The sequence below is a fragment of the Beta vulgaris genome, chromosome 5, assembly GCF_026745355.1.
Source record: "Beta vulgaris subsp. vulgaris cultivar EL10 chromosome 5, EL10.2, whole genome shotgun sequence".
Classification (NCBI taxonomy): domain Eukaryota; kingdom Viridiplantae; phylum Streptophyta; class Magnoliopsida; order Caryophyllales; family Amaranthaceae; genus Beta; species Beta vulgaris.
This window is the reverse complement of record NC_079206.1, coordinates 10,478,677-10,605,524: the sequence shown is the minus strand read 5'-3', so window position 1 is coordinate 10,605,524 and position 126,848 is coordinate 10,478,677. Positions and strand designations below refer to the sequence as shown.

Genomic DNA, 126,848 nt, shown 5'->3' with positions numbered 1-126,848 from the left:
TTCATTTTTCCAATTTTTACAATAGATAGAAAATTACGAAAAACTGATAAAATCAATTATAACTGCCCGAGGCATCGGTGGGTCAAAACTCAAAATATTAGTTTTACATTAAAAAGAAATCCATTTGCTGTGTTGGAGCTTGAAAACTAAGCGTAAAGCTTACAAAAAGTGCAAATTAGTCTCGAGATGGTATAGAATTACATGAAAATTTCAATTTTAAAAGAACCGACTCAACTTTGCTTGTTAACACCTTAATCTATGTCTGTCACTGATCATATTGCTGACGCTTTTGCTTGGATTATATAATGCGCACTTTTTATACTACATAATTTAAGTTTTTTTTATCGTTAGTAAAATAAAAGCTAAGAATAGACAAAAGATATGGAACAAAGTTCTATCCCAAAAATAGTTATTGGAAACCATGTATATTTCTGAATTCAAACTGATTTTTTTTATCCGTATGATCGTATGAACCACAAAGACAGTACAAGGTAAAAAAAAAAAAAAAAAGAGGGGGATTCAAAGCTGTGACCTATCGTTCACAGCATCTCAATCTTAACCTGATATTTACCAGTTATGATAAAAAAAAAAAGGGTGCTATGCAAATTGCTTAATTTAAATTCTTTGCTAATTGGACTTTATGCCTACTAGATATGTTTACCACTAATAGAAACGACTAATTAAGAAATATCGCAAAACATGCTTATGAAAATCGCATTTGACACCTCAACCTCTTGTTTTTTGGACCAAAGTGAACTGAATTTTATTTAAGTGTACGTACTGAACTGGAGTAAGTGAAATTAATTTAATTTGATTGTATTGAACTGAACTGAACTGAATTTAATTTATTTTTGAGTATATTAAACGAAATTGAATGTAATTTAAATGCACTTAAATATACTGAAATTAACATAAAAATAGAGCATAAATAAAATAATAATGACAATTGTAATTTAAACATAATAATAACAATAATAATAATTATTATTATTATTATCGTACTTTTGTTTTTTTTTTATCCTCCACAATTCTCAGTTATAATATTGACTCTATTCATAATTAGAGATTTTTTTTAAATTTCTTTCAATTTATAAGAAAAAAATATAGTTATGTAGGGTCTTGTTTGATTTGTCTCAATTAGTACTTTATTAATATTTAATAATTATAATTTTTAATAATATATAATAAAAAATATTTAAATTCAATAATTTGAATTGGGAGACGCGCACTAGAAAGTGAGATGGATATTAGACAGAAATTTGAAAGGTAAAAAGGTAAAAATGACTACTCAATGGTGTGAACACATTTATTAATAATTAAAACTAATGGAAAATTTAGTTTATAAATTATACTATTTATGAAAAGATTTAAAATAGGAACAACATATTGTAATTCCCCAATGAGAAATACAGGAACAATAAAAGAAAATGTAGGGAATACTCTATAACATGAGTTTGCCCAAAAAAAAAAAATCATATAGCACGATTAGTGTGTTCCTTCTTATACAATCAAATTTACATTTTCCCGTGTTAATTTAGGCCACCTAGCTACGAAATAATACCCAGCCGCGCCCCCGTTGAAAAATAATCTAGAAAAATCTAGTAAAGATGATGAAAGTAAATCTAAAATAGTCTAAATAAAAATCTTAAATGTATTCATCCTAGAAGTATATAGAGTATAGTAGCCTAATAAAATCTAACATGTATCTAGCCTAGCAGTGTCTAGAGTATAGTAGAAATGTAGGATCTTATATGTCGACAAATTCACCGACTCAAACACCTATATATATGGCCATGTAGTTTGCAAGTGAATGTGAATATGAGATACACTTCCTCCATTACAAAAGAAGCTCTTGCCACATTACCCAATAACCATTTCCATCAAAACAAACTTTGTCTCACAAATCACTAACCTGCAAACTTCCGCCTAATAATTCTAACACGGTATCAGAGCTCGGGTTGTGGATCTCTTCTAAATTGGATCATTAATCAAGCAACTATACAAGGGTTTACCTCGATATGATGTCCAGTCCTAAGAAGATTATTTCTGATTATCTTTCCAGTTAACTCTAAATTCTAAAGACACTCGTATATGATGGAGAGTGTTGAATCCCATTAATGACCACATGTAAGTGTCCCACATTGGAGAAAGAGGAGAGACTAAACCACTTTATAAGCTTTGGAGTTACTCATCCTATCACCAATTGGTTTTAGGATAAAACCTACTTGGACTTGTAAGTGGGCTAAACTCCCCTCCTCCTTATTGGGTTGCACAAACCCATTTTCACTTCTATCAACTTTAATAGTGGTATCCAAGCCATTTAAATCCAAACCTCCACTACACCATATAAATTAAAATGACTTCCCCAAACGCTTCAACCTCAAACGCATTTAATTATCCCCAAGTAAATTGGATACCTACATTTAAGGGAGAAAAATATCAACAATGGTAGGCTTGGAGTATTCTGGAGACAAAATATAGGGGTTATGAGAAGGTAATACTTTTTAAACTCCAACCCTTATGGAAATACTTTGATAATTTATTAATGATGGAAAATGAAACAATTCAAGAATTTTTTTAGTGAGGTAACAAACATTATAAATCAAATCCGAACTAATGGAGATAAAGTTGAAGATGTTCAAGTAATTCGAAAAATATTAAGAAATCTCCCCAAAAATTATGATCATATAGTGGCTTCTATAGAGGAATCTAATAAAGATTTATCTAAATTAAGTTTAACTGCATTATGGGCTCCCTTCTACCACATGAAGATAAATGCGGAGATTTACGGAGCAGTCACTAGAACAAGCATTTCAGGCTAACAAGCCAACTTGCGTTAAATTCACGACCTTTGTAACCTCACGGCCACTCGGAATGGATGCAGTTGCAAAGCTAGGTCGGACTGAAAGAGCTGACATTAGGTCGTGACTTTAGAGATGCATTCAACCATTTCTTTCGTGCAAATGGAAACCCCTCTCCCTATCGGTCGAGTGATTCAAAAAGATTGGAGAGTCTTTGTGTTGCTCGAAAGGATCTCTTAGTTGACAGAGGAGAGTGAAATTTCGTGTGTAGGGGTGAAATCCACCCTTCATGCTTGCTTGAAAACTGAAGCTTGCGAGACGCCCCAGTTGGCTTCAGGTCCGAGTTTTTTCGATGGGAGGAGCGCATCGGGGGGCCGCAAACATTCGTTGCTGATCTAAAAAAGATCTATTGAAATTCTCTAATAATGGAGAAAATAAAAATAAAGATGGTTACGGTAGAAATTTTCAAAAAGGAGGTTCATCATATAATCATGGCCGGGAGAGGAAGTTATAAAAATCAAGGAACTCGAGAAAATAACCAATCTGGCTCCTATTATAATTTATGTAATAAAAATGACCATAATACACAAGATTGTCGGTATAAGTTCAAGAGATGCAAAAAACACACCTACTTTGAAAAAGATTGTTGGTTCCGGCAAAAGGACGAGGCCAATTTCATTGAAAATAAGGAGCCTATTGATCAATTATTTTATACATATTTTAATGCTCACCAAGAGTAAAATGATTTATGGTATATCGATATTAGTTGTTCTAACCACATGACTGGAAATAGAAATTCATTTCTCAGTCTAGATGAAAATATAAAAACTCAAATTACGAACTCTTGGTGATGGAAGCAACCAAGAGGTTGCTAGCAAGGGGACAATAGCCGTTGAACCAAAAACAGCTCATCTAAATTTATTTATGATGTTTTCTATGTCTCCAGACTTGCACAAAATTTGTTAAGTGTCGGCCATCTTATCAACAGAGGTTACATTGTGAAATTTGATGCTAATCAATGCCTCATATTTGATAAGAAAAAAGGGCAATTAATTACCACTACTCAAATGACTCCTAATAAAATATTTTCATTAAGAATGCAATTTCTATGGTGGATGAATCCACATTGTGGCATTTAAGATACCGACATCTAAATTTTAACAGTTTAGAACTGTTAAAACAAAAAGAAATGGTGATTGGGCTTCCATCTATAACTAATGAAAGAAAAATCTTGTGAAGACTGTATATATGGCAAAATGCATAGATTGCCATTTTCCACTTCATCTTGGAGGGCTAGAGCTCCAATAGAGCTCGTTTACGTAGATATATGGGGCCCTACCAGAAATTCGTCTCTTGGCGGAAAAAAATATTTTTTATTATTTGTCGATGATTTCACTCGCATGATGTGGGTTTATATCTTAGAGAAAAAATCAGATGCATTTTTTTTAGGGCTGCATATAAGCATTAAATACCTTTCCTAAACTAGTATAAAGTTGGTTATTTATGACAAAAAGCATGCATTTATTAAGGTCATTAATGCTTGTTTTACAAAATAATTTCCACTTATAGGTTCTTATATGCAGCCCTAAGGGCTGCATTTAGCTTTTCCCTTTTTTTATTTCTTGCAATTTAAAACCCTCACACAAAAACAAAGTGGGCATTCAATAAAAATTCTAAGAACCAATCGTGCGAGAGAATTTACAAGTAAGGAATTTAACGCTTATGTAAGGAGCATGGGGTCAAGAGATAATTAACAGTAAGATGCATACCTCAATAAAATAGTGTTGCGGAAAGAAAAAATAGAACTATTGCTGAATGACCCATAGTATGATGCAAGCAAAGAAATTGCCAAAATATTTTTGGGCCCAAGTTGTCTGTATAGCAGTGTGTATATTCTCAATAGGTCTCCCACGAAAGCTGTAAAGGGTAGGACCCCCTATGAAACTTGGCATAAGAGAAAGCCAAGAGTGAAGCACCTCAAAGTATTCGGGTGCATCGCATATGCCCACATCCCGAAAGAAAATCGGGAAAAACTCGTGAAAAAGGAGAAAAATGTATCTTCATTGGATAAAGTAACGAGTCTAAAGGATATCGTCTCTATCAGCCCGAGTCTAAGAAGCTAATAATCTCAAGAGATGTCATCATCTTCGATGAAGGAGCTCAATGGACGTGGACAGTAAAGGAATCTCAACCACGTGAAGGAGCTTTTCTTCCACAAAGTCCAAGTGAAGATGAAGGTCCGACTCCTCCAGCAACGCAACCATCTCCAATCCATCATCGTCGAGATATGCAACAACATCCTCGAGAATGATTAGTCCAACAAAAGGATCAAGCTCTCAAAGCGCATCTCTAGTAGTGCGACATTCACAAAGTGATCGACGACCACCAAGCTACTTGGAGGATTTTCAGTGAATCAAGCTATCATGGCTCTATTCACTAGCGAACCACAAAGCTTTCAAAAAGTAGCACGAGAAGAAAATGGATCGAAGCCATGAATGAAGAGATTAAAATGATCGAGAAAAACAACACATGGGAGCTAGTTGACAAACCTGAAGAAAAATATGTTATCGGTCTCAAATGGGTCTATAAAGTCAAGTACAATAAAGATGGCTCCATCCAAAAATTCAAGGCACGTCTCGTTGCAAAAGGTTACTCTCAGCAACTAGGAATTGACTTCAACGAGACATATGCTCCGTAGTTTGCATGGAGACAATCAGGTCAGTCCTTGCACTTGCAGCTTAATTAAAGTTACCAGTGTTTCAATTAGATGTCAAATCCGCATTTTTGAATGGGTAGCTTGAAGAATAAGTATATGTAGAGCAACCTCAAGGTATGTCATCAAAGGCCAAGAAGATAAAGTATACCGCCTTCGGAAAGCTCTTTACGGGATGAAACAAGCTCCCCGAGCTTGGAATAGCAAGATTGATGGCTACCTTCTCCAAAATGACTTCAAAAAAAGCCCAAGTAAGCCATCACTATATATCAAGGCCCAAGGAGCTTAGGATTTTCTTATATTGTGCCTCTATGTAAATGATCTAATCTACACAGGCACTAATTCGAAAATGATTAAAGAATTCAAGAAGGCAATGATGTCGGAGTACGAAATGATAGACCTTGGATCCATGAAGTACTTCCTTGGCATGGAAGTCAAGCACAACCCAGGAAGAATATTTCTCTCACAGGAGAAATATGCAGACGACCTACTTAAGAAGTTCAACATGAGTGAATGCAAGCCATTGGCTACACCAATGACACTTAATGAAAGACTATCTAAGAACGATGGCAAAGAGAAGGTCGATGCATCAATATATCGAAGTCTGGTCGGCTCTCTCATCTATCTCACACACATGAGATGAGACATAGTTCATCCTGTAAGCATTGTGTCAAGGTTCATGAGTGAGCCAAGTAAAGTTTACTTGGCCGCAGCATTGACCATCGGAAGAGTACAAGTGGCTACGTCTTCCAGGTGGGAACCAAGCTCATATCTTGGTCATCAAAGAAGCAAGCAATAGTAGCTATGTCATCAGTAGAAGTAGAGTACATAGCAGCAATAAGTGCAACATGCGAAGCTGTATGGCTTGAAAGAATTCTCGAAGATCTACAACATACATCAGAAGAACCAACAACTATATACTGCGACAACATGTCAGCAATAACCATCACGAAGAATCCTGTCTTTCACAACCGCACGAAGCACATCGAGATGCGATACAATTTCATTCTTGAGCTAGTCGACAAACAAGAGATCGAGCCACAATTTTACAAGACCGAGGAGCAGCTTGCGGGTATATTCACAAAAGCATTTCCAACAGAGAAGTTCATCCAATTTAGAAGATAACTTGGAGTACAAGATTTTTTAGATTAGGGGGAGTGTTGAAAAATAATCTAGAAAAATCTAATAAAGATGATGAAAGTAAACCTAGAATGTCTAAATAAAAATCTTACATGTATCTATCCTAGAAGTATCTAGAGTATAGTAGCCAAGTAAAATCTAACATGTATTAAGCCTAATAGTGTCTAGAGTATAGTGAATTGTAGGAGCTTATATGTTGGCAAATTCACCGACTAAAATACCTATATATATGGCCATGTAGTTTGCAAGTGAATGTGAATATGAGATACATTTCCTTCACTATAAAATAAGCTCTTGCCACATCACCCAATAACCATTTTCATCAAAACAAACTTTGTCTCACAAATCACTAACCTACTAACTTCCGCCTAATAATTCTAATACCCCCTACTTGAATCTCAAATTAAAATAAGAGAATTAACAGAGGGAATATATGGATACTTGGATTAGATTACATTTCATTGCAGTTATTGGACAGTGTTATTTTTGTAAGAAAAGGGAAGTTGCTGCCACAATTGTCAATTGGCTAAGTGTTAAGGTCAATGCATAGTTAGATTGATCCCTAACATACTAACATTCCAGTGAGTTATCACAAGGAATCATATGTTGTTAGGCCAATTTTGGACATTGCTGGCCATTATCAAGTGCACATGCAGCACATGGCTAGCTTAAGACTTTAAGAGCTACCAAATTATATGCATAAGTTCGTCCCGCAATAAAACGATATGTAAATGTAAACTGGATTTAATTTTACTTTCTTAGCCTAAAAGTTGGCTACCCACCACTAGTTTGTCCACTTCATCATAAAATCAATAAAGATTTCATGTATGGCTGGAATATATTTGTCCCTGCTTAATTCCTTCTTAAGGGTCTGTTTCGAAAGAGACTAAAGGCTACTTACGTGATTATAAAATTTAGTATAACGGTTGTTTCATTATTGAGATGAATTTATAATGGTTGCTTGCTAAACAACAAAGTTGTTAAGGTTTTTTTTTATAGGGGAAACAGTGAGGAAATGTATTAACCAAAATCAAGTTCCGCCAAAGCTAAGACGCCTGGCGGAAAATTGTTAACATACAATTGTTCATAGCCATTCATAGGCAAATATCTAGCAATTAAATGAGCCACCGTATTCTCACACCTCTTCACATGAGAAGAAGTAAAAGAAGTGAAATTATCCCCCAACATTCTAATATCTTCATAGATCAAATCAATAGGCGCCCTTCCAACACGCTTTAAAGCAACGGCCTTAACAAGATTCAACGCATCCACCTCAAGCTCGACATTTCCATACCCCAGCCGACGCGCAGTAAGAAGGACGAATTTGGCCGCCATTGCCTCGGTCATAGTTGCGGACCAGCAAGTCTGGGCACGACAGACAACAACAGCACACACATGTCCAAACAAATCACGAATCACAACCCCCAAACCCACACCTTCATCGCCCAAAATGGCGGCATCCGTTAAGGTTCTTTTTTCTTCTCAGCTTACCGATGAGATTTAGTTGTTAGGTTTGAGCAATGCTTCGAGCAATTTAATAAGATAAAAATGTGATATATAGTTTGATGGTGGTATTTTTGTCACAAGCACAAGTCATAATTTTGTGGTAAAATTATATCAAAAAGTAAGTGGTCACAAGCTCAATACATCTTTTATGCAAAGTTTTTGAAGGAAAACGCTACTCATACATTGTAATAATATACTTCCTTCATTCTAAAATAAGTGAAACACTTCTCTATTTTATGTGAATTACTTTTGAGAGAACTGTTTCACTTGTTTCAAAACGGAGGAAATATATAGATAAATTAATGAAGAACACGATAAGTTTAGTAATTTTAAATTCAATTTAGTAGGTTTAGTTGTATTTGGTTTACATTACAATCTAATCATAACCAGAAATCGTTGATGTTAGTTCTATAAAAAAAAAACAATTAGTTAAGGGGTGCATTCTATTATACCAATTACCAACAAGGCTAATTAGCGTGTGGATTTCTAGTTAGGATTATACTTGCACATCAAAATGGCAAATTTACTAATAAAAAACTCAAATGGATCCCGTGCACACTAACTTAGTATGCACCGGGTTGGTAAGATATTAATTTCATATAGTGAATTCTACAGAGATGTAGTGAACTTATATACAATATAGTATATTTTATTAACGAGAAACATAATGTGAAATTATATGCAATACAATAGAGGAATTAATTAAAATGTTTTAACATATAGGAAGATCTATTTGCGTAGAATATATCATGACACGTGTTCTAGCATATGGAATGATTTTAGTTTCTCCATGATATAATGAGTATCTGAATGATATAGTGAATTTGATCTGCTTGATATAGTATGTGTTTGAATGATATAGTGAGTTTATGCATGATATAACGTGTTTCTGAATGATATAGTGAGTTTCTATATGATATAGTGTGTGTCTAAATGATATAGTGAGTTTCTGTATGATATAGTATGTGTGTGTTTGAATGATATAGTAAGTGAGTCTGAGTAATATAGTGAGTTTCTGCATGATATAGTGTGGGTCTGAATGATATAGTGGAAATCTGCATAATATATAGTGGGTTTTCGCATAGTATAGTGGATTGTTCAGTAATAATATGTTGTTTAGCCTGGGGTGCACTAATATTAACGTGAATCGGATCCACACAAGTCAGATTGAATTTACTAAGCATCATCAAGTCTTTTGTTGTAACCCTCCCTTTTGGGTATTCTCTCGCCTCCCACGCCGTTATACTTCCCCTTATTTTCCCTCTTCAATAGTGAGATGTTGTCATGGATTTTTTTAATCCATGATGAACTCCTTTTCCCTCTCATTTATTTTGTATTTTTGTTTTGTTGAACAAGTTAGTTTCTATTTGTGAGAGTTTCTCGCTTCTAGCTATGTTGGGAGGGTTAGTCTCCTCTGAGGAGGAGATTGTCTCCTCCTCACCTATGAGAATTGTGAGTATAGTTCGTTTTTTAGTATCTCCAGTTTGTGGGGTTTGTTTGTTTGCAAGTACTTAGAAAATTGTACTCATAAGTTGAAGTTCAAGGCTATCAAAATGAAGGTATTGGAAGTTCAGATGCAATCACCGTGGTAAGATCAAGAATGTTTTTCTCAGAAATATGTCAGAATGATAGACAACTCCATAAAAAGCTGCTTGCTTAAGCGAATACAAGGGAGATACATTTGATTTGATTTTGTAAAATTGTATCTTCTTTTTCTTTAATACATATTGTAGATGTCGTTTGGCATTCAATTAATAAAATTTCTTGTTAAAAAAAATATACTTGCACATCAAATGAATTAGAATTTTTTGCTAAAGGCAGCTGACCACTTTGTTATTTGCAGTTTTTTTTTATTTTAATCTCTTCAATTACAACCTCAAATAAACCAAACACTTTTATGTAGTGTTTGGCAACATGGATTTCATTTGAAATTATGGAATTCAAATGTGGAATTCTAAATGATGGATTTCAATTCGAAATCCAATGTTTGGGAAAAATGGTAATTTTCGATTCCGAAATTACAATCCTAGTACTTGTTTAGGAATAAATGGAATTTCAAATTCTTCAGGATATAAAGGTTAAAAAAAAATTTATTAAAAAAGTACTCAAAAATGAAATCACATCAGCAAAAATTTGCCTTGGTATAAACATTTATATTTGCTGTTAATATAAGTCCCACCACATTTTAGGCTTCTAGCATAACTACATATAAAAGGATAGAGAAAGTCAATTGCTCTTTGAGAAACCTTGTAGACTCTTTCTCTCTCCTCTCTTACAACACAGTTTCTCTCAAAAAAAGATAGAAGAGTTGCTGAAACCACTAGAGAAGACGAAAAGGGCGAAACATATGTTTTAGTCGGAGAACAGTAAGACGATGAAGAAGATGATGTTAGGTTAGATAAAAAGCTTGACAAATATTTTGCTTGATATGACGAAGACGAGAACTAAATCATGACGAAGATGACGACAATATAAACTGAAGGTATGCATTGTATTAAGGAAGAGGGTGGAGGGAAGAGAGAAGAATTTGCAAATGACAAGGTATTGGGAGGAATTTAAAAATTCTAGTTATTAACCCCCCTTTGTCATATGTTGGAATTGGGTCAAATCCAATTCAAATTCTATATTTTTCCCAAACAGATGGATTGGTTCAATTTAGAATTTGCAAATGAATTTCACATTCATTGAAGTCCAAAAAGCATGAAGATAAGTTTAATTTGGACTTCAATCTAAAAAGTATTTGGTTTATTTGAGCCTGTATTTAAAAAGTTGAAATAAAGAACCGTAAATCCGTAATTAACAAAGTGACCATTTTATAGGACTGCATTTGACTAGAAAAATCCAATGAATTATAACCAAAGTTTCGAGCCGTCCTCTAACGCTAGACCAAGCCATATCCCATTTATTCAGCTCGTGGGCTTTTATCATACAGTCCATGATAGGCTGAGCCTCTCCAACCCGGCCCATTCTCTGTCTGATCAGGTCCGAAATCCCAGTAGAGTAGCATAGAAGTAGCTGACACGTAGATTCAAACATACTCAACCAACCAAATCTCGCCAACTCATCAAAAACACCACTGACGTCCTCTGCTTCCAGCGTGGCATCCAACCAAAAACCCCCAAATTCACAATTCGCAATTCACAAATACACCCTTCATTAGCTTACTAAATCACAAAACAATGAAGAATCATGTAAGGGCAAAACCGTCAATTCAAATCATCTCCTTAAAACACTCATTTCTTGAATTCTTTCTTGTTTCACTAAACACTAGAAATTCAGCAAATCGGCGGCTCCATTTTTGATTAAAGAAAACTCAAATGTCTGATTTTACTCTGATCTGATCACCGGAAACTACCAAAATCATCACTTCAAGAAAAGTCAAAATTCGATTCGGTCAACGTTAAAATTTCAATTCATTTCCTCTTTTTCGATTACTAAGAAGATATAATCTCTCATCGGAGAATTCTTGAAAAAAAGATAGTTTAATTTTCTGGATTTGGTGTTTAGTTTTCCACTCTAGTTCTCCAATGGCGGCTCCATTTTTCAACACTCCTTTCCAACCTTATGTTTATCAGGTAACTCTTTCACTTTCTCTCTCCTCCATTTTGATTCAATTTTCTTTTTAGTTTTGCTGGTAGTTAGGGTTTTGTTAAGCTATTTTATTATGGAGGATTATAAATTTCTGTTGTTAGAATTTAGATGAAGAACATTTGGAGTTTACATTTCCAAATTTATTATGTTGTTGATTTTTGTGCAAATTGGGTGAGTATCTAGGTTGTGATTATTCTTTTGAGGGAATTATATATATAATGGGGATAAATTTTTGAATATCGATTTTAATTTGTGGTTTCTTGCTAGAAAAGCTAAAGATAGTGACAAAGAAAGGTTTCTAACTTGAGAAGTTTCACAGGTTGTTGTGTGTTTCTTGAAAATCTGACATTGTAGTATTGTACCCTCAAGGTCTCCACCGTACGCGTGTGGTTTTAGAAGTGTTTCGTTGTTGCCGGTAGGAAATGAGGGATAATTGGGAAAAGTAGTTTTGCTATAATTGGTTGTACTCCTAGACAAATGTTGTTGTTATTTAATCGATCGTCTGTTGGAGGCATACATCAGTTGAAAGAATATTTGATTGTAATTCAGAATACCTAGTGCAATTGTTGTACATGGTGCGATGTAACTGCACTTTGAACCACTCAAAGGATTAGAAAAGAAACAACATATAGGAAATTTACAAAGTATATCATGGTAGTTTGAAATTTTGCAACTCTGGGTACTGTGGGATGATAGATCACAATCTGTTTTTGTGTTGAAGGAATATGTTTTGAAGTGTTTTTTTTTATATCTATGGATAGTTTACCTTAATAGAATTGAACTTCCTCTTACTTGCTTTTCCGTGATTTGGTTTCTTGCTACGAGAATTAGAAAGGAATGGGAGAGGAGAGGTAGAGGCAGGGGATAGAGAATAAGAGAATGCAAGTTTGAGAAATGTTGTTTTCCTCTAGGAGTTAATTTCTAAAAGAGAGCTTAACTATGTCTAGTGAGCAATGTAATGAGCTTGTCTTCCATCTGACATTGGCCATTGTAGCCGGTACGCAACATCACATGAAAATAACTATAAATTTTTAGGTAAGCAGTATATAATCCAAGTACCTGCGAGTGGAACAGACTGTTCAAAGTGCTGTCATATAATATATATTATATCTTATATGAAGCTTGCTACATTTACTTTTAGATGAAAATGCTTCTAATATGATATAGAGATGGTTGGCTAATGGTCTATTGCAGCTTGCTGGCCCATCCCTATGAAGAAGACCTAATTCAGCAGGGACTATCATGTTATCTTATAATAACACCTATTATACATTTATACCCCATTTCTCTACAATTGGGCAGGTGCAGCAGCTTTGGTACAATGCGTGTAGGTTATTGAAGTACAGGGAACTGTTTGAAAGCCACCTATGTCTTTGATGATTGGGAGTGGCCTACTGGCCTTTTCTGTTTCCCTTTGCTTTGTTCTGATTACATGCAGCTCATTCTTGTAGATTTCATTAAACCCTTTTAGTAAGTCAGGAGCATCTAGATTTGATACTTAGCTGACTCTAACTAGGCTTATATTCTCTGTTGTTCTCTATGGTTCATAGTTTAACACCATGCTACATCATACAGAGCCCCCAAGAAGCTGTCACGCCTTTCCAGATTCTGGGTGGAGAAGCGCAGATAGTTCAGGTGCTACCAACTATCCGTCCAATCTAGCGTCCTCTACTTACTTCGAGTTCTGTTGTTTTGGTACATAAGACTGAATTCTGACTCTTTATTATGGTTCATCCATGATCAGATTATGCTGAAGCCACAGGAGAAGGTTATTGCTCGGCCAGGTTTCCTCTTCTATCTGCTTTATTGCTTGCAGAGTCCGAGAACTTGTGAATTTTCTACCTGCTTTTTTTTTCTAAAGATAAACCTTGATCGGGTTTGAAATTATATTTTTGATGTTCCAACAATGACTATGTTTCCATTTGTCTGATCTGTTTGGCAATGCGTGATAGTTTCTAGCTTTGTTACTCTTCCACAGTTCCACCACAAGGTTGCTGAAGAGGGCAAACAGATCCTGACATTGTTTAGAGATTAATCAAATGGTTCTAAGTACTTGTGTTATATAAGTTGAAAAGCAATATTACTTTCTTCCAGTTTTCCTACAACTTGTAAGCAACGTATGCGTGCATCTATCTATATGATTGTTTTTCTATGTCAAGATACATTGTATCTCTCAGGCACATGTATTTCTAATAATATATTTTGTGCCTCTGAAATTAAGTACTGCTTTACTTGTTGTATTGCTTCATCTTTTGACTTATAGCTAGATATTCTTCCTTTTTTCTTCTGCTATAATTTGTCTAGCAAGGTAATTTTTCGTAGTTTGCAGGTTCTATGTGTTATACATCTGGATCCATACAAATGGACAATCTTTACATCCCTGAACAAGAGGTAGGAGTATGGCAGTGGCTATTTGGGAAGACTGTGACCAGCACTGTTCTCCTTAATTCTGGTTCTAATGATGGCTTTGTTGGAATTGCTGCTCCGTCACTTGCTAGAATTCTACCGGTTGGTGTTCAATATTATGATATTAATTTTATTATTTATTAATCTTGGCATAACTGTAATGCATAGTGCTTTTAGTTATGCATTTTTACTCAGCTTTTTGTTATGCAGATTGATCTCGCAATTTTTGGTGGAGAACTTCGATGCCAGGTAGATGTGATGTTTCCATTTCAGCTCTTTGCATCATGTCTGTTTTGTGGCTACATTTAGTACTTTTATCGTTCCTTGTATCACAAATTGTTCTCTTTTTCACCTGCACTTCTCATATTTGTTTGTAGCCGGATGCATTTTTATGCTCCGTAAATGATGTCAAAGTTACAAATATAACTGCTGATCAGAGGGCACGTAATGCTGTTGTTGGTGCAGAGGTTAGGAACTTTGCAGCTTACATCTATTTGTTTTGTCTCTCTTTCCTCTACTTACAGAACAGCAATGTGTTCTATAGTTAATTCATGTGCTGACTGCTGATACTTGTTTTTGCTGCTGAAGACTTTTTTGCGGCAGAAGCTGTCAGGACAAGGACTTGCATTCATTATTGGGAGTGGATCTGGTATGTGCTCTCATTACTTTGTGTTCCCGGTGGTGATTCTATTCTTTTGGTGATCTAAGACTATGTATGGCATTGCACACACGAGAGCACATATGTATGAGGAGTATAAAAGTACAGCTTGCAATCCAGGTTACCCTTGTCTAAGAACATTCCCTAAATGTATGTTTAGAGATTTTCATTGCCCCTCTGCTTTACATGATTTTCTGTTATTTGACAACTTTTGATATTTTAGAGTAACAAACCTTTTGATATTTTGACTAGGTAGTAGGTCTATCAAATAACTGAATAAGATACCTTTTTTTTTTTTTCTTAAATCGCTTCACTTGATATCAAGAGTCATGACTCAAAACTACTCTTTCTCAGTGTCTTGTCAACTTATCTTCAGCAGGAACTATGGATATGAAATTTTTAGATAGGATTTTTCCGTGCCCATAGAAAAAAGTTTTCAGAACCTTGTCTTTTCTGGTATTATTATTTAACAAAATATATAGTATTAAACATTAGCTCCTAAGAAACTATTCATGTTTCACACCAAAGCATGTGATGCACTCAAGTCGCCTAGCTGTGATTTAGTGTGCAAGTATAGGGAGTAGACGTTTTCATTAGAGCTGAAAAGCTCACTATTCTTTGAGTTTGGATGGATCACAATGGACCAAACCAAAATGGCTCTCTGAACTACGTACTTTCCTTTCTCTTATGGTTGCTGCACCTTGGATTAAGAAATCCATTGAGAACAACCTTTTGGTTACAGCAGGGTAAGGCTCTGTACATCCATCCCTGCTATCTTGCAATTAGTGGAGCCTCTCTAGAGGCCTTGAAGTAATAATTAATGTTAGTTTACAGGGAGTAGCCACACAAGATTCTTCATGTTATGAGAAGTTGAGAAAGATGTAGAGCTTTGATCTTGCATGTTGATTTTGGGCTATTGCTTAACGCAATCACACCCAAGCCTGCTTAAGAATTTTAATTGGATCATGAATATTTGGTACTTTGTGATGTAAATAACTAAATTGTACTCGGAGAGGAGAGAGAAGGATAATGTTGGTATTTTGCATGTCACAAGCTACTTAAACAAGAAATTTTGCAACTAATCTGGAAAGTACCTAAAAGTAATACTACCTCTGTTTTTATTTAGTTGCAACGTTTTGACTTTCACGCTTGCCAATGTACAATTTCAAATCATTTTATCTCTAATTGTATGTAAGTAAAAATTATAAAAATTTGATATTATGAAAGCTTACATCGAAATTAATCAAACAAGACCCCACATGACTATATTTTGTTTAACATATAAATCAATAAATGTGGTCAAATAAGAGAACATGAATAGTGCAATTTGTCAAACGTTGCAACTAAAAGAGAACGGAGGTAGTATGTTGCAACTGTCATCAAATGGAAACATGCCTTTACATATCTAAGAGTAGGTTATTTTGGGGGAGGGCATAACAGCCATGTTCATAGTTAATTAAAAATAGAGAACGGAATCAATCTTTCCTCTTTTCTGTTTTGCTACACATATGTTGCCTGAAAGTGCTACTCATTTGTGGTTCTAGCATCTGGGTATCTATATCTTTGTCCTTCAAATATTTTCTTTTGGTATTATGTACTACCTAATGGTAATATTGTCTTTCCTTATTTGATCCTTCCAATTCAAACTTAAAGATCTCTGACCATTGAAATTTTAGGGGAGAATTACAGAAGCTGCAATTCAAACTAGTGACGTATTAGCTTTTATCGGAACTTTTTTCCCCTAAGATAGGAAACTAAGGTCAAAAGTTTTTGACAGAAAATGCTGATAAGGCTGTAAAGAAGTAGAGATGTATCTTTTTTCTTGGAGCTATGAATCTCCATGGCAATTACAGTGAAATATATGAGGTTATTTATGAATATAGTACGCTTTTTTTATTCTTTGAAACATCATCGTGAAACATTTCTACTGTATAGTTTTCCTTTTTCATGTTTCCTTTTTTGTTTTTTACAGTGAAAATGGTCCTGTGAGTTTAATTTTCAAGATTTATATCAAAAGTTTACTTATTATTTCATTGATAAATCCCGACAAGCTACTGTTTTCATCTTTAAAAAGCTTACTTTTATTGTTTATCCCTTCTGTCACCCAATCTCTTTGAGATTTTCTGTTCCACGTTCTGTTGGAAGTTGAAACTGTTTTTTGAGCCGAAAAAACCTGTTTTATTATTGTGAAACAGAATTTATAAACTTCTCTAAGACTCGATAATATACAGCAGCAATCATTCGTGTTGTCACATGGCTTTTTCAATTTTGCTTAATGACTGAGGTCTCATAGTAAGTAGTACTCCTGTATCTATTTGTTCTTCCTACTTGAAATCTTGACACTCTTCACAATTAAGAGAATCTTCTATATTCTTCTCTAGATCTCTATATATAAGAAAAAAATATAGTCATATAGGGTCTTGTTTGATTCATCTGAATGAGTATTGTATTAATATTCAATTGTTATAATTTTTACTAATATGTAATGAAAGATATTTAGGGTCAAAGAAGAGCATTGGTAAACGCGCACACTTAAAGTTGGATGAACAAAAGAGTACAAAGGGAGATTGTGCTAAATTGTTTCAAAATTCTTTTTTCTTCAGTTGTGCAGAAAAACCTGGAGGTTGGGGAAATACTTGCAGTTGATGCATCTTGCATTGTTGCCGTGACAAGCACTATCAATGTGGAAGTTAAATATAATGGTCCTATGAGAAGGGGTGTTTTTGGGGTAAGTTGCTTCTGTGTTTGGGAGTTTTAAGTCTGGAACTTTGGACCTGGATTGAATTTAGTCTAAAACAAGATTGTTTTCCTGTTTGTTGTGAACTTTATTATCCCTTTTAAGTTGATGAAAAGGGGCATCCTTTTAGTTTTGTCATTAGGTTCACAATCTGTAGGTCCAGTTCTGGGGATCTCTTAGGCATTAATAAATAATGGTATTGGTATTTCACTTAAATTTGTGCAAGAATTCATATCCCGATGGTCATGGTAATGCTTGTCTATTCACAAATTACCTCTTTTTCTTCATAAATTTCAGTTAACTCTTTTACCTCTCTAGAGGTGCTATGGAGTAGGAATGTGTTATATTGAAGAATAACAGATATCTGGAGACAGAATTTCATTACAATGGGCATTGGTACAAAAAAATTATACAGAATTATATATAAACTTGATACCGTTGCCATATTTACCACCAACTGTTCTGGAGACGGAATTTCATTACAATGGGCATTGGTACAAAAAATTTATACAGAATTATATATAAACTTGATACCGTTGCCATATTTACCACCAACTGTTACCGGCTACTAAAAGGGCCATAAGAGAATTTCTAACAACTTGCCAGTGCTTGTCTTGCACCATATTGGTGTATGTATCCATGTGTCTTGGCTTTTTCGTAAGCGCTGTGATATATATTACAAATATTAAATTGAGCTTATGTGAGGCAGTTTTGAACTTTTAGGCGGATAACCTAGTGACTGCTGTTCTAACGGGGCCAGGGATTGTTTTTATTCAGAGCTTGCCCTTCTATAGACTTTCTCAGCGTGTTGCAAGGTAATTGTCTTTCACCTTTAAATGAGATATCTCAGCAAAGTGAAGTGACACTCTCTTTTCTAACAAGAATAAACCTTTTATTGTTTGGCAGGGCGGTGACAGCACCAAACATGAGGGAAAACCCCAAGTTCTTCATTCAGTTAGCCCTTTTCTTTTTACTCGCGTATGTTGTTATTGTATCATCATTGTTATTGACTGATGTATAACATAGGCAAGTTTTTTAGTGTCCTCCCTCCCAAGTAATTGTTCGCTCTCCCCAATTTCCCCCTCAGTTATACATGATCGATGGCCAGAAGTAGGATACTATAGAAGATTTGTTCAATAACTTTTGTTATCAGTTTACTTACCTACAATCTCTTGTAACATGGAGTACTTGGGATGTAAAGTCTTTCCAATTCTGGGAAATGGTCAGAGATAGTAATGTAGTGCTCATTACTTTGTACCTTTTGAGCTGTATTGATAATCATAGAATTTGTACGCAGAGGCAATCTAGAAAAATTATTGAATGGGGTCACACAGTAATTATTTAACTCTACAGGAAATTTCTAAAAACATTTGAATTTTTGAATAGGAAATGTCGTAATTTTACCAATTCAAATGGTAAACTTATATTGTGGGTCCACCACTTTGGTACGTCAAGTTTTTTGTGTTGATAATTCTTAAATTTGGTATGACTCAAAGTCTCAAACCCATTTCATATATAAATCCTTTACCTCTAAAAAACTATGAATTTTTTATTTTTTTTGTGTAAATTTCCTCAAATTGGTTATTTACCAAGTTGATTGTTGTCAGGAGCCAACTTATTGAATAGCTCAAAGCAATATGTCCCGTAAAAGGTGGCTCAAAGCAACAGAAAAAAAAAAAAAAGGAAACAACTAGAAACAACTAATACCCGCGTTACAAATGGAGGGAAAATAAAAATACTACTTATATGAGTTTTTTTTTTTTGGAAAAAACTCAAATGGACCTGGTGCACACTAATTTAGTGTGCACTGGGTTGGTAAGATATTAACTCCATATAGTGAATTCTATAGAGATATAGTGAATTTATATATAATATAGTTTATTTCATTAACGGAAAACACAATTTGAAATTATATGCAATATAATAGAGGAATTAATTAAAATGTTTTAACATACAGGAAGATCTAAGTTGCGTAGTATATATATCATGACACGTGTTCTAACATATGGAATGATTTAGTTTCTGCTTGATATAGTGTGTGTTTGAATAATATAGTGAGTTTAATGATATAGTGTGTTTCTGAATGATATAGTGAGTTTCTGTATGATATAGTGTGTGTCTGAATGATATAGTGAGTTTTTGTATGATATAGTGTGTGTGTTTGAATGATATAATGAGTGTGTCTGAATAATATAGTGACTTTCTGCATGATATAGTATGGGCCTGAATGATATAGTGGATTTCTACCTAATATAGTGGGTTTTCGCATAATTTAGTGAACTGTTCAGTAATGATATGTTGTTTCGCCTGGTGCATACTAATTTAACATGAACCGGGTCCACACAAGTCATATATTTTTTTTCTCTTACACTGGTTCAATACGACGAGAAAGATAGAATGATTTATATCCTTGGAGCAGAATAGCAATTTAGGTGCCAATTTCTTTTTTTTAAAGGCAATTAAATGGCTGGTAGGGCTATTGCCAAAAAAAATTTGCCCATTTGTCGGGCCGAGACAAATTTTGGGCAAAATTTGTGTTTGCAAAGCCCTATTTTGGGCCAAAAACAATAATCTTTTCGGACTAAAGTCAAACCAGGTTATTTTAATTTGCTATTTGTTTCAAACTTATATGGATTTAATTCCTTTTTATGTACTTAACTTTTGGATCATCATTATAGATCTACAGGTTAAAATATTTTTATTTTGATTTGGGAAAAATATTATAAAACTAGTCTTATATGCACGTGATATGTGCTTTGATGTACAAAAAACAGAATTGCTAGAAAAAGTAGCTTTTAAGTAATAATAATTTTGATATGAAGAGATCAATATGGTTTTTCTTTTGAGATAATTTTTTTTTAGGTAAGTATATATATTTGTAATTTTAAATGGACACCAAGTCCTCTCATATTCACTTTTAGAAGTATAATTACTAGTTCTATGTGGGTCATCTGAGTGTTGATGTATGAAAAACATAATTGGTAGAAAAAAAAAATGTAAAGTTATAATTTGTTTTCAACAATTTTAATATTAAAAAGTAGCTTTTAAGTAATAATAATTTTTAAAAACAATTATGATATGAAGAGATCGATATATGTTTTCTTTTGAGATAATTTTTTTAGGTAAGTATATATATTTGTAATTTTAAATGGACACCAAGTCCTCTCATATTCACTTTTAGAAGTATAATTACTAGTTCTATGTGTGTCATCCGAGTGTTGATGTATGAAAAACATAATTTGTAGAAAAAAAAATGTAAAGTTATAATTTGTTTTCAACAATTTTAATATTAAGAGATAAGATTAAGATTGGTTGTTTTTTTTAAAGAAATCATTGGTAGATGTGAGGATTGATAATCCTAAACCATTAAATACAAAATCAATGACTCATATCTTTCTCATCAAAATTCACCTTATCTTTTCTCATTAGAATCCACCTCCTAATTTTTCCCTCCCATCAATATAAATCTTTAATTTTAAAACGTATAATTCAGATAGAGGCCTATATTCGAAATTTCCCTGGGATTGGTAAGGCGAAATGAGGGCCACCCTACCCTATTGAGTGCTAATTTTATCTCGTAGAATTTCATTAAAACTCTAGAAGAGTCAGGACTCTTTTTCATCCCTCTCCTTATCGGTAGACTTCAGAATATAGGTTAGGATAGTTATTTATTATCCTAGTGATTTTAGGTATCCTAATTCGTTTAAGACCCTATTATCATACATCTATATATTTATTATCAACGGAAGTTGGAATAACACAAGTAAGTCTCTCCCCACTACATTCTACAATCGTATAAATTTCTCGATTACAAGGAAATTGCCATCTTCCTCTGCAGATTAAAGATTACAAATTAAGAGGTTTATATTCATCCACTCCAGTTTTTTTCCTATCTAAAAAGTTCAGTTTTCGTATTTTCTGCTCAATTCCAGTTACTTTTCGAGGAAACAAATTCAACAATTTCTTCCACGATTCCGTTGTTCATAATTGTGATCGCTAATATCGAGGCAAGGCGTTCAAATATCAGAAATTTTTATTGATTTGCGTCATGAAGAATTCCAAGATTACTAGAATAGGAATTTAGATAAAAATTCCATTGTACTTGTTCTGTAATTTTTAATACTTTGATAAAAATTTCATTCTTTATAGTTGTTATGTGCTTTTTAATAATTTGATTTGTAATAAAGATTTTGTATTTGTTTCAGTTATAAATCATGGCAGTGTATTATAAATTTAAAAGTAGCAAAGTTCATGACTCAATTTCTATTGACGGTTTATTCATATCGGTTAACGATTTGAAACAAAGAATTATTAAATCAAAGAGCATGGAAAGGGGTACTCCTTGTGAACTCATCGTTACTAATGCTCAAACCAATGAAGGTTGGTCCAATTTTAATGCTTAGTTCCCAGCAAATCTTATAAGTATGAATATGAAGTTTATTCAATTCAATTCAATTTTTCACTATTTTATTGCTGTTATTTCTTTCATGGATCCAATACCGTCTTAAGAAAAAACGTTAAAAACCTCGATAGAGAAGCTGTAGGAATATTAACTAAGGGTTAATTTAATTAAGAGAAGTTTAATTCAGCCGAATTTAGGTGAAAAGAACGCATCCTTAGTTGTCTTTGAAATTCGGCAAGATTTGGATGATTTGTCTGTTTTGCAATTTCAGAGTATCTTGATGAAGCAAGGTTGATTCCAAGACATACTTCTGTTCTTATACGCCGAGTTCCTCGAGTACAGCCTATCTCTATTGTCATTCAACCAAACAAGTACTGTTCCAACCTCTTTTTTTAACCTTGAATCATGTTCTGTTGATAGCCTGGTGGCTTTGGTTTGTTGAAAGATTTTCGCCTTTTGATGTAGGCCGAAGGTGGAGACTCAGGTTCAGGATGATCAGCCTGCGTTTGAAGCTTCAGAATTGGATGATGAATTTGGAAGTAGTATATATGCAACAACCCCTTGTAGAACACCAGGACAATCCAGCAGTACATTACAGGATTCGGTTCCTCCAACCAAAGCTGATGAGGACAGCAAGATCAAGGCCTTAGTTGAAAATTCTGGTTTCGACTGGCAGAAGTGAGACATATATTCAATCTTATTGCTATCAGTATTGTGGATGTTAATATATATTGCATGTCCTGTCATGAATTATTCTTGTCATGTACTGATTGGAACATTCTGTAAATATGCAGTCATCGTGCTGATGGTTTTGGCAGAGAAAGGGGTTTTGGAAGAGGCGGACAGAGTGGCCGAGGTGTTGGTATGTCGTTGAAGCTCTAGGTTCCAATATAATTAACTATTTGTTTAGACTTTAGGGAGCATGTTCTAGCTAACTGGTAATATGAAGAGTATTAATGATTCCTTTCAAAACCTGCCTGTGAGTTATGTGGTTTGGATATGGTAATGACAGTCGTGTCTGTATCCTAATCAGGTCAAGCTGGTTTTGGATGGAAAACACCTCCACAAGGCTATGTTTGTCATAGGTGTAAGGTTCCTGGTGAGTTCCTGTCTATTTATGCTTATTGTGTTGATGGTTGTATATAACTTAATGATGTTTATCATTTGTGGTCAACTTATTTCAGGTCATTATATTCAGCACTGCCCAACAAATGGCGATCCCAATTATGACGTTAAGAAATTGAGACCTCCAACTGGTATTCCAAAGTCGATGCTTGTACCTAAGGTGGACGGCTCCTATGCATTGCCTAGTGGCACTTCTGCTGTTTTGAAGCTGAATGAGTATGTTCACTTGCTTAGTTGACGAATGTTTGTGTTTCTACACTGGATTCTCGAACTGACATGGCATTTTGACACTACAGGACTGCCTTTGATAAAGCAATGGAAGGCCTCCCTTCTACTCGTTCTCTTAGACATATTCCACCAGAACTCCATTGTCCGCTGTGCAAAGAAGTGATGAAAGACGCTGTCTTTTCCAGCAAGTGCTGTTTTGATAGTTTCTGTGACAAATGTAAGTTAACATGTAGAGCGTAAACTATAAAGTATGAAGTGCTTTTTTTTTGTCTAGGGATATTAAGGTTTCATAGTAATTAATGTAGTTTATGAACTTCTGTTGTTTTTGGATTGATATATGTATATTGAGTTTAAAGTTGATGCTATGATGTACTGTTGCATTTAACATCTAGACTGTTTTTTCTCATATCTTCTTCAACCTTGAGCAGGTATAAGGGATTATATAATTTCAAAATCTATGTGTGTCTGTGAGGCAAGAGATATACTTGCAGATTATCTTGTGCCAAATAAGACACTCCGGGATACAATTGACCGCATGTTAGAGTCAGGTGACAGCAGTGTAGATAATACAGGAGGAGCTCTCCAAGTTCAAGGTAGTCAACATTGTTTTTCTTATTACCAATGTTATTCTCCTTCCTATTTTTTCAAGACTTCAATATATATAAATTGTGTATTCAGATATGGAATCTGCACGGTGTCCTCAACCTAGGGTACCATCACCTATTCACTCTGCTGCGTCAAAAGGCGAAGAGATGCTACTTCTAGATGCCAAAGAAACTACAAATGTAAAGGAGAATGTGGATGGTAGTAAACCTAGAGATGCTCTACAGCAGCAGGTACAACCACAGACCTCAGGGGAAGGGAAGATTACTAAAGTTGAAGATGTATCTGAAGTTACACATGACACTGTGAAGGAACCTGCATCACATGATAATGCTCTTCCTGTTGAGGAGGAAGTTCAACAAAAAATGGCTGCTTTTGAGGCAGGTAAATTACATGGATGGCTCGTTAACAGTAACGTCAAATTTGTTCCCTGCCTGGAACTTTCATCTGGAAGAATACACTTGCTAATCTACTTGTTGTGTTAGTACTTAGTTACTTAGTTTCTAACATTAGGCATAAAATGGTTTTGCAGCTGCAGACGCGCAATGGATGAATATGCAGCCTGGGATGGATGGATATATGAGCCCATCTGCATTCCAATCTTGCTGGCCAGGTGTACAACCTACAGTAGATGCATTCATGGGTCCTTTTGATGGTAGCATACCTCACAACATGGGTATGCCTATGAATATGGCTTTTGGCAACTTTATGGCTCCAGATCCTTTTGGTGCACAATGGTTCATGATGCCCCAGATGCTCCCTCTTCCACCGAGGTGTGTTACTGAGATTTGATATATTCTGATACCCTGCATTTCTCATTTTTCTTTCTCCCATAGCAGATAGCCTACTTCATACTATATGGTGCAAATTGCTGAATTTTTTTTCTTTATTCCAGATTCTTTATTTTTCTTTATTCCATATCACTTGAACACTGTTTCTACTCTACAGGGATCTTACAGAAGAGTTTGGTGTGAACATGAGTGTCAGGCCACTATTGTTGAGTAAAGAAGAGCCCGAGTCTAGGAAGGCTGAAGTAAGAAGAAAACGAAAGATGCCTAGACGGATGGAGAGGTAAGAGAGGGTGAACTTTTTATGGTTTTGGTAGATTCGTGCACTGAGATTGGGTATTTGTAAAACCCATTGGTGGCATAGATGTTCTTCCTCTGGCTTTTTTTTAAAACCCGCAAAATTTTAACTTTCTTGTTTGTCAACTCACAACTTTGATGATGGATACTTTTAACTATTTATCAATAAACATAAAAAAAGGTTAATATTTTGAAAATTTGCTGCAAGACAAATCCAATAACATTGTACTTAATATTTTTCCCTTTGTATTAGTTAAAATATATGGTCAAAGTGGGGTATGCTAATATTATGAAAATCAAAGTGTTGCAACCTTTTAACAATGGAGGGAGTACTTTATAATGAGGAAATAATTTGTTGTTACTTGATGCATGAAATGAAAGTTAGTTGTGAACGCATTTGGAACTGACATGAAATGAAATGGATTGAGTATTTTGGAATGCCTCTTTGGCCAGCTTTTGGTCTTGCATTTGGAGCTTCTTTTTTACTTTTTTGGGTGGTTGCATTTGTATATAGTATATGAAGTTAGTTGTGAACGTGTTGATCTGATGTAAATTGAACTGGTGTTTTAGCAGGGACCCTTCTAAAGATCGAGAATGTAGCAGAGAAGCAAGAAGCAATGCTAATGTCTTGCCTATGATATCAGAATATGTATGTTGTTTTGTAGTCCAAATATATGTTCTCCATAATTTGGACCTTTTGTATTGTGGGAGTTGTTTCTTTTGTTTGAATCTTGCTATCTGGCAAGTGAAAATTTCATTCTATTTGTTGACGAATGTGATCTTAGCGAGTATTTTTGGCCGATTTCTGTCCCATACTTCATATATAGAGACTAGAGAGTTCTGGGGGAATACTCCCTTTGTTTGCTGTCGTAATCCTTTTTGCACCATTTTTTCATGATCAGACCCTAGCTTTATTGCGAGCCAAAACCTTGAAGGATTCCCCTTCTTTTTTTTTTTTTTTGAAAGTCATTTTTTCATGGTTTCTATTATACCTTTCGAAAGATGTCTGCTATCATCTTATGATTTGGGTGGCTATTTACTTCTTGTTGGCTGAAGCCATAAGCCCAATCTAAGTAGCGGATCCACCCTTCTCGCCTCCTAAAAGCATGCTCACTAGAATTGGTCATGAAATTGAATCATCTATCAAAAGCAGAAGCCATCCATGGATTTTTCATGTTTTAAATTGCGTCATAAAATGCCTCGATCCATGGCCCAAACATGGATTAAGTCATTTTAAGTCATGTAAAAGGAGATGGAGGGCCCACGAAAAAGTGGGAAAAATTTGGTCGGGAAACATTGAAAACTGTGAGTTTGATGGGGCAATAATTGTAAGAGCCAATGAAAAAGCGCCACGCGTGCACATGAGCAGTTGGACACGTCAGTACTACGCAGCGTGCTAGCCAACCATATTTCGACATGTGGCTGCTGAATCAGAAAGGTTATTTTTTGTTATTCAGATTTTGGAATCTGAATAACTTTAAAAATACAAATTAAAAAAAAATTCACCAACATTCCTATTATTTTTGAGATCTATAAATAGACATCCATTTTGTTATATTTCGACAAACTTCCTAAATTATTATTTTTTGGATCATGAGTGAGGTACATTTGCCAAAATGAATCACAAACATGGCAAACTTTTAAAAGATGAGAGAGAAAGTTAATGAGAGAGGGATGACATGTTTCTTTGGGGCATGAGTGAGAGTGAGCATGCTCTAATCAATAAAAAAGTTCTAAAAAATGTTGAGACTACTAATTATAATTGTGCTATTAAGCTTCTCGTAAGGAATATTGATCAGAAATTTTTTGAAATAAAAGTTCCAGTGTGCTTATGTTATATATGTCGTTAAAAATTTCCAAAAAATTTCGATTTTTTTTAGAAATGATGTCCAGCCCATATATGGTTGATTAGTGAAGGTTTTTGAAAAAAATGTTGAATTTAAAAGTCAGGTTTTTGCGATGGTGAGCAAAAATATGTTTATTTGCAACTAATGTTGAGCTAACTTAAGAAAGTAATAGAATTATGTCTATAGTTTAATATTCCTCCCGGTCTTTATTAGTTTACCCGTAATTCTTTTTGGGATGTCCTTTATTAGTTTACTCATTTCTTTTGTTTTTATTTTTGGAATGTGACTACTAACTTTCCATCACACATACATTCAGCTTTAACATAAAATAATAGTTTCTCTTTCTTTCTATGTCCCATAACATTGTTTCTCGTAAAACTTTGTGCAAAAGAAACGGGCAAACTAATAAAACCGGAAGGAGTATATAACACAGAAAAAGTTGGATTATCTAGGTGAATTGACAAATATTTATTTGGAATTCTGGCAGGGTCTAGCAAGATGTGGTAGGTCTCCAAGTGACCTCCTTGTTTGTAATAATGAGTATGGCAGCCACAGCCACCACAGATTCCGAATCACTGCTCATGTCCGAGGCATGGAGCATGAAAAGAAGCAAGGCCGTTATCCCCACCACAATCACAACCGGTTTGAGTCATCATTCTCGAGAGTGAGGCGACAACCTTTTGAAGCACCACAACCGAACAAGAAACAAAGGCATACATAATCCGTAACTGTATCATTAGGTGCCTAAGGCAAATGTTGTGGACTCAAACTCTGATTTTTGGACTACTTTTTAGTAAATCTAGTTCAATATGGCTTGTACAAATTTTTGTCATTATCATCTATTAAAAGATGTTTTTTTCTTTTTTGCTTACAACAATTCACCTAGATTGTCAAAACTATTTACTGTCAATCAAGAATCTATAAAATATTTGGCCATAAGTAAATATTACCAATTTATGCCGGGACTCATGGTTTGTTTTACTTTATGTTTCCGGTTTACTTTTAGATAGTTTTTAATACATATCTTTAAGCATCAAGATTCTTAAGTATGTATTATCAATAAAATCTAAAATCCTAAGAGTTTGTCTTGTAAAAGACCGCCTATTTTTAAATTAAAATAAGGCATTGGTAAGCCCAATATTAAAAAGAGAATTAACCCAACAATGACTAGGCTAATTTCTTTCGATGACTAGTTTAATCAATTTAGTTACAGGTCTACTTTTATATCAAAATTAGACCGTTTCTTTTAATAATTTTTGAAATCGTAAAGCTACACATCTAAATAAATGTCATACTTATTTGAGAATGAAAGGAAATATATTTCTTACAAAGTGATTTGAGATAATAAACTGTGTCAAACAAAAGAAAAGACATGTGCGAAATCATTTTTATGACAAGCATAGTAAATTTATTAGATGTGACTTCTATGGTTTTCTGATTTCTCCAAGAGTTGAAGTGCCTGCATAACTGCATCCTATTCGACATATTTTATACATTTCAACGTCCAAATTAAAATAAATTTAGATAGTTCGATGCGCAATTACAATTAATTTATACTCCCTCCATTTCCTAAAGATCTTCCCTCTTTTCGTTTAAGGGTGTTTCCAAAAGATCTTCCCTCTTTTGCTTTATTCCTTATTTGGCAAAACAAATTTCCCTATTTACCCTCTCATGTCACTATCATATGGCCCACCATTACATTATTAATTCAATTTTACTCCATTTCTCTCTCCTACTTTAACCCCTTTTTATTTGTTTATTTATCTTAACCCCTTTCTCTCTCCTACTTTACTCACACCATGCCCCACACAACTTGATTTTCCTTGGTATCTGTAGGAACAGTAAGTGGGAAGATCTTTAGGAAACGGAGGGAGTATACGATAAGCTCTAGATAATTGCAGATAAGTTAAATTCAGATGCATAAAATACGCCCAAAGTTACAGCTTATTGTTTCATTTAATTAAGCAGAACAATAAGTGCCCCAAAATACAAATCATAATCTGATTTATGACAATCATACAGCAGCAGACTTTATCAAGAAACGCAAATCTAATACACAGCAGGGGAGAGTCCAAATATCTATGGATCCCATCTGGGATTGTGAAGACGCTGAGACGGTCGCGAGTACTGGTTTTGAACTATAATTCATGTTAATCTGCACTAGACCAAACCTGCTGAGTGGAATTCCAAAATAGGAAGATAAGAAAAAGAAAGAAGAAGAGCGTAAATAGAAACTCACTGTAATTTACAGAAGCAGAAAAACTAGAGCATCAAAGATCAAAGTTGGAAAATCGACTCAGCAGTGCTGAACATCTGAACTAGATAACACAGTTAACCAAAGCAACTTTATTTGTTTGAGCAAGCCTAAGCTTCTGTGTTCTACTAAATAGCAAATCTATAGTCATTGCGCAGAACAGAACTATACTTAGGTTAAAGCCTCAATAGGGTGCTATTTACTCTACAGAGTGATTGATATCTTAAGCAATCTTAATAGTTCCTACTTCCTACTTCAACATCAAATCAAGCCATGTCAATGTCATATTACTCCTCAACTACACAGCATGTAGGGTCATGTTTATGTAATAAAACCCATGTTACTTTGAGTCTTTGACTCCTCATTTTGTCGTAAGCAACTGTGTTAGATACTCAAGACTCCAACAAGGGTATGGAATCCTTACTCAGACACTTCCACTTTCATCTAGAAACCTCAGATATCTTGAACCACCTCAATCGGAAATGCATCCCTATCCAGCACACGGGTGCTCAGTAGCATAGAATAAATCATAAAATCCTGATTTGTTCATAACTTGCACATATTGAATTGGTTGGCGTTGTAACAAACAGAGTCGACAACTATGTCAGGGACCATAAGCATATAGATTAGAACCAGAATCAAAGACACAAAAATTTACAACGAAAACGTGTACAGAACCGACACCTTGCCGCTCACATTACCTCTATAACAAGATACTCCTACCTCCTGCAAAAGCTAATTGAATTCACAAGGACTCCAGGAGTGTGTTCAAAATCAACTAAGACATACTAAAACAAGATGCTCCTATCTCCTACAAAAGCTAATTGAAGTCACTAGGACTCGAACATTATGTTCAAAATCAACCAAGACATCCCTAAATAAGGAGATATTGGACAAGTATGGCATCAATTTCAAATGTACAAAGCCTACACAGACACTGACAAGATATTCAGATCCATATATCAATATGTTCAACCACCTCTCCTAGGAGATGATGACTTTGTTTGGCTAAAGAGGTCAAACCGATAGCAAAGCACTAACTCAGTACTCATTAAAAAGCAATCTTGTCCACTGACAAAATGAGAAACAAAATACATACAAAGTTAATTCGACTATCACATGACCCATTTGCCAATAGAAGACCTGAATTGCAGTAATGTCCAGGCTAAACAAAGAGATCTATGAGCAGAAAGCTAAGCAGTTGAAAGCTCAAGTGATATAAACCTATCACCCTTAGGGGGCGTTTGGTTGAGGGGTGTGAAGAAAGGGAAAGGATTTCAAAACTTATGTTTCCCTTATTTGATGTTTGGTTGATGATTTTTTCCTTTCCCTTTACCCATTTTTCAGTTTAGAATTACCCCCCTTACCCTTAGATCCATTACACCCCCCTCCCCCAAGGTTTTGGATACCCCCAAATCTTTCTACACCATAACACAACTGACCACCCCACCACCACCACCACCACCACCAGGCTGACCCTACTGACCACCACCAAGACCATCTGAGCTGCCGCCACCACCCTCCACCTAAGCTGCCGACCCCCTGCAACCCGTGGAAAACCCCACCCCACCCTCCGAAACCCCAACCCAGCCCTTGGAAACACCACCCCAACCGCCGAAAACCCCACCCCAACCCTCGAAAACACCACCCCAGCCGCCGAAAACCTCCCCCCACCCGCCGAAAATCCCAACACAGCCCTCGAAAACCTCCCCCTACCCGCCGAAAACCCTAGCCCAACACTCGAGAACACCCCCCACCCGCCGAAAACCCTAGCCTAGATGCTGCTGATCGCACAGCGACGCCGGTGCCGGCGTAAGTGAGAGAAAGAGATGGGGGGAGGGAGGGGAAGGGGGAGGGGGAGGGAGGTAAAGGGTCAACTTTTGTTACCCTTTCTCTTGTCTAACCAAACACATCGGTAAATTGGGGGGTTTGGGGTTCCCTTCCTTTCTTAACCCTTACTTGATTCCTTTCCTCACTTCCAACCAAACACCCCCTAGTTGACAAAGATATATGCACATCAAAAGTTGATCCAGAACACTGCACCTGATAAAAAAAAGTTATCATACTTAGTTATGAGAGTGGCTAAAATCCATAAGCTACAACTGATATTGTCCAAGTATCGCAAGACAGCTCTTTCAGGATAACACGATTCTCGTTTTTCCAAATAAAAAAAGGGGGTAATACAATTCCCAACAGATTCTTAAGGGATTACAGTGTCATATTCTACAGCAACAAGAGTCAATGGGAGGAAAAGTAGAGCTATTCGTGCCTTTGCAAAGGTCAGGACAAGAAGAGATGGACCAAAGCAAAATAATAGGAGGACAGATGCTTAGACAAAGGAGCTTCACAGCTCAACATCACTCCATAAGATCACTAACAAATGCCTCTAGTGAAGCTCCCGCCAATGACAAGGTTAGCGGGTTAATATTAACCCAATCTCACACATACGATTCTGAAGAGGTTGTTTCAGTGTGACCAGTTGAAAAAGGTTCTTTTCATTCGAGCCTTGATCCAAAAAGAAACGGCTCGCATTATTCTCCAAAGAAAATAAAGAGTAGTAAGCAGTTTAAAGGGACATTAAATTAGTGTAGAGTTGACAGATTGCTAATCAACTCTGTAAGCTCACCTAACTATGATGAAGAGATCTATTTGTCACCAGCTTCAACAATTCAACCCCGCATTATCAAAAGATAGAAATTACAGATAAAAGAATGTAATTACAGAATGAAGTACTACCTCCGTTTCTTTTTAATCAATACACTTTTCTTTTTGGTCTTTTTTTTTTATCTACACAGCATTACTTTTTCTATTTTTGGTAATATGTCACATATATTTTCTCCTCTTTTTCCACCCATGTCATCTACTTTTTAATATTTTAACCTACTTTTCAGTTTCTCTCTCCACCTTTTTAGTTTATCTCTCATACTTTGCACTTTCTCCTTGGTTCTCCCTCAAATTAAGTGTGTAGATTAATTTGAAATGGAGGTAGTATAATATAATGTGTCTAGAGGTTTAATACAAATGTCAAGAAAGTATATACTTGGGTATTTATGATTTTTTACTTGGTACAAGTTGCAAGATTTCCAAAATTAAATAGGACACAAATACTACTTATAGCTATAAGTTGGGGAGCAACTTGAAAAGTTGTGTATTCTGAGTCAGTGAGTTTGCAAGTGGGTGAGAAGAGAGGGTTAAAATTTGCTTGGCTGCATATCAATTAAGGCTGATACTTTTCCTTTCTATTCTACTACGGGCCTGTTCTCTTCGGCATAAAACAGCTGAACTGAACTGAACTGAATTGAATTGAACTGAACTGAATTGAACTGAACTGATCTGAACTGATCTGAACTGAACTGAATTGAATTGAACTGAACTGAAATGAATAGTGATATGTGAGAGTAAAAGTATTGTCAAGAGCTGAACTGAACTGAACTGAACTGGTCTGAACTGAACTGAACTGATCTGAACTGAACTGAACTGAATTGAACTGAACTGAATTGAACTGAACTGAAAATAAGCTGGGGAGAACAGGCCCTACCTCTATCTCAAAATGACAAACCACCTCCCTGATTTGAAATGGTTCAATTTGATTGTCCTAATTATTTAATTTTCTCTCTACTCATCCAATGCACAACTCCACAAAACCATACCCCATTGGCTATTCTCACTTTCTCTAATATTCGTGAGATGCCAACTACGAAAAAAATTTTAAAAGAGGGAGTACAATCTTTCCATGTGTATAATGTTGTCAATCTAATGTGTTCATATACAGCACAGCAGTCCTCATTTAAAAGAGATTTAGCAGGAGGGGTATACTTTCCAACAGGTTGACACAAGCCCACAATTTACATTTTACTGTTAAGTCTAATGCCTATAAGATGCCTGAACTCAAAGTAAACCACTACACACCCCAACCTCGCAATTACCATTCGAAAAGTCAGTCTATTACAAAAAAGAAATAGCACTCTCAACACACAAGTGAGCCTAACCAATTACTTGGTGAGAATGCCACCCTCTTAGAACATTAAGGCAGTGATCACGAAACTACAATATTATGAAATGAGATCACTCATAATTCTCACACCAACATAAGATCAACAAAACAATAACATAACACAAAATCCCAGTGTATCATCATTCAACCAACATACATCATAAATATAGATACCTCACAAAAAATGAGCTTTCTTAAGAGGCTGCAGAAGCAATCATCCCAGCTTGCCTCGCATAAGCGAAAATCCCACCGGCATCAATAACAGGACCAGCATCCCCAATAGATTTCAATGTATACTCCTTCCCAGTGGTATGATTAATCAACTTGCTCTCAGCAAGCTCAACAGTAGCCACATCCCCAGTAGTAAACTCCTCACAAATCCTGACTTCGGATTCCAACGGATAAACTTCCCCAGTCGACACTGAATTCCGAAAAAAGATTCTAGCATATGACTCAGCCACTATAGCTTTAGTTCCAGCAGCACCCAAAGCAACTGGGGCATGTTCCCTTGATGACCCACACCCAAAATTGGCACCAGCAATGATAATAGAGTACTTTGTTTTAGTTTCATTTTCATCAATAAATCGAACTTGGTATGAACTGGGCAATCCAATTAGCGCATATGAGCCGAGTTTTTGGTATTCTTCAGGGTTTGAAGGCACCAAAGTTAGGTACTCAGCAGGGATTATTTGGTCAGTGTCGATGTTATCATCAACGACATAGCAGAGCCCGTGAAATGAGGCGGTGGATGAAGAAGAAGAGGATGGGGTGGCTTTAATGGGTGAAAAACAGGGTGAGCGGATTGATTGAGAGTTTTTGGTGAGGAATTGAGTGCGGCATTTCGTCGAATAGGTGGTGGGCAGTTTTAGGAATGAAGAGGATGCAGGAGGAATTGAGGATTTGTGGAAATTTGGGTTTGAAGAAGAGAAGGTGCGGAAGGTTGTTGGAGCTGCCTTTGCCATTGGAGAGAGAGAGAGTCGAGAGTCGAGAGTCGAGAGTCGAGAGATAGGCTGGGTGAATGGTTTCGCTGCGAAATGGGGCGGCTGCTGCAAAATTGGAACTTTGTGTGGGAAAGTGTATCTTCCTCCCCCAAGAAAAATGAAGATTGTTAAAGGTGGTCCCAAATTTTCTTAAAATCGTCGCGGGTTCACTTTTATTTTACTATTTTACTCCTCTTCTTTTCATCATCGATCTTGCATTTTTTTTTTTAATTATGAGGCGATGAGTGGAACGTCGGGCCAGGACTTTCTATCTATGGTCCCGAACATCTGGCTTGAACGTTCGGGCCATGGGCGTAACGTCCGGCCTCATCGCCCCATAATTTTTTTTAAAAATTCGCAAGGTGGAATAATGTCGATTTTTGCTCCCTGCGAGGGGTGGAGGGAGGGTTGGGGCTGATGTGAGGGTGGAGGGAGAGTGGGGGTTGCTCGTGGGCGTGGGGGTTGCTCGTATGGGGGTGGGGCGGAGGGTGGGGGTTGATTGCAGGGGTGGGGGATGTTGGTGGGTGGTGGAGGAGGTGGTTGTGGGAATGGAGGTGGTGGCAATCAGGGTGGTGGTGGCAGGAAGTAATGGTCTGGGAAAAAAAAGGTAAAGTTGAAAATGTTTGGCGAAAACAGCGATTTTAAGAAGTTTTGGGACGATGTTCGGCATTCCGAAAGGGAATTTGCTTTAATTACATTGTTTTTGGGAAATTGACAAGGATGGTTCCCATTATAACCCTTTTCCATAAAAGATCATAATTTTCAATTATCCCACATCAATCCTAACTTTGAGGGTATTTCACAAGAATGGTCTAAGTGGATGGATTACTGGTTTAAGCTGTAAGTTTTTTAAAAAAAAAACCTTTTACAGGTTTCAGGGGCGGGGGAAGGGTTTTCTAGGAACAAGGGAGGGGGTCGTGGGGAAGGTTGTGGGGCAGGGGAGGAATTTCAGGGAAGGAAAGGGGTTTCACGGGCGGGGGAGGATTTTTTTATGATGGGGGAGAGGTGGCGAGGAGGGGGTGTGGGTTTATAGTGGTTGTGTGGAACAAGGGGAGAGGAAGAGAGAATTGTGTGGGGATATGGGGAAGGAGAGACGCGAGAGAGGAAGGAGGCAGGGAGTCGGTGCTGCAGTGGCTGGCAGGAGGGTGGCCAGGCTCCGGCTAGTCGGCAGCAAGGAGGCAGATTGTGGTAGTTTTAGGGGCGGGGGAGGGGTGGCAAGGTAGGGGAGAACGTTTTCAATCCGGGAGAGGATGGTATTGCAAAGGAGAGGGTGGTAGGGGTGACAAGGGTGGTGGTTTCAGAAATTTACCTGTTGTAGCAGAAAGCACCCTTGCAAAGTTGGGATTATTGTGGGATAATCAAAAAAGTTCTGATGTTTTATGGAAGGGGAACTATAGATGTGATCGTCCTTGTTAATTTTTCCCTTTTTTGGTGTAAAGAGAGCAAATGATATAGATGGGATTCAATCTCATGTCTTGGCACCATGAAACTTGCTTTAACCAATTAAGTTCATCGACATTCACAACTTTCAATTCACTGTAAGTACAATCCTTTAGCTTTTTTCTATATCGAGTTTCATAATTGTCGACGTACAGTTTAGACATTTTTAGCATGTTTGATAGTCAATCTAACAAGTAACAACATTTTATATTATCACATTAATCAAATTTGAGTAACTAATTAAAAAGAACATAAGGAGTAAGATATTTTTTCTACATGTACTTAGTGACTTATGAGGGTTGACTGAAGAAAAAAAAGAATGTACTGCAAGCATATTGAATAAGAAAAGTAGTATATTGAATTGTAAAAGTATATTGAAGCCAAAAATATAAGTGTCTTGATATATATGCTAATAGATGTTAGTGTCATTTGGTATCGAACAAGTTTGGGAAAATTTTTGTTTGCGAAAATTTCTCCTTATGTATTTTCGGACACTTTGTTCTTTGATTGATGTACTAGTTCGACTTTCCTAAAAAAAGCTAATAATCTAGATGGTAGTTGTATGTTGGTGTATATACGATACGTAATTCAACTACTTTTTGGGTCCTATTTTTGAGGCATCTTAACCTTGCCATTAAGAAATGAAAAAAAGGACGTGAAAATTCGAGATAGACATGAAATAAACATAAAATAGAATATTATAAAGAATAACTGAATGTGATAAAACAAAGGGAAAGAGAGAGTGAATGTGTGGATTGGAAGAGAATATGTTTAGAGATATAGTACAATACACGTACTCATATTTCGTATTCTATAATCATATAGTGTGTGTATATATATGTAATATGTTTTTGGAAAATTTGACATAAATAATCCTAATAACTTTCACTAGTTTTCTCAAAATAATCACAACTTTGAATTATTTTATAAAAATCCTAACTTTTGAGCGGATCTTTTCAAAATAAACCAAACTATTATCTTTCTTGCCTATACTAATTTGTTTTAGGTTTAAGATATATAGAGAATTAATAGTTCCGATTATTTTGAGAAGGTACCCACTAAAGTTGAGATTATTCTAAAATAGTTCAAAGTTGGGATTATTTATATCCATTTTTCCTTATGTTTTTTTTCAATAATATCTGTTTTTAAGTTGGTAACATATTTCCTCTTTGAGTTACTATTTATTTATAACTTACTTAGGGATATGACATCGAGCTTATCATTGGATTGATGGGATTGATCACACATTTTTTTTCTCAAACCCCACCGTTCGAGCATAATCATAATGTTCAATTGTAGTGTGTGCAGTGTAGTTGGGCAGGTCTTCAAGTTCACTTTCCAACTCAATTGGAATCACTCTGTTATTATTTTTATATCAAAAGTTATGAGTTAAAAAGTGTATAAGAGTCAATTTTCGCATTTCAGCTAATGATTGTTCGCTTCATTATAGCCCAAATTCGTCCCAAAAAGATGGTTTGTGATCCTCATATAATCTACCTTCTTTTTTCATTTTCTGAACACTAGCTTAGCCAACCATAGTCTATTTGCATTTATATCACATGAAACTCATCAAAACAAGCAAACAGAGAGCAGTAGAATAAAACTTGAGTAAATCATGTAAATATCACCTAAATGCTCTAATATGAACTAAATACAACCTAAATGCACCTAAAATCTATTTATAAATGCCCATGTTGTGGACACCGGACCATGCCTCGAGCGGGCTCATGTCGGACCGGGCCCAAACCGTGCCGGCACGACCCGTGTGCTGGCCCGACACATGCCCACCTCTAATGATAAACAGAAACTTGATAGCAGGTAATATAACATGTAACATGAGGATATATTAGTATATTACTCATTTACTTGATAAGTCAATTAATGTAAGAGTCGAATGATGTGTCAATTTAAGAAGCATATTTACTTCTAATTACAATTGAAAATGAATACGAGCCGGTAGATGAGTTCGTTTGTGTATTTGTAGGACAAAGGATAGGTTGTAGGTTCGAGTCTTAACACCCATATTTTTATTAATTTGTATCAATTGCTTAGGAGGGGGAGGGGGGGATAACATGTGCGGCAACATGAGAATTGTTTGACTTGAGTTTTAGATGTATACATATAAATTATAACTGATGCCAAAATAATCTTCAAAAGATTATGATGTTGATGTATAAGGTTAGCACCAAAAACATGTCATTAAGTTAATTAGCCGTGTTCTTTAATAAATAATAATATTGAAGCCAAGCTTTAATTTGGTGATCATATTCATGGGCATTATAGGCATACCCATGACCCATGATGAATTTATTGCGTCATCACAATAGTGTGTTCATTATCAATGATTTATTTTGTTGTAACAACAATATTTCTTTACTCATGAATTTCTGTCAAAAAAAAAACAACAATATTTCTTAAAAAAAAATTATTGCAATACTAAATTATTTTGGTTTGTTGAGTAAGACTGCGATTTTGAAAAATAATATATTTGATCCTGTAAATTGGACCTATGATTAAAGGCTATAATCACACATATATATATATATAGCTTACTATACTTATAGTAATATTATATTTATCTGAAAAAAAGAATAAATAATGTCTTACAATTCATCTAAATAAAAATATTTTCATGACTTGTAAAATTATATATTGTAATGGATCTTATTTTGAAGCATACTACAAACACTCTCCAATGTTAAAAAAATTATAATGTTTTGAATTAGGTAGCAAAAGTTATACTTTTATTATATAATATAATAGTTTAGGTTATGTTAAAAATGAAACACTAATTTCTCCCGATCCAAAACTCCTTTTATGTATTTAATTATATGTAGAACTCTACTTTTTAAAAATATTTAAAATAAAAATTAATGACATGAAAATCCTACGTGGCGCTCTTTATTTTATAAGTTGTAGAACTGTGTTGTAAATGAATCTTATTTCGAAGCATATTTCAGGCACAATCCAATGGTACAAAAATTATATTATTTCGAATTACGTAGCAAAAGTTATATACACACTTGTACAGAAACATTATTTTGCGTCGGACACTGGTCCGACGCCACAGGTCTCGATGCAAATTTTGGGATATTATCCGCGTCGAATAAGGAACGACGCAGATTTTGTGCTATTTGCGTCACACCCGTGGCTACGTGCGACGCAAATCCCCACCAGATATTGTGGGCAGGGCCATCCCTGCGTCAGATACTAGGTACTGTGCGACGCAAATGCAGGGCCATTCACGTCATATACGAGGTAATGTGCGACGCAAATTCTCCTCTTTTATAAAAAAAAATAAAAAAATAACTAGCCTCTTAGTTATTTACACCAAGTTGAAATGAATTATTCAGTTACACTCAAAACCCTCTTTTTTATTTACATTCGAAATAAATTATTCAGTTACAAACTAATTACAAAAGAATTACCCCAAATCTGCACAACTATCAAAGATCTAAAAAGGAATTGAAAAAAAAAAAAGACAAGTGAAATAATGAAATTAACAAATCCGAAATCTGAACAACTACAAAAAAATTGGAACAAACTAGTTATACACAAATTACATACTAATATAATAATTTAAGTTGTTTTTTTTTAGAGGAATTTAAGTTGTTCGTTCAACACGAAATTCTAGTTTTCGCTTATCCAAAGCTCGTTATATGTATTTAAATCTATATAGAATTCTATTTTTGTAAAAAGAAAACTAAAATTGATGACATGGCAATCCTATATGACATGCTCTATACTCCCAAACAAATCCTTCTTTTTATATATATTGATTATCAATGATTTATTTTGTTGATTAATGAAGGCATAAAATACTTTTTTTTTTATAGGAAAATAAATGTATTAATCAAACAAGGACAACAGTACAGCATCTCTAGCTACATTAGGATAATCCTCCAGCCAAACCACCATATCATCTAACTGATGTCGAAGCTCTTTCATTCATTTTTCCAACTCGCCACATATGATAAGAGCTTTTTGACAGTATATGTTCCATCCTTCGAGAAACACCATGACCACTCATCACTGGCATCATACAATGGAATTGGGATACTTAGAATAGCCTCAACCTCTAACATTAAAAAAAAAGTTTCTTAAGTACTCTTGCTGCCATTACCCAAGAAATCTCATACCCATCAAATTAAAGGAAGTGTTAGTAATTTATACATGATACCAAAAGTGGAAGAATGAGTAACTCGATCGATCTACAGTATACTAATCTATATAATGAACATTGATAAATCAAGTCTTAAATGGCCTGATAATGATGCTAATGATATAAACACTTAAACAAATTTAAATATATGCTTCTCTTTAAGTTCTTAACAAACTACATATATATATATAAACAAGTATATGCGTCCTCAGCCTAACTATATACTACAATAATCACAAGTCATAATATCACTCCCGAACATCTTGAAGTTGATACTCTAGCAGTCTGATCTACGCTTAACAATTGCAATTGCTATGTGAAGCCTCTCGTTAGACCGAAACGACACAAGCCGAATAATATCGTCTACCTTTAGATTATGCTCTTCCCTAAGGTGACGCCATCCATGTTTCAACGCATATCTCCATCCTGGCTCGTTGTTGTTGTTGTTCTTCTTCTTGCTGTTTTTGCTCTTCTTTTTAGCAGGGTAGTTCCATCTACTTAGCTGCAAATCATACTCAGATGACTCTATGATCACCTTTACGTCTATCTTGGCCTTTCTATAGGGATCAACATTCTGTTGAAGTAGTAGTTCCTCTTCTTTTGTCAAAAACGGAGCAAGAATATGCCTTACTGGTAGGGGTGAAAGTTATTCGGATAAAATCCAAAATCCAATCCAATCCAATCCAAATTAGTAATTCGGATCGGATTCGAACTGTGTTCGGATTGGATTCGGATTGAGAATTTTTGAAAAATTGGATTTTCGGATCGGATGGGATTGAGGGTAATTGGATCCAAAAATCCAATATAACCGAATAGTAATATGCCTTGTATTATGTATTTGGATTGGGCTTAAGTGCTTAACTGATTTTTTATTATAAAAAAACCTACTCCATAGTCCAATACACATAGAACTTCAATCCTTCCCCTAAAGCACTAACTGCACTTAATTCCTCATTTCCTAAATCTACTAGGCTGCTGTTGTGCTTAATTTATTTCATCGAAAAATTAAAGTTTTAAAAAAATCGGATTTTCGGATTGGATCCAATCTAGAGTATGAAATTTCGGATTGGATCGGATCGGATTGAAACCCTAATTGGTTTGGATTCGGATTGAAAAATTGAAATCCAAATTTTATTCGGATCGGATTGGATTAGGCCCTAATCCAAACCGCACACCGAACTTTCACCCCTACTTACTGGCATTGACAATCGCGTTTGGTGATCATCAGCATCAGTATTTGTAAGCTTCCTATCCTCCATAATTATTATGAAATCTCTTGCATCGTTATTGTTTCGGTTTGAAACGGTTAGCGTCCTCGCAAGAGTCCGCCAAGTCTTGAGAGCTCACGTCCTTGCTGGAAAGCTGCACAAGATGCAAACGTAAACTACCCTCGGGGTGGTTTTGAGGAAACCCCCTCCGACGCTCAAGTCAGATATTTGGACCACTAGGATGTAGAGAGAGAAATAAGAGAGAGAGAGAGAAGCTATTTTCAGTGTGTAAGAGAATGTACCTGCAGAATAGTACCATTGGGGTATTTATAGAAGTACTATTCCTCTGACAGACGTATAATCCTTTGACACGTGTAGGGCTATGACGCATTTGACAGGTGGGAAGATTCCCTCTATTTTGTCTTGTTAGGCGTCCGCCAACACTGCCGGTCCTAGGGGATGAACTGGCTCGAACGGTGCTTTTAATGGTTTTATTGTACTCGCGTCCATAATCTTATTCGCGGTCATAGATGAGAAGGTCGTTAATGAACTTGGGTTATACCCATACAACTAGCCCCCCAGCATCTTTTGTGGTCGCGATCACTGAAGATGTTGTCGGATGGACGCGGACATTTTTGCGACGGTATTTTTATATTTCTTTTTACTTTTGTCTTGATCTTTTGTCCTTTCTTAATGGGGTAGGTTTGTGGAGTGCCACGTGTCGTCGTAGGGAGTTGAAGAATTTCGAAAAGTTAATGATTACCTTTTCCGAAAATCCCGCCCAAATGCTTTAGTAGGTTTTAGTGTAGTTTCGACACTTGGCACGCATCTGAGAGGAAGTTGAAGAGTTTACTTAATCTTGGCCATTCATCCTGGTATAAAAGCAAAAGGCGGTTTACTTTTGGAATTTTTTATCCTCTTACTTACAAAAAACCCCTTTCTTCTTCCTCTTGCTCTTCTGACTTAGCCCCCATTGTTCGAACTTCTTTTTCTCCAAAACTCGATTTCTAGTGCTTGGTTCTTGCTGAAAAGTTCGCCATTTTCTTAGTTTCTTCGTCTCGGTTCTTGTGATACTAAGAATTTCGCATTTTTCCGACTTGCATTGTCTGGGTTTGCACTTTGCTTTGGCTTTTGTGGTTCTCTGAGTTTAAAGTTTTCAGCTTTCAAGGTTGCTCTTGCTGTGTTGGAGTTTTGCCTGTCTTTTCCGGCGACTTCTGCTCTTTGTTGCCTCATTTTTTCCGGCGACCTTATATTTCCACGTAACTCTATAATTTCTCTTCTCCTTTTCTTAAATCTTTTTTCGCGTTTTCGTCGTCATGTCGGACTTGTCTGATAGCCAAAATGTTTTCGTCGAAGTTTTTTAACTGAAAGTGATCCCTCTTCTCCTTCTGTTGGTCCAAACTCTGAGCCTGAAAATAGCCCTGTTGGGAGAACTAGGCTGTTAGCGGACATACCCCCACAACTGATAGAGAAAGGGAATTAAGGTCTAAGTTTCTTAACGACCCATCCACTCCTGAGGAGCAAAATTTGACTTTAAGGTATTTGACCGCTAGCCAAAGCGGCGATAAGCAGACGCTTAGGGAACTTAGGCACCAGATTCTGGCTAGGCGTACCCGTAGACATCCGCCAGCCGATGCCGTCCCTGGGCTTGATGTCCCCCCCCCCCTTAGGGAGCATGCTTGGTTAGATAGCTTGGCGGATGCGGGTGTGAGGGTCCCGTCCAACTTTTACGACCGCTTGCAGGAGTCAGTCACTCCTAATCCTCCTATTATTGATCTAGGTGACGACAGCGATTCTCCTGATAGCATGGCTCGAGGAGACGATAAGGAGGCTACCTACCAGCGTCGGACTGACGCCTCTGCTTCGAAGGCTCCCATGGTTGAAGAGGTTTCCCGGACTGAGGAGGAAAATGAGACGGGGCCTGGGACGGGAGCTCTTTAGCTTCCGGAAGATGATTGTAACGGCCCCCTTTCAGTAGAGATAGATGAGCCCTGGCGCCGTGATGCTTTAGAGCTGCACTATCCTCGAGTGGCTCGGAATTTGTATCATATGCCGGATTCTTACCGGCTGGTCGTGCCGTCCGAGGGATCTGTCGTCACTGACTGCCCTCCCGGCCATGTGGCTGTCTACACTCACCACTTCGAGTTCGGCCTTCGCTTCCCTTTGGACTCTTTTTTGGTGGATATCTTAAAGGCCTTTAACGTCTGTTTGGCTCAGCTGACTCCTCTAGCCATCCGCAACATCATCGCGTACATCTGGGTGGTACGCTTTCTCGATTTCCCCCAGACTCTAAATTTGTTTCGCCATCTTCATTGGTTGAAGAAGAACGGGTCTTCCCGTCTGGCTGGATGGTGGTCCATCATGACGGCCGACAAAAAGATGACGGTCCAACCTAAAATGACCAGCTTGAAGGGTTGGCAAGATGCCTTCTTTTGGGTACGGGTACCAGATGACTTTCCTGTACGCCGTCATTTTACAGAGCCTGCCCCTCATATGGAGCTTCTGCCTCTGAAGCCGCTAACTAAGGAAGAGTTGGTGGCATATGATTACTTTGCATCAGCCGACTACGACACCACCTATGATGACGGGAAGACGGTTAGGACTAAAGAGCCTTCAACCTGGCTTCCCCATACAAAGTACATCCTGGGAGATAGACCTTTGTCGGCTCTCCTTCTATCTCCGGCTTATGAAAATGGTAAGTGGTGTTGTCGGATTGGTCCGTCTGACGACTTGTTATTTGTTTCATGTACATATGTATTCCCTTTTAACCCTTTTGGTTCATTTCTTTTGCAGGCCTTGACCACCTTGACCTTGACGCTCTCGGCGTTGACAGTGAGCATCGGCCGTTAACACATTTGCCCGCTCCTCCCTCATCTGACTACTTAACCATGCACAGCTCTACCAACGGGCGTCGAGGAGGAAACCGCCACGGCCCTCAGAACCTTCGGAGGAGGGGTCGCGGCGCGTCCACCAGTGTTCGCGTCCCAATTGCTGCCGCTACTTCAAATGCCCCTCCATCCCCTGCTGTTCCTTTGCGGTCCTCTGCCACTCGGACCGTCAATAGAGGTGCTATAAACAGGAGGCGCACCAGGGAGCCAACCGTTGATGACTCTGCTGCCAACAAAAGGCAAGCAACTGAAGAGCCTGGCGCCTCTGCTGCTAATGAGGTGGTGCAGGTGGAGGATCTGGACCCGAATACCTCTGAAGGTATTCAGGGAGAGGGTGGCCTTGATGCCGGCCTGGGTAATGCTGGCGGCACTTCGCTGCTTTCTCGGTCCACCTCCCAACCTTAGCAAAGAAGCAATCATGGGTGACGTAAACAACACAAATCAAGGATCCAAGGATAAGGATGTCGGCCAGACCTCGTCGCAGCCAGTCATCACTGGGGCGATGGGAAACCCACAATTCAACTACCAATCTCCCGAGGGACAGACACCAAATAGTAACGTACCTCTCAATTTAGCTCAGCTAAGTCAATTCTCACCTGAACAGCTGCAAACTGTAGCTTCTTTCATTCAAATGTTGACTGCCAACCCCCAACAAAGCACACCCAATCAACCTGCTGGCGGTGCACGTAAGTGACCACTGGCCACGGCCGGTAGGAACGCGGACGGCACCCCTCTTCGAAAAATGCGATCTTTGAACCCTAGTGGACGAGAGATGGAAAAAAGGATTGATCAGTCAAACTATGAAGAAGACATTCTGGAGACAGAAGAATTGTATCATTCAGAGGAAGAGGCCCAGGGTGGCTCCCGTCGTGAGTACAGTGCCTCAGGCGCTAGTAACTATTCGATGGGGGTCACCTATTCATTAAGCCTAAGCTCTCCCCCTTCACTATGGATATTTTGAATCATCCAATGACGAGAATCAAGATGCCAACCTCCAAGTATGATGGCACTTCGGATCCAGATGACCACGTGGCTGCTTATGAAGGCCACATGTTCCTTTACACTGATGTGGACGCCATATGGTGCAAGGTCTTCCCGTCCACATTGACAGGCATAGCCCAGACATGGTTCAAAAGTCTAAAGCCAGGTAGCATCTCTAGCTTCTCCCAGTTGTCGTCCACATTCAGTACTCACTTTGTCAGTAATAGACGTCGCGAGCGTACTACGGGAGAATTATTGTCTGTCAAGCAGGGGGCCAATGAAAGTTTAAGGGACTATATCGGTCGCTTTAATGTTGAAGCCGTTTCAATTCCACGCTTACAGCAAGATGTAGCGGTGCTAGCCTTAATGACTGGCCTCAAGGAGGGGTCACCATTTCGAAATTATCTGGGTCGTAAATCTTACACCACTCTGGGTCCCGTCCTGGGTAAAGCAAATGATTATATCAGAGGGGAGGGTTTGACAAAGATGTGGGTAACCGTGAATCTGAGAGGAAAGAGGATAAGCAAAAGAAAGATAAGGGCCGTGAATCTGATCGCGCCCGAGATGATAGACGACAAGAGTCACATATGGTAAAAAGGGGGGACGACCGAGAAAGGGATGGTGAGAGGTATGACCGCGATCGTAGGGATCGTGAAAGGAGTGGTCGGGAAGGAGGTGAGCGCAAAGACAAATTTGACGCGTACACCCAACTGACTACCTCAAGAAGTCAGATCTTTTTGAAGAACAAGGATAGCGACAAATGGCAGCGTCCTAAACCTATGTTCCACAAAAATCGTGATAAAAGCAAATGGTGTGATTTCCATGGGGATCACGGCCATGTCACGGAAGATTGTCGTCATTTGAAAGATAATCTAGAAGATTTGTTAAGAAGAGGCTATTTCAGCCAATATAAGCACAGACGAAAGAAGGAGATCTGGTAAAACCAATCAACAAGAACGTTCAATCAAGGATCAGTGAAATTCACGTCATCAGTGGCGGACCTATTCATGGAGGTAGTGTGAATGGAGCTAAAGCCAGCCTGAAAGAATTCAGGCACCAAGTCAATTTCAATGAAAGCATGAAATGGAGGCATCCGCCAGCCATGCCGGCAATGACTTTCACACTAAAAGACGCAGAGCATGTGGTTTTCCCTCATGATGACCCATTGGTGGTCACTCTAAGAATTTCGAATTGTTTGGTCCATAGGATCCTGGTAGACGGTGGAAGCTCAGCTAACATCCTGTATCTCTCAACGTTCGAAAAATTGATGATAGGACGGGAATACTTGAAGCCTGTCCGGTATCCTGTAATTGGGTTCACCGGGGCGTCCGTAACTCCGGAGGGTTTGGTGAGCCTCCCGGTCCGGATAGGAGACGGCAGTGAAGTTCGGGATGTCATGACCGAATTTGTGGTGGTAGACGTTCCTGGGCCTACAACGCCATAGTGGGACGTCCTCTGATACATGATGTCCAGGGTATCGTTTCCACTTATCATCTGACAATGTTGTACGTTACCAATGAGGGGACGACAGCTAAGCTGAGGGGGAACCAGGAGGCAGCAAAGTCATGCTATTTGACAACCCTGAAACAGCCAGCTAGGAGGATGCCAGTGGAAGAAGCAAATCCACCCGGAAGAAAGCAAAGAAGGGCTCAAAGAAGGGCCGCGATGAATGAACAAGGAGAGAAAGAATCAGAGAAAGATAAGGATGAGATGATGGAAATATCAATGGAGGAGTTAGAGGCCAGGCCAGAGGATACGCCAAGGCCAAAGCCTGATGGGGAAACTCAGCAAGAAATGCTGGCGGAAGATCCGGCGAGGACGGTGGCTGTAGGGACAGATATAGATCCGGAGGTGAGGATCAATTTGGTGGCACTCTTAAGAGAGAATGCAGACGTCTTCGCGTTCTCCGCTGATGAGATGCCAGGGATAGACCCCTCTGTAATTGTCCATCGCTTAAATGTGGATAGTGCCGTCCGTCCAATCAAGCAGAAGAAAAGAAATTTTTCGGCAGACAAGAATAAAGCCATAAAGGAGGAGGTAGATAAATTGTTGGCGGCAGGATTTATCGAGCCGTGTGACTACCCAGAATGGTTGGCTAACGTCGTTATGGTAAAGAAAGCGAACGGCCAATGGAGAATGTGTGTGGACTTCACGGATCTCAATAGGGCCTGCCCAAAAGATTGCTATCCTTTGCCTAGGATAGACCAGTTAGTAGATTCTACTAGCGGCCATGCTCTGCTCAGCTTTATGGATGCATTCTCAGGATATCATCAAATCAGTTTACTCGGAGCAGATAGAAAGAAGACGGCATTTATAACAGACTGTGGAGTTTACAATTATAAGGCGATGCCTTTTGGGCTTCGTAATGCCGGAGCCACTTACCAGAAGTTGGTCGATAAAGTGTTTGCGGATCAGAGAGGCAGAAACATAGAAGCTTATGTTGACGACTCCATTGTCAAAAGTAAATCTGACCGCGAGCACCTAGAGGACTTGGCTGAAACGTTTAGAACGCTGAGAAGATACCAGATGAAGCTTAATCCTAAAAAATGTGTGTTTGGAGTGAAGGCTGGGAAGTTTCTTGGTTTTCTTGTTAGCAAAAGGGGAATAGATGCGAATCCGGAAAAGATTCAGGCAATCATGACCTTGCCAGAACCTAAGGGGGTGAAAGACATCCAAAGGTTAACAGGAAGAATGGCGTCACTTACCCGATTTATCTCCAAGTCAGCCGACAAGGCCTTGCCTTTCTTCGCTCTGTTGAGGGGAAACAAAAAGTTCGATGGGGGGAAGACCAGAGCAAAGCCTTCGGCTGTGAAAGAGCACTTGAAAAAATTACCTACAATCACAAGACCGAGACAGGGGACGTACTGCATTGTATGTTTCAGCGTCACCAAAGACGGTCGCGGCCGTACTATTGGTGGAGAAGGAGAAACGACAGTGCCCCATATACTTTATAAGTCATATCCTTAACGGCCCAGAAAGCCGTTACCAGTTGGTAGAAAAGATGGCCTTGGCAGTCATCATAGCAGCCAGGAAACTCAGGCCATACTTCGATTGTCATCCCATCCAGGTGCTCACAAATCAACCACTGGAAAAAGCTCTTCAGAAGATGGATAGCTCGGGTCGTCTGCTGAAATGGGCCGTAGAGCTATCTGAGTAGATATTCAATACAAGCCCAGAACCGCCATTAAAGCTCAGGCCTTGGCGGATTTCATGGTAGAGGCCTCGTATGAAGAAGAAGAAATAGAGCAGAAAGAAAGTTGGCTATTGGAAGTAGATGGATCCGCTGCTGATAGCGGCTTAGGAGCCGGTATAGTAATGACAAGCCCGGAAGGTAACACTTTTCAATACGCTATCAGATTCGGTTTCCCAGCATCAAACAATGAAGCGGAATATGAAGCAGCCATAGCTGGTCTAAGAATGTGCTTGGCGGCTGGAGCCAAGCAAGTAATACTAAAGACTGACTCTCAATTGGTTAGCGGCCAGCTCAAAGGGGACTTTGAAGTTAGAGGAGTAAACATGGCGAAGTATGTGCAGAAGGCAAAAGAGTTGATAGCTCAGCTTCGGCGTTTCGAAGTACAGGCCATACCGCGAGCGGAGAACGCAAAAGCAGATGCTCTTTCTAAGCTAGCCAGCTCCAATTCATTCAACGTTGAAAGGACGGTCACCATAGACATGCAAAAAGACAAGAGCATTTTAGAAGAGATTGTGACCGTCAACATGGTAAACCAGCAGGGGGAATGGTTCAGTGAGCTGGTGGCGTACAAACTGACTGGGGTACTCCCAAGCAATCCCTTCGCCGCGAAGAAGTTAAGACGACAGGCAAACTGGTACATCATATATAGGGACGAGCTATACAGAAAGTCATTTAGCCTGCCTCTACTAAAATGCGCAACGGCATGGGAAGCGAAGAAGATACTGGAAGAAATACATGAGGGTATTTGCGGTAATCACATCGGAGGAAAAGCTTTAGCGTTAAAGGCGCTAAGGGCAGGGTTCTACTGGCCAACCATGCTGGCGGATGCTCAGAGCTATGTCAAAAAATGTGATAAGTGTCAAAGATTTGCTCCCGTCATCAACAGACCAGCCAATGATCTGCAGCCCATATTTTGTCCCATCCCGTTTGCGCAGTGGGGGATGGATATCCTGGGGCCGTTTACAAAGGCAACCGGGGGAAGGAAGTTCTTGATAGTGGGCATAGATTACTTCACAAAGTGGATAGAAGCGGAACCGACAGTTCAAATTAAAGCCCACCAAGTCAAGAGATTCATTTGGCAGAATATAATGACAAGATTTGGAATCCCCATGGCTATTGTTTTCGACCATGGCGTCCAGTTCGACTGTCGTCCAATTCAAGCTTTCCTGACAGAGTACAGGGTAAAGTTCGCATACTCAGCTGTGTGCCACCCCCAAAGCAATGGTCAAGCGGAGGCCGCGAATAAACAAATCCTAAACGCCCTAAAGAAGAAGCTGGATGAATTTAAGGGAAAATGGGCAGATATGGTGCCTGCCGTCCTATGGTCGAACAGAACAACAGAGAAAGAAGCGACGGGAGAAAATCCTTTCAAACTGGCTTTTGGAGCAGAAGCAGTGCTGCCGGTCGAGGTGGGTCTGCCCTCATACCGGGTGAAATATCAGGATCTAGGCGCGAATGAACAGGCTCTCAAGGAAAGTCTGGATTTCCTACCTGAGGTAAGGCTCATGGCGGAGTTAAGAGCAGCTGCTTATAAGGACAGAATCAGTAAAGCCTACAACAAGAGAGTCTGGGAAAGGCAGCTGGAGGTCAATGATCTCGTCCTCAGGAGAACAGCCGCCACTGGTAAAGCACATGCTGAAGGGAAGCTAACTGCGAACAGGGAAGGCCCATATGTAATCGCTCAGAAGATAGGCCCCGGTTCCTTTATCCTTAAAGATATGGACGGAAAAGAGCTCAAGAACTGCTGGAACGCGGATGTTCTGAAAAAGTATTATGTGTAGGGAATAATTGTAATTGGCCGAGAGCCTTTGATTGAATTACGTAAATAATATAACCTACACCAGCGTTCCGATAAATTCTCTTGTTTGTTATTGTATCATATCTTTGTTAACGTCTATGGAAAAAATAAGTGCACTAACGGTCATATGACAGACCTAGCATACCAAAATAAAGCCATATAACAGGCTAAGTGCGTTAACGGTCATATGACAGACCTAGCACACCAAAATAAAGCCATATAACAGGCTAAGTGCGTTAACGGTCATATGACAGACCTAGCACACAAAATAAAGCCATATAACAGGCTAAGTGCGTTAACGGTCATATGACAGACCTAGCACACAAAATAAAGCCATATAACAGGCTAAGTGCATTAACGGTCATATGACAGACCTAGCACACGAACAAAGCCATATAACAGGCTAAGTGTATTAGCAGTCAGATGATAAACCCTACACCTAAGTTGAAGACATAATCAAAGCCGGATACGACGAACATTTTGAACGCGAAATAACAAGGAAGAATAAAAGCAGGAAATACGACAAGCTGCATAAATAGACAAAAGTACTTTATAGATTAAAAGCTACTGGCTTGGCGGCCTTCTCATCTATGACCGCGAATAAGATTATGGACGCGAGTACAATAAAACCATTAAAAGCACCGTTCGAGCCAGTTCATCCCCTAGGACCGGCAGTGTTGGCAGACGCCTAACAAGACAAAATAGAGGGAATCTTCCCACCTGTCAAATGCGTCATAGCCCTACACGTGTCAAAGGATTATACGTCCTGTCAGAGGAATAGTACTTCTATAAATACCCCAATGGTACTATTCTGCAGGTACATTCTCTTACACACTGAAAATAGCTTCTCTCTCTCTCTCTTATTTCTCTCTCTTCATCCTAGTGGTCCAAATATCTGACTTGAGCGTCGGAGGGGGTTTCCTCAAAACCACCCCGAGGGTAGTTTACGTTTGCATCCTGTGCAGCTTTCCAGCAAGGACGTGAGCTCTCAAGACTTGGCGGACTCTTGCGAGGACGCTAACCATTTCAAACCGAAACAATTATATTTCATATTAATTCGAATATGATCCATCAACGATCCTAACTTATCATCACCTGGTGGTGGTACATTAGGAATCAACGTGCGCGTAGTTTTTCTGCTTTTCTTGGCATTCACTTGATGTTGATCGGAAGTTGGAGATGTTTCTGGTAATTGGGAAGAAACCATATAAGCACAATAACGCTTCTTAGGTGGGAGGAGTTTGTTATTTTCATTGATGTTGCCTGTTGGTAGAGTGTAGGGATTCAGATTCCGCCATATAAGCATAAGAACGCTTCTTAGGAGGGAGGCGTACTAGTGTCAGTGTGTTAATCTCATCGCTGTTGGTAGAGCGTAGCGATCCCGAATTCGATTCCGCCATTATAGAAACAAGCAAGAGGGCTTAATTACAGAAACTAGAAAGGGACGAAGAGAAGTAGCTAGGGTTGAATGAAACTTGAGGGTTTGAAATTTTTTTGGAAGGAAGAAATAATGTGTGTGGGTAAGTAATTGGTGCATGAAAGAGTTAAAGGAGGGGGTATGTAATATATATGGTGTAGAAAAATACCGAAAGAATGTAGGAACACTACTAACACTAACATTAGGATTCATGTTGATATATAGATGAGTTACTTGGTGCCCAAGAGTAAAATTGTACTTTCCGAAAGATACATTAAGAGATGATCATTGTTAGTAAACGATTTAACTTAGGCGGTCACTGTTTTTGTTCCAAAATCATAATCCAACTAGGCAACAATGTAAGTATGTAACTACCAATATTATCTCTTATGTCCTACTAAGCTATTGTCCTATCTAAGTAATTTGTTAATGAAGAGATTAATTTAGTGATCACAAGCTCATAGATAAAGGCCATTGTATAATAATTTTATCGAAAAATATAATAATTTTACGCATGAAGGGCTGCGTTTTTTTGTTAAAAGCGCAACCCTTCGTTGTGAAGGGCTGCGTTTGAAAAGCGCAGCCCTACTTAGAAAGTGAAGGGCTGTTATGGAAAGGGCTACTGTCAAAAAACGCAGCCCTATGGGCCTTTTTTAGCGCAACCCTTCCTTATTTTTCCACTAGTGTTGATTAAAGAATGAGGTTTGGAGGGTAAATCATTTCACCCATCACCCATGCGTGCGAAATCATATGTGAAGTGTTTCTATCTAGAAATTAAGGATCACTAATGTGTGCTAAGTAGGATTGTGCCCCAAGAGCGTTCGCCTGAATTAATTGTCCGTACGTCGAAAACCTAAAAAAGACAGTTAGACTACCAAGGGGGTTGTTTCGGGATCACCCCTCCGACGCTCAAGTCAGTTGATGATTGAGGTAGAGAGAGAAAGTCTAGAGAGAGATGCTCTAGTTTGTTAGGTGAGAATTGAATACATGTTCATTGATGAAACTGGTGATATTTATAGTGTTGGGATTCCCAAACAGGAAGCATTGATGGGATGAGCTTCGTTGGGATTAATGGCAATGTTGCCTTTTCAGGCAATTACTTTTTCAACCATATCAGTCGATCCACAAGCTAAGCCACCTGGAGCTATTGGGACCCACCATGCCACCTATGTGGCCACCCACTAGTAGAAAAACAATTATTTGTGTTGACCGAAGTGCGTCGGATCCAAAGCAAAACGACGCAAAAGTGTTACTTGTGTCGCACTTGAAGAAGAGTGCGACGCACATCATGGGTAAATGAGCACCAAGATGAGCTATCTGCGTCGCATGCAACAAAAGTGTGTTGCAAAAGCCCAATTTGCGTCGGACCACGTGGCAAATACGATGCAAATCATCTTTCACTATCGGCGTCGCATCATACTTTAGTGCGTTGCAAAAGCCTAAATTGCATCGGACCTCATGACCCATACGACGCAGATTCGCGGCCCATCCAAATATTTAACCTAAAAACTCTCACTACTCACCGCGCCGCATTTCGTTCGTTCCTTCTTTCCTTCGATCTCCATCTAATCGCACTACCATAAAAACTCCTCTCTCTCTCTATCTCTCCCTCCCTCCCTCCCTCACTCAACCCTAAAAGCTCCTCTCTCTCTAAACCTAAGAAAACCAGCCGTTTTCAAGTTCAAGTTCAAGAAAACCAACAACATCAATTCAAGTTCACTTCGAACACATCAATTCAAGTTCTCAAGTTCACTTTGAACACATCAACAACCGTTTTCCGGCGAGATTTTAGACCTTCAGCGAACGAACACGTAATTAAAGAAGAGCAGCGAACGAAAATGGAAACAAAAATTGCAAATTCTCGCCGAAAAATTTATCTTATTCAGGTTCTTTTCAATTCTCTTGTAATTATGAATTTCTTTGTTTTGCTAAAAATAAATTATTTCTGGTATTTTTTCTTTTTAATTTCTGGTATAAATTTCTGGTATTTTTTCTTTATAATTTATGGTATAAATTTCTGGTATTTTTTCTTTTTAATTACCAGATCTGCAGACCAAGATTTTATATTTCGAATTTAAAGTGAACGTAAATTCGAAGAAGAGTAGCGATCGAACAAAAATTCGAAGAAAAGATGTTCATTATTTTTGTTTAATTCCTTTGTTAGTTTGTTTGGATTTTTTATAGTTTGTTCAGATTTTTGATAGTTGTTTAGATTTTGATAGTTCATATTTTGGCTAATTCTTTTGTTAATTTCATGATTTTGATAGTTCATTATTTTTGTATGATTTCATGATTTGCAAATTTAGTTTGTTGTAAATTTTGGAATGAGGGTAAAATTCAGTCTGCAAATGGAACGAAGTATTATGGATTATTATTAATTTGCAAATTATTTGATTTTTTTATATATATAATGACGATTTGCGTCGCACCTAAGGGGTTATGCGACGCAAATTTATTTTTTTATAGTTAATTTTGGCTGATTTGCGTCGCACATTGATGGAGAAGCGACGCAGATGCTTGATTTGCGTCGCACCGTATACAACGTGCGACGCAAATAGGTAAAAAATATGCGTCGTTTCCATATATGACGCGGACCAATTTTAGGTCATCTGCATCGAGACCTATGTCGTCTGACCCAAGTCCGACGCAAATAGCGGTCCTAGGTCCGACGCAAATCGACCTTTTTCTACTAGTGACTTTTGATGATGTGGCGTAGATATTGAGCGGGCCCACAAATGAGCCAAATATGAAGCATGACTTATAAGACTTCCTCCGTTCTGTTTTAAATGAAACATGGGGTTAAATGACACTATTAATTGATCGATTTTGACTCCAATTTATCGGCATTATATAAAGAAAAACATATTCAAGTGAGATCTTGTTAGATTCGTCTCGATGCATACTATCAAATCATAACTTTTTTATATATTTTTTACGTGTATAAACCTAAAGATATTAATGATTAAAGAAGCGCATTGAGTGGCATGAAAAAACAAACGTTTCATTTAAAACAGAAAGGAAGAAGTAGTAAAATTTAAAAAATTAGGTTATTTTTCATGAACATGTAGGTATAAAAATGTTAATGCATTCTGAAAATGCTTGAATTATAGTAATTAGATTACAAAAATATTCACATGAAAGGGAATCCCCATTTTATACAACTTTCATCAATAAAATTGATTTTTTTTTCTTCTCTTGGTGAATTTCTTTGCAAGAATAATAATGGCTTGTAGTTCTTTATACTAATGAAGTGTCGAAGTTTTTTATCCGCCAAGTTGCGTTATATAACTACTCCTACTTCACTATGAGAAGAGGCCCTATCAGGCCTGTATACTGCAATAATTTCTCATATTAGGTGAATCCTAAGTCGACCACAATAAATGAAAATATATCAGAGCAAATGTTTCCCAACTTAGATTTTCGAAGTACGCCAAAGAAATTTATGGTATGACTACCCCAACACAAACAACACGAACTCATGCTTAAACAAAATTGTGGTAGATTTACGACAATAAAAAGTGGAATATATTAAATTATACTCCCTCCGTTTCCTAAAGATCTTCACTCTTTTACTTTATTCTTTATTTGGAAGTTTTTTCCCCTTTTTACCCTCTCATGTCTCTATCATATGGTTCACCATTACATTATTAATTCAATTTTACTCCATTTTGTACAAGTGTGAGAAATAATTGTGTTAACCTGTTGTAGGTTAACCTGGCATTCAATATATATAGTGTTTACAATACAAACCTATGACTATGAAAGTACCCTTCTACCCTTTACAATATAATATTATCCCTTTACATATAATATTATCCAATACATTTCTCTTTCCTACTTTAACCCCTTTTTTTATTTGATTATTTATCTTAACCCCTTTCTCTCTCCTACTTTACCCACCCCACACCCCCACACAAGTGGATCCTCCTTGGTATATGTAGGAACAGTAACAAGGAAGATCTTTAGGAAACAGAAGTAGTAGTAGTTGATAGAAGCTACGTAAATTGATCAGAAATTGTACCATATTGTTTTGATTTTTGTTTATTTACTGTTCTCAGTTTAACATTAGATTAATTTTTTTAAAAAAAGAAGAAGAAGCTGAATTAGGCATTAAACTTAAAATCCGAAAAATGCATATATTATAAATTTATAATGAAGACTGCTCTCTAATAAATTGCACAACACTAATTAACCACGACAATTTTTCCAATTCAACAGTAATTTAAGTTCTACAACATGTGCCAAATCTAAAAAGAATGATTTAAGTTCTACTACATGTGCCAAATCTAAAAAAATGATTTCAAATGATATAGAAAGCAAATTTTGATATATACAAAATCAAGTAAATTATATTATAAAATGGAGGATTAAAGTGTTGCGAATTTCAAATTATAACAAATTAAAAGAAACGATTATGATTTGAGTTCAAATTCAGATTATAAAGCTTCAAAAATCAACTACATTTAATCAAATTAAAATTGTAGCAACTACTCAATTTAACACAAGCTCAAGCTGTAAAACAAACCAATCAACGCATGCTAATACGAATTCAAATTTTAATAAAAAAAAAAAAAAAAAACATTACTTTCTTATGGCAATAAAAAAAACATTACTTGAGTATGTGATACATCACATAGGAGCTAGACAAGCTGATTGTAGGAATAATTTTCTTGATTACACGATTAAGTGTATATAGTCTTCTTTATTAGGTTGTTTCATATCATCTAACTGATGTCGAAGCTCTTTCATTTATTTTTTCCAGCTCGCCACATACATACGAAAAGAGCTTTTGACAGTATATGTTCCATCCTTCGAGAAACACCATGCATGACCACTCATCAATGGCATGATTGGCATCATACAACGGAATTGGGATACTTAGAATAGCCTCAACCTCTTACATTAAAAAAAAAAGTTTCTTAAGTACTCTTGCTGCCATTACCCAAGAAATCTCATACCCATCAAATTAAAGGAAGTGTTAGTAATTTATATATCATACCAAAAGTGGAAGAATGAGTAACTGATCGATCGATCTACAGTATACTAATCTATATAATGAACATTGATAAATCAAGTCTTAAATGGCCTGATAATAATGCTAATGATATAAACACTTAAACAAATTAAAACATATGCTTCTCTTTAAGTTCTTAACAAACTATATATAAATATAAACAAATAATGCTCAGCCTAACTATACTATATACTACCATAATATCACTCCCGAACATCTTGAAGTTGATACTCTAGCAGTCTGATCTACGCTTAACAATTGCAATTGGTATGTGAAGCCTCTCGTTAGACCGAAACGACACAAGCCGAATAATATCGTCTACCTTCAGATTATGCTCTTTCCTAAGGTGACGCCATCCATGTTTCAACGCATATCTCCATCCTGGCTCGTTGTTGTTGTTGTTCTTCTTCTTCTTGCTGTTTTTGATCTTCTTTTTAGCAGGGTAGTTCCATCTACTTAGCTGCAAATCATACTCAGATGACTCTATGATCACCTTTACGTCTATCTTGGCCTTTCTATAGGGATCAACAACATTCTGTTGAAGTAGTAGTTCCTCTTCTTTTGTCAAAAACGGAGCAAGAATCTGCCTTACTGGCATTGACAATCGCGTTTGGTGATCATCAGCATCAGTATTTGTAAGCTTCCTTTCCTCCATAATTATTCTGAAATCTCTTGCATCGTTATATTTCATATTAATCCGAATATGATCCATCAACGATCCTAACTTATCATCACCTGGTGGTGGTACATGTACATCATTAGGAATCAACGTGCGCGTAGTTTTTCTGCTTTTCTTGGCATTCACTTGATGTTGATCGGAAGTTGGAGATGTTTCTGGTAATTGGGAAGAAACCATATAAGCACAATAACGCTTCTTAGGTGGGAGGAGTTTGTTATTTTCATTGCTGTTGGTAGAGCGTAGGGATTCAGATTCTGCCATATAAGCATAAGAACGCTTCTTAGGTTGGAGGCGTACTAGTGTGTTATTCTCATCGCTGTTGGTAGAGCGTAGCGATCCCGAATTCGATTCCGCCATTATAGAAACAAGCAAGAGGGCTTAATTACAGAAACTAGAAAGGGACGAAGAGAAGTAGCTAGGGTTGAATGAAACTTGAGGGTTAGAAATTTTTGTTTGGAAGGAAGAGATAGTGTGTGTGTAAGTTCGTTAGTGAATGAAAGAGTTAAAGGAGGGGGTATGTAATATATTATATATAGCCAACATAAATACCGAGAGAATGTAGGAATACTACTAACACTAACATTAGGATTCATGTTGATATATAGATGAGTTACTTGGTGCCCAAGAGTAAAATTGTATTTTCCGAAAGATACATTGAGAGATGATCATTGTTAGTAAACAATTTAACTTAGGCGGTCACTGTTTTTGTTCCAAAATCACAATCCAACTAGGCAACAATGTAAGTATATATGTAACTACCAATATATAATAACCTTATTTAGTGTATGGATTTCTCCTATACTATAGAGATAGGATTATCTCTTATGTCCTACTAAGCTATTGTCCTATCTAAGTAATTTGTTAATGATGAAGAGATTAATTTAGTGATCACAAGCTCATAATAAAGGCCATTGTATAATAATTTTATCGAAAAATATAATGATATTAACAACAAAATTCATTTTACTTTTTAAAATAACTATCTAATAATTTTTTTGTATTGTTACCATTACTTTTTGCACGTAATTTACCAAATAATCCAAATTTTCTTTCCAATTCTCAATTAAACTAATCATCTAAAAATATTTATTTTGAAATTTTCGGACAAACGTCGTGGTCCTCGTTCAAACAAGTCCACATAGATTTATTACGTTGTTGTTTTTTAATATTGACAATAATTATTAGTTATTTGTAAATAAAATTCATGAAAATTGAAAATTTGCTTTGTAGTTAATCAAGCAATATTTTCTAATCTATACTAATATATTAAAAGGCGTGCATAAACCAAGAACGGTGCCACATGGCGCTCTCCCTAGAGAGTTTTAGTTCATGTAATCCATGTACAATGAAAAAAAATTAGAAATTGCATAGTATAGGTTTTGATCCTGTGACCTCAAGTTCATGTACTAAAGTTTTAACCACTTGACCAAGTTGTATTTAGTGATATCATATCAAAGTACAATATTAATAAATGAAAATTTTCTTACCCGGGACATAGCCCGGGCCTAATAACTAGTTAAGAGATTAATTAGCGAGCAGAAGTTAATATAAAGGCCATTTTACTATAAAATTATCAAAAATATAATGATATATCTTAACTACGAAAATTATTTCACTGTTTGAAAATAACTATTTAACAACTTATTTGTTTTATTATTGTCGACTTTTATTTGCACGTAAATTCCAAGTAATATGGTTTTTCCTCCTTTTTCTCAATTGTACTTCAAAAATCCTCGATTAAAATATTAAAATTTTGAATATTTCGAACAAAAGGTGGCGGTCTCCGTTAAAACAAGAGATTTACTAGGTAGTTATTTTCAAAAAGTGATACAAATCAATCAATATATGTATAAAAAGGAGGAACTTTTCGGGGACTAGAGAGCTACTCAAGATTTCGAGCTCATAGAGCGCGACACGTAAGATTGTCACGTCATCGATTTATATTTTTACTTTTTACAAAAATAGGGTTCTACATATATTTAAATACATGTATGAAATTTTAGATAAGCGAAAATTAGAGTTTTGTTTTGAATCAACAACCTAATATATCAAATTAGATAAATTGTGTATAAATTTAGCTACGTAATTCAGAATATTATGATTTATATACCGTTGAAGAGCACTCGAAATATGCTTTGAAATAAGATCCATTTACCATAAAATTCGATAACTTATGAAATGGAGAGTGTCATGTCGGAGTGTCATGTCATGCATTATTATTTTTAGCTTTTAAAAAAATGGAGTTCTACATAGAATTAAATACATATACAATGAGTTGTAGATTAGAAAAAATTAGCGTTGGTTTTGAATGAAAAACCTAAATTATTATATTATGTAAATTGTATATGTTTTGAATCAACAACCTAATTTATCAGATTAGGTAAATTGTGTATAACTTTTGCTACGTAATTCAAAATATTATGATTTTTATATCGTTGGAGGGCACTCGAAATATGTTTCGAAATAAGATCCATTTACAATATAGTTCGATAACTTATGAAATGGAGAGAGCCACGTCGGATTTATCATGTCATACATTTTTATTTTTAGCTTTAAAAAAATAGAGTTTTACATAGATTTAAATACATATAATGACATGTAGATAAGGGAAAATTAGCATTTGAATTTGAATGAACAACCTAAATTATTATATTGTGTAAAATTATATATGTTGAAGCAACAACCTAAATTATCAAATTAGGTAAATTATGTATAACTGTAGCTACGTAATTCATAATATTATGATTATTACACCGTTAGAGAGCACTCGAAATATGCTTTGAAATAAGATCCATTTACAATATGTTTCGATAACTTATGAAATGGAGAGCGCCACGTTAGATTGTCATGTCTTGCATTTTTATTTTTTGCTTTTAAATTAAAAAACAGAGTTCTACATAGATCTAAATACTTATAATGAGTTGTAGATAAGGGAAAATTAATGTGTTTTTTTAATGAACAACATAAATTACTATATTATATAAGTTATATATAACTTTTGCTACGTAATTCGAAATAATATAATTTTTGTACCATTGGATTATGCCTGAAATATGCTTCAAAATCAGATCCATTTACAATATAGTTCTACAACTTATGAGATAAAGAGCGCCACGTAGGATTGTCATGTCATTAATTTTTATTTAAAATATTTTTAAAAAGTAGAGTCCTACATATAGTTAAAATACATAAAAGGAGTTTTGGACGGGGAGAAATTAGTGTTTCATTTCGAGCAAATAACCTAAACTATTATATTATGTAATTAAATATAACTTTTCCTACCTAATTCAAAATATTATAATTCTTTTACAATGGGACAGTGTTTATAATATACTGCAAAATAAGATCCATTTATAATATATAGTTTTACAACTCATGAAAATATATTTATTTAGATGAATTGTAATAAGACATATTAGTCTTATTTTTAGATAAATATAATAATTACTATAAGTATAGTAAACTATATATGTGTGTGATCATAGTATTTGATCATAGGTCTGATTTACAAGATCAAATATATTATTTTTTAAAATCTCAGTCTTACTCAACAAACCAAAATAATTTAATATCGCAACAAAATTTGTTAAGGAATCTTTGTTGTTACAACAAAAACTAAAATCTATATATGGATAAAGTTACATATATATTGGAGTTTGGATAATGAAAAGTAGAGTTTCATTTTAAAAAACAACCTTAGAATATTATATAGATCTTCAACTAAATGTTGCAATAGAAAAAGAACGGAGGAAGTATATATAAATACAATGGTGTTGAAAAATCTCATTTTACAACAACACAAAATCAAGAATGTAAACAAAATTTGCAAAAAGTAAAATAAGCAACAAACTCGTGAACATGCTAGTTATTAGTTATTTGTAAACAAATTTACCTGATAATTGAAGACCTAGAAATTGAAGATGATGATGCAAAGAAAATAAGAACATAATGATTTTTCCTTGTATATCTCAATATATTGTTTCACCTTTTGCTAAAACTACATCAAGTAATAAAAGGGCCTCCTTTAAAAAAAAAAGTAATAAAAGGGCTGGAAGAGGCGTGGGAGGCCAAGGAATTAGATGCAATATTTTAGCTCTATTTCTCTATTGGAGAAAGTATGGGCTCTCTAATCAATTTGTCAAATGTCAACACCAACAATTATTCAATACTTTCCATGTTTTTTATTTAGCTGCCATAACGCCAATGTTTTAGTCACATTTTTCCATGTTTATTAAATCTTATTGGATTTGTTTCACTGAGTAATTTCAACAAATCAAGTTTTCAATAAATTTTAGTAATGCGTTATTATATATAGATGTTAATGAATAAAATTGTACATTTAAAGTTCATAAATATATTGCCATTAATATGCCTACGTATGAATTAGCACAACACAGTAAAAGTTCCATGACAAGTAAATCATTCTATTTATCAGTCTCTCAAACTAGTAAAAGGTTAGATGTACACTTCATGTACACCACTCTTATTTTGAAAACTCCGATGCTTTATTTTTGATATTAAATTACAATTAGTTTGCCTCTCCAACTTTCTTCCTTATTTAAAGAAAAATTATGACTAATAAAAGTGGTGTACATGTACATTGAGTATACATCTATCACATCCTCTAAAAATGAAACATAAATATTCTTTTACCATATTATATTGCAATAGACATATATAGAATATTGATAAAATACAATGAAGTTTAGGATATTATTTGTTCTTAGTATTCTATTGTGGATAGGTTTTCTAATATATATAGAATTCTAATTAAGAACAAAATAAATCCATCAAGGACCCCTGGATCCAATAGTATGGCCTTTAGTGGAAACCTTGTTGAGGATTGTTTCCACGATAAGGTGATTCTTTAGAGAATGACTTTGAACTTGCTTTCTCGTTTGCATGTTGCCCTTCAACTTTCAAAGCTAGTATGATGACATCATTGAGCGTCCAATATTGCTGGAGTTGTACTACTTTAGAGACATTTATATCCAAACTTGTTAAAAATCTTTTTTTGGTTTGCTCTTCAGGCTCCGAATTATCACACTTCATTGACAAATCTTCAAATTCAGCAGCATAATCCGCCACAGAGATTTGCTTCCTTGTTCCAAGTGATGGAACGTGAGAAACATATCTTGGCGATAATGACTAGGCAAAATTTTGTGTTTGAGTTCCCGCTTCATTATCTCCCATGTACGAATCTTACTACGACCTTCTCGTTGGCGCTTAAAGTTCTCCCACCAGGTGGATTCATGCTTTTTAAACTTGATAGCAACTAACTTAACTTTGCAATTATCTGAAATGTCTTTGAAATCAAAGACACGTTCCACGGTGTGGAGCCATTCGATGAACTCATCTGGATGGGTACGTCCTTCAAATTTTGAAATTTTAAATTTTATTCTGAATTCTTTCTCATGGTGTCGGGCATGATGACTTCGTCTACCAATAGATGATACTGATGATTCACCATCAGACAGGTGAAATGGATTAAACTCTTCATCTTCATCATCTAATCATTCCTCCTCAGATTGATGGGATGGACCTCTTTCACCTTCGTAACGTTCTAGCTGTTGTTGCAGTCTTTGAATTTCTCGTTGCATATCAGCTATAATAGTGTCATGAATAGGACGTGGTTGATTATGACCTCAACAATGTGTTCTTGGCGGCATTTTAGCTGATAATATTATTTTTTTGGCCCTTTCTTTTTTCTTTCCCCTTTTTTTAAAAAAGAGAAAAAAATATGACTAAATTTATAAAATAGCCTACAATTACGTGCAAGCCGAGAAGCCCACTTTCCAAAGTAGATTTGGGCTAACTCACTAAATTGTGACTCTTTATTTCCTTTTTTTTATCAAACCAAAATAAGGGAGTGGTTGACAACTATGAGCTATCAATAATTAAAGAATTAAACAAGGCTTGCGCGTGAAAGATAAAAGCTAGGCTCAGTTGAAAAGAAAAACTAATTAACTGATTCACAAGTTTGTGGTTTTTCTTTTGTTTTCTTATGAAGTCCATGACATGACAAAAAGAATGGGAAAGTTTCAACTTCACCTAATACATTTAATAGAAATTTTTTGGTGGATTGTATTCTCGGTGGTTTTCCCATAGCGGTGATGGTTGGAGCAATGATGGCATGTATTGAGGTGTCGCAGGCCGGCAGGCATGAAGGGTGGTGGTTTTTTTTAGGAGCCACGAGGTAAACAACTTCAAGTTCGGCTACTCTAACAGGTTAGTGACTTTTGCTCTGATACCAAGTTGACATCGTACTAGATAGGGTGGGATAAAGTTAGCCAAAACACCACGCCGGTCGGTAACTCCGACGATACAAAAACACCACTAGAAATTAACAAAAAAGAAACCTTGGATACAGAAACACCACCAAAGGGGTAGGGAGATTTACTCAACCTAAACAACATTCATTGTGTTTGGTAATTTTTGATACAAAATAACTTGTCGTTACCTATTACATCTATGGCCTTCTATAGCCTTATTTCTACTACTATTACAGCTACCTTATTCATGGCTAAGTTGGACGGTAGCAGAAAAATAGGGTGGCTATGGTGTATGGTATATGGTGGCTATGGTTGTTGATTATCAGGGAGGAAGGTGTGCTTTTAGAAGTTCAACTGTGTCAAATACTCACCATGATATTAGACATGCAGTATGTGGTAGCCTGGGTATGGAGGTCACTGAAGATTTTGGGAAGTATCTTGATGTCCGTGCAATTCATGGAAGGTCTTCCAAGAGAGAGTACTAGTACCTAGTGGATAAAATCAATGGCAAATTAGCGGGATGGAAGGCTAAAACCCTTTCCATTATGGGGAGGGCAACACTAATCTAGTTGGCCCTATATTCCATTCTTTACTACACATGTAGGCTACTAAACTCCCTCGCTTAATTTGTGATGAGATTGATAGAAAATCAAGGAGCTTTCTATAGTGAAAGTTGGAGGGTAAAAGGCGCATACACTTAGTAGCATGGGAGAACATTTCTAAACAAAGCGTGAGGAGGGGGAGGGCGACTAGGTATTATATCCATGAGATAAGCAAATTCAACTTTTTTGGCAAAGTTGGGGTGGCGTGTTTTAGCAGAACCAACCGCACTCACTCTGGTCCAAGGTGTCATGAGCAATATACTATGACGGTAGATGCGACATAGATATGTTCAAAGCGAGATCTAATGCATCGAATGCTTGGAGAGAGGAATTTTAAACAACATTGATATCATTCGAAAAGGAATTACTACATCTGTAGGTAACGGTACCAAGACTTTAATCTGGCATCATCGATAGGCTACTTTAGAGTTGTTGATTTGTTTGGCCACAACTGATCCCCCTGGAGATGCAGGATATGAGTATATGACAGTTAGAGAGATGTGGGACTTGGTTCTTGGGTGGAAGTTTGAAGTCTTTGCAAATTATTCGCCTATGGAGACATTAAATTTGATAGCTGACATTAATTAGTGGAGGACGAAGATGTTGTTGATGAATTTTTTCGGAGTGGTTCAGCATTAGGTGTTCACCACTGGGTCAGCTCTCAGCATAATGAAAAATAGTAATTCCCAACTCCGCAAAGAATTCGATTATTTTTTACTTATATGATAACTTAAGTGTTCTATTAGTGAGAGGTCAGTGGGAGAGTAGTAGCTCCCTACTCCAAATTCTAGGCAATAATCTACATGGGTTCGATTACTCATCCAACCATAGGCTGGTAGTTGAATGGAAGAGGGTGATTATTTCAGGCCACTAAACCTGTAACAAAAAAAGTGTTCCATCAGTGAATTATTTATAGATTTATAGTTTTAAACAGAAATTCTACTATGGATGTTATTTTGCTCCAAGATGAGTTGCAACTTGCAAACTACCAATGATAAAGTTGGAAACCTGATTTCATCAGAAAAAGGAAAACAAGGTAAAAAGTTTTTCAAATGGGTTTTCCTTTGAAGCAAAGACACCTAATTTTTCATTCCATAGCTCTTTGTATCCATATATTTCCATCCAATAGTCTAATAGTTCGATTTGGTACATGCATAGAGTACGTTTTGGGCAAATGTAAAGTTAATATAATTCTATATATCATATACTTCATCCGTTTTATTTTAAATGCAAAAGAGAAATATTTTATATTTCACAAATAATACTCCTTTGTTGCATTTAAAACGAAACAGAGGAAGTATGACAGTTGCATCACGACAGTTTGATATAATTGTTCCAAAGGATATTTTAAGCTGCCTCAGTAGAAGGAGGGTAGCCTAGTAAAAAAAAAAAACTATAGTACAAGATTAAAACTTAAAAGAGCTAGCTAAACTACAAAATTAAACACAATCCCAATTCAAATCATCACCTGGCCAAGATTTTCTTTCCCCATTTTTTCATTTATTGGGTTAATCAATCATCATTTTTCACCCAAAAATATCAGAAATGAAGATTTACACATCTCTTCCCCATAATCTTCATCAAATTCTACCTCAAGTTCGGAAATAAAATGTTTACAGTAACAGAAAAACCTCAAGTTCCAGCCATTTTTGGGCATCATTTCACAGAATCCAACAAACAGGGGCATTAAGAGACGTTATTAAGCCTTCAACTGGTAGACTTTTCCAGTGGTTTGATTAGTCAAAATTCTCTCTTCAATGTCAACTGTGGCAACATCTCCTGTCTTAAACTCGTCACAAATCCTAACGTTTGATTCCAAAGGAAAAAGTTGTCCATTTGACACACAACTCTTTAAGAAAATCTCATCAAATGACTCTGCCACAACAGCTTTTACTCCTGCAGCATTCAATGCAACAGTAGCAACTTCTCTTAAAGAACCACACCCAAAATTTCTCCCAGCAATGATGATTGAGTACTTTGACATAAACCCATCTTCCTCAATAAAACGAAGAGCATACGAAGAAGGAAGTCCAACAAGAGCATATGATCCTAGCTTTTTGTAGTCTTCAGGGTCGGAGGGATTCAAGGTGGTATATTCTGTAGGGATGATTTGATCAGTATCGATGTCGTCGCGAACAACGTAGCAGACGCCGTAGAACTTGTCTGTTGAGGCAGCGGAGGTGACGGTGGAGGGAATAACTTTAGCTGGTGTTAGAGTTAGTTGAGGGGTGGTGGTGGTGAAGATTTGGGTGGAGAATGTAGTAGGCAGTTTGGTAGATGATGGAGAATGGAGAAAAATGGAGGGTTTTTGCGGTGAGTGGAAGGTGAGGATGGAATTGGTGGAGGAGATAATGTGGGAAGCGGTTGCCATTGTTTTTTTTTGCTGCCAGAGAGCTGTGAATGTGATGTTGCTGTAAGGCTAATTAAGCTGGAAGACTTGTTATATTTTTAGAGTTTAATTTAGACGTGCAATATAATGATTCGAATATTAGAGTTGTTCCACGCAAGGAATCTTGTTCTTGTAATAAGGACTTCAAATATTACCTTCGTTTCACAATACACAATAAAGTCAAGTCAGATATTGTTAAATTTGTCTCATCGTGAGTATTGGAAATATCAATTTTTTTTATAATTTTTGCTTATACGCTATTAGAGATATTAACGTCCAAATAAGCGTATCATATACATAAAAAAGTAAATGATGCATGTAATGTGAAATCGAGGTAGTATTATCTATTTTTGATTAATGTACATTAATTGACTTTTGTCAATGTACATTTTGTGACTCATCAATATACCTAATTATATTTAAAAATATATATATTGAGCTTTGAGACGAATGGAATATAATTTCACATAATTATATTTTCTTTGTGTATAAATCGATTTTTAAAGCGAATAATGTTACTCTATAAAAGGGTAGATTAAATTTTTTTGAAGGGATAACTTTACTTTGATTCTCAATAAGTTTAATACTGACAATTGTGGCACGTTGTTTATGCATAAGCCATCGCTTTCAATCTTTCACAGTAATATTCTTTGTGCACAGTAGAGATGACCACTGGTACGGACTGGTCTGTGGGTCGGGTTGACATTTCACGGCCTACGATCGGATCGTAAAATTCACGGTTTTGGTGGGCTGGTCCACGGGATGAAGAATCTTAGCCCAGACCGGTCTGTTACCAGTTTTCACGGTTCGGGAAGCGGTTCTCGCAGTTCGTGGGTCTCGCGGTTCGGAAAACCTTTAATATTAATTAAAGTATGTACAATTATTAATATTAATGAATAAATTTATTATTTAATTATTAATATTAATGAATAAATTCATTATTTTTGAAATTGATTGAATTATAATATATGCAACTTGATTAAAATATATACAAAATTTGGTTGAATAATAACTTGGGTTGTGCTGGTCCGGTTCATGGGTTGACCTGGAACGCTTTCATGGACCGGACTGGGCGATTTTAGTAGCGATCTTTCTTGGGCTGTGTTAAAAAAATTTGTCCCACGATCCACCCATCAATTTCACGGTTCGAGTTGGGCTAAATCGGGCTTTTTGCAAATTTAACCCACAGGATCTAAGAGACGGGCTGGGCTGGATAGGTTGAATTGGCCCGTACTATTATTTATCTCTATTACACAGTCACACAGACACAGTAGCGCTAATTCGTCTCCAAAATGATAGGCTAAGAAAAATTTAGTTATATGTATAATCATTACAATTTTTTTTATTTATAAGAAACCATTTTCGCACGTTACTTCATGGTAATTTTTTTTTGGGTGTAAATAATAATTATTTGTGCATGTGCCCTGCACGATTGGAAATCCATTGGTAATCCTGACCAGAGAATGTAATGAGAGTAGACTTTCTAATTGGTATTAGCGGTGACCAAGCTACAACACTAATGACGGTGAAGAGGAGTATTCAGTGAAGTAGTGTTTGAATTAATAAAACTATAATATTAGTGTTTGGAGATTGAATATGGTATATTTGTTATTTTTCTAAGCTAATAACTATTTTTATCAAACACTAATTATAATTTAAACAATTTTTTAGAGTCAAATTCGTTTTTAGGCCCGGGCTACGTCACGGGTAATTATAATCTTTCATTTATCACAAAGTCTTATAAAAGACCGTCTCACGTTAACACTAACGTGAGACGAGTCCCTTTTACCTCCAATCAATTGCTACGCGTCTTCTCAACGACGCCTGATTTGAGACGGAACGTTGCAACATCAATCTACACTCAAAGCACCATCTCACAGTGGCGTTGCACCTCGCTGCATGCACCACCATTTGGCAGCAGCAACATGCCAACACATGAGAAGAGGAGTGAGAGAAAAATTGTACCAACACCATGCCGAGGAGAGAGAACGAGGGCAGCAAATGCAGGGGAACAGAAGCAGCTGCTTCGCCTGAACACCGACAACACAAAAGACCCACGCTGGCGACGAGGAGGAGCACAGACAACACGGTGGCAGCAGCACCACAGAAGCAAAGGAGAGAGAAAATGGGACTAAGAACAACCAACAACAACACCAATGATAGCAGCACCGGAGCACGACAATGTCGTCGGCAGAGGCGACAACAAAAAGGACGGCAGTAGAGGAAGGAGGAGAAGGATGGTGAGTGAGAGAGAGAAATAGGTTGGAGTTTTGGGGTTCCATTTATTTTGTTGAAATGAGATAAACTTTTGACAACAAAACACTAATGTGGCACTTTTAGATGAAGCCACGAGAGAGTATAAAGATGATGGGTTACATATTTCTCAAAGGGGCTGATTTTGTCATTTTTAAGTTATAATTTTCCAATTAATTAAGGAATTTTAATAATTAGTTACATATTTTGGTTCTTAGTTATGGTTTTTGATTCATAGTTTGCTTTTGCTTAATAGTTATGAAATTCGGAAATATAGTTATGATTTTTAGGTTATTAGTTATTAAGTGTGGTTAATAATTATGGTTTTATGGTTGATAGTTGTGATTCTGGCTATTAGTTATTGTTTTATGATAAATAGTTATGATATTTGGGTATTTAGTTATTATTATTTTTACATTAGTTATGACTTTTTGTTTTTTAATTCCGGTTTTATGGCTAATAGTTTTAGTCTATAAAATAACTGAAAGAGTATAATTATAGCATATGAATAATTATTTTTTAATTTCATGAGTAACAATGATGCATGGTTTTATGGTTATAGTTTTGATATTTGGTTAACAATTATACTTTGAGGGTTGCTAGTATGGGTCGTCAATAGTTATGATTTTAAGGTCATTAATTTTATTTATTTTATGCATTAGTAAACATTATTTTTGCATTGGTTATTTGAGGTTGGCATAACTAATGCAAAAATGCGATAGTTATTTAAGAAAGAGAGAATTAGTGAGTTAGTTATTTAAGAAAGAGAGAATTATTTATGCGTGATACTGAAATTATGGCCAATAAAATGCATTATAATCTGATTTTTTATCATATAACTAATATATTTCAGCGCTTAACTAATACTCCCTCTGTTTTTTTTTATCTTTCTCACTTGGAATCTTGACACTATTCATGCATATAGAGAATCTTCTCAAATGTTCTCAATTTATAAGAAAAAACATAGTCATGTGGGGTCTTGTTTGATTCGTCTCAATTAGTACTTTATTAATATTCAATCGTTATAATTTTTACTAATATATAATGAAAGATATTTAAGTTTTAAAACGCGCATTGGAAGACGCGCACAGGAAAGTGAGAATGATAAAAAAAACAGAGGGAGTATACTTCAGCGCTTAACTAATATATTTCAGCGCCTAACTAATTCACCCAGAAACACTTTAAGGCTAGCATAACTAATGGGTGCAAGCGCTTAACTAAATTTGCTGCTGGTTTGATGCACACGCTTAACTAATGGGTGCAAGCGCTTAACACTAACGTGGACCGTCTCTCCAAAAACGGATTCTTCATTTATTTAACATTTTACTTTGAAATAATAATGTCAAAGGTATTACTAGTTTTAGTGGTTAAGACATTATTATATATGCTTGTGATATCGGGATTGAATCTTACCTAATGCATTTCTAATTTTTTTAGTGTATGTGGATTACGTAGCATAAAATACTCTAAAAGAAGGCGCCACGTGGAGTCGTTCCTTGCTCATGAACACCTTTTAATATATTAGTATATAGATTCTAATAGCTAATATTTCCTTAATTTTTTTAATAAGTGATATACTTTATTATATGAAAAATATCACAAAAAGTGAAACCAAACTTGAAAAGGCAAAAAGATTTCATGTTTATAACAAATATGACACTATCAAAGAAAACTTTCTTGTTTAACTCTTTTGCAAACCTCACTTTTTTGTGTTCCTAACTTTCTTTCTCCAGATTCCTTGATTTCCCCCTCCACTTTCTCTATATTTCACTTGTTGAAAAACAGAGGAAATATATGACAACTAACAGCTGACAAATATTGCTACAACTAACAACTACTTTTGTCGAATAAAGTCCTGACGGGGTGTTTGTTTAGGGGGATTAGGGGGTGGGAATGGGATATTATATCCCTATAGGTAGATATCCCATGTTTGTTTGAGGGGATATCTAAATTCCCATGTGAAGGGGAATGAGATTAAAACCCCTCTTATCCCACCAAAATAAGACATGGGAGGGGGCAGGTATTAGGAAGGGGGATTATTTTTGGTTATGTTAAAAGACAAATTTACCCTTCATTAAAATATACTTCATTAATATTGCTTGCTCTTCTTTTGCTATCCTTCATTAAAATGGGTAAATTTGTAATTTAACAATATATTCCCTACTTAATCCCACTAACATACCAAACAAGGGATTGGGGTATATTTGATGAATTCCCACCTTCTAACTCCCATTCCCAATCCCATCCTCTAATCCCCAAACTCCCAATCCCTCATACCAAACGCCCCGCCATTCCCAATCCCATCCTCTAATCCCCAAACTCCCAATCCCTCGTACCAAACGCCCCATGAGTATCAATATGCTTGATATATTCAGTTAGAGGCTAAAAATTGCAAGTGTCATGCGGCCCGTGCTACATAAGCTCTGTTTGGCAACACATTTAAGGCATCTTAAATAAGTAGGTGCTAAAAATCTAAGTCACCTAAACTAAATATTGACCGAAATTGAGTTATTATCAAACATAACATCATAATTTAAGATATGAAATTTCCAACTACTTTATTAATTTCAGCTCTATTTCAACTTATTTTTCCAAACATAGGCATAGTTAATAACAACATAGGCCCAACATCTTTCCAAAACCAAAAAAAAAATAATTGAAACAAACCATCTATGAAAGGTAGCCGGCCCATTGTATTGGATTTAGTCTCTCTACAAAACCCCAAATAACTCCAACGCTCATCTCATTTGGCGGAAACCCTAGTAACTCGCAGAAGCTCAGGAGTCAGGTAGCAGCAAGCAGCCATGGGTGAGCCTCTTTCTCTCTCTCCTCCATTATGATTTTGGTTGTGTTGATCTAAGTTTGAGTTCGTAAATGGTGATACAGGTGCGTACAAATACGTGTCCGAGCTATGGAGGAGGAAACAATCGGATGTGATGAGGTTCGTTTTGAGGGTCAGATGTTGGGAGTACCGTCAACTCCCTTCCATTGTTCGCGTCACTCACCCTACTCGCCCTGACAAAGCTCGACGCCTCGGTTACAAGGCTAAACAGGTTTCTTTTTATTTTGCTTATTACTCTTAATCAACAACATTGTAAGTAATATGGTTTTTATTATATGAATGAAATGTTGGATTTTGTAATGAGATGGATTTATGATATGATTTTTAAATGTTTTGTTTTTGGTACCATTTGTGATGTTATGGAACTGTCTGTACCAAGAAGTTGATTGATGATCATTATTCAGATTGTTGATTGAAGTGGTTGAACCGTTGGATTTATGTCTCGCCATAAGTTACATTACTGTGACATTTTGTGTTTTTTGGTCTGAGGCACTTGTAAGTTGTGTTATAAGTAATGTAGTTATGTGTGTGATTTGGCGTGAGATGATTCTGGAGTGAAGTTAACTTTGTCCTTTATTATTTTCAATGTTAGGGATATGTGATTTACCGTGTTCGTGTACGAAGAGGTGGTCGAAAGAGGCCTGTGCCAAAGGGTATTGTGTATGGTAAGCCAACCAACCAGGGAGTTACTCAATTGAAGTTCCAGCGTAGTAAGAGGTCAGTTGCGGAAGAGCGAGCTGGTCGTAAATTGGGCGGTCTTAGGGTTCTCAATTCCTACTGGCTCAATGAGGTTTGTCTTGTTTTCCATATACATATATTTGTTTGTTTTCAGATATTTCCTTTGCTTATTGTATTTTTTGGGCAAATGATGAATGGTCTTGAGTTCCTATAGCTGTAGCCACCACCACTTTGTACTTTGTGGGAGCTGAGGCTCGCTATAGAGGAGTTTGTGGTTTTGCACAAACGATGAATGCATCTCTAAATTCATAGCTATAGCCACCGCCGCTTTGCGGTAGTTGCGGCATAGCTGTGGACGAGAGATGTCTTTGAGACTTTGGATTTGTTGCTGTTGTTATTGTTGTTGTTGTTGTTGATCTGCTGCTACTGCTCCTGCTATGGTCCTGTTCTTTTCTGTCTTCTTATACATATATGTATATGTATATATATATATATTTATGTACACCTCTCCTTTTCCTTCCTTCCCTTTTTATACTCTCCTGAATCAGTTGTCCACCCTTAATTGGGATGTCTTATATGGCATTATGGATGATTGTTTTAGGAAATATCACAAGACCTGATGCCCATTTCATATTACTTAGAAATTGAGAAAACAAATCTGTAAGTGAGCAAGATTTATGTTTCTTTATGAACTCGTTGCTGTGTTTCTGCAGGACTCAACTTACAAGTATTTTGAAGTTATCCTTGTTGACACTGCCCATAACGCTGTCCGAAACAACCCGAGAATCAACTGGATTTGCAACCCTGTCCACAAGCACAGGGAGCTTCGTGGTCTTACATCAGCAGGGAAGAAATACAGAGGTCTTCGTGGTAGGGGTCACTTGAACCACAAGAACAGGCCATCTCGCAGGGCTACATGGAAGAGGAACCAGACTCTCTCCTTGCGCCGATACCGTTGATTTTGGCTATTTGGTCATCTTTTTGATATCATTTGTCAGGTTCTTTTTTTGGGTCTGCGACGCTACTTTGTCCTGTAATTGATATTACTGAGTGTCTGAGCTGGTTAATACTGTCTATAACAGAAGCCTGAGCATCTTAGGTTTCTCCAGTGTTGGTTATGGTTACTTTTCTTACCTTTTTGGGTTATTATCTGTGGGATGTTAAGTTTTTAGTTGAAATGAAAGATTGGAAACTTTCTTATAATCCCATATCAAAGAGTTGCGCTTAGGTTCTAGTTTTGAATTTTGTAAAGTTTCCTAGCCAGTTTTGGGGTGTATATATACGGTGCAGCCCGGTGATTAACATTCTGAAGTCTCAACTTGCTCTGATCAAGTGGAGATTGTAGGAAGTGTTGTTGGAATGCAGGAGCCAGGAAGTGTTGGCTGGGATAGATTTCGTGGCAGCTCGGAATGACTAAAGATAAATTAATCAGCACTAATATTTGTAGGCTCAATAGAAAGTATCAGTAAGGTTACTGGTTTAACAAGTTTTGCTTGATCCAAGTAGTTTGAACGAATTTCACTTATAAGTCCAACTACATTATGAATATATGATCATTTCATGGTGATAGAGACAAGACATTTATGTACCATTTCCATTTTGGCGCTCATCAGAAACCTTTTAAGTGTTTTATACTACTGACTACTGTGCGATACTTGCATTCGGAATTGCACACATTTAAGCAATTATACTTTATTCAACTGTGATCTATCAAAGATTGAAAGACTTACATGAAATCAAACTGAAACCAATTTGAACTTTGTTTGACTTCATGTTTCTCGATCATCCTCAATATGACAGTACCCACTGTCAAAAATATTGGTAAAAGGTTTCATTGCATTCAATTTTAATTGACTCTCTGTTTAGTTTCATCACCTATCCATGTTTTGATAGAGATTCCTTTTGCATAGGTTTGTCCATATTTTAAGAGGTTAAGTGCTCATCTTTTGGCATATGACATTGATGGGAATACTTGTGTTTATACAACGGGATCAAGAATTTACACAAGTATCTATCCATGTTCAATTTTGAAGACGGATCACGATGGGGATAGTTTGTAATCTCTTTAGCAACAATTGAATCTTACTCAAGGGAAGAATATTTTAGTTGATGATTTTGGCATGTAGACACTATGTCTAATAATTTCTCATTACATAGGTTATTTAAAAACTTTATCATTGTGTTATATCTCAATGCAAGTTATCTCAAAAACGATATAAGACGAGAAAGAGTTCAAGAAGCAACGCTCAATTCCCAAGCTCTACAATCTGCCATTGAGGTAGCTCTCTTTGAGAGTTTGAAGGGCTTCTCTTACCGAATCTTCATCATGATTGGAATACTTCAGGCATATCAGCCTTTGAGCCACACGGTAAACCATCTGAATGGGATAAGATTGTAGTTCATTCACCTCCATCTTCTTTGCTTCCTGTACACAATTAATACTGACATGTGACTACTCGTTCAGCTTAAGCTTTCCAACATATTCTCAGCTATGGCTACAATTGTTGAGTTCCAAGTTGGCCATAGACAAATGAAAAGAATACACACTTAAATATGGTGCATTGAGCAAGATGATGGAATACTTTATAAATACGTTTCATATCATTTGAATCTCCATCGGAGAAGGGGATACAACTTATCTTATAAAGTAGTATTAGAGTAATAAGTATGAACATGACTAGGATTGGAAGATTGGATGTTTCTCAGATAAGTTCATGAACCTCCTGGACTATGTTGTTCTACTGCACTAATGTGGGAGGTCACATATAAAGTGTCTTACACTGTCGGCATCATGATTTTTGAGATAAAGGTCCCTATATTTCACAAAGTACAAACTCAAGCATTTTTCTGTTAATTTTAATCTACAAACTGTTTGATCAAGAATTACGTAGACGGGATGAACAAGCAATTCTAGTCATCTTTTAGGATCACAGAAATAATGATTCCATCTGTCCCACATTGTCTGTTTGATTTGATTAGATTTCATATATAGGATTAATAATGTGCGAGAATTAACCATCAGGGTTAACTTAATGGTAATAAAGAAAAATGTTATGGTTTAGTACGCAACTAATTCTTGTCCCAGGCGATACACCCTAGATTATTTACCTACGTGCATTTGAAGACTTCAAAAATAGAAATAGTATCTTGTCTTTATATGATTTTTTCCCTCACAAACACCAACATGAGTATTGTGTTGTAGTTGGTTAGTGCACTAGCATATCAAATGAGAGGTCATGGGTTAGAGTCTTGAAACAAACATTTTTATTGCTTAATGTCTCATCTGATTGTGTGGGGGAGGGAAGAATACATGTGGCAGCATGACATTTGTTTGTCTTAGGTTTTAGATATATATATAGATTATTAACCAAAGTGAACCATAATCGGAAAAAAAATATGATATAGAGAAGAGGACCATCATTATGAGGCTTGGAGAGTATTCAACATGTATCACCTGTTCTATGATCCTTGAGGTGATGGCTGAGGCCGTCTCAATTACAGGGCTGGGAAGTCCAGCTACACCTGCAAGTAGAAGGCCATAATGGGGAATATGTCGAGTCCCATCCTTCAGCTGAAACTGGCAAGATAAATTAAGTATTTAGTCACAAGGGAAAAAAAAGATAAATAAACTGCCATTATTTAGAATTTATAGCTTGCTACCTTGAAGTCCAAGCGGTTGTTTCTTATGTCAACATGAAAATGTAGGACTTTCACGTTGGGGTAGAGGGTTGATAAGTCTGCCAGGTTCTCCATGTGAGTGGCAAAAATAGTATACCTAAGAATTGACAGGATAGCATATGTCAACTTTCGTGGGTAATGACGAGAGACACTGAGACACAGAAGTGTAAAAGAAAATATAGAAGCCAAAAGATTCTACCAGCGAGTTTGAATACAAGTATTATGATTTTATGATGTCCTAGTAAACTTTGTAAGCTTAGAAATGGCAGGCAAAGCGGCCCATATTTTATATTGAAGATACAGATGTTGAAAGTTTCATATGAGCTATGAATAGCAGTTGCAAAATTGAACAATAAACAGGACATTCGTCAAACCTATAATGAAGTCAGGCACATGTTTGAAGATATAATCATAGATGATTAGTGAAAATGGGTTAGCAGCAACAAGAACTAGATTTGGTTAAGTACTTGAGATATGGTAGTGTTTTGTAATAAGGCTGCATGGATGTATATATAATTTTAAATTCCTAAGGTTCAGATCATTAAGGAAAGACTAGCAAAGTGCCCCTCAATCCCTACCAGGAGCAGGCATGCACTTTAACCTCTTGGCAAGTGGCACTTTAGTCTAAAGACTTAAGATGCAATCATCCTTTTACTTCCGAGAGTGGGACTTTGTTGGGGGAAGGGTAGGAGGGTGCAGAGCATTTGTAGCATATTTGGATTTGCCAGTTTCCCTCAGGGAGCATGGCATAGCAAGCCCACAGTTTCCCTCAGGAAAGTTATCAGTCCTCATACATCGAGTCCGTGAGTTCTTCGCTTATTATGCCAGACAATGCTTTTACTTCTACAATAGCCTACAGAACAAGTAGATGCCAAAATAGTTCAGGTGCTCACGCTTTAAGAGATAACAGATGCTCGCAGCAGCTCCATGCAATTGCAAATCCATCAGAAGAAGAAGTGGCCCTCCCAAGTTCATCCATGACAATCAAACTTCTGCACATAACAGCATGGCAAATATCAAATGACAGCTATGAAACATCTGAAACAATCCAAACTCAAATGTACCTTTGAGAAACATTCTGCAATATGAATGCTGTCTCTTTCATTTCTGTCATGAACTGTAAAATGGAAAAGGATTTTGTAATCATTGTATTTCTTTAGAGGAATATGTTTAGTTAAAGTATACTAGAATTGATAATATGCCGCCTCCTACAATTCATATGCAATATAAAAAGATGGAAGAGCTCCACCTTACATCTGATAACTTACTGCCTCTACAATATTGGGGTCAAAGAGGACCTCCACTGGCTCTTCATTCAGAAGGTATAAAGCAGTCAGTCCTCCGGGAAAAAAGGGCCAGGCTTTCAGAAATCTCATCAAGATGGTTGAAGAAATACACACTAGAAAGTCAATGTTTGCACAAGTACTGTAGTAGACACTGAATATTTAGATGAGATAGGTCTTAAGTCTCAACTCTCGTTGGCAACTATTAGACAAAAATCATAATACTCCACTATTGTAGACAATGTCCTTATTCTTTGTTATACTATTTGTAGCTTCATAATGCTTGTCAAGTACAAGTTCGCATATATCCTACAGCCTACAGGCAATGAATGCTAGATTTGGTCTTATTCACACATCATAGATACTTGATGGCAATTAAGTCAAAAAATGAAATGGTTCTATAATTAGAATTTTCTTTTACTACAGCTGTACACCTCTGCTCTCTGGTAAATAGATGCAGCATAGGGAAGAAACTGATGTTTGCTTCTTATCAATGTTCTTCAGTCTTGGATAGCATAAAAATATCAACATGCTATGAAGAAGTCATACCGTACTAGAATTGGATTCAAGATTGTCTACAGCCCCCATTCGCGTAAATATGCGATCAACCACTCTTATGGTGGAGAAACGAGCTGGTATATAACAGCCTATCTGAGCAAGGATGACAATAAGACACACTTGTTGGAGGTAGGTGCTCTTCCCACTCCTGAAAAGGAAAATACCAACTTCTGCTTAATAAAATGTAATTTCAGACTGATTATCTTTGTACTATAAACATAAGAAGTATCTTCTACAGGGAGATCATTTGCCTGGATCAAGTCACATATCCATATGCGTGACTGTTTGGGGAAGGCCTCTAAGAGTCAAACTACAAGCGAAAAAGGAGTACAGAAAATAAATATGTTCGTTGAATGGGACATCGAGTCATTATCCACCACAAGTCCATAGGACTGCCTGGGAATCAGAACATCCGGGGCCACACGTGCTAATGTCTGGATCAATATTACACGATGGTTGATGGATTATCTATGCGGTTTTCGAACTCTCACAGTAATTATTGTCTTGAGCTTCTATTCATGTCCTAAAGGACTGGCATAGATGAATTATCGAGATTATGTTCATCAGGTTTACCATGCTGAAGAAGTACATTAATATAAAACACAATTCGGGAGAAAACATTCAAGGAAGTGTTTCTTACATGTTTGGACCCATAACAATAAGCATGTTTGAGGCTTCTGAAAGAAAGATATTGTTAGGCTGCCAAAAGAAGAAAAAACAGGAAATAGAAGTGTTATATTCTTCCTTATACAAGAAGATAATCAGGAAGAGATATCACAAGGAAAAGACATGCTTCATACAACAAAGTCATTGTGTATGCTCTCAAGGATAGGATGTCTTCCAGCATCAATCGCCAGTGGGCCACTATCTGCAAGATGATATGATAAAATCATTGTTGCTGGCGCTTGGAAGCTGAGTGGACAACCGTATACTGAGATCAACATAATGATTTTACCTGTGAATCCTGGTCGAATATATCGATCAACTGGCTTGGTTGATATCATGTGAGCAAATGAATTGACAATCATATCCAGAAGGCACAAGACCTCTGAGAGCAGAGTGAGCACAGATACATCTTCCCTGATGGAATCGTTGAGAGCTGTGATTCATATTACTACAATTAAGTTTTCACCTTAGTATATCTATCTCATATAAGAATTGTTCCTGTTTCGTTTTGTTGCTAGACATCATAAAGAGACACCATTACTATATTAAACCACATAAGTTGGATCCTGTTCTGAAATAGCTGGTCTTCCTTTATAAAGCGAAGTAGACTAGTAATTAGGGGTCATCATTTAGACACGACGACAGAGTGTAAAATTAGAAACACTATAAATCAAGTGGGAATAAGAGATTAAGAAAATTCCATGTCTTTCAAAATAATCTCATTTTTTTCTGGTGGATCAATTCCAAAAAGGAGAAAAGATTTCTAATAGTCTATTCAGTCAGGCAATCTCGAATACTTCTCGCTTGCTTATGAGTTTCAACTTTCAAGGACTAATTTAAGTTATGCAACACCAAAAGAGGCACACCAGAACTTATAAAATTTAACGGAACTGAATTCTGAGGGCTCCCACTTATAGAAGTTAATTCATTTCCAATTAGCATGCTTCTAGTTTCAACTTTCATTTAAAATCCTCTAAGGAACTATAAGTGCATATTTTACAGCAGAAAAATCATCAACTAGTTGGGCAACACCTGATAACAAAATAGAACTGTTCTTAGATGAGATGCAACCATATGTACCCTTAAGCAGAAGCAGAACAAAATGACCAAGTAATAAAAACAAATGTCTTTACTATATGTTACTTATCATTGGTTTTGATCCGACCTTCCAAACATAGTTCTGTTCTCACACAACACTCTGCAGCTGCAGACTTGTTCCTGACATTCAGCTGCAGAATTTATGTGAAACACATAAGACAAACATATCCAAGTAAAAAATGAAAAATTATTTTCAATGAATTTACAGATACAGGTGAAACCAGAATGTAAGGGTACAGATGAGGTATGCAGCTATACCCAGAGACGTACACCTGACTTTATAGTTCATACTACCCCCACGGTAACAATCACCAATACATAAGAGTTCATTTTCAGAGTAACCCCACCACGCTTCAGTTTCCTGCTTTAATGTCACACAAGTATCATATATAAGAAATTCCAGTAGGTCACTACCCACGATATACTTATTCCATGATGAGTCCAGGGTAGAAAATTGTTTGACAGCCATGAAAGAGGAAATACAGTGTCATGAGGTTGACAACATGCCACGCTAATGTTAATAAAGACCAACCACTGAAATTCAGAAGGTGAAATTTTTACAGGATTGTGGGAACAGCACAAATATGTTGACAGGACAAATTTTTTATCTACACGTTCAGGACAATCTGTTCGCGTTGAAAGATTAAGGTTCCTATTTCCTAAAGCTGTTGAGAGACCTCTGAGAGATTTTCAAACAATCCTGATTCCTACCTTTTCTTTTTAGATACTAAAAGCTGACAGGAGGAGAAGACATCATAAAATTAAAAAGTTGTTGGGAAAGTACAAAAATTCACCTAAGTATTAAATTAAGGTTAAAACTCTCCGAAGACAGAAAACTTGCGTCCCAAAACCTTCAAGGACTGCCACTACACAAATCTTGCTCGAGGCAAAGCATATCAAACTACTATATTGCACAAAAAAAGTAAAGAGCTAACAAACTCAAGGGAACTGACCAACTCCCAGTAATAATAACAAAGGGAGTGGCAACTGGCAATTGACAAAGCTTCCAGAACCAGGGGCCTAACTTTGACAAAATTGAAATCTATGTTAGCCTTCAGCCTAGAAACTTGGTGGTACTTTGGAAACGGTAGAGATCAGCCTTAGTGTAGCCACTTTGACACATTGCAAAAAGGGGATAGTAAAAGATTAAAACAATTGATCTGAAACTATTGGACAAAGAAACAGATGGTCCACCTAGACTATTGATTCCTCCATTAATTTCTTAAGACTACTGATTACAATACTGGTAGTATTCAAAAGCTACAGATTCTTCCACTTGTACCGAAATATATTACTGATGGTGACTCACTAGTAATGTTTCTAGGAATCAGTCATCATATGTAGCGAATTTTCTTCAGTTTGATTTATTTGAAGAACAAAAAACTCCCAAGTACCATAATATTGAATTATTCATCTGTGCTTGTCGACCAATGTCAATAGAAGAGTCAAAAAGAAATGTTAATATAAGTGTTATAAGAAGATTAAGTAGTTAATGGAGGGGTAGAGAGGAAGAAAGTAAAAACAAGAAGAAATTAGGGAACTGTATCCAGAGAAAATTAACCCTATACTGTATCTAGGATCCCTCAAATTCACAGGAGTAATATGTGATGTATTTTTTTCTGTCCGGGATACAGTTGAAACATCCTCTGTCCTAACAGAAACGGAACTGCACGGATCTGACCTCTACATCCCACCTTAAGTAGGAGCAACATTAGAAGCGCTGGCTTAATGAACAAAAGTTAATAATAATGTTTGATGCGTCTTAGAGACATGGGTTGTCGAGATAGTAGTACATGTAAGAAGTGGAGGAGTAGCAGTTTAAATGAACGGTAAAAACAATACAAATTTGAAGAAGTCTTCTATTTCCATCTTTAAACATATTAAACACCTGACAGATTGAGAACAACTGTCAGAATTCTCCACTAGGCACAGCCAAGTTTAGGGAGGTTTACTTCAGCAGGCCCATGCCGAAGGTATATTTATGAAGTTTGAGACAACATTATAAACTATAACAAGCTTTCATATATGGTTACATCACTATCTATATAACCATTTAAAACACATGAAGTACTATTAAACACCTAGGTTTTGTTGAGTTCAACTTATTTTGACTTATATCAGAAGATGTAAGTTTCGGTATAACATAAGTTAAGATACCTAAAAATTTCTAATAAGTTCCAATAAGTTTAGGTAAGTTCTAACCCCTCACAAAAGAAGCTTCAATAAGTTCCAATAAGTTAAGATAAATTTAAATAAGCTTTAATAAGTTCAGATAAGTTCCAATAGGTTCTGATAAGTCAATACAAGTTGAATAGAACACATCCCTACTCACATCTTAGTCCAACGAGAGTGTGCATGCTCAAACAAATGGACTTAAAAGGAAAGTTCCTCAACAAGGTGGTACTCACAGATGCAAGTTCCAAGGTAGAGCAGTGTATATTGTTTCCATGTTTCACAACCTGCTTCTAAAAGTCAGAAAAGATAGCCGTGTACAAACACAATTTATAGTACTCAGGAGCTTCCATGCAGAACCTGAATAAACTTGCTGGGAAGCATTCCTTGAACATCTTTCTGAGGGATGCTGAAGTAAAACCCTTGTCTGTTGTTGAAAGGAAGTTTTAAGTTTGGCAGTTTGAAATCTTCACGATACTTGTTTGTGAGCTTATGTATTGCTATCAGGCATTAACAAATTCAATTGGTCAACACGAGGAATAAATTCCTTAAGTCATATACATAAGAATTTCCAGTCATATGAGGCATGTAATACCTTCACTAGTATCACAAAATGTCCTTCTCGCAACATCAAGCAACCCATCAATTCCAGCCTTCACCGCAAAACATTGCTGTGTTCGAGCAATAAAAGGAACCCTTGCATGAGTCACATCCTCATCTATGACTTCACCAATTCTGAAATACAGTTTAATTTTATTAGGAAATAGATTTACCCAAATTAAATCATGGGTTTTCTCTTGTATAGAAGTATTAAATTGCAGAGCCTTCTTATACGTCACACATATGACCTGAAAACGCATATTAGCTTGTGAGACATTAATTTTGTTTGTGTTCATCTATCTGACTATCTAAAACATGGCCAATTTAAGGCAATACACAGTCTAATAAAAGATAAAACACAAAGACTGGCTTCCTCTAGATTCACATGTCTCCAAGTTCAATGGAAAAAGATTGACACAATTGTTCTAGACTTCTAGTGCCATAAACAAGAATAAAAAATAGAGTAAAAAATGTTGCTTATCAGAAAGCATCCTGTGAAGATAGCACGTCAGTCTTCATACAAGTGAACAGTGACATACTTAGCACCCATTCTGGTCTAATTTGTCAATGGCAAGGTGCATACTTTCCAGCGTACTGCCATGTATAGATCATACATTTGACTCAGAGTTTGTAGATCATTGAGAAGCAACCCATGAAGAACTTTCATTTAGCAGAAAAGAATTTAATATTACCTTTCTCTGATGCGTGCATATTTTTCATTCTCGCATATAGACTTGTAGATGTTTCCAAGAAGAAAACTTTTTGCATCTTTTAGCACCTGAAGCAGTAAATTCAAATAAGCAGTTGTGCTGTGCTGAATGGTCTGGAAGTACACAAGTTAAATTAACAGCACAATTTGCCTTAGAGAGTAAGGGCAAGGCATCCAAAGCAGTTTTGAGAAGTATAATGCTTGATATTATTATTTGGCTCTTCTTGGCAGTGTCACCAGCCAAGACCTTGCTCGTGACCTTAGGCTTGAAGCAAAAATGACATAGGACTCTATCTGAAATATAGACATCAAAACGACTCAATAATTTTAGCATTTGCAATAGTGATGATAAGAAGAACAAACAAATGTATGTGAAAACCTTTTGTTTTATCTCCCTGCTCTTTTAAACCTTACCAGTTTCTTTTGGAAATTTGCGGAGAACCTGAGATAATCCAAAGAATAGCTGCTCATTGCTCATTAATTCATCCTAGATGTAAATCAGGAAAAAGAACTTTTTACGTCAACATTGGGGTTCAGGAAACTCAGTCCACAAACATAAAAAGTTGAAAGAAACTGCCGAGAGATACATCTGATGAACTTGTTTGAATACAAAGCAAAACATGCAAACTGGTATGCAGGTTCAGATAAGAAAATTGATGGATGTTACAGTAGATCAGCTCTATGCCATAGAATTATACTAGAAATGTCAGGGTCTTGGGGTGATTGTTACTTGTTAGATACTCAACCTGTGGGTTGGGGTGGGTTGTTCTCGAAAACTAATTTAGGCAGCACTAGAAAATATTGAGGAAAATTTGTAGACAAAATTAAGATATTTGAAAAACACAAGCAACAAAAAAACAACCTTCTTCTCAAAGGTTAACATTTGAAATAAAAAAAAGTGAAAAAAATTTAGCAGAGTAGCTTTTGAACGTCGGTACAAAACCTCAATTTTCTATGAAAGTATGCACAACTTTGACATTCCGTTCATTATAAAAAGTGATATAAGGATTGGGGACAGCAATAAAGACATATGATCATAGGTAGCTAATACACAGGAAATTGACCTTTAGAGAGCCGCTGCAACAAGCCAAGAGAGGCTCAGATAGGTTCCTAAAGGTGTCCTGGTGGTCCCAACTGGATCTCTGGCAGCTTTTAGGCGGATAAAGCTTCATCCTTCATCCATTTTGTTTGATAAGGTGGGTGGCACGACCTAGGTCAGTGTCCCATGTGGGGGTAGCATGGAGATCTTTGCCCATAATCGAATGCTGGTAAGCGATGCACCAGGCCATGTAAGAAGGTAGGTGATCCAATGGGGTTTCTGGTTTGCAGCAGGAGGCCCAACTCTCCGTGCTCATTTTGGGCAAGTAATATATCCATGGGGAACGAAAGAAGTCTACTTCCAGATAATTCTGGTTTCTTTGTAGAGAAGTTATGGACAGAAGAGTGAGAGGGTGTGAAATTTGAGCTCAGTTTTGGTTTAACTAAAATCTTCTCATTCTAATTAAATATTGACGTGTAATATGTCATATAAAAGATCATTTTAGGGGATTTCAGAACATGCAAGTCTTAAATAGAATTAGGAACGTTTAAGATTGAGAATTTATGATCAGCAAAGGAATAGATTATCTAGAGCTTTTAGAAGCAGATACACTTCTTTGACAAGGATCAAAGATTTTCTTGTCAAGTAGCATTACTAGAACGATTAAACAGAGAGACAAGTTGGAGGCATCTATAAATATGCGTCTAAAAGGATTTATTTTCCTAAGTTTGTATATGTGACAATGAAAAAGATGCCATGATACAAGTCAAAAAAAATTAATGCTGCACTAATCTGCTCTTGTATAGAAATTTGAAATATCAAATTGATATGTCATAACTCAGTAAAGATACAATAACAAAGATGAAAAAGAAAAAAATAATGATCATTATTGTGGTTTAAGTTCCAAATAAAAGCATAACACTAACCAGGCAATCTAAGCGAGCATTTATAGTTTCTATGTCTTTGAGTGGTTGCAGAAGATTAGCACGGAGTAGTCTAGTTCTGTACAAAAAGGAATTACATACAATAAATTTATAGATAGCTAATAAAGAGGAAAACAGTTTGCGTCCATACTCTAGTTACATATATACTATATATCATGAAATTGGAGAAGAATTTTGTAAGTTCTATCTTTATTTGACAGACTAAGAATTTGAGCTTTGTAGATGCAAGAAAAAACAAACATTAATCTGTTGACGTCCTTTTCAGCTAGTGGATTGCCTGTTATTTCTGACTAGCATAAGATTAAGATAGAATCCCTGATCCCAGAACCTCTATAATAACTTGATAATAAAAAGTTTCTTTTTGGAGAACTCAATCATTAACTAATTGAGATGCAGATGGGTAATTAGTAATTACAACATAAAAAAAGTTCTTACAGAATATAAGAACTCTCTCATGGACTACACCAATGCTAGCCTTTCATAATACAGGGTAATAATTTTTCTCAGATCCATGCTTCATGAATGTTATAGATAAATCCTTGAGTGTCTTTGAAAACAGTGTTGCTAATATTGACGGACTTGTAGCCAGTAAATTAATCAAAAGTAGCACCTGTGTGGTTCATTATGTCTATTCCCCTCTATGCTCATCTCCAAAACATCAGCATACAATTAACAGGAACGCCTCATATTTGCACTAGTAAAAGGGCCTAGGGGAAAACAAGAAAAAGATGTTGATACTGTTGATTAAACACACTGCAAGGACAAACAAAAATATATATAACATACCCCCCTGTGGTTCTTGTTGTCTTGAGCATATGGAAGAGACTCTTCTTCTTGTTGCTTGTCCCCCAAACATTGGAATGCAATGACTCAATGAGTTCCAAGTTTTGTACACTGTTATCAGATGATAAAAAAATACATTAGGTCTACAAGGAATGAGTCTCTACTAGATATTCAAGAAATTACCTTGTAGCATCGATACTCATGTGATCAAATGACCCATTAAAAGTGACCTGAAAAGTCAGAAAGATGCAAAATTGAGATTTTTGCCACCTATGAGGAAATTGAACCCTGAGCATACTGTGCAATAATAGCAAAGAGCATTCTGAGTGACAATTTTGCATCTTACTCACGAACTAGATTTGCACGAGACATCTAGAAGTACGAGTTGTGTATCAAATTAATCATATGAATGGAGCCTATCTTGACTTCTGAAGTAATTTACCTTTTGATGACCAAAGGAGAAAGAGACTTAGAAAAATGTGGAAAAATGAACTTTTAAAAGAAAGCTAGGTGAAGTGTTCGAGTAGAGATTAAAGAAAATCATTTGCATAGAAGAACATGCAAATCAGATGCCCGCAACACAAAGAAAGTGATGGAGAGAGAGAAAGAAGGCATACCAATAATGAATGATTAGTAATAATGACCCCTTTTTCTGCTTCTGTCCTGCGTATCATCAAAATGAAGCCTTCACAAGCCTAGAAAAGCAAGCCCTTTCTAGGATCATAACGCGTTGACTCGCAGAATCGTATAAACAAATGAGCAATCAGTTGTACACATTTCAAATCAACAAGACAACAAGACTTTAAGGCCATCTTAGCCATCAAGACACTGCAAAGCTTAATGATCTACTATCCCGGTCCCAGCTCATCAAAGTATTACAGTTTCATCATTTTACTTCAACTTTAATTGAAACATATCATAACCAGTATTCTATATATATACAATGGTTTCATAATCGCACCAAAAAAGGTGAAATTAGCTATGTAGAGAAACTTCTACAAGATCAGTAGTGAGAAAATATGTATTTGGATTTAAAAGATCACAATGTTGTCCATGGAGGCACTTGGAGGTGAAATAGGATGGAAAATTTGTTTCTTTCAGTAAAGGTATAAGGTTTAGAATAAATCATAATGCTCAGTGGCCCAGTGAAATCAAGATCACAGGACAAAACTGTAACATCAATAACTCCTATAGTAAATCACATTTGACTAAGTTTAGTAACTCCTATAGTAAATCACTTTGAAGGGTCTCCAATCCAGAAACAGCCTAGGCAGTAGTTGCTTACACATAAAGACCTATTAAAAGGGAGCAAAACAACTTTTTATTGTTAATTTGTCAATGAAGGAGCACCTGCTTGATGAAATCAGATGCCAAGCAACTGTCATGGAGCTTTTGTGATTTGATGCTATCCTTAAAACTTCATCATCAAAGAACCAAAGGTCTCATTCATAATGGACAGCAGTAGATTTCTAGACCTCCTTATTGTGACGCACCAAGAACGGCCACCTGTCAAGTACACTTATTCTAGGCGTAACAAGAAAGGGAATATAATAGAGAGAAAAGAATAGTTGTAACATAATTCTTTGAGTGGCCAGCTGATGTCAGAGTTGGTTACATGAGTGTGAGTGGGTAGTAAGAATAAATAGGGGGAAGATGGTAAGAGAGAGGTATTGAGAAATTGGAGAAAGTTTATCGTCATTGGGAGAGTTCTGGGTCTCTCGAATACTCAGTTGTACTTATTTTGCTTATCAATCAAACACCCATTCTTCTGCCTTGTTTCTGCTTAAGTGCTATTCCATTGTTGTGAGCTTGTACTGCAGGGTAGCAGGTGCATCACACTTACCCAATAGAATAATCTAAATCCATGAATATTATGCATCCCATATAAATTCTATAAGTTGTATTTTCTTTCCGCAATTTCTTTATCATAATGAATGTGAATTCATTGCGTAAGAAAATTAGAGTGCATCAAGTTTACATCAATCCCAAGAAAATGAGGTAAAATGAAACAAAACAGAGACAGTATTGTTTGTAGTAGTACTTTGGAGTTCTGGTTATATTGGACAGCAAAAAAAGCAATATAATCTTTTAATAAACAAAATGAGGAGAATGTGAAAGTACCACTTAATAGTAGCAGCAGCTGCAGCCAAACAGAGATAGTATTGTTTGTAGTAACTATCAAGACCAAGGGCTGAGGGCTCCTTTGCTGCCAAGTTCTTCACCAACACAGCTCCCTGGACCATAAAGGTGTTATTCAGAAGAAGATAGACAGCACAAAAGACATCAGAATCAATTATGTCACTATCTCAATTGAAATTTTGAGGTAAGATTGCTCGACCTTGGTGTCATCAAAGCAGCCACGGGCCATTATTACCTGCAAAAATGCACTTATTGTTTCTTAAGATGCTACATCACAATAATAAAAACACAGATATTGTGCAGTAAATATCGGAAACATGGCATTGCTAAAGACGCTGTGACCTTCTTGCTTGCAGAGTAATATCTGTCTACCAATACCGACACTCCAACCATACTATCAGGAGCCAGCTTGCTAGGAGGAACAATGATTGACATTGGATCGTAAAATTGCAACAAAGTCTTGGTATTCTGGTAAGAACTACTAGTTTCAATGTACTGAGAAAGGTGAAGTGAAGCGGATCGCAAGTCCAAAGCCGCTACTCCAACCTGATCAAACATATGGTACCACACTTTTCACAATATACTTATCAATTTCAGCAGTCTGATAGATCAAACTAATCGCCAATGAATTTCTATCCAATTCCTATCGCAAACAGCTGAACTACATCCATAAGTGGTATCCTTACTTCTATCACCAGTAAATAAGTCTACTATAATCATTAATTGCTCTTACACTTAATTATCAAGTTAAATTCACTAATTATGGCTTGTTTTTCTTCTTTTCACATTAATTAGGCATTACAGAAAAATATTTGGATCTTATGAAATCATACAAAGTTGAAAGTGCTTAAATGAGTGAGAAGCATCGTGCGCATCGAAGTTCGCATCCATCATCACGATGCTAACTCTAGTCTCTAGGAGTAAATTCTAACAATTGCAGTCGCATGCATCCATTTCACAGTTAAAATTTTAGATATATTTCGATTGAAGCTTTCTTGAAAGTTGAAACAGCGATCAAACATATGTAGATAGTGTGATCTTCAAAGAGTTCAAAATTGATTCTTATCAAAACCTAAAATCTCATAATCTACAACAGAAAAAATAGTGAATTGCAGGTGATTGAAGTAGAAATTTGTTGAAGATTTCGTCAAAATTGCAGAGAGAATGAGAGATACCTCTTTAGCTCTGTTCTCAATAATGCCGATGACGAAGCTTGATTTCTCTCCATCGTCTTCCATTGTCACAACTTCACAAGTGTGAACTCTTTTGCTTCAAAACTCAGTTATACTTTCATTTTTTCAAATGCGCGCGAGGCGTTGCTCCTATATACTCATGCGGTGTAACGGTGACACGGTGCAAGGAAAAAAAAAACATAAAATCTAACAATGTGTTTGGTATGCTTTTATTTTATTTTATCTCTATTATATAAGTGAAGGGAGGAGGTGTAGTGTCCTCTTTTGAAGTGACTAAAATACCCTTAATGATCTAATTAATGGAATGAAAAAATTACAAAAGCAAATCATTTAAAAATTCTCATTCCAACTTGCCATTTAAAACAAGTTTAAAATGGTATATGCATCAAATACTTCAATAAAAAATTAAATGGACAAAATATTTATACCTTATAAAAAAAGATGGCACACATAACGTGCACATGAAAAGTCTGAACATTCACTACCTTTGATACTTGTTAATTCAGTTAAACCAATTCATTATTTTTGTTCTGTCTGTTCAATATTCATTCACAAAAAATTAATGTTAACAATCACTCACAACCTTTTTATTTTTTTACATTAGCGAATTAATATATCTAAATTCATCTAACTGTTGAATTTTTCACATTTAAGTTTAATCATAAATAAAGTAAGAATGAAGTATCTAATAGAATAACAAATTTTGAAATTAACGCACGCATCGCGTACATATGAAGGCTAGTTTTTAAGTAAGGGAAGGGAAGATACAACTTTATTATACACCCGGTGTATCATGAGCAATGAGTATGGTACATCTAAGATTTTTTTTTTTTTGCTCATTATTTATTTGAAACCTCCAAATAAGCAAAATTCACACAATAAGAAGAGTTTCAAAAGAGCAAATGAGCAAAAAAAAAAAAAAAGTCTTGGGTGTACCATGCACATGGTACACCCGGACAATGAATGCTCTCGAAGGGAAGTGATGGGGAGAGATGGGAAAAGGGAAAAAAAAAACTAATTAAGGTTATTTCTCGCAAAGCAAAAGATTGAGGTGTTAAGTTTGCAGAAATTTGTAAAAGGTTTTCTAACAAATCATCCTATTTTTTTTTCATGTTAGAAGTATAACAAATTTAGCTTTTTCTTTCGTATTCCTTGTTTTTTTTGTCTTTTCCCCTTGCAATCTTGACACTATTTATATTTAGAGAGAATCTTCTCAATTTTCTTTTAATTTTATAAGAAAAAATATAGTCATGTGGTGTCTTATTTGATTAATCTCAATTAGTATATTATTAATATTCAATCGTTATAATTTTTACTAATATATAATGAAAGATATTTAAGTTCAAAGAAGTGCATTGGGAATGCGTATAGGAAAGTGAGAATGATAAAAAAATAAAAAAAAAGGAAGATTAAACCTTAAACGACACTATTTTCGAAAATTAGTGATGGAAGAATTTTTGAAAATAGAAATGTATTTGATAATATCATTTAGAGCATTTTACTCCCTCTGTTTTTTTTTATCTTTCTCACTTAGAATCTTGACACTATTCATGCATAGAGAGAATCTTCTCAAATGTTCTCAATTTATAAGAAAAAACATAGTCATGTGGGGTCTTGTTTGATTCGTCTCAATTAGTACTTTATTAATATTCAATCGTTATAATTTTTACTAATATATAATGAAAGATATTTAAGTTTTAAAACGTGCATTGGCAAACGTGCAAAGTCAAAGTAGGAATGATAAAAAAAAACAGAGGGAGTACTAAATAAATTTTTTAATGATTCATAGCATTTTTCTCATAAGTGGGAAGAGATAGAAACACAACGAACTTTATTCTTTTGTTTGGATAAATTAAGATGTTTCACCATAACGACTAACAATTCTTCATGTGATTGTTCACAAACAGTAATGTAGGATCAAATCTTAGTAAGTTTTTTCTTTCTTACTTATGATGGAAAGCCTTTTTCAGATATTCTATATTAATTTCAATGTGAAACCATTTAAAATTAAATTTGTGGCCCTCCACTTTATTTTGGTGGTCCTTTGATATGGGTCACAACTCACAATTAAAATTATTTTTGTAAGAAATTTTAGGATATGGTAGCACTATTGTAACAAAAAAAACTTATAATACAATAAAGAGAGGAAAGATTACTAACTTTTTGAAGATCCAAATTCAAGTTGACTATACACTTTCTCTGGATTCAACTTTTCTACCACGTGAGATGGTCATATTGATAACGTCGCCCACAAATACTAATACTTCCTCCGTTTTGTTTTAAATGAAACGTTTGCTTTTTCGACGCAATCCAACGTGTTTCTTTAATTATTAATATCTTTAGTTGTGCGTGTTAAATTCACCAACTTTCTCTCTCTCTCTCTCTCCTAGCTTCTAGATGGAGATTTCATGGTCAATATTTTACAACTAGAGAAATAACACTTGAGCAATATTTCTACCGTCCTATCACCCCCACTCTAAGAGCTAGAAGATGAAAATGTTGACTAGCATTTATTACACATGTGAAAACTACTATATGCATAGTAAGTTTTGCTAGTATAAATAGGGAGATGTGTGTGCATTGTTTTTCGTATCCAACAACATTTGAGTGTTGTGATCAATATTGTAAGTACTACCATTTGTAGTACGTAAGAGTGAGGAGTTAAAAATAACTTGAGTGTTTAAGTTATAATGTCAAGTTATTAGTATGTTAAGGGTGTAAGCTATTTTATTTTATCTCTCATATGTTAATCTTTCCACATAAATTACCCCAAAATATCTTACAATTGGTATCAGAGCCATTCGTTCCGCTAAATTTTTCGGGACCATTTTTTGGCAAATATCGGTCAGGGACCGGTATTATCGCAACGGTATAGTCAAAAATATTTTTTATCTAAACGGTCGGGGACCGTATATTGCGAGGTGATTTTCCATTAGTGCACAGTTCGGAACTGTGAAGCTTGTTGGTCAGGGACCAAGCTTACTTGTGTATTGCCGGGCAAAACCAAGTCACAAATGGCGGTTATTGCTAGTTCATCTAGTAATATTGAGAAACTCAACAATGGAAATTACAGTACGTGGAGTACACGTATGCAATTCTATTTGTTAGGACAAGATCTTTGGGGTATAGTCGGTGGTAGTGAAGTTACAATACCAACAGATCCAGAAGAGTTAAAGAAGTGGAAGATTAGGGTCGGAAGAGCCATGTACGTGCTAGCAACAACCGTCGAGGACGAGTTGTTATACCGCATCAAGGATGCGAAGACACCCAAGGAGGCGTGGGACACCCTTGCAGCTTTGTTCTCTAAAAAGAATGATGCTCAACTTTAGCTTCTCGAGAATGAGTTGTTGTGCAGAACAACATGACAGTGAACCAGTATTTCACCAAAGTTAAAACTTTGTGTGAGCAAATCACAAAGTTAAATCCTGAAAATCCCATCACAGAGACGAGGATGCGCAGGATTATTGTCCGTGGCTTAAAGCCTGGATATAGTAGTCTTGTTACGACGATCCGAGGTTGGGCTACACAACCATCTCTAATTGAGTTTGAGAATGTGCTAGCCAACCAGGAGGCTTTAGAAAATCAGATGTCTGGAGTTTTCATCAAGGACGAAGAGAAAGCTCTTTTCGGCAACAAGAAGTCAAAAAAGGAAGGGGATAAGACAGGCGAATCAAATAATCAACCTGGCAAGTCAAACAGACAGTCAGGGGGATTCAGAATAGGACAACGTAGAGGAGGCTTCCATTGAGGGGGAGCTCGACAAGATCGACAACAAGATGAAAATGGAGGGAAAAATCAAACACGGCGAGATGTCGTGTGTTATAACTGCAAGAAGAAGGGACGCTATGCTCGAGACTGTTGGTCCAAACCAGCATAAGGGAATGCTGCAACGTCGATGGAGCATGAAAACCGAAGTGATGTCAAGTGGGATGCACAAGCATCCTACACAGTTGAAGATGAACAAATCTTCGACATGGAGGTAGTGTCACCCAGCAGCACGGAGCCAGAGGAAGCTGCACTTGTCGTAGTCAACGACAAGATGATCAATTACAAAGATGATTGGTTCATCGATTCTGGTTGCTCCAATCACATGACTGGAGACAAAGAGAAATTTCTGAGCATGTTTGAGTACAAGCGTGGTCAAGTTGTGATAACAACAAACAACTCAGAATTGCCAATAACCCATATTGGCAAGGCAGTGGTCATTCTACGATTCAGCAACAAGCAAGTTCAGCTAGATAATGTCTACCATGTTCCTGGTATGACAAAGAATCTGTTGTCAGTTTCACAACTGACGACATCCGGAAACCGTGTTGTTTTCGGTCCTCGTAACGTGAAGGTGTACAAGACGATGAAAGGAAATTCTTCTCCTATCTTAGAGGGACGACGTCTTGAATCAGTCTACGTGATGTCTGCTCAAACGGCATATGTAGACAGGGCGAGGAAAAATGAGACAGCTGATTTATGGCATGCACGCTTGGGTCACGTGAGCTACAACAAGCTCAAGGTGATGATGAAGAAGTCGATGCTCAAGGGTCTTCCTCAACTAGATGTCAAGGAAATATAGTTTGCGCTGGATGTCAGTTTGGTAAAGCACATCAACTTCCATATGAAGATTCAAAGTTCAAATCGAAGGAACCTTTGGAGTTGATTCACTCAGATGTATTTGGTCCAGTAAAGCAACATTCAGTAAATGGTTTATGCTACATGATCACTTTCATTGACGATTTTTCAAGATATGTCTGGGTTGATTTCATGAAAGAGAAATCTGAAGCATTTGGCAAGTTCAAATTATTTAAGGAAACAGTTGAAAAAGAAGTTGGCGGTAAAATTCAGAGTCTACGTACAAACAACGGAGGAGAGTATACATCCAGATAATTCTCCCAATACTTGCAAGATTGCAAGATCTGACGCCAACTCACTTGTCCAAATACTCCACACAAAAGGAGTAGCTGAAAGAAAGAATCGACATCTTGCAGAGACATGGAAGCATGTTACATGCCAAGAACGTGCCACACGTTTTTGGGTTGAGTGTATGAGGACAGCGACACATGTGAAAAATTGATTACCTCAGGCGAGACTAGATTTTGTCTCACCTTTTGAGAAGCTAAGAAAGATGAAGCTAGTAGTGAGCCATTTCCGAGTTTTCGGATGTGTTTGTTACGTCTTTGTTCCTGAGAATATGCGTAGCAAGTTTGATAAAAAGGCTATTCGTTGTACCTTGTGGGTACGATGATCAGAGGAAAGGTTGGAGGTGTTGTGATCCAAAAGATAAATGTCACGTGTCACAAAATGTGGTGTTTGATGAAGCATCATCTTGGTGGTCACCATAAGCTATATTATTGCCAGACTCGAAGGAGATCGAGGAAAAGCTTCAAGAAAAGATGGACGAGAAAGATGAAGGTCAGTCTAGTCAAGATCGTGGTAGTCTTGAGATTGAGATATCTCAACCTACACCAACACCAGCAGAAAGAGAGAAAAGTCCATGGCAAACAGGAGCACATCATAGAAATACTGAAGAAGAAAGGCCAAGTCAAATTGAAGATTTTGAAGAAGAAGAACCTCACCCAGCACTACGCAGGTCCACAAGGCAGAAAAAGCCAAATCAAGATATGCAAATGCTGCAATGGTTGAGGATGTAAAAGAGCCAAATAGTTATGATGAGGCAGCTCGAAGCAGAGATTGGAGAAAAGCCATGGAAGAAGAAATTAAAACTCTGCACCAGAACGAGACATGGAATTAGTACCAAAACCTCGAGAAGTTCAACCTATTTCTTGCAAATGGGTATACAAAGTGAAGACTAGACCTGATGGTACCATTGAAAGGTACAAGGCACGACTGGTAGCTCGAGGATTTTCTCAGCAATATGGGCTAGACTACGATGAAACATTTAGTCCAGTTGCCAAGATTACTACATTTCATGTTTTACTAGCACTTGCAGCTAGTAATTCTTGGAAGCTCTGGCAGATGGATGTGAAAAATACATTTCTACATGGTGAGTTGGATAGAGATATCTACATGGATCAACCTAAGGTGTTTGAGAGTCATTCTTATCCACACCATGTATGCAAGCTGAAGAAGGCGCTCTATGGTTTGAAGCAAGCACCACGCGCCTGGTATGGAAAGATAGCGGAGTTTCTGTTAATTACAAAGTGGTTATTCTGTAGCACCAGCTGATTCGAGCTTATTTGTGAAAGCTCAAGACGGAAAGTTGGCAATAGTTCTTGTATATGTGGATGATCTTATCATTATAGGAGATTTTGAAGAGGAGATTCAACAAACAAGAGCTAATCTTTCAGTACGTTTCCAAATGAAGGAGCTCGGAGAATTAAAACATTTTCTTGGTCTTGAAGTGAAGCGGACTAAGGACGCATGGGATATTTCTATGCCAACATAAATATGCCAGTGATCTTCTAGAAAAATATGGAATGGTCGATTGCAAGCCTATGTTAACTCCAATGGAGGTTAATGTAAGATTATGTTCAGTCGAAGGCAAAGATCTAGAAGATGTGACCATGTATAGACAATTGGTGGGAAGTCTTATCTATCTCACGTTAACCATACCAGATATTGCATATGCAGTGAGTGTGATTAGTCGGTTTATGCAAAAATCGATGAAATGTCACCTGGAGGCAGTACGACGGCTATTAAGGTACGTGAAAGGGACCATTGACTATGGAATCCTGTACCGCAATGATAAAGAGTTTGAAGTTGTCAGATACTGTGATGCTGACTATGCTGGTGATCTTGACACACGTCGGTCAACTACTGGTTATGTGTTTAATCTAGGCTCTGGAGCAGTCTCTTGGTGTAGCAAGAGACAACCAACAATGTCATTGTCAAGTGCGGAAGCAGAATATAGAGCGGCAACTATGGATACACAAGAATGTGTGTGGTTGACGCAATTACTCAAGGATCTGCATCAACCAATTGATCGGGGAATCAAGTTAGCTTGTGATAATCAGTCTGCGATACGTTAAGCGGAGAATTCTGTTTTTCACGCAAGGACAAAACATGTGGAGGTACATTATCATTTTTTCCGAGAGAAGGTTCTACGGGGTGAGATTGAACTTACACAAGTGAACATAGAGACCAAGTTGCAGATATATTCACAAAAGGTCTTGGAGGACCAAAGTTTGAAAAGTTCCGGAAACAACTTGGTATGACCTCGAGACTTACTCTGAGAGAGAGTAGTCGTTGAGGGGGAGTGTTAAATTCACCAACTCTCTCTCTCTCTCCTAGCTTCTAGATGGAGATTTCATGGTCAATATTTTACAACTAGAGAAATAACACCTGAGCAATATTTCTACCGTCCTATCACCCCCACCCTAAGAGCTAGAAGAAGAAAATGTTGACTAGCATCTATTACACATGTGAAAACTAGTATATGCATAGTAAGTTTTGCTAGTATAAATAGGGAGATGTGTGTGCATTGTTTTTTGTATCCAGCAACATTTGAGTGTTGTGATCAATATTGTAAGTACTAGCATTTGTAGTACGTAAGAGTGAGGAGTTAAAAATAACTTGAGTGTTTAAGTTGTAATAATGTCAAGTTATTAGTATGTTAAGGTGTAAGCTATTTTATTTTAGAGAACGTATTGTGTCGGACTCGTCCGACCATGATCTTGGTCGGACGACTTTCAGGTGGTTCCAATTTTTTTTCAGGTAGTCTTCATTTTTTTTCAGGTGGTTCCAATTTTTTTTCAGGTAGTCTTCATTTTGTTTTCAGTTAGTCTTCTTTGTTTTTCAGTGGGTTTTTGTGCTTCAGTTAGACTTACTTGGGTTTCGGTTGGTCTTTATTCTTTTTCAGGTAGTCTACATTTTTCTTCAGGTATAGTCTTCATTTTGTTTCAGTTAGTCCATTATTTCTTTCAGTTGGCCCATTATTTCTTTCAGTTGGTCCAACTGAAAGAAAAGAAAGTCTAACTGAAAGAAAAGAAAGTCCAACTGAAAGAAAACAAAGTCCAACTGAAAGAAAACAAAAGTCCAACTGAAAGAAAAGAAAGTCCAACTGAAAGAAAACAAAGTCAAACTGAAAAGAAAATAAAACACTAACCTTTGATTAAAACTCACTATCCCATTTTTTGAGTTCTTCATTAGTAGAACTGTTTATTTTTTTGATAATTTTATCCGTTGATTTATTTCCATATAAGCCATGGGCTACAGTTTTACAAAGCCAATCCTAAAGACTCATTTGACACAGAGGCACAAACTAGGCGCCAACAAGGCAGCAGTACATACAGCCAGGCCATCCTTCTAACTCGTTAGCAGTAGAAGAACAACTATCTTCAGTAGAAGAAGACTTTGCAGCAGTAGATTCAACGTGTTTCTTACAGTACTCAATCACCTTCGAGAGGATCTTTGCAGTGACATTAGGGAGAGGAATTGCGGTGTCGGCGCAATCATCTTCGATCATCAGTTTGATGGTTTCACATTCAAGAGCAACGGATTCTTCGACTTCGAACTTCTCTCCATCGGAGGATTTCAATGTGATCATCCTCACTGTTGTGGCAACCATTGAAGGAGAAGAAGAAATCGAGAGGGTCTTGTAGTGGTAATGGCAACAATAGTACAGAGTGGGGAGAAGAAGAAGAGAAGAGAGAAAGTGGTGCGTACAAAGTTTGAGTTGGAGTTTGAGTTTTGGGCTCAGCCCGTCTGACAGTAAGTATTGGTCAGACGGTCTGACCCAATACTTTCACTTTATTTTATCTCTCATATTGTTAATCTTTCCACATAAATTACCCTATCTTACAGTGCGCACGTAAAAAATATTTAAAAACGTTATAATTTGATAGTATGCATCGAGACGAAACTAACAAGATCTCACTTGACTATGTTTTTCTTTATATGACGATGAATTGGAGTCAAAATTGATAAATAAATAGCGTTATTTCACCCAATATATACTTCATTTAAAACAGAACGGAAGAAGTATAGCATAATCTTCGTTTTTTCACTGAAAGGTTAAAATTATTGACACTACTCAATGACTTTAATTTGCTGCATTGACTTTTCATTTTTGTTCCATCATCTTTTCTAATTGCCTTAAAAGATTTCCTTTGTTTTTTCTTATCCTTAACGTTTCATACCCTCTTTTTTGAACCAATTATACAGCAAAAACTTAAATCACAACTCTTGTAATACTCCCTATGTCTCAATTATAATTAGTTAGACTATATTGTTTAATCTTGCTTATCTTACAACTCGATTTCAGGTGGCCCGATGAAAGGTGCAACTTAATACGAAATTTGCCTCTTAGACAATACGTGACCACGAGTTGGGCACAACATGACACAAAATAGATTATGACCGAAACCAAAAGAGTTTCGATGATGATACACACAAACTATTTTGCATTATGTATTATAGCATATTTGATTTAATTTCTGAACGCTGAAGTTGGAAAGCTTGAATATTAAAGAGTAACTAGGTTTTTCAGTCTAGCAACAATGTGATAGTAATTAGCTTAGTTATCGTCACTTTGAGTGCCATGAGCGCACTTATTATTTAAGATCATATTATTCTAATTATTCATTTGTACTAGAGTTAGTATTATGAATAATTAGAATACGCATATATTATGATAATAATTATTTAATAAAGACAAAGAATTTGCATATAATATCTTTCAAATGGAAATAATAATTAGTCGAATAAAATTGTATCTTGTGGAAAATCTCAACTCTAGAAGATATTATATTTTTGAAGATATTATCATACTAGATTTGAACCCCTTGCGTTGCATGGGTTCTTGTTTATATTTATTTTGCATTTTTTTTAACATTGTTAATTTTGTGTTTGAGATTTTTCAACACCATTTTATTTACATACTTCCTCTGTTCTTTTTCTATTGCAATAATCACCACTTTGGATAGTACTCCCTCTAGCCCAAAATATAGTTTCCATTTCTCTTTTTTCATGGTAACTTATGCAAGTAGAATATAAGAGGGATATTAAAGACTTTTTATTTATTTAAATAAATGTGGTATGGAAAAAGATGATTTTAGGAGAGAGAATGGAAAATAATTGATGAAAGAGCATTAATTGTAACATTTTGGTTTAATAAAAAAAGGGAAAAAAAAAACAAAATTCAAGAAGAAAGTAAATGATGGGACACGGTTTTTCTAGAGAAATTACGGAAAATTGTGGAACTAAATATGGAAACGGGAACTATATTTTGGGACACCCCAAATGGAAATGGGAACTATATTTTGGGACGGAGGGAGTATTATCTATGTGGACTACTCCACTTTTAGTAAAAAAAATAACTCTAATTGACAATATTGCCTTTACTTTATGTTAATAAAATCATCATTAATTACTCATCAAATTGCCTCATAAAATTGTGTTTACTTTATTAAGGATTTACCTATCTCCTACACTTGTTAATTAAAGGGGTACCTCTATGCTAAACTACCCATTTTTTTCATTTCCTTAAAATCATGCCTAAACTCATTGTTGCAGTAGAACAAGAACGGATAAAGTATTTGTCATTATACTCTTATTTCTAGGTTTTTCTTTTGCGATATATAAATTTTATATTTTTTAATATTAAACTAAATATTGTAGCTAAGTCTATTACTAAATGGTATCCAGATAATTAGTATGACTAACATTGTTAATACAATTTTAACATGAAGAACACATCAATGATACTTGAAGAAAGTAGAGGGTACTTATTTAATAGATGGATGACTGAAAAATTATAGAAAACATGAGTGTCAGCCAGAACTTCAACTTTTAATGGCGCATCGTCATGACACCAACGCATATAGAATGGAAGATGGGAAAGTGAAAAAAAATATCATAATGAGGGTATCATAAATATTATTAATTAAATATAAATTTAACCTCTACTAATAATCAAAAATATTGTTTAAGAGAAAAGTATACCTCTTCATCCATCATGACCTTAGTATGACTTATCAGACTTTCTACTTTTTTTTTATGATCCGTGACCTTAAAGAGTCTAGAAACATGAACCTTAATTTTCCAATTACTTCAGTAGAATCAAGTTCATGGAGAAAAGAATAAGATCTGACATATAGATATATGTGAAAAAATAAATATGAATAATTATGTATACAATAAATATTCTATGAATAAAATAATTAGTGAATTGCATAATACTTTTGCAATGTCGTTGACAAACTTTCATTTGATTCATGTAATGCCACCATGGTATGCTATATGTTCAAAATTATATATATGTATTTTTATCTTTATATAACTCAATTTTTAAAAGTATGATTTTCAAAGATATAATTGATATTGTCCTACATATAATACGCTATTTTTTAGTTATTTTTACATGTAACTAAAATAAAGAATAAATAATACGTTATTTTTCATCCAAATAAATAATTTTTCATCCAAATAAATAATTTTTCATAAGTTGTAAAAACTATATTGTATATGAAACTTATTTCGAAACATATTTCGAGCACTCTCAAATGGTAAAAGAAAATTATAATATTGCGAATTTATAACAAAAGTTATATTAAATTTACATAGTATAATAATTTAGGTTGTTTATCTAAAATCAGAATGTAATGTTCACTTATCCAAGACACCTTATATGTATTTATATCTATAGTGAACACTATTCTTTTTTAAAAAAAAAAATAATTTAAAACAATAACATGACATGCTTAGATGGAGCTCTCTATAATATTCTAAGTTTGGTTTTTTAAAAGCAAACTCTAATTTTTTCATCATCCAAAATTCTAATATATATGTAACTTTATCGCTATAGATTTTAGTTTTTGTTGTAACAATAAATTTTACTTAATAAATTTTTTTTGCAATACTAAACTGTTTTGGTCCAATGGAGCATTTAAGACTGAGGTTTTGAAAGATAATATGTCTAATTCTGTAAATTGAACCTATTATAAAATGCTATAATCACATGTTATGCACTATACTTATAGCTTCATTATATTATACTTCATCCGTTTCCTAAAGATCTTCCTTGTTACTATTACTACAGATACCAATGAGAATCAATTTGTGTGTGGTGTGAGGTGGGTAAAGTAGGAGAGATAAATGGGTTAAGATAAATAAACAAATAAAAAGGGGTTAAAGTAGGAGAGAGAAAGGGAGTAAAATTGAATTAATAATGTAATGGTGGACCATATGATAGGGACATGAGAGGGTAAAAAGAGAAAAAAATTCAAATAAGGAATAAAGTAAAAGAGGGAAGATCATTTGGAAACGCACTTAAACGGAAAGAGGGAAGATCTCTAGGAAACGAAGGAAGTATTTATCAAGAAGAAAGACTAAAAATTGTCTTACCATTCATCTAATAAATATATTTTCATGAGTTGTAGAACTATATTGTAGATGGTTCTCATTTTGCAGCATATTTCAAGCACTCTCTAATTGTAAAAAATGATAATGTTTTGAATTAGGTAGCAAAAGTTATATTCAATTTACATAATATAATAATTTAGGTTGTTTATTCAAAAATAAACGTAAACTTCTCCCTATTCAAAACTCCTTTTATATTTTTAAATATATGTAGAACTCTATTTTTTATTATCTCTATCATATAAGCCAAGGGGGGAGCAATGATATCCCCTTTGAATTTACATATTCACCCCTCTACAACATAAAACCATTACACACATAAACTTACCAAAAAATTCAACCAAATCTCTAATAAATCCAATTAACTCATATAATTGTCAATCACATAAACTATGCCAATGAAAAAGATTCAATCAAATTAAATTTAAATCCAATCAACTAAAATATTCGTAATTAAGAATTTACCAAAAATTAATACCACGGACAATAAAAAAATGACATTCTCATTACAGAGACAACTCATATACAAAATTAATCACAAATGCAAACTTAAAAAAAATCAGTTTCTTCATTACTTGGATAGGCTATTTCATCACCTATAGTTACTTTAAAATGTTTTTAGATAGTATTTGTAAGTATCTAAATACTTTTGACTCACTCACCAAATGAAAGTGAATGTAGATATGTACTTTCATGATTTTATTTTTCATTTCTTTTAATACTGAGCAATAGTTATGCTTAAAATGTAACCACACGCATAGCGTGCAAAAAAAGTTAGTATTTATAATGAAATTAATGATATGACAATCCTACGTGGTACTCTCTATTCATAAGTCGTAAAACTATATTATATATAGATCTTATTTCGAAGCATATTTCGAGCACTATCCAATAGTACAAAATTATAATATTCCAAATTTCGTAACAAAAGTTATACACAAATCATATAATATAATAATTTAAGTAAACTCTATTTCGCTTATCCAAAGCTCTGTATATGTATTTAAATCTATGTAGAACTCTATTTTTGTAAAAAATAAAAATTGATGACATGATAATCCTAGGTGGGGCGCTTTATTCATAAGTTATAGAACTATATTGTATATGGATCTTATTTCGAAGCATATTTCGAGCACTATCCAATGGTACAAAAATTATAGGAAAAATTGTCAAGAATAAGTCAACCTTTGCGTTGACCGCTTTTAACAAGTCAACCTTCATTTATTCCAGTAGCAAGTAAAGCTTGTACATGAATTAGCTTTTAACAAGTTTTTTTTACTTATGACCTGAACAACCCCTACAATTTTGTTCAGTTTTAACAGGTGTGTATTCTAGAACTCATTAAATTGTTCTCTAGAACATATTTGCACTGCTTGAATTTTATAAAAGTTCCGTGAGAAACTTAAAACTGAACAAAATTGTAGGGGTTGTCACACAATCTAAAAATCATATTCGTATGAACATACACTAGTGGAAAAAACCTTATATGTCACTTAGTAACAGATGCGGTTTTTACAAAACCGCATCAGAAAATTAAATGAAAAAAATGAGAAGGAAAGCTGTGAGAAAAATCTGATATGGTCTACAATCTAATGTTGTTTTATTGAAATCTGGTACAGTTCCTAGAACCGCGTAAGATTTTCTCATTTTTCTTAAAAAAAAAAAATCGGAGCTCGTGGCCGAGTACACTCGTGGCCCATTTCTTTACCTTATAACCCAACCCATTTCCTTAGGCGCCCCACACAAACCCTAATCCCTCTATCTTTCTCCTCTCCTCACTCAACCCTAATCTCTCCTCCCTCTCAAACCCACGACCGCCCTCCTTTCTCTCTCCTCACGCAACATTCAACTCTAATCCCTCCTCTCTCTCCTCTTTAGATATGCTCTTCCCTCCTCCCTCTCAAACCCATGAACACCGCTGCAACGCGTCGAAACTGCCGTTCATCGTCGAAACTGCCGTTCATCGTCGAAACTGTCGTCGTTCTCGTTGTTCTTCGTCGTTCTCCGTCGAATCCGTCGTCGAATCGAAGACATCATCTTCACCAGATATTTTCGTTCCATTTTTTTCGATTCTTCATCACGAAGCCATCAATTTATCGATTTTTTTATTTCATGTGTTCCTCTTTGTAATTTGTATATAGTATAATGAAGTTCGTTTTTAATTTGTATAATCTAATTTATTTTTGTTTGTATAATATTTGTTCTTTAATTTAGTTTGCAGATCTGGTTTTTTTTCGAATTTTAATTTATTTAGTTAATGTTTAATTGCTGTAAATTCGTCCTTTTTTTTTATTAATTTCGTAAATTTTTTTTGCTGTTGATACCTATTTTTTTTCTGTTTTGATACTCGCTATTACTTGTTGGGTTGTTGCTATTGATATGTCATGTTTTGGCAAACGCTATTTTTTTTTTTTGAAAACCTTCCCATACTTTCTAATGCGATCCTGTTCAAAACCACATAAGTATTTAACGAATCTGATGCGGTTTTGGACTGCATCAGGTTACTTCTCGTAGCTGCTGTGCGCCCACCTGATGCGGCCCAAAATCGCATTTGTGAGCCCGATTTTGACCGCATCAAATGGGTTTTTTTCCACTAGTGATATAGTCAAAATGTTTGTTGTTCAACACATTTGAATTAACAATGATATATAGGCCTGAAAGAATAGAATTTGTGGTGCAGCGGCCCACAACCACTTATATTTGTATAAACATTCACACGTGATAATTATTTAGATGATATCAAGAAGAACCTATATGAGCTTGCCATGCTTTATGAAGAGTATCGGATAATACGTTTGTTTCTTGCTACCCACATATAAAAGAATTTTGCATGCATATCTACTCTTTATAAAAGTGGGAAAGCATGGCATTATTGTTTGCAAGCGAGAATAATATACTAGACCTACCGTAATCATGATGGGGACCATTGAATTGAATTCCTATAACTCCCACTCACGTAGGATAATAACAAGAATAATTTGGCATCAACTTTCAATTATGAAACATCAATATGAATCCTAAAGCTTTTAGTAGTTTTAGTAGTGAAAGTTGTATGAATGATATACTAAAATGGATTATTTATTTATTTTTTGCGAAATTTGGTCACTTATCATTTTTTATGGGTATAATTTTAGCAATATCAAAGAACCTCTAGATTTTTTGAGACAACATAAGTAACAAATTTTGGATGAATGTATAGTTATACTACTTTTCTTTATACCTACTAGCATTTTTTGCACGCGATGCGTGCTTGGATTTTTTTCAAGACAGAAATTCGATTTTCTTCAACATCTGTAAAAGTCAAAATTTGAACGAAAGTATAATTGTTTTTAGTTGCAAAATTTGATTGGTTTATTCTCTGTTACTTAAGTCTCTCACTAATCTTTTTTTTTAAACTTTTTAAAGTTAAATTCTATGAACAAAATAGAAATTTTTTTGAATTTTTTTTTATGATTTCTAATATTATACTCCCTCCGGCCTTTGCTAGTTTACCCGTTTTGACTTTTGACACTATTCACATACATGACTTTGACTATCTCTTGTGATTTGTATTTAAGGAAAAATATAGTCATGTGAGATCTTGTTGGATTCGTCTCAATGTATATAATCCAAATATCCACTTTTTGTAATTTTTGCTTATTGAAAATTAGAGATATTAAGGTTCTGAAAGTTTTCCTTAACTGATTATTCACCAAACGAGTCAATCATATACACACTAAGGCTACAAATCAGGAGATAATTAGGGACTTGCCTAACTAAGCCTAACTAACATAATTACAATATATTATTTACAGCAAAGAATATTACATAATACTAACATAATATTCTATCAGACCCCCGCAGTCGAAGCGGGAGGTTCACGGACACTGAGACTGGCACGAAAATCTTCAAAGAGAAGCAAGGGAAGACCCTTTGTGAAGATATCAGCGAGTTGGTGACGAGATGGAACATGTAATACCCGTACCTGGCCACGGGCTACCTTTTCACGAACAAAATGAATATCGAGCTCAATGTGTTTCGTACGCTGATGATTAACAGGATTGCCAGACAGATAGATAGCACTAACGTTATCACAGTAAACCAATGTAGCTGTGGAGATAGGACAGTGTAACTCCAAGAGTAAATTACGTAACCAACATGATTCAGATACAACATTAGCCACACCACGATACTCGGCCTCAGCACTAGAACGAGACAAGGTGGGCTGACGTTTCACAGACCAAGAGATCAAGTTATCTCCCAAGAAGACACAATAGCCAGAGGTGGAACGTCGAGTATCAGGACAGCCACTCCAATCAGCATCAGTGTAAGAGACAAGAGTAGATATGGAAGAAGGATACAAGTGCAAACCATGATCAATAGTACCCTGTACATAGCGCACAATGCGCTTAAGAGCCTGCATATGCTCGTCCCTCGGATCATGCATGAACAAACATACCTGCTGCACGGCATAAGAGATATCAGGCCTAGTGAAGGTCAGATACTGAAGAGCCCCAGCCAGGCTCCGATAATGAGATGGGTCCTCATAAGGTGTACTAGCAGTAGCACTGAGCTTGGGTTTGGTGTCAACTGGAGTCGGAGATGGCTTACAAGAGGACATGCCTGCACGCTCGATAATCTCAAGAGCATATTTACGCTGGGATAAAAATAGACCACCTGCATGACGAGTAACAGCAATCCCCAAAAAATAACTCAAGGACCCAAGATCCTTCATAGCAAATTCCGAGTCGAGTCGGGCAATAATAGACTTGCGCAAAGCATCAGATGAAGCAGTGAGGATGATATCATCAACATATAACAGCAGATAGGCCATATCAGAACCATGGCGAAAAATAAACAGAGAGTGATCTGACTTACTATGAGTAAAGCCAATGGTGGAGACAAAATCTGCAAACCGCATATACCATGCGCGGGGAGCTTGCTTAAGACCATATAAAGACTTCTTCAACAAACAGACATGAGCAGGACGAGCAGGATCCCGAAAACCCAGAGGTTGATGCATATAAACAGTTTCCTTCAGATCACCATGAGAAAAGCATTTTTGACATCAAGTTGGTGAATAGACCACCGCTTGGATAAAGCCAAGCTCAAAACTGTCCGGATAGTAGCCGGCTTAACAACCGGGTTAAAAGTGTCTCCACAATCAACGCCAACCTGCTGAGTCTGTCCATCACCTACAAGACGGGCCTTATGCCTCTCAATAGTACCATCAGAATGTTCTTTATGAGTAAAAATCCACATAGAACGAATAACATTCACATCAGGAGGACGAGGTACCAACTCCCAAGTCCCATTTTTAATTAGAGCATTATATTCATCAGTCATAGCAATTTTTCAGTTCACATCACGGAGAGCACTCACAGGGTTACGGGGTAAAGGGGATTTAGAAGCTTGAGTGTGGAGGTTAAAATGACATTTAGGCTTAATAATCCCATGTTGACTACGAGTAACCGGGCGAGGCGGGAGGGGGGGGACTGGATGGGAGGACTGATGATATGGGCTGAGAGGAGGGAGAGGGGCCAGGGGCCGTGGATGATAATGTGGAGGGAAGGGAAATAGGGCCAGCAGATAGGGGAGCGGCAATATGAGAGGGAGAAAAGGGAACTGGGCCAGGTGAAGGGGCCGACCCAGCACGTGGAGGGGGGGAAAGAGGCACGCGGGTCAGATGACCCAGAAGGTGGGACGCGCGGGTCAGATGGCCCAGCAGAAGGGACACGCGGGTCAGAGGACCCAGCAGCATGTGGAAATGGATCTGCGTGCCTGATTGGGGAAGCAGGGGGGATTTGGGCCACATGGCCTGGGTCCACAAGAGTGTTTATGGGTTGGGAAATTTGTGTGTGGGCTATTTGTGGTGTGGAGCTAGTGCTTAGATGGTGTAAAATGGTAGGATGAACCCCATCATCTAAAAAATCATATGCATGGGAAGGTGGTGTATGTAGGGAGGCAAAAGGAAAATGAGACTCATCAAACACAACATGGCGACACACAATGATTTTTTTTGAGGATAGGTCATAGCATTTATAACCACGATGATTAGGAGGATAACCCAAGAAAACACATGGTGTGGAACGAGCTTGAAGTTTGTGGATGGTGGTAGAGGGATAAAGGGGATAACATAAGCACCCAAAAACTCTTAGATGATCATAGGACGGGTCCCGTTGGTAGAGTATTTTGAGAGGAGTGTGATAATCAAGTCCCATCGTAGGAAGAATGTTAAGGAGATATGTTGCAGTTTGTAATGCATGATGCCAAAAGGAGGGGGGGATGGATGCATGAGCAAGAAGAGTGCGAACAATATTATTAATAGTACGAATTTTTCGTTCGGCTTTTCCATTTTGGGAAGAAGAATAAGGATAAGAAAAACGAAAAAGCAAGCCATTGTTCTTACAAAAATCATGCAAGGGTGCATTATCAAATTCCCGCCCATTGTCACATTGGAGAGTTTTAATGTCCCGTTCAAATTGAGTGCGGATAAAAGCTTGAAAAGAAAGAAAAGTGGCATACACTTGAGATTTCTTAGCTAATGGAAATGTCCACACAAAATTGGTAAAATCATCCAATAAGACAAGATAGTAACGATGTCCCAAGGAACTCAAAACAGGTGAGGTCCAAATATCAGCATGAATAATATCAAAGGGCATAACAGTACAAGAAGTAGATGCAACAAATCGCAACTTCACAAGTTTTCCAAGGGGACAAGAAAAACAAGTAGATGAGCTACTAGGTTGATCACACACAATCAATTTATTATTTCTAAGAGTAGCTAGAATAGGGTGGCCCGGATGATCCAAACGTTCATGCCAAGTGGAAGAGGCCAAGGCGGCAAAAGCTGGAGGAGGTGAAGCAATGGTAGTGGATAGAGGATAAAGAGCTCCTTGACTCTCACATCTCATTAATTAGGCGGCTCCCCGTGTGTAAATCCTTCACAGAAAACCCAAAAGGATCAAATTCCACAGAAACAGAGTTATCGGTGGTAAATTTACGAACAGATACTAAATTTTTAACAAGTTGGGGAGCATGAAGAACATTTTTGAGGTGTAAGGAGGAGTGTGGGGAAGGTAAATGAGTGTCTCCATAACCATGAACAGGAATAGAATTACCATTACCAACAATTATACCACGAGAATTGCTCAAATTAAAATAGGGATAGAGAGTACCTGGTGTGGATGTCATATGTGACGTGGCTCCAGTGTCCATATACCAGTTGGGGTCAGGTGGAGTGAGCCCAAGAGTATACCACTACAACAAATTGCCACTTGTGCCACGGTAAGAATCGTGGCCCAAGTTAAAGAAACCCGTGGCTATCTAATCTAGCCACGGGAATTTCGGAATGTACTCCCGTGGCGCAAGTGGCCGTGGCTAAGATTTTGCCACGAGAAAATAGAGGGTGTGGCGTAAAGTGAAATGTATGCCACGAATACTCCCGTAGCTAAAAATATCCTTTGCCACGAGTATTACCGTGGCTACAAAGCCTTTGACTCAAGTACTATTGTGGCTAAAATAATCCTTTGCCGTGAATTTTACTGTGGCTAACAAATCTTTGACTACAATTTTCTCTCATGGCTAAACAATTTAGTATGCATAAGATCTCCCGTGACAAGAAAGAGAGTATACGATTTTATATATGTTACCAATTTCATATGACAGATATATATTATTGTGCAAATAAATATATAGTAAACCATAATTTTTGATATGGAATAACGAAATATTATTATTAATAGAAAATTTCTAATATCTTTACATTAAAATGTACTTGAAATAAAAAGTTCCATTGGCAACTAAATAAAAACACAATATTCTCCAATCTTTTTACATAGAAAAATTATAAAGTACATAGTACTTTGATTGTAACTAAGAATGCGTCTTGTGCTTGATAATATGTACCCTCTTTCTCCAATCTGTAACAAATCAAAAAAAAAATTGTTAAAATACAATAGTGACATCCATTAATCTTGCTTTGATCGAACACAAATTAAGAACCAAACAAAATGCATTAACAATATTAGTGTCAGGTCAAAGAAGAATAGCTGTAAGCAATATCAGTTGCACAAATAAGCTTCCCATTCAATCTCTTACCTACACCTTGTCTTGCTAAGACAAGGTTTCTTGAATAAAATTGTCTGCAGAAACTATTGACAAGTGACAACCCCCAATTATTTAAAAGCAGTGATGGACCATTAAGCTCTAGCTCTTTGGATACGTTAGTAGCTCTCAGTGCACTAGCTCTTTAATTTCATATGATGAAGACTCGGTATAACATCCCTCAAGAATATTTTCAAATGCTTCAAACCTCAAACTTATTCTCCCAAAACCCACCAACAACTAAAAAATGGAATTGTAACCCAAAGTTCCATTTCGCATTAGCTCCAAAGGTTTCAAAAATCGATAAATAATCACAAACTCAAAAAAATGAAAGATCTTACTTAACAATATGCAAGATGAGGTCATATCACTATTGTGGAATCCTCCTGAATGGATACAACAAAGAGAATCCTCCTATACTTCGAATCCTAGACTACCAAATCTCCACCTTTTCTTTGCTATAGTATCACCAAATAAAGAAGCAAACTTTGAAGTTAAGCTGCTTCTAAATTTTTTCCTTTTCTGTGGGTTGAGAGAGCCTTGAATTATGTTTATTACTCCATATGCATGCTCAAATTTATGAGAAATGGGTTATTCATATCAGGCTTGGTTATACAATCTATTACTTTAACTGAATAGTTAATCGATTGAGCCATTCAAATTTAAGGTGTGTTATTTGGGCAGGTCAATCTCAGCTTGGGTAAAAAACCAGGTATCAAGTACGGTTCACGTCTAGGTCCGATTGGAGTCACTTTGTGATAATTTCATGATATATATCAGAAATTCTAAGCAACAAACAGAACAAGAATATATCATTGAGCTACAAAATCCTAACATATGACAGCCAATTGCAATGCTATTAAACTTACCAAAAAACCATTCTTTGAATAGGGTCCCTATCATCTCAAGTTCGCATTCCATATGACAGGTCTCACGTTCACATTAACACTAATATTTAGAAGTACCCCCGAAAGCAAATGATGTGGAGTGGAACACCTAAAGCACAAAGTTCGAAGGTCACTCAACACTCTGGACATTAACACACTCCAAGCTCTCTGATGCAATCTGATCAACTGACAAGCACCATGAGTTTGTCAAATATTAACTCTACAATCTCAGCTCGCTGCCTTACTCAAACAACCCAAATAAAAAAGCATTAAAAATCCTGAGCCTTCTTAGAAGCCAACAACCACAAAGTCACCATAATCCAAAAGGCCATATTTACACACTCCCATGAGCCACGAGTCTAAGGAAATCGTCAAATCTATTTTCAAATTCCATCCACTGTAATATTTTCTTTTGGACATCTGAATCATCCATGATTGAGAAGATTTCTTACTACAAGATAAGCAATATAAAATATTTAATAATTAGAAATGACACTAATATATATAGTTCAAGTTTGAAATTAGGACAATCAATTACAACAAACAAAGAAGCAACAAAAAATAGAGTAATGGGAAAGTACCAAAATCATGTCGTAGATAAAAATGAGAAACTTGCTTCAGCTAAAATATGGAAAGCAGATGAAACTAAGTATTTCTTTTGTTTATTATAGTTTCGAATTTTAAATACACAATCTCAAATACCAACTTCAAGCAAGCACACAGGAAACTCAAACTAGATGGCAAAGATAAAACTGGTAGGTGCAACAAGACTAATAGAATTTCAGATAATGGAAACAATAGAATGAAACTGTAACTGTAAGAGTGATTACTGTGCAACCTTTTTCTTGTGAAAGTAGGGATTTGAACTCTACATATTTTTAACAATGTAGCTGATCATATGGGGGAACAAAGAACGAATTCGAAGCAACTTTTTCCTACTGCAATTTTTTCCTAATGCTATACTAATGCACAACATTAGCATAGCATTTATAGTTATGTTAGGCATTTATAGTTAGAATATTGCCTTGCCACATTTTGTCAAGCTTGTGGCCGATTTTTTGTATATACATTGTCCATGTTTTCAATTTTTTAGGCCAATAAAGGCAGCAATATTAACAATCGCAATTCGGTTGAACCAAAGGCAAGTCTATGTAACTGCAGTTATGATTATGAATCCAAGAATCAAATAGATGTATGATTATCATGAAGGGCAGGAAAAAAGGAGTAACCTTACAGTATTTAACTATAACAATGTATTGACTTTCTGATATCTTTTCTAATATTACTAGCTCTTGCCAATTCTATCAATATATTATGATATGGCTGCATGAGTGGTTCCCTGTCCAACTAATGTTCTTTGGACATCACCTCTTTGAGATGTGATACATCTTTGTTGCTCGCTCTTTCTAACTCAGTTTTGCTTGAGTCTCGTTCTAAAAGACTATACTGAAATCTTACAGTTTTGCTCGCTCTTTCTAAAAATATATACAATTTGAAGGACATTGGTTAGACACTGTCAGACAAACGAACAATAAAAGAGAAGAAAAGGAAGAAAACAAAAAGAGACAAAAAGCCCAAATATAAAACAAAAAACATTCGAAGCAAGAAGAGCTTGATTTCAGTATCAAGTAAAGAATACATTTTTCATTACACAAAAGACAATTCAACTCCTTTCTTGAGGCTAAACAATTTCAAAGCTTTAGAGCGTAAACCACTAAAATCGAAAATTGATTCATAATTTACCTACAACACAAAACGACTAAAATCGAAAATCCCTAAAATAATCAAAACACCATGAATAAAGAGAGGAATGACGAATTACCAGTTCAACTTCAAGGATATGGGCAATTCTACAAGATGGACCGGTGAATTGCGTTTAGACTGATGACGAGGTCAAACGCCTAAACACTAGAATAATTGAATCCAAAGCGTAACTTCGTAAGGACGGGTTCTTCGTCTTCTATTCCCTTTGGAACAGATGTCTGAAACGATTTCGATTATCAAAGAAACGACAGAACAAGAATGGTTGAATTGCAACGAATACAAATTCGTAAAACCAATCGATTGAATTGCAATCTTACCAACGATGGTGTGAGGGAGATGTTCGATTGTCAAATTGCATGCGTGAATCACAGTCGGGCCTCTCTGTTGTGATGGTGTGATAATTAATGGCGGTTTTTGAAGATATGAAAAATAGCGTTATATAGATGTGAGAGAAATAACCCAGCCTCAACCGAGTAGGTTTAGAACTCGGCCAAAATTCCTTCTACCGTCATAAGCATATGATTAGCGCCAATATTTTGGGTTCAAAAAAAATTGATCTAAATTTTACGTTTAAGTAATAAACAAATATTGAATCAAATATATATGCTTAGATATGTGTGTTTAATAAGTTAATTTGAAAATAAATATAAAGAAAAATAAATAAGTTAATAGATTTACAATAAATTTATTTACTTAAAAAGCATTATTTATAGATAGATTTATGTGTTCCTAGTTGGTTGTTAAACACTTTTTTTCGAAAAAAAACTCAACATTTCTATAAAAAATGTTAAAGTATTTTAACAAAAATGGACCACATATACCCTACTTTTAATATTACGCTTTGATAGGTAAGGTATATCAAGACAAAAAGTTTCTTTGACAATGAAATTTACCAAAGATCTCTTTCAAACCCAGGCTTGTCTACAAATCAAATTTTAGTAAACAAAGCAAGTAGGGTGTTTCTAGATCCACTTATTCCAATTGTAGTTGGTTGGTTAGGTTGGAATTTGATTATTAATCTTTTTTTTTATAAGAGTCAACTGATCGGTTCTAAACAAAAAAAATATATAGTTTAATAAATTATTAATATTCATTCGATAGTATAAAAATTTAGTAGGGCTATACGGACTCGAATCTTAGACCTTCTCGGTAAAACAGATCAAACTTATTATTCTCAAAATGATGTATTATGTTTAATATACTTTTATATAGAATAACAAAGTCTGATGGCTAAATGTGATGAAAGGTATATTTATTGCCATGAAATTATATGCCCCTATATTCTATTTTCCAGTGGCAAAAATAGATTTAGCCACGAAAATTTGTAATGTGGCAAAAATCGTGGCATAAATGTATGTTTGCCACGAAACATTTCTTACTCTTGGCTGAAGTTTAAAGTTTGCCACAAGAAAATATCTTCCCGTGGCATAATTTTGATATTTGCCACGGGAAATTATTTACCCATGGCATAAAATTTTCTTCTTCTATAGATTTTGTCTTACTATTTATTTTTCCCGTGGCTATATGCAATTATGCCACGAATTTTGATTTCCCGTGGCATAATTCGTGGCACAAGTGATGATTTGTTGTAGTGTACATAGCAGAATCAATGTCTGTCGGGCAAGAAGTTGAAGAAGGGGAAGCTGTGGCAGCTACATAGGCCTGCTGTGGCTGCTGCTGGCCCGGTTTTGAGCCCAAAACACCTGGTGCCCCATAAAGAAAAGGAGCAGCAGGTCTGGCCCAAGGGAGAGTGGGGTATGGGGAAGGAGGTAAGGCCCAAGGCCCTTGGCCCCAACCCCACTGCCACGCCTGCCCAACAGGAAGTCGCGGCTGCTGCTGCCAACCCGCCGACGGCCCAGCCTGACCACGGCCACCACCGCCGGACCGGCCACCAATACTGCCGGAGTTCCGGCCACCACGACCGCCGGTCCGGCCACCCTGACCACCGGAATTGCGATTTTTTGCATGATTTTGTCCCCGTTTTTGATTTGAATTTCGGCCACCATGAGAGGGGACCCGAGAGGAAGGTAAATCCGGAGCCACCTCATCCGGTTCACGAGCAACCAAAACTACACCCGTGCCGGCCTTCTTGGCAAGACCCGCTTCTTCAAGCGTGAGCATAGATCGGGCTTGATAAAAGGGGGGAAGTGGGTCACTTTGGCGAATAAGAGTTGCAATTTGATTGTAGGAATCCGTAAGGCCAGAAACCAATGGAAGAACAAGACGGTTGTTACTTACCAGGGCTCCCACGTTTTTCAGTTGATCCGACAAAGTCTTAAAATGTTGACAATACGCAGAGGCATTAGGAAAATCCTCCATATGTGTATTAGAGAATTCTTGTTCACGAGTAATGGCACGAGAATTCTTATTGTCCTGAAAAATATCACACAAACGATCCCAAGCCGCCTTAGCTGTAGAATCGGGTTCAATGATAGTGTGTAAGAGATCATCGGATATGGTCGCATAGATTCATTGAAGAACCGTTGCATCAAGAGTAGACCATAATTCTTTTTCATCATCCGTAGAGGGAACCTTCTCCTTCCCTTTTTCCGGTGGAATAATATGATGAAGAACTTTGTGAGAGCGAGCATGAATTTTAAATAATTCCGCCCAGGTAGAGTATTGAACATTCTCCATTGTAAGAGTGATGGAGATGTGGTTGCGAATATTCGAAACCACTAGGGCGGGGTGAAAAGAGGATTTTTCGACAGTCATGGCTGCGGGAAAAAAATGGCCGACGGAGAAGGGGGGGCAGCGCCGGCGCCGGTGAGGATCACGGCCGAGTGAGCAGCGGAATAGAGAAAGGAAGAAGAGAGAATCGGCCCTAGGATCAAGGAACTGATACCATGAAAGTTTTCCTTAACTGATTATTCACTAAACGTATCAATCATATACACACTAAGGCTACAAATCAGGAGATAATTAGGGACTTGCCAACTAAGCCTAACTAACATAATTACAATATATTATTTACAGCAAAGAATATTACATAATACTAACATAATATTCTATCAGGTTCAAATTAGTGTCTCGACAAATGTGTCCCAAAGAAAGGGGTAAACCAATAAAGTCTAGAGGGAGTAATTTTTAAGTTGATTTTTGAAATAATTACACTACTTCATAAATTGTGAAGAAAGTATACTTTGATTTCAAGTTAATTTTTTGTGAATGTGTCTTGTGAGTATGTATTGACATTGTAGTGTATTGGTTGTAATTTCTAAGTGACTTTTTTTAGTTTTTGTAAAGTTTCCTCATTTGAGTGATTTGTATAACGTAAATTATGCAATTCTATGATTTTAGTTGACTTAGCTTGTGAGTGATTGTTATAAAAATTATTTTCGGTATTTTTGTTTAAAGTCCCCTTTGCTTTGTAAGCAAATTTGTAATTTACAAAGGCAAAGGGGGAGAGGGGGGGGGGGGGGCAGGGTAAAATATTCTCTTTATTCGAGGACACCATAGCTTCCCACTTCCCTTATATAATAGAGATTAGTATTTTTTGCACGTTATACGTGCATGTCATATTAACATTCTTTTTCTCAATGAGTTAATCATCAGTGCTACAAAATATTTGATTTGAACAAATATTTATAAGGATTTTTAATTATTTAGATATTTTTCTTAAATTTATATTTCGTTGGTTTTTTTAGTTATTTGTTCATCATTATTCAAATCTCTATTATATAAGTGAAGAAAATTCAAAGCAGAAGAAAGCCGCGCTCAAATAAAGTGGAAGAATTTGTGTATCAGATTCAATCGTTGAATATTAATAAAGTGGAAGAGTTTAATTTATATAATAGAGATTATTGAATAATAATCAACATTTAGGTTTTAAAATATTATCATTCTAATTATTAATATGCGAAATAGATTCAAGTCTTTATTTTTTTTTTTGTATGGATTGTTTCAATCAAGTTACATTGTCAATTTAATTTTTTATCAAAGTTTTTCTCACATATTAAGAGGAAATCATTCTTCTTAATTTAATATTTAATTGAAATTTGAAATTCAATTTCATTATTAACTTGTTCAATACACATGGCAAGTAGCAAGAAGAAAAGAGTATTAAATATATATATAAGAAAATCATTAAGGGTATATTAGACTTTTTGTAAGGGAACACCATCTTCCTCACCCCTTCACTTATATAATAGAGATTATAATTATGATTGGGCCTAAAGAAATGAATTCATGTATTCTCTAAGCCTAAATAAATGGATTCATGTATTCCATATGCCTAAAGAAATGAATTAATGTATTTCCCCCAGCCTACTTAAGTCAAATAGTCAATAGCAATAAGAATTTGGGGTCAGTTTAACGTCAAGAAAAATTGATATGAATTCCTAAACCTTTTTTTTTTTTTTATTGAAAGCGCCTAAACTTTTAACTCAAGCAGATTGTTTGGACGGTATTCTAGAATTTTTTTCCTTGGATAATGCAAAAGTGGGTTTTAATTCCCAAAATATGCCCAAAAAAATAAAAATTCCCTGCGTGCCGTCCTACCGTCCACGTAGGACGGCACGCGAGAATTTTTTTTTTCCAACTTAAGTAAAACTGCTACTTGAAGTAGCGGTTTACAAGTGCCGAGAATTTTTTTTTTCAACTTAAGTAAAACCGCTACTTGGAGTAGCGGTTTATAAAAAAAAAAAAATTGTTGTTGTTGTTGTTGTTGTTGTTGTTGTTGTGGTGTAAACCGCTACTTCAAGTAGCGGTTCATTAATCAAGTTGTGCTTGCAACATTTTGCCCAGGTAAACCGCTACTCAGAGTAGCGGTTTATATTTATAAACCGCTACTCAGAGTAGCGGTTTATATTTATAAACCGCTACTTGATATAGCGGTTTATATTTATAAACCGCTACTTGAGATAGCGGTTTATATTCATAAACCGCTACTTGAGATAGCGGTTTATATTTATAAACCGCTACTCTGAGTAGCGGTTTACCTGGGCAAAATGTTGCAAGCACAACTTGATTAATGAACCACTACTTGATGTAGCGGTTTACACAACAACAACAACAACAACAACAACAAATTTTTTTTTTTTTTATAAACCGTTACTCCAAGTAGCGGTTTTACTTAAGTTGAAAAAAAAAATCTCGGCACTTGTAAACCGCTACTTCAAGTAGCGGTTTTACTTAAGCTGGAAAAAAAAAAAAAATCTCGCGTGCCGTCCTACGTGGACGGTACGCAGGGAATTTTTATTTTTTGAGATAGCGGTTTATAGTTATAAACCGCTACTCTGAGTAGCGGTTTTCATGGGATAAAACAAAAAAAAAACAGTTTCTCGCGTGCCATCCTACGTGGACGGTACGTAGGGAATTTTTATTTTTTGGGGCATATTTTGGGAATTAAAACCCACTTTTGCATTATCCAAGGAAAAAATTCTGGTATTCTAACATGAATTTTTTATATTTAATTAATTAATCACTATTCATTTATTATGCGTCAGATTTAAGTGATACTCCCTCTGTTTTTTATCATTCTCACTTTTTCTATGCGCGTCTCCCAATGCACTTCTTTGAACTTAAATATCTTTCATTATATATTAGTAAAAATTATAACAATTGAATATTAATAATGTATTAATTGAGAAGGATCAAACAAGACCCCACATGACTATATTTTTTCTTATAGATTGAAAACAATTGAGAAGATACTCTCTAAGTGTGAATAGTGCCAAGATTCTAAGAGCACCCACATTTTGTTTTTCGTTAAACGTATTGGAATTAACATTGATATATCGGCTTGAAAGAATAAAATTTGTGGTGCCCCGGTCCACACCCACTTATATCCATATACTAGCTTTCCACCCGTGCAAAAATGCACGGGAAGTTTTATGTAGAAATGATTTAGCGTGTATAATGTACGATAATTATTTTGTATATTAAGTAGTTGTTTTTATTCGAAATATATTAAATCCGTAATTGTTAGATACCATCTATTTAAGATTAAAAGAATATAAAATATAAAATTATACTATTTTATATATATATAAATTATTTGTTACAACATTTTAAACTTTAAAAATCTTATAATCGTGATATATACATTTATAAATACGTAAATGAAACAAAAAACACATTAAAATGCGGGGGAGTACTTTGTTTATAAATTTAAGATTTTAGAATGTTTCTCCTAAAATCATGATCTGAATAGTAGTTATTGATTTCAAGTTTCTATAATCATATCATGTATTAAAAATAAATTTTAAAAAACCGACTTATGATCTGTATGTCCAGTGATTGATGTAGCTAATGTCATGATAAAAACATGTGACCAACCGACTTTTTTTTTTTTTGCTAAGCAAGTAATTATATTAATTAGAGCAAACAATACAACCTAAAACCAACTAAGAGGAAGCAAACCAAGGTTCACTTCCTCTTAGTTGGTTTTAGGTTGTAACTGTTTGCTCTAATTAATATAATTTGGTTTCGCTTCCTCTTAGTTGATTTTAGGTTGTAATTGTTTACTCTAATTAATATAATTATTTGCTTAGCAAAAAAAAAACTTTTTTTAAACAAAAAAAGTTGAATGAAGAAGCTTGTGTTCTGCCCATTGTTTCATTCAGAGGCTCATATAAAAACACAATGCGCCACTACTGGCACTCAATCACGCAACAACTTTCACTCCTTGCTTGTGGCAGTCTCACTCAACCCCTCTCTCTATTAAACTATCTTATTACATATTATTATTTTTTGTATGATATGATTATCTATAATGCACGACTGATGAATCTATATTATTAAAAAATAAAATAAAGCAAACATAACAATACATGTAACAGGGCTAGTAATTAAATCAGAAATTATATAACATGACAAAGTTAATTATGTAGAAATGATTTAGCATGGAGCCGTGTATAATGTACGATAATTATTTTGTATATTAAGTAATTGTTTTTATTCGAAATATATTAAATCCGTAATTGTTAGATACCATCTATTTAAGATTAAAAGAATATAAAATATAAAATTATACTATTTAATATATATATAAATTCTTTGTTACAACATTTTAAACTTTAAAAATCTTATAATCGTGATATATACATTTATAAATACGTAAATGAAACAAAAAACACATTAAAAGCGAGGGAGTACTTTGTTTATAAATTTAAGATTTTAGAATGTTTCTCCTAAAATCATGATCTGAATAGTAGTTATTGATTTCAAGTTTTTATAGTCATATCGTGTATTAAAAATAAATTTTAAAAAACCGACTTATGACCCGTATGTCCAGTGATTGATGTAGCTAATGTCATGATAAAAACATGTGACCAACCGACTTTTTTTTTTTGCTAGCTAAGCAAGTAATTATATTAATTAGAGCAAACAATACAACCTAAAACCAACTAAGAGGAAGCAAACCAAGGTTCACTTCCTCTTAGTTGGTTTTAGGTTGTAATTGTTTGCTCTAATTAATATAATTTGGTTTCGCTTCCTCTTAGTTGATTTTAGGTTGTAACTGTTTACTCTAATTAATATAATTATTTGCTTAGCCAAAAAAAAGTTTTTTTAAACAAAAAAAGTTGAATGAAGCTAAGAAGCTTGTGTTCTGCCCATTGTTTCATTCAGAGGCTCATATAAAAACATAATGCGCCACTACTGGCACTCAATCACGCAACAACTTTCACTCCTTGCTTGTGGCAGTCTCGCTCAACCCCGCTCTCTTATTAAACTATCTTATTACATATTTTTATTTTTTGTATGATATGATTATCTATAATGCACGACTGATCAATCTATATTATTAAAAAATAAAATAAAGCAAACATAACAATACATGTAACAAAGCTAATAATTAAATCAGAAATTATATAACATGACAAAGTTAATTATGTAGAAATGATTTAACGTGGAGCCGTGTATAATGTAAGATAATTATTTTGTATATTAAGTAGTTGTTTTTATTCGAAATATATTAAATCCGTAATTGTTAGATACCATCTATTTAAGATTAAAAGAATATAAAATATAAAATTATACTATTTAATATATATAAAAATTCTTTGTTACAACATTTTAAACTTTAAAAATCTTATAATCGTGATATATACATTTATAAATACGTAAATGAAACAAAAAACACATTAAAATGCGGGGGAGTACTTTGTTTATAAATTTAAGATTTTAGAATGTTTCTCCTAAAATCATGATCTGAATAGTAGTTATTGATTTCAAGTTTTTATAAATCATATCGTGTATTAAAAATAAATTTTAAAAAACCGACTTATGATCTGTATGTCCAGTGATTGATGTAGCTAATGTCATGATAAAAACATGTGACCAACCGACTTTTTTTTCTTTTGCTAGCTAAGCAAGTAATTATAGTAATTAGAGCAAACAATACAACCTAAAATCAACTAAGAGGAAGCAAACCAAGGTTTGCTTCCTCTTAGTTGGTTTTAGGTTGTAACTGTTTGCTCTAATTAATATAATTTGGTTTCACTTCCTCTTAGTTGATTTTAGGTTGTAACTGTTTACTCTAATTAATATAATTATTTGCTTAGCAAAAAAAAAAACTTTTTTTAAACAAAAAAAGTTGAATGAAGCTAAGAAGCTTGTGTTCTGCCCATTGTTTCATTCAGAGGCTCATATAAAAACACGATGCGCCACTACTGGCACTCAATCACGCAACAACTTTCACTCCTTGCTTGTGGCAGTCTCGCTCAACCCCTCTCTCTTATTAAACTATCTTATTACATATTTTTATTTTTTGTATGATATGATTATCTATAATGCACGACTGATCAATCTATATTATTAAAAAATAAAATAAAGCAAACATAACAATACATGTAACATACAGAGCTAATAATTAAATCAGAAATTATATAACATGACAAAGTTTATCATATACAATAAGAATCCTAATTTCATCTTGGAGGCTGTGGACACTAATTAGCAATAATGGTTGTCTAATCCAACAAACAAAGTTTATTACTCTTTTCCTAATATCTATCTTAGCTTGGAGGAAACCCTTGAATTTTATTTAGAAAGTATTGTTGACATGCATGACAATGACTTCCTTTTCTTTTTATTGGCGTTTTAGAAGAAACTTTGTAAATTTTCATTTGGTAGCTCATACACTGATACCATAAGGTAATACTCCCTCCATTCCAAAACATAGTTCTCATTTCCTTTTTTTCATAGTAATTTATGTAAGTATAATCTCAGAGTGATAATAAAGATTATTTATTTATTTAAATAAGTGTTGTCTGAGAAAAAATGATTTTAATTAGGAGAGAGAATGAAAAATAATTGGTGAAAGAGCATTAATTATAACATCTTGGTCGAATAAACAAAGGAAAAAAACAAAATTCAAGAAGCAAATGAGTGATGGGACACGATTTTTCTAGACAAATTACGGAAAAATGTGGAACTAAATATGAAAATGGAAACTCTATTTTGGGACAACTAAAATGAAAATGTGAACTATATTTTGAGACGGAGGAATAATATAGCTTCATTTCTTGATTAAAGTATACAAATTATGGTAAACCAAAGTTACCAAATCAAACCTATCTATTTCCTCATCTTCCTGTATGGTCTCAATTATCCCCATTTCTTGATTATAAGCACTGTCACTAACGCAACACCCATCACCCTCTCACTTCAAAGTATCCACTCTCTCTTCTTTATTTTGATTTGACTTGTTTGATGAACCGTAATATTTTTCACTTTCTCTCCCTTCAGTTCTCTCAATCTTGTAAGTTCCTTTTTTTTACCCTTTGAGTTTGGTTTCATAATGGTGATTTTGTTTCGATCTAGGAGCAAATGATTTAATGTTGGCATGCTAATTTGTATTGATCTTTTGGATTTAGTTTGAAAATTTAGTTATGGTTTAAATATTCTTAGTATAAATTATTATAGACAAATCAAATCTCACTATATCTAATGAATATTCTTTACTATCTTTTGACAGCAAAAGTCATGGCTAATCATGGTCTGAAAATTACCCACGAATTTCAAATTTTGAATCTAAATAATTAATTTAATTTAACCGGGTGACGTAATTAAAGCAATGAGGTAAAACTTGCCAAATTTATATGATTGTAATTGATTCATTTTATATCTATAGACTATATATGTTGCCAAATCTCAGCAAATGTTCATATGCATACTACACGTGGCACTGAAAAAATGAGGATAAGTGTAGTGATGACATTTGGCAAATTGAACAATAGCTTGACATGTAGGATAAATGTACTTAGCTTTATATATATATATAGATATAGATACATACCCACGCGAAAATTATTTAGATGATAGAAAGAAGAATCTATATGACCTTACCATGTATTATATGAAGAGCATCGAATAATACGTTTGTTCCTTGCGGCCCACATACAAAAGAATTTTGCATGCATATCTTCCCTATATAAAGGGGGGAAAGCAAGCATGGCATTATTGTTTGCAAGTAAGACATGTTTTATGGGTCTTGCCAATTTTTGCTAGTAAAAGAAACGGTTAAACTAATAAAGACTGGAGGGGGGTATTTTTTAATGTATTATTATTTTAATATTTCGCTCATCACTTAGTTTTTATGGGTCTTGCCAATTTTTAGAATTAATCTGATGAATAAAAAAAAAAATTTTCATGGACCTGGGAATCACATTCGAATGAAACAACAATGGTCACATTGATTGATTGACCTTTTAAGAATAATATGGGGCCATTCATAGAATTTGTAGCGCCCCATTGACCCACATAAGAATATAACTTTGGGACCAACTTACTGTTAATATGTGATAAGAATTAATATAAATAATTAAACCTTTTGATAGAGATAATAGGTAAGTATGATACCAGATAATCAAATTTTATTGAAAAAATTGGGTCAATATTTCAAACAAAGAATTTTTTTTTACTTTACTCTATCGTCTAACAAGGTTCGAGAAAATTGGTATGAGTAATTAAACCAATCGAATAAGAGAATTGGTAGGAACAATTAAACTTGTTGACAAAGAAAATTGGTATGAACAATTAAACTTATTGACAAAGAAAATTAGTATAAATCATATAATGATAGGTTTTCTAATTTAATTTTTTTTTAATTAGTACCTGAGCAAAGGATAAACAGAAAGTTTTTCACACGGTCTACAAATCAGATTCGGATGACCAAATAGCGAATTTTTTTTCGTTAAACGTATTGGAATTAACATTGATATATCGGCTTGAAAGAATAAAATTTGTGGTGCCCCGGTCTACACCCACTTATATCCATATATACATACCCACGCGAAAATTTTTAGATGAAGAAAGAAGAATCTATATGACCTTACCACGTATTATGAGAGCATCGAATAATACGTTTGTTCCTTGCGGCCCACATACAAAAGAATTTTGCATGCATATCTTCTCTATATAAAGGGGGGGAAGCATGGCATTATTGTTTGCAAGTAAGACAGTTAGTTGGAGTTCATAGAAGAACGTGATATCAACTTAAGGTAAGTGCCCATTCCTAATCGATCTCCTGGAATAATTAGCTTGTTCTTCTTAATCTATATCTATAATTAACATTCTAATTTTTAATACTTGGCCACAGGAGAATACAATATAATATACCTATAATTAAAGATGGCCAGCGTTAAGCAATATCAAGCGATGAAGGTGAAGTTTAGCAAAATGTTCAAGCTACGATTAGTGTGAAGCTCATCAATGGAGATGGAGAAGATCCAGCAGATGTTTATGGAAATATATCTGGTCGCTTCGGCATCGGTTCTCAGTTTACATTATTTAATAAGAGCCAAAGTCAATATATTGAAGTAAGGCCTGGGGAATTCATTCCCTTAGAAAGGGATGAGGTGGTTGTGCCTGCAGAAGCGAGTGAACTTGAGATTACAGCATACTTGATGGATTATGATACTCTTTCTTCCGACGATGAAATTGCAAATGTAAGGCTGTGTTTCTAGTCAAATCTGCTGGTGAAAGTGATAAGAAACCCATTAGTGGAAAGTATGGCTCTATTGAAGTCAATGTAGTTTGGGTTATCTTGATTGGGATGGTTCCCAATCAATCCCGGTGCAGTGTTACTAGCTAGCTAGTATAACTAAATAAAACATGGATTCTAAATTCCTGCACTAGTGTTCAAGTATCCTATGCGGTCATGTACTACTTCAAAACAATTATCTAATTATATGTTTTTGCCTACTCAACAGAGTATGCGTGAATGTGTGTTTTTTTTCCTATATCGCCAATCTTTTCCCAATTGTGATAATCGTAGAATTCGACCGACTAATTAAGTCTCAATTCTAGAACATGATAGATTTTTGAAGATATTATCATATTTGTAAAAAGATTACGTCTCCTATTAAACGATTTGACTTATCTTAGATGATTTTATCGATCATAGACTCTTAAGAGAAAAGGTAAAAGAAATTGGTATGAATCAGTAAATTGTATGACTGAAAAATTTGGTTCGTATCATATTATTGTACACTTTCTAGTATTCTAAATAAACAAGTAATTGACACTATTAATCAATTATTTTTTTATCCTATTTTCTCGCTATTTTATAAACAACGTCATATTCAAGTGGGCTATTACTAGATTCCTCTCAAAGTATAATTTTAAAATATCAACTATTTATAACTTTTACTTGCATGCAATTAAATATATTAATGATTAAAGAAGGGTATTGGGCTAAGTGAAAAAGTGATTTTCACACTTATTTAGAAAAGGGGGAAGTTTATATCTATTTTTAAAAAATTGTGCCATATAATTCATTTTATAAGGCTTCAATTATTACCATTACCCTAAGACCACTTAATTTTTTCCTGCTGCTCAAGGAATCATATTTTGGTGAATGAATAAGAATAATATACTAGACCTACTGTAATCATGATGGAGCCAATATAATTGAATTTATATAGCCCCAACCCACATAAGATAATTACAATAATAATTTGGCATCAACTTGCCATTATGAAACATTGACATGAATTGGTTAACCTTTTATTTGTGAAAGTTGTATGAATGTTATTCCAAAATGGATTTTTTTTTTTTTGAGAAATTTGGTCACTTAACACTTTTTCTGGATATACATTTAGCAACATCATAGAACCCCTAGATTTTTTGAGACAACAAAAGTAACAAAATTTGGATGAATGTATAATTATACTACTTTTCTATATATCTATGGTGATCATGATAGGGCCTAAAGAATGAATTCATGTATTTACTAGGCATAAAGAAATGAATTCATGTATTCCCTATCTACATCATAGTCCAATTTTGAGATTGGACCACAAACAATTTTGAGACACCTATGTACATCATAGTCCAATAAACGCATATCTACATTATAGTGAACAATTGTTCTGATAACCTATAGCAACAATGGTTGGCCCTAGAGAATAAAAGAACCGTAAACCCTTTACCCGTATGAAAACATAAAAAGCAAAAATTTGGGCCTACGTACCATTATGAAAGTATTGATATAAATTTTTAAACATTTTTAACGAAAAACAAATGATCTAAATTTTACTCCTCCGGTCTTTATTTGTTTACTCGTATTCATTTTTAGGATGTCCCTTATTAGTTTACCCATTTTTCATGTTTCTATTTTCGGAATGGGACCACTAACATTCCATCACCCATACATTCAACTTTAATATAAAATAATAGTTTATCTTTCTTTTTGTATCGCACAATATTATTTCTCCTAAAACTCTTTGCAAAAGAAACGGTTAAACTAATAAAGACCGGAGAGGGGTATTTTTTAATGTTTCGGTCATCACTTAGTTTTTAGGGGTCTTGCCAATTTTTAGCATTAATCTGATGAATCAAAAATACTTTTTTTCATGGACCTGGGAATCACATTCGAATGAAACAGCAATGGTCACATTGATTGATTGACCTTTTAAGAATAATATGGGGCCAATTGATAGAATTTGTAGCCCCCCATTGAGTCACATAAGAATATAACTTTGGGACCAACTTACTGTTAATATGTGATAAGAATTAATATAAATAATTAAACCTTTTGATATAGAAAATAGGTAAGTATGATACCAGATAATCAAATTTTATTAAAAAAATTGGGTTAATATTTCAAACAAAGATTTTTTTTTTACTTTACTCTATCGTCTAACAAGGTTCGAGAAAATTGGTATGAGTAATTAAACCAATCGAATAAGAGAATTGGTAGGAACAATTAAACTTGTTGACAAAGAAAATTGGTATGAACAATTAAACTTATTGACAAAGAAACTTGGTATAAATCATATAATGAGGTTTTCTAATTTGATTTTTTTTTAAATTAGTACCATGAGCAAAGGATAAACAGAAAGTTTTTCACACGATCTACAAATCAGATTCGGATGACCAAATAGCGAATTTTTTTTCGTTAAACGTATTGGAATTAACATTGATATATCGGCTTGAAAGAATAAAATTTGTGGTGCCCCGGTCTACACCCACTTATATCCATATATACATACCCACGCGAAAATTATTTAGATGATAGGAAGAGAATCTATATGACCTTACCATGTATTATGAAGAGCATCGAATAATACGTTTGTTCCTTGCGGCCCACATACAAAAGAATTTTGCATGCATATCTTCCCTATATAAAGGGGGGAAAGCATGGCATTATTGTTTGCACGTAAGACAATTAGTTGGAGTTCATAGAAGAATGTGATATCAACTTAAGGTAAGTGCCTATTCCTAATCGATCTCCTGGAATAATGAGCTTGTTCTTCTTAATCTATATCTATAATCAACATTCTAATTTTTAATACTTGGTCCACAGGAGAATACAATATAATATACCCAATAATTAAAGATGGCCAGCGTTAAGCAATAATATCAAGCGATGAAGGTGAAGTTTAGCAACAATGTTCAAGCTGCGATTAGTGTGAAGCTCATCAATGGAGATGGAGAAGATCCAGCAGATGTTTATGGAAATATATCTGGTCGCTTCGGCATCGATTCTCAGTTTACATTATTTAATAAGAGCCAAAGTCAATATATTGAAGTAAGGCCTGGGGAATTCATTCCCTTAGAAAGGGATGAGGTGGTTGTGCCTGGAGAAGCCAGTGAAGTTGAGATT

At 35.8% G+C, this 126,848-nt stretch overlaps 9 protein-coding genes, 1 long non-coding RNA gene and 1 pseudogene across 23 annotated transcripts in view; 6 read left to right on the top strand and 5 right to left on the bottom strand.

The window, feature by feature from the left end:
- Positions 1–11,349: 11,349 nt before the first annotated feature.
- Positions 11,350–18,873, top strand: LOC104884135 (hypothetical protein). Of its 2 annotated transcripts, XM_010668731.4 has the most exons (10): positions 11,350–11,735; positions 13,327–13,386; positions 13,496–13,535; positions 14,081–14,259; positions 14,368–14,406; positions 14,535–14,624; positions 14,746–14,806; positions 17,419–17,543; positions 18,276–18,367; positions 18,459–18,873. In XM_010668731.4, exons 1-10 carry the CDS (start codon positions 11,688–11,690, stop codon positions 18,571–18,573), a joined length of 849 nt encoding a protein of 282 aa, XP_010667033.2. In that variant the 5' UTR covers positions 11,350–11,687; the 3' UTR covers positions 18,574–18,873. The 2 variants fall into 2 exon arrangements, with proteins under 2 accessions (XP_010667033.2, XP_057250954.1); XM_057394971.1 differs by lacking the exon at positions 11,350–11,735 and having other exon boundaries at positions 13,321–13,386; positions 14,074–14,259.
- A 2,423-nt stretch (positions 18,874–21,296) lies between these two features.
- LOC104884147 (E3 ubiquitin ligase PQT3-like) lies at positions 21,297–26,067 on the top strand. Of its 4 annotated transcripts, none has more exons than XM_057394970.1 (13): positions 21,297–21,650; positions 21,758–21,932; positions 22,226–22,325; positions 22,420–22,632; positions 22,749–22,816; positions 22,988–23,053; positions 23,139–23,295; positions 23,376–23,524; positions 23,736–23,900; positions 23,986–24,294; positions 24,443–24,683; positions 24,859–24,981; positions 25,566–26,067. In XM_057394970.1, the coding sequence occupies exons 2-13, from the start codon at positions 21,767–21,769 to the stop codon at positions 25,891–25,893; spliced, it is 2,085 nt and encodes a 694-aa protein (XP_057250953.1). In that variant the 5' UTR covers positions 21,297–21,650; positions 21,758–21,766; the 3' UTR covers positions 25,894–26,067. The 4 variants fall into 4 exon arrangements, with proteins under 4 accessions (XP_057250953.1, XP_048500895.1, XP_010667045.2 ...); XM_048644939.2 differs by having other exon boundaries at positions 21,303–21,412; positions 25,566–26,066; XM_048644938.2 differs by having other exon boundaries at positions 21,297–21,932; positions 25,566–26,066.
- A 2,677-nt stretch (positions 26,068–28,744) lies between these two features.
- Positions 28,745–34,199, bottom strand: LOC104884136 (3-isopropylmalate dehydratase small subunit 1). 4 transcript variants are annotated; one of them, XM_010668732.4, is made up of 2 exons: positions 33,265–34,199; positions 28,745–29,016 (listed from the first exon to the last, which is right to left on the bottom strand). In XM_010668732.4, exon 1 carries the CDS (start codon positions 34,050–34,052, stop codon positions 33,285–33,287), a length of 768 nt encoding a protein of 255 aa, XP_010667034.2. In that variant the 5' UTR covers positions 34,053–34,199; the 3' UTR covers positions 28,745–29,016; positions 33,265–33,284. The 4 variants fall into 4 exon arrangements, with proteins under 4 accessions (XP_010667034.2, XP_010667035.2, XP_057250951.1 ...); XM_010668733.4 differs by having other exon boundaries at positions 28,745–29,013; XM_057394968.1 differs by having other exon boundaries at positions 28,745–28,997.
- Positions 34,200–42,284: 8,085 nt separating this feature from the next.
- LOC130591335 (uncharacterized) lies at positions 42,285–44,173 on the top strand. The gene is made up of 2 exons (XM_057394610.1): positions 42,285–43,575; positions 43,674–44,173. Exons 1-2 carry the CDS (start codon positions 42,930–42,932, stop codon positions 44,171–44,173), a joined length of 1,146 nt encoding a protein of 381 aa, XP_057250593.1. The 5' UTR covers positions 42,285–42,929.
- A 20,728-nt stretch (positions 44,174–64,901) lies between these two features.
- Positions 64,902–66,181, bottom strand: LOC104884137 (3-isopropylmalate dehydratase small subunit 1). The gene has a single exon (XM_010668734.4). The coding sequence runs from the start codon at positions 66,093–66,095 to the stop codon at positions 65,424–65,426; it is 672 nt and encodes a 223-aa protein (XP_010667036.2). The 5' UTR covers positions 66,096–66,181; the 3' UTR covers positions 64,902–65,423.
- Positions 66,182–71,023: 4,842 nt separating this feature from the next.
- On the top strand, positions 71,024–73,090 carry LOC104884139 (60S ribosomal protein L15-1). The gene is made up of 4 exons (XM_010668735.4): positions 71,024–71,174; positions 71,253–71,419; positions 71,801–71,998; positions 72,600–73,090. Exons 1-4 carry the CDS (start codon positions 71,171–71,173, stop codon positions 72,843–72,845), a joined length of 615 nt encoding a protein of 204 aa, XP_010667037.1. The 5' UTR covers positions 71,024–71,170; the 3' UTR covers positions 72,846–73,090.
- Positions 73,091–73,845: 755 nt separating this feature from the next.
- Positions 73,846–88,887, bottom strand: LOC104884140 (DNA mismatch repair protein MSH4). 7 transcript variants are annotated; one of them, XM_010668736.4, is made up of 24 exons: positions 88,731–88,887; positions 87,898–88,101; positions 87,755–87,790; positions 87,538–87,650; positions 86,034–86,079; positions 85,600–85,646; positions 85,420–85,527; positions 84,616–84,691; positions 83,065–83,137; positions 82,802–82,944; positions 82,634–82,719; positions 81,937–82,076; positions 81,702–81,841; positions 81,578–81,628; positions 79,237–79,300; positions 78,361–78,504; positions 78,206–78,273; positions 78,046–78,104; positions 77,397–77,553; positions 76,629–76,681; positions 76,458–76,556; positions 75,547–75,661; positions 75,341–75,463; positions 73,846–74,311 (listed from the first exon to the last, which is right to left on the bottom strand). In XM_010668736.4, exons 1-24 carry the CDS (start codon positions 88,791–88,793, stop codon positions 74,147–74,149), a joined length of 2,373 nt encoding a protein of 790 aa, XP_010667038.2. In that variant the 5' UTR covers positions 88,794–88,887; the 3' UTR covers positions 73,846–74,146. The 7 variants fall into 7 exon arrangements, 6 of the variants coding, with proteins under 6 accessions (XP_010667038.2, XP_048500898.1, XP_048500900.1 ...); XM_048644941.2 differs by having other exon boundaries at positions 76,458–76,553; XM_048644942.2 differs by lacking the exon at positions 73,846–74,311 and adding an exon at positions 74,357–74,699.
- Positions 88,888–95,206: 6,319 nt separating this feature from the next.
- On the top strand, positions 95,207–95,728 carry LOC125497914 (secreted RxLR effector protein 161-like). The gene has a single exon (XM_048645637.1). The coding sequence runs from the start codon at positions 95,207–95,209 to the stop codon at positions 95,726–95,728; it is 522 nt and encodes a 173-aa protein (XP_048501594.1).
- Positions 95,729–96,356: 628 nt separating this feature from the next.
- On the bottom strand, positions 96,357–97,439 carry LOC125497915 (SKP1-like protein 1B; annotated as a pseudogene).
- Positions 97,440–108,758: 11,319 nt separating this feature from the next.
- Positions 108,759–112,250, bottom strand: LOC125497353 (uncharacterized). The gene is made up of 3 exons (XR_007273983.2): positions 112,111–112,250; positions 111,852–112,011; positions 108,759–108,958 (listed from the first exon to the last, which is right to left on the bottom strand). It is a non-coding gene; the product is annotated as an uncharacterized LOC125497353 (long non-coding RNA).
- A 10,941-nt stretch (positions 112,251–123,191) lies between these two features.
- The window catches only part of LOC104884143 (uncharacterized), a 16,350-nt gene continuing 12,693 nt past the window's right edge, over positions 123,192–126,848 (top strand). Inside the window, exon 1 of the mRNA XM_057394967.1 lies at positions 123,192–123,240. The gene's annotated coding sequence lies outside the window, so the exon portion shown is untranslated. The remainder of the gene's footprint in view (positions 123,241–126,848) is intronic.

Bases quoted from the DNA above. Each gene is read 5' to 3' on its own strand.
- LOC104884135 (XM_010668731.4), top strand. From the start codon at position 11,688: ATGGCGGCTCCATTTTTCAACACTCCTTTCCAACCTTATGTTTATCAG. The intron at 11,736-13,326 runs GTAACTCTTTCA...TACATCATACAG, and splicing joins TCCAACCTTATGTTTATCAG to AGCCCCCAAGAAGCTGTCAC. The intron at 13,536-14,080 runs GTTTCCTCTTCT...CGTAGTTTGCAG, and splicing joins GAAGGTTATTGCTCGGCCAG to GTTCTATGTGTTATACATCT.
- LOC104884139 (XM_010668735.4), top strand. The intron at 71,420-71,800 runs GTTTCTTTTTAT...TTTCAATGTTAG, and splicing joins TCGGTTACAAGGCTAAACAG to GGATATGTGATTTACCGTGT. The intron at 71,999-72,599 runs GTTTGTCTTGTT...GTGTTTCTGCAG, and splicing joins ATTCCTACTGGCTCAATGAG to GACTCAACTTACAAGTATTT.
- LOC125497914 (XM_048645637.1), top strand. From the start codon at position 95,207: ATGGAGGTTAATGTAAGATTATGTTCAGTCGAAGGCAAAGATCTAGAA.
- LOC104884136 (XM_010668732.4), bottom strand. From the start codon at position 34,052: ATGGCAAAGGCAGCTCCAACAACCTTCCGCACCTTCTCTTCTTCAAAC.
- LOC104884140 (XM_010668736.4), bottom strand. From the start codon at position 88,793: ATGGAAGACGATGGAGAGAAATCAAGCTTCGTCATCGGCATTATTGAG. The intron at 84,692-85,419 runs GTATGTTATATA...CTTTTTGTACAG, and splicing joins ACAACAAGAACCACAGGGGG to AACTAGACTACTCCGTGCTA. The intron at 75,464-75,546 runs GTAGCAAGCTAT...TTATCTTGCCAG, and splicing joins ACAACCGCTTGGACTTCAAG to TTTCAGCTGAAGGATGGGAC.
- LOC130591335 (XM_057394610.1), top strand. From the start codon at position 42,930: ATGCCGGATTCTTACCGGCTGGTCGTGCCGTCCGAGGGATCTGTCGTC. The intron at 43,576-43,673 runs GTAAGTGGTGTT...TTTCTTTTGCAG, and splicing joins ATCTCCGGCTTATGAAAATG to GCCTTGACCACCTTGACCTT.
- LOC104884137 (XM_010668734.4), bottom strand. From the start codon at position 66,095: ATGGCAACCGCTTCCCACATTATCTCCTCCACCAATTCCATCCTCACC.
- LOC104884147 (XM_057394970.1), top strand. From the start codon at position 21,767: ATGGCAGTGTATTATAAATTTAAAAGTAGCAAAGTTCATGACTCAATT. The intron at 22,326-22,419 runs GTACTGTTCCAA...CTTTTGATGTAG, and splicing joins ATTGTCATTCAACCAAACAA to GCCGAAGGTGGAGACTCAGG. The intron at 23,054-23,138 runs GTGAGTTCCTGT...AACTTATTTCAG, and splicing joins TCATAGGTGTAAGGTTCCTG to GTCATTATATTCAGCACTGC.